At 39.5% G+C, this 144,179-nt stretch overlaps 1 protein-coding gene across 3 annotated transcripts; it reads right to left on the bottom strand.

Annotated features, from left to right (window-relative positions):
* Positions 1-34,898: 34,898 nt before the first annotated feature.
* Positions 34,899-121,591, bottom strand: npy2rl (neuropeptide Y receptor Y2, like). 3 transcript variants are annotated; one of them, XM_004572302.4, is made up of 6 exons: positions 120,919-121,591; positions 81,569-81,811; positions 70,167-70,299; positions 49,389-49,554; positions 43,648-43,801; positions 34,899-42,996 (listed from the first exon to the last, which is right to left on the bottom strand). In XM_004572302.4, the coding sequence occupies exons 2-6, from the start codon at positions 81,746-81,748 to the stop codon at positions 42,412-42,414; spliced, it is 1,218 nt and encodes a 405-aa protein (XP_004572359.1). In that variant the 5' UTR covers positions 81,749-81,811; positions 120,919-121,591; the 3' UTR covers positions 34,899-42,411. The 3 variants fall into 3 exon arrangements, with proteins under 3 accessions (XP_004572359.1, XP_076736151.1, XP_004572360.1); XM_076880036.1 differs by lacking the exon at positions 120,919-121,591 and adding an exon at positions 119,258-119,393; XM_004572303.4 differs by lacking the exon at positions 120,919-121,591 and adding an exon at positions 101,405-101,644.
* Positions 121,592-144,179: the final 22,588 nt, after the last annotated feature.

The following is a 144,179-nucleotide window of genomic DNA, read 5'->3' as shown; positions in this document are numbered from 1 at the left end:
CCGCGCTATAAAGTCTGGGATATGTTGGGCCATGAAGGCTATACCGGCCCATCCTTAAAATTCAGGGAAATGAAGGACGCATTTGAGGGCCGCATTTCGAGCAGCCTTTGGATTGGGACAGCCTTCGTTGTGTTGCTGTGACGTAATCGGCCTTAAAATGCAGCCTTTAAGGCTGCAGAATTGGGATACAGCCCAAATCTGGTCATTGGTACTTCCTGGCTTGTGTAGTTACTAGGTAACAAAAGCTCAACTCTTCCCCTAGCGTCCTGAAGCACTTCCGTTGTGTTTTGGAGTTTGCATGTGTTTTGGAGCCGTCTGTTAAAAAGCCAAGAATTTGTGTTTTGACTTTTTATAATCTAATTATTCTAGTTATTATTCTGCACCTCCTAAACTTAGTGCAGGACTTTAATTTCTAAACTTTTCGATTCCTTGTGTGAGCTCAGTGTGAGTGTTGCTTTGCTGTAAATGTCTGCAGGCTAATTCAAAAGGTGTCAAGTGGTGTGTCAAAGCATTTGGAGCTCTCAGCTTGAGCTTTATTTTGGATTTCTGACATGACGCATAGGTTTAACAGGCTGAAGCTATTTATCAAGAGGTGTGGAGGAGTTTGTGTTCATGACTGTTTTACTGTAATTTTAGATGGTAAACAGAAGGTTTATGCTTTTTTTCTTTTCTTTTTGGTCTGACACAGCACCAATGCAAGGAATTTTAATTTGTGAAAACAAAGCAATTTGGTATAAAAATGAGAAGAAAATGCAAACTTTTTTCTTTCAAGTATCCTCCTCCCTAAAAGTTAATTAGTGCATCCGATACAATAAATGTCATGTTAAACACCCTGTCTGTTTAACATGACAGATGACTTATTGGAAAAAGAGCCTGTCATGGTCCTGGGCCATGTGGGCCCAGTATTCTTAGTTTCTTGTATTTTTGTATTTCGTTCCTTATTTAGGCCATGTTTCCTAAGTTGTCCTGTTGTGGTGTTCCTTATTTGACTTCCCCTTGTGACTTTTATCCCCTGTGTGCCCCTCTATGTATCTGTGAGCCCTCATCTCCCCTCCTTGTTTCATTCCATGTTTCCCCAGCCCACTATGCCCGTGCTCTCTCTCTCCTCCTGTTTGCACCTGTGTACTTCCTGTTTTACTTTGACAGTCTCCCGTCAGTGTTGTTTACTCCTGCCATGTCTTGTTATGTTTATCTGTGTCAGCTGTGTTCCCATGTGTGGCCACTTCCCCTGATCATCCCTCTTGTGTATTTAGTCTCTGTGTTTCGCGTCGTCTGTGTTACCACCCCCTGTGTTCCGTATCTCCAGCCATAGCTTTTTCTTAGTTTATGTCCAGTTTAGGTTTTCTGTTTGAACTATTACCCTTATACTGCCCTCGCTCTGGTTTGTTCTGTTATCAGCCATAATAAAAGGCTCGCTTTTGTTTAATCCACTCCTGCATCTTCGCTTGTGTTCGCGTCTGGGTCCAACACACACATTCCCACACGGTCTATCTCCACGGACCGTGACAAGAAACCACAAACTATTGAGTAAAGCTAAAGACTTTGTGAATAGTCATAATTTATAATGTGTTAAAATTTGTTTTTAGGTAGAATTAACAAAGTGACATATACTTGAACCAGTCTATTTACCATCTACACCACGAGTCACTTAAAAAAAAGGAGGAGGTTAACTGTGAATAAGAATACTCAGACATACTTGGGCTCTGACAGTGTAATTCTTTTACTCTTTCTTTAGATCTTGGAAACCGATTTGCCCTTGGGTAGTAAAAGCACCGGAGTTCATGTTGTGTTCTACCTCATAGTCATCAAAAGTCCATTTGTAGGTGGAGATTTTATACATGCCAAACACATGCCCCAAACGCAATTTCATTGTTCTTGACAATGACAATAAATAAATAAATACTAAAAATACTAAATACATGTACTCGGACTACTCAGAATTGATTTTTCTACAGGAAGCTAACCGCATAGGAATCTTACACTTATAGAAGCTGAAGAGCTGCAGGGCTTCAGGTAAATGAGGTTTTCCTTCCAGGGTGGGCCTGAATCACAGGTGATTACACCTACCAATTACATCACAGAGAGTGGGTTCGGCTGGGTCGGGTCACATGTGGCCCATTATTCTCCTGTATAGACTAGCCCGTAAGGCTAATGATATTTGATAGGCAGTAATTATACAAATGTGGAAAATGGAATCTGTGTCTCTTGGTGGGCATGAGCCACCAACCTTTCACTTAACAGCCAACTGCACCACAAAAACTGGCGTTTTCAGTTGGTTTTGCATCACCTGTCACTCTCCATCTACATATCCCAGTGGGTGAATGGTCAAGACTGAGCAGCTATAGACAGCTTACAAGAGAAATTGCATTGTAAAGTAGTAAATTAGCAATATATTAATAGATATGTAATTACTACAGTTTAATGAGTGGTTGTTTGCAAATAAGTCAGTGTTATGCAAGAACACTACATGAGTCCACCACAATCTACTACCAACCAACAATTACAAGAAGGTTTTCTATGCAACATGACACACCTCTGTTTCACTCAGCAACTCCCAGCGACATGAGGGAATATATATTTTTAGATGGTGACCTGTGGTTCTCATCCACCTTAGACCTCTGGGGTGTTGGACCTAAGGCCCTATCCTGGTTGGCACATCTCTGTTAACAACTACATATGGAAGTTGGGATCTGACTGGCTCCTGTTTTAAAAAAAAGAGGGACTGGAGAGTGTGTTAAATTCAGGGGGACCACACTTCTCGGCCTCCCTGGGAAAGTTAATAACATCGCACAAGAAATTAGAGTGTAATCTCAGATTAGTGAAATCTTAGATTATGGAGGAAGAATGCAGTGTTCATCCTAGGCATGGGACACTGGACCAGCTCTTTATTCTGTCAAAGAGATATGAGAGTAAGTAGGAGTTCAATCCGTAGCAAATACATTAAAATATATTCTGTGTGCTGACAGTGGGGTTTGAAGTATCTGTAATGGAATGTCAAGACAAAATTGTAGGTGGAGATTAGCTGCTGCTGTAAGGCACCACATCTGTTCAATGCTGAGAAATCATTTAAAGTTGTACCTTAAAATCTCCCAGCAAATAAAATAACGCCTAACAACATCAACAAAGGCGTTTCTGGGTCAGCTTGAACCACCAACCTTTTTGGTAACAGCTGAATGTGCTAACCAGTTGCACCACAGAGACTGCACTGGTCAACCCACTGGTGGGTATATCTTTAATCTTCACCCCATACAGTAGCCTATAGAGTCTGACTTCTTTAGGTTTGTGAAGATATTTCTCCTGCCTCCTAATGAAGAGGTCAAATAGGGGAAAAAAGAACCTCTGTGAGATATTTACTAAGCTATTGAGATCACCTGAGACAAGATGCACGTGGAGTTCAAACTGCTGGGAATGGATCTCAAGACTGTACTGTAGGTGGCTGGTGTCATAAGTTACCACCTCTGTTCAGTGATGGCCGTTCATGGCTGGTGTAGATGGCTTCCTTTACTTTCTCTTATTTCTCTCCTTAGTCCAAAATGTGAACACATTTAGGCTGTTTGGTATCTCCTATTTAGAGCTCCAGGTATTGCACTCCACAGAGAACACTATATTATTTAACCTGTATGTGATGGACATTCTTCTGCTGGGAAAAAGCCAAAGAGACTGGGCTGGCTCACTTAAGGGATGGGTGTGACTTCCCTCCTCTCCTTCAAACAGTGGTCTGCAATGTTAATATTTTAAATGTTATACTGGTAAATGGTGATTATGCTGAGGTTTAACTGGTATGTAATGCAAGTGCTTCATCCTTTATTGAACTATCAATGTTCTACAATCACTTTAAGTTGTACCTTAAAATCTGTACATATTTTAAAGGGTGTGGTTAAGGAAAAATACATTGTCAGGTAGGCGTGAACCAGCGAACGCTCCAGTTAACAGGAGCCCTGTTAACCAAACGTGCCACAGAGACTAGGCTGGCTTAGCCAAAGGTAGGAGTGGCCTCACCTTTGACTCTAAACCCACCTTTCCTAGTGGGTGAACAGTGAACAGCCATATATGTAAACTATAGCTTGACAAGTTTTCAGAGAGATACAATTATGCAGTAGTAAATTAACAATCTGGTAAATTATTATATGATAAATATTCATTTCATGTTTAGCTGTCTCAATGTGTCACTGTGGGAACCACTTCATACATATAAATATGTGTTCCAATGAGGGGGGAGGGTTTCTACTCATGAGGAAAGGACTATATGTAACTGCCTCAGTCACACTAACGGATGATAATTATCATCACTGTGAAGAGGTAGGAGGGAGCTTTCTGCTATAATCTATTGTTCAGGCTTTGGGGAGTGGGAGAGTGGTGGTTGCCGATTGCGTCCATTCCTCTGGAGGGGTAAAGTGGTGGAAATCTCTCTAAGCCTGTTTGACTGAGGCCCTAAACACATGAAAATGTGTACTTTTATGCGGAGCTGAATTGCTTGTGGATTTACTGTAGTAGAGCATACACAGCATAGTGATGAATTCTTGGTGGTTTAAGTCTTTTGTTTCGGCTATGCTGCTATGTTCTTCTTCTTAAGATATTCCTTTTACACATTTTTTTAAACCAACAATGGTGCTGAAATGAAGAAGAAAGCCAAATGTTTGACCTATATACCTTTGTTATTCATGAAAGAGAGCCTTTGGGGCTTCTTGTTATTTCATTTCATCTTTATTTAATCAGGCAGAGATTAAAAAATCTCCTTTCATGAGAGACCTGAATATTCACATTGTATGTTATCTGGAATCAGCTTTGCCAAGGTTAGTGTGGGAATGTCAAATAAGTATTTACCACAACCTCAATTCCAGAAAAGTTTGGGCTGCAGTGATGCAGGTCAAGGTAACCTAAGGAGCTTGGAAAGAAGAGCGATGGGAATCCTTCAAAATACTTGAAAATGTTTCTTCTCTTATTTGAGAAGCTTCTTTAGTTCTAAAACCAAATGGTGGAGAGTCCTACATAATTAAGTCCTACATAGTGGGCCTCATTACATGAGTCAAGGTGTGGAAAGGGGTGAAGGTTTTGGGTGAAACCATTGTGAGTTCTTGACTCACCCTTTCATGTGACCTACTGGGATCAGTGAAAAAATATTCTCCCATTCCTGCATATCAGTCCTTGGTCTTTCTTCATGTATTTTTCATGTCGCGATGTTCCAGATTTCCAAATGGTGAAAGGTCTAGACTGCAAATATGCCTCTACAAATATGAAAGCTGCCAGCTCCATAGCACCCCCGTACCTTTAGAGATGCTCACTATAATTATAATGAAATTAAATTAATTGTTGGTAACAAGATGACATAACGAGATGGTCCCTCTTTAGTCCACAGGACATGGCATCTATATTTACCAAGATTACAATTCATATTTCAGCTCATCTGATCGAGGAACAGTTTTCCACTTTGCTTTGTTGATTTAAAAGAGCTTTATCCCAAGATGGGGGTGTTCCTGGATCATGTTCGTTGCATGGCTTTTATCACTGTATTTACGGATGGCACAGCGAATGCCTTTTAAAATTTTAATTACAGTATGGTCAGAGTCACTAGTAGAGCTTATTAATAAGTGCCAACTGAAGTACTGAAGATAGACTGAAGGCCTGAAATTTCACAAACCAGCTTTGTTAAAGGTGCTCTGACAATATCTAAGGTGGAGGATTTATTAGATTTTGAATTGTAGTTGTTAAAGCAAATGAAAAGAGCTATCTGAGGTAGTGTGGAAATTTCAACAGCATACATTTATAAATGAATGAGACTGGATTTTTGTTTCTTCTTGACTGTAAGAAAGTCCTTCTAACTTTTTCATAACAAAAAAAAACGATGAGTAGAAAATCTGAAATATTTATGACGCATTAAGAACCGTGGTATACAGAACACTGAAGACGTGTTAAAGAGGCAGAACATTTTCATAGTCAAGGACAGCCAGTTGGAAGAAAAAAAACAGTAATATGCCAATTCTGTACAAGAAGCTTCAATTGAGTTTAAATTTGAGCCAGACATTAAATATGAATCTTAGATGAGGAAGGAAAGGTCGTTTTGTGAAGCTGTTGTTTTAATATAAAATCTTAAACTGTGATAGAGAAAAAATATATAGATGATACCAAAACAGTGATTCAGTCATCAAAAGGCCAGAGCTTTGTGACCTTTTTAGGGGTCAGATGGCCTTACTTTGATAAATTATTCCCAAGAGCTAGGGATCCAAAGTAAGCTGTTTTTTGTTTTGTTTTTTTATTTTGAAGACAACATTCCATTTGTTTCAGTGGCATTAAAAGAAAAGTGTTTTACAAATGTTGTATTATCCAAAATGCCACCAAATATCACAGCATGCTGTTTCAAACTAAATGTCATGTTTTGATATAAAGCTGCTGGATAAAGCTCACTGTGAAATTGTGCGGGAAGCAGGGAAACAAAAAGAATAGACGCTATGAATGTAGTTTAAATTTTCAAGACATCATTGAAGAGTCTGACACAAAAGCATAGGCTATAATATACTCAGAGTAGACAATGTAATGAGGACAAACTGAAATTTTCACCAGTGTTTCACATAAACTGATGTCGTCTTATTTTTCATTAAGTTTTTCTACGTGAGAAATCTGCTTTTAGATTTATAGTAAGGCATGACTGTCAGGTATATGTGCAATATGACTCATATTTACTTATGTTCAGGGTTTTAACACTCAAATTATAAAAACAAGCATAGCATATCCTGACTGCATTTACAGATGAGCCTGAGCTAAAACCAGACTGCTGTGGCTGGAACAAATTCAGTGAGATAGTAAGGGGAAGTAGTTGAAAATTCACTGGTTCATCTAGGATCATTGATAAGGAATGATATCTTTAAGTTGATACTGGAGACGTCACCACTTTGTGAATTTGCACCCAAAGGTAAACATAAATGTGTCTCAATTCAAAGCAATTAATCCAATGGGCAGCTATTTTCATGTGGGTGCAAAAAAAATGGACCCTCCCACCATTTGCCATCACCGACATCCCTCTGGACCTCATTTCTTCTACATGATTTTTCTAACAATCCGCAAGTGACACAAGTGATAAATGTAGCATGTGTAGAAGCATTTGCTGAAGTTACATCCCTGCGTTTGTGGTTTATTTTTAAAACCGAGTTCCTGGCAGCTCAAGCTGATGAACAAAGCCTTCACAGTGGGCTGCTCCACAGTGAACAGTGAGCCTTTTTGTTGTTGTTGTTGTTGTTCTAATCCAAAACACCCACCACTGAACTGTCACTATGAGTCCCGTGCCAGCATCCTGTTTTCAGCTGGATCTTCATCAAATTTGTCTATAGCTGATTTGTTCTCAATGTTTTACAAAGCTTACACAACCCGGCCTTTATCATAAAGTTAAACTAGTGACTAGTTTCTGAAAACATTTATTAAAACAAGATATATGTTTAAAAAGTCCAATTTAAATTGTTAAACTTCATTTAACAGAAAGAAAACTGTGAAGGGGTAAAAGTGAAGCCTAAATGTACCTGTGAAAGCCTCAGAGACGAGAATGGATCATTGTGTTGACGGCACTCACAGTGAAGGAGGTTAAAAATGAATCCAAGCAGCGCCAGTGCCAAATGTTGTCTGTGCCTAGCTGGGGAAACGTCCCAAAACGAAGTGACAGCCAACAAAATCCTCTAATTAAGCAATCAGCGGAACAGCAGGGGACTGAGGCTCGGGATGGTGCAGGACTTGGCAGAGCTCAGAGAGAGAGAAGAAGCCTTAAACCAACAACACCGGGACACTGTCTCCTTTTGTTAGAGCGACAAACAAAACACCTCCAGTTCCAGTCGTTTTAACTGAGGACGATGGACTTTTCTACTTTGTTTCCTCTGTGACTCAAACACATGAGGCAACAACATACAAGCAAGGCCCAGTGCAATGCTCAGCTTTCCAAGAAAGAGCATCTGTTGCAGACAGATACTCTTCTGTGCCTCAAAATAAAAACAAAAATAAAATGTACATGCTTTGTTTTCAGCTGGTATAACACAGAAAGGTGAAAATGTGAGTCAGAAATTTATTGTTCCTCAGTATTTTAAAAATAGTAATAAAAATAATTAGCTGCATAATCTGAGTAATTTGTTGAAAAAACGCAGGAATCCGACCGATGATTCAGATTTTTATCGCTGTTTCTTCATTTTCCATGAGATAATTTCTGTGATGAAGAACAAAACACATCAGAAAAGATAGGAAATGAAAAGGGAAATGTAGTTACAGCATGGCATGTTTCTTTGGGTCAGAACGACCGAGCTCTGTCATATTCACATGGGGCTAGTTTCTTTAAAGAAGGCTGAACTGTCTAGTGAAATGTCTAGTAAACTACATGATCGTTTACTTAACTTCAGCCTGGTGGAGTGATGGTTGGTGATTACCCCAACCATCAGAATATGCAATTTTTGCAAGTTTTGATTCTTCTAAAACTTAGTGTTAGGGTTGCATGATTTAGACTCGCAGGGTTGTGGAAATTTGCTAATCAGCTATTATGCTATCACGTTCATCCTGATCTAAGTATGACTGGTGGACTAACTGACAATTAAGCAAACTTAAAGATTCAGTGTATTTGCCAAAATCAGGATTGTTAAACTTGTGATTGTGACATTGCTGTATTGGAGCCTCATTATAGGAGCTCAATCATAATCTTCTGGTTTCTGGTGTGATATTAAAGTTTTTCTGGACTAGCTCAGGGCTTTATTAGGACCAAAGCTATATTAGTCATAAGTAGCTTAAATCAATGAATGTCATTCTGCCTTAAATCTATGGCTGTTGATGCGACTTTCATTTCACTATAAGTGGAACTCAATTTTCCCCCCCGCTTGAGATACTTGAATCAGAAACAATCCTAAGAGGCTACAGACGACTACAGTATTTCACAGATTTTTCTCAAATGCAAATTCAATCCCCAGTTAATCCAAAAATTACCCCCTACTTGAGCCCTTTATTGTTCATGGGTGTCAGAGAGTTGATGTAAGTTTAAATTTAATGCGGTTTTAAAAAACTAACAAGGTTGTTTTAATGGCATTTCTACAGTCCCCAGAAACTTCTTCCATCAAATGAAGGAAAAAAAAAATCCTTTCAGTTAATCATAAAATAACTAAAACTATTTCCCATGCTGCAACTATTTTTCATAATACAAACTTGTGGCAAGGAGCAATTGTCAAATGACCTCCAGGGATTTTCAAAAAATAGTTTCAGGGGAAGCAGTGGTTTGTGATATGAATGTATCTCACATGACGTGCAAAGTAGAAGGTACTTTTAATCAAATGTATCCTGCATTGAAATTAATCATTTGTACAGACATCTGAAAAATGATGTTAACTAACTTCATTTGTCAGTACCTAAACTCTTTAATAAATTGCTAGTAGAAGACTATCCAAGATGTGTCTGAAAGGCTTGGACATGGTTTGGGAAATATACTCGGCCACACTTTATTTAGTACACTTTGCTAGTAGCAGGTTGGACCTCCCTTTGCATTCAGAACTGCCTTCATGGGATAGATACACCATGGTCCTGGAAACATTCCTCAAAAACTTTGGTCCAATATTTTCAGCAAATACCCATAAAAAGATGGGTAAAGTTTTGTTATGAAGGGATGAAAGGGTATACATGGTCAGTGATGAAAGCTTAGTACCTTAGTACCAAGTGGGCCAAGTGTTCAAAGAAAGTATTCTCCACAACATTATATGGCGCAGGATATGGCGCAGAGAAATGTGCACTCAAAACCAGATCGCCACAAATTGGCGCTTTCAAGAGTACTTTTGCTGATAGTAACACCATGTGATTCAGCTAATAACACAAGGATGTCATCATTTGTGAAGCCACGCTGAAAATACTCAGCAATTTGCGCATTCATGACTGGTAGTTGGTAGCTGTAATACTGGTAGCTTAGCTGTAGCATTTGTGGCTAAGGGATCAGCTTCCTGGTAACAAGGAAATGACATCATTCACGTAGATCACTGTTTGGCAGCACTAACTCAAAATTTCGAGTTACTTTTCTCGAAATTTTGAGGGTTTTTTTGTTTTTTTTTGTGGCGGAAACAGGCTTCCAGAGAGCACGATGTGTCCATGTGTTCATTTCAGAGATGTTCTCCTTCGGATCTTAATTGTAATTAGTAATTATTTGAGTTTCTTCTGCCTTCCTTTCAGCTCAAAGGAGTATGACCAGTCTCCCCTGACCTCTGAAAACAACCAGGCGTTTTCACCTGGAGAACTGCTGCTCATTGGATGTTTATATTTTATTCATAATTTAATCTTTCTTCTTGTAATAATTTTCTGTAAAACATAGAAAGAGTTGTGTGGGGAAAATCCCTTTACATGAGCAGTTTCTCAAATAGGAAAAGCAGCATGTCTGTGTGGCAGGGCGTGGCCTGCAGATGCCGTGCAGAGAAGGCGGACGCACCTGCTCGGCATCTGCAATCATGCCCCGCTGACTTAAATATTGTACCGAGTTCTGTGTTTGTTGTTGTTGTTGGTGATATATATTGCTGGCAGCGGGAGAGCTGCAGCCATTGAGAGTACTGTTACAGCAACCGTGTGTGTGCTAATAAAGTATGCTGCAAAGCATGTTCATGCCATCGGGTCTGCCGTGGTCCTTCACAGTCTGGTACTCACAATCACTCTGCATTTGGAAGTTGATACTCAAGTGTCGAATGTCAACAACTTCTTAGAAATCAAAGTGCTGATTGTTCATGGAAATAAATGAGCCAAAATGATTGCTGTCTGCCTTAAAATAAAAGCTGGATGTCATGTCTATTTTCAGCTCGATCAAGGATTATAACCAGCAACCTTCCGGCAACAACTCACAGTGTGTATAGCTGCCAACGACACTTTGAGAAATACAGAGTGAGAAGATGGAGGGATTTGCATTCAATTGGTTTCTCTCTCAGGAAATGAATCAACGTAATTACAGGCGACAACCAGTCATTTGACCGATCAGTGTGATCATTGCTTGTGTGATTTGCATAATTTTCTGCACTTTGTTAAATTGGTTGAAAATGTTGACAGCTACGATGAAATGCCCGTCTCAACCTCCTACTTCCTTTCAGGCGAGATCAGGCACACTCACTCATTGTCAGTAGATACCAATGGAAAACACACATTTTTATGATTAAAACAGTGTAATGAGATAAAAACGGTTTAAAATGGCCTGCTGCAGGTTAAACAGTTACTGGGAAAACTGAAGCTACACAAAAGAAGTTAATTATTGTACAAGACTATGTGATTCGGTGAACTTGAATATAATGTTTAAATGGATTAATAGATAGAGAGTACAGCTGTCAGCATTCTTTCTTCTTGGATAAATGAACGATTAGGGTCAGAACTGACGAGTTCTGTCTTCAAAAGCACTAATCACGAATAACAGTAATAAGATGAAAAAGATACGCAGTGTGTGAAACTTTATTTGAGAATGTTATGTTAACTTTTAAGGAGAGCCACTTGAGAGTCATTTTGATCTGAATATATATTAAATATGAAAGCTGCTGTTTAAAAAATAAGATTTGGTATCCTCCTGAAGATATATGGAAGACATAAAGCAATAGAAAACAGCTGTAGTGTTATGGCCATTGCTGATTGCCATCCTTGCTGATGATGATGATGATGATGATGATGATGATGACGACAAAGGAGAAATTAAACATCTCTGCCATCTAAACTGAGACACAGCCATGTATCATATGTAAAAATAAATAAATAAATAAAATAGAAAGATAGAAAAGCAACTCTCACATAATAAAAACGTTACATACACATAACATTAAATACTAGTGTGGTATGTCTGTGAAGGTTCTCAGTCATCCAGGTCATCGTAGTCAAAGGAGCTTGCAAAGAAAAGCATCTGGACTTCTTTAAGTTGCTTGAAGACGTTTCACCTCTCATCCGAGAAGCTTCTTCAGTTCTAAGGTCAAATGGTGGCGAGTCCCAGATATAAACCTAGTGGGAGTAACCCCCCACAGAGGGACAAAAGGACCCCCTGATGATCCTCTAATCGCCTGAGCCAAGGTATGAAACTGGGCGTGGGTCCCAATCAGCCAGAGTTTCGGGTGAGCTCATTGTGAAACCTGGCCCCACCTTATCATGCGAATTCCTGAGGTCAGATGGCCCAGGATGTGAGTGGGCGTTAAAGCGCCTGGGAAGGGATCTCAATGTGGTGTATGCTGTACAGTGCAGCGAGGAATGCTCAGACCTCTACATTGGAGAGACCAAACAGCCACTTCACAAGCGCATGGCACAACACAGAAGAGCCACCTCCACAGGACAAGACTCAGCAGTCCATCTGCATCTTAAGGATAAAGGACACTCTTTCGAGGATGCCAATGTTCACATTTTGGACAGAGAGGACAGATTGTTTGAAAGAGGAGTGAAAGAAGCCATCTATGTCCACTGTGAGCGACCATCTTTGAACAGAGGCGGGGGTTTACGACACCAACTCTCTGCCATCTATAATCCAGTTTTGAGATCCCTTCCCAGACGCCTTAACGCCCACTCACATCCTGGGCCATCTGACCTCAGGAAATCACATGACAAGGTGGGGCCAGGTTTCACAATGAACACACCCAAAACTCTGGCTGATTGGGACCCACACCCAGTGTCATACCTTGGCTCAGGCGATTAGAGGATCATCAGGGGGTCCTTTTGTCCCTCCGTGGGGGGGTTCCTCCTACTAGGTTTATATCTGGGACTCTCCACCATTTGACCTTAGAATTGAAGAAGCTTCTCGGATGAGAGGTGAAACGTCTTCAAGCAACTTAAAGAAGTCCAGACGCTTTTCTTTGCAAGCTCCTTTGACTACTAGTGTGGTAGCTCAGCAAATGTGTGTTTTGTGCCTACTGGGAAAAGATATCATGCATATTAATTATAAGCTCCAAATTCAATTGAAATATTTTCTGCTACTCTGAGAGTAGCTCCCATTGTTTTTGTCCATGCTGAGTCATTTGTCTCACTTTGTGTTGACTTCTATTGCAAAACTATCAAAGTACAAAAACAAACCTACCAAACATTTTCAAAGCTAAGAAGAAAAAATGTAAAAAAAAAATTGAGTTTGAATCTCAAGGTCGGCTCATTCCTGAAAGTCCTCTGAGACTCATTAATCTGCATCTTAATCTCCATCTGACACTAAAGTAATTTCTTTTGTTGATTTAAGAGTTTTAATTAAGTCGTCCCAATGCCTGTCCTTGTGGTAATTAAGCAGAAGTGTAATTGAGTTTTTACCACTTATTACTTAATTTACATAAGTCTTTGTGATATCTTTTTTTTTAACTGTTTCAAAGTTACAAGCATACAAAAAAGCTAAACTTTGTGAATCTACATCGGTTGCCCAGTGAAGCCTCTCAAACGCACAGGAATTTTTAATTAATGGTAATCAATCTAATAGCTATTGATGTATTTAAGTGTTAAAATTTCATTCTCTACCATGCTTGGTTATGACACCTCAGACAGTGAGTCACTCAGAGAGTTACTCGTTTAAATGTGTGGATTTAAATCTTTCCTAAACCTTTGATTTTAATCCGTGGGTGAAAGTGAAAGTACAGCAAGTGTAAGAAAACACTGACAAATATAAAACAAACACCCCCCACCCAACAGAGCAAACAGAGTCTAATCACTTTGGGCTTTTCATATAGCAAGATCTTAGGACATAACATTTTAGTAGTACTTTGTCAAATGTGTCTTTGGGTGTGATATTTTTTCCATGGTCATTATGGTGCAAGTGAAATGAGGCTGCAGAGATGTGAAGGTCAGAGCGCAAAAATCACACATTTGTCTGCAGCAGAATCGATGCGTGTGTAGCCGTGGGAGACAAGAGTCACGTGTTCCAGTGTGCTGATGGATAGCAGGAAACAGACAGATGACAGCTGATGGCAAAAATAATGCAGTCCTGAAATGCTGTAGGGGACAGGTTATTGTGGATTTCTACTGAATCTGTGCCATGGTGGAAGGACAGCTAAAAGTCAGGAGCAGCGAAAAGCTGATCTACATGTTGATGTGTCATTAACAGAAGTCAATTTCTCTTTAGCCAGTATGAATTATGCGTATTTATAACTCATTCCAGCAGAGGGAGTCAACAGAGGACTACTAAAGGCTCCAAACAGAAAATGCTTGTTTTTCTTTTGTAGAAACAAGCTATGAATACTTAGTCACATGGAAGCTTGTTAGCAAAATGATCCATATTTACACATGAAATATAAGTAGTGACATTATGAGTCAAGTTTCTGTCCTAATGAGGTACACTGCATTCATAAAATTAATTTTAAAAAAGAGATTGCAATGGAGATGTCAGTAGAAATTAACATGTATTCAGTAAATGTTCACTTCTCAAATTTGTAATCTATAAACACAATCCAGGCTTTAATTTTGAAATATTTCCAGTCAGAGAGACATTTCAGCATAATGGACGTATGTGATCTATAAGAATAGGTGACATTAATTATTTAAGCACAGCTGTTTTTTAGTGTCATTAACCTTCATTTTGTCCACAACATTTTAAGTAATAACCCTGATATTAACAAATTGATGCAAAATTTGTTAAAAACACATGCCCCATACAGCTGTTCCTAATGGTCTACAGAGACCAAGGTCAGCAGACGAGGCACATGGTAGGCAGAGATCAGCAGGTTTCTGCAGAGTAAATAGCTACAGATCTTGAAACTTCATGTGGCCTTCAGATGAGCCCTAGAACAGTGTGCAGAGAGCTTAGTGGAATGGGTTCCCATGGCCAATCAGTGCAATTTAAAGTCTTGAATGCAGTGGTGTCCCTAGAGCAGCGGAGATATGTTCTCTGAAGGAATGAATAATGCTGCACAGAGTTCTGACCTCAGCCAGATAGACCACTTTTGGCATGAAGTAGAGCGTAGACTGCAAGCCAGTCCTTCTCGTCCAGTCCAAGCTCACAAATACCTTCTGGAAAAATGGTCAAAAATTCCCATAAAGACACTCCTAAACCTTATGGAAAGCCTTCCCAGAAGAGCTGTAGCTGTTATAGCTGTTAACATGTTTTACAGCAATCAATAAACAGAGTGGCTTTCCATTCAAATTTAAATGTCACAACTACGATCTTACAATGTTCAACACAATTTTTAAAAAATGCACACGTTACAGTAAGTGCAAGACTCAACCAGTGAGGAGAGGCTTTCCTCACAGTTTAACAGAGTAATTAGAGGTTTCCCACTGAGAGAAGAGATGCAAAGATTGCATCAGCAATCAGACGTCCCCCTGGGTGAGCTGAGGCGAGCAGATAAACAGACGCAGTGACATGTTTTCTGTTTGCAATGGCAGCAAGCTGAGCATCTTAACCAGGTGTATCATTCACAGGGAATGAGCTTCACCCCCTTATTTCCATTCATTGTCTTATTGATTTTAGTGTCTCCAGCTGTTTTGTTGCCACTCTTTCTGTTTACTTTACTCCCTCTGCATTTGTACTCGCCGATGTGTCAGTCAGCCAACAGATGTCGTTTCTCTGTTTGCGCTCAGCTAACAGTGTCATCGTTCAGTCATGCAAACTGTTCAGCCAAAGTGAGACCAATTATTTGGGGTTTTATGTGTATTCCTCTATCTCTGTAAGGAATATTGTGATTTTTTGAGTTGGACAAAAATTAGACATCTTTAGAAAGGACAACTCTGACCGAACAGATTTGGGAAGAATCATATTATAGAAAAATGAAAACTTTAGTTGTAAAACTTTGACATTTTGGTATAGATGTTTGGCAATTTAAAAGAAAAAAGGGAAAATGTGGAAAGTTAACCCTATGATGCCCTTTGTATCATATTTGATACATGAGTTTCTGAGACCTCAATCTCATCAACATCAATACTTGCCATAATTTCAAAATGTTATGGACAAAACTCTTTTTTTGGTCTAAAATGAACTTTAACAAAAATGGCCCAAAACACCCAATATATCAACTATATCATATACAGCATGATATATCTCAAAAAGTTGTGAATTTTGTTTTAGGGTTAATAAGCATCTCAGCTCCCCAAAAAAATCTGAAATCTTTGGCTATTAATTGATGGGTTGGGTCTTACAGGGTTAACCCTCCTCTCGTGTTAGGGTCGGCACCGACCCATTTTAAATTTCAAATGCATAAAAAAATCACATACATTTGTTTATTGTATCAAGGCTTTTTGACTTTGTCAGGAACCTCTATTTCTACAAAATAAAATAAAATAAATTATTTTCACTAAATTATAAAATGCCCTAGTTGAAATTATGACCTTTGTGTTGTTAGGGTCGGTTTCGACCCAGGTATAATATTATGAGTATAAAGCAATAATTAAAGCCAAAACTGAAATCATAAGTGCACTGTCAGCTAAAACACTTACAGCAAGCGCCTCTCCTAATCATATGAGCTTTAGGGGATTCTTATTTTGCATGTTTTTTGCAGTATACCTGCACAAAAACAAAACAAAATAAACACGGGCATGTGAGGTGAATTCACTATTTGAGTGGCCATTTGACTTCCAGAGTGCACATTTACAATTTGCAGCATACAAAAAATGAGAAGAAGATTCACAGTGAGCTAAGTTCTGGATCATATTTTTGGTGAAAATGAAGGAGAGGACACAGAGCAGCATAGCGATTCAGATGGGCAGGTTTCTAAGGAGGAAGACAATGTGGACTATCATCCAGAAGACACAGACACATCTGATCAGAGGTGGAGGTCGCTGGTGCTGAAGCTACTCCTGCTGAAAGATTCAAGTCCAAAAATGGTAAGATCTTTTGGAGCTCAGTACCTCATGATGTACATGGCAGGGCAGCTGCTGCAAATGTCATCAAAATGACCCCTGGAATCACAAGGTTTCCTCTGACCAAAGTCAGTGACATCAAGAGATGTTTTAAGATATTTATGCCATTGTCACTAGAAAGAATCATCATTACTATGATAAACCTTGAAGGAAAAAAAGTCAATGGCGACATGATGAGGAATACCTGGATGCTTTCATTGTTCTTGCTGGAGTGTACAGATGCTGCAATGAGGCCACTGATCGTCTATGGGATGCATCGACAGGCAGAAACATTTTCTGGGCAACGATGTCACTTCACACATTTGATATCATTTTGATTCAAGAGTCCTCAGATTTGACAACAGAGAGACCAGACCGAGGTCTGACAAACTTGCTCCCATCAGGGATGTCTGGGAGAGATGGGTGCAGCTTCTTCCACTGATGTTCATCCCAGGGCCAGTGACAGTGGATGAATGTCTTGTCCACTTTTTGAGGAAAATGCCCCTTCCGGCAATATATACCCAGTAAGCAAGGGAAAAACGGCAGAAAAATCTGGGAAGCCTGTGATGCAAAAACCAACTATGCCTGGAATGTACAGATTTTCACAGTCAAAGCTGCGAGTGGCACCCCTGAGAAGAAACAATGAAAATGTGTGGTCCTCCATATGACCACTGGACTGCAGGATCACAATATCAGCTGTGATATTTTATTTTATTTTATTTTTTACCAGATATGACCTTGGACAAGAACTTCACAAAGGAAACTGAGGTGAAGCTGTATCATTGGGAAGTGATAAAAAGCCCACAGTTACCCACGGCTATAACCAAAACAAAGGAGGAGAGGACTTTTTCTTTTTTCAGTTTATATTAAAGGTCTACTGCTGAAAAAAAACAAACTTTTTTTGTCTTTTCTTGATGTAAATGTCTATGGGTCGAAATTGACCCGTAACACCATCGATGTCATTTTAGTTATTAATCTTAAAATGAAAAAAATCAATAAAACAGATTTATTTAAGAGATGTGTCCTATACCCCTCAGTAATACTCAGGTAACACAGAAACCTTTTATTTATTAATATGATTCTCTTGAGGTTAATTTTACAATTTTTTTTAAATTGAAATCGAGGGGTATAGTGACAAAAAAAGACCCAGAGGCCCACACCAAAAGTATTAAAACCAACATTTTCATGGATAAGGAAGCCTAACAAGGTAACCAAGAGATGAGAAACAAATTGGATGATAACTTATTGTTTTTAGTATATTTTATAGCTGATTTAATTCACGGGTCAAAACCGACCCGCTAACATAAGAGATGATAACAGAAAGCTAACACGAGAGGAAGGTTAAAATCATTTGGAAAGTTACTCATGGACATTATGAAAAAGGGGAACATTATGGATAAATTACAGCTTCAAGAACAAACACATGGACAATGGTAAACTAAGGACAGATGTATAAATTGAAGGAAGAAAGAACATTTCCTAATATGTCTGTAAAGCTAGGGCATTGGAAAATTAACACAATTTGGGCAAAGTAAAGCAGCTTGTGTCACAATGGCCACAGGCCGATAGCTAAACTGGACTCAAACGCAGATAACCAAAACAGAGATGGCTCGTACATTTTAGAGTGTTTGCAGGAAGGATGATGGCTCCGCCCAGGGGTGGAGACCAAGGAAGGAAGGAAGGAAGGAAGGCCAGAGGTGGAGACCAAGGAACTCAGGTGCCTGATGGAACTTTCCAGTCAAACCTCCAGATCGTGACAGCTTGGTAAGAGTGGGCATTTGTGAAAAGTGTCTTTGATGAATTCTCAGCATTTTGGGATATTAAACCATTTTTTAATAAATGAGGGAAAGTATGATATGTTAAGGCAGTAGATTTCAACTGTGAAAAGTAAAACATTTCCTTCAGAAATTGTGGCATTTTGGGAAATTTGAGCAATTTAGTTCTTGATGCAAACTGTTAATGCAATTTAGCATTTTTATCACTTTCTAACTGCAGAAACACACATTTTTCACAAATTTGGCACGAGTATGTGTATCAGTGGCAGCAGGCATGATTCCAGATCCCATCACTGTAATTACAGATGGGCCAACACATTGCTTTTTTGGCAGACTGTATTTTCTTTTTTGCTGAAAGACACACTTGAGTTGATGAGTGGCAGCTGCACACAGAGACACTGAAGGTGATCTGTCAAAGAGACCTCGTTGCTAGCGATGATTGAAATTTGCTGGAAATGTTCGCAGTTAATTACCTTTGCAAAGCCGTTGGAACATTTTTTTATCTGACTTGAGGAAAATGAAAATATTCAGTCTTTATAATCAGGGTAAGGGTTTAAGTGTCCTTAAATAATGTATTTCCATGTCAATTGTTCTGTAACTGAGGTCAGCATTTAAGTGCAAGGATTCTTAACAAGCTGCATTCACAGACTAAAGAATAAGAAATTCAGTGCCTCAATAAATGCGTTTGATTTCCTGAGCCTGTCCTCTCAAGGAGAATCGGTTGTTCCAAAACATTTCTGTACATTTTCAGCACCATATTTATATTTCTGAACTCTGAGAAAGTTTTACATGATTATAGCAGAAAATTATGACACATCAACAGGTCTTAAGATCCTCCAAAGGGAGGGTGACGGGGTGGGTGGATGGCTCAAGATAATGTTCTTGGACTTCAAAAAAATGCCTGCTGCTTGCTTCTGTATTTCTTCTCCAAGTTAGTATTTTTTTTTAAGATGACCACAGTCATTGAAAAATCTCAAAGTATGTCTGCATACAGTCCTGTGTCAGACCATTGTCTCATGATTGTGTTGATTTACTTTTTAGATAATACTTTTTTTTTTCTTTCCTTCACCGACTGTTAGATTTAGATGCTAAGGGTATTAAAGGTTAGGAGGGTTAGGAAATGATTCTAGATTAGAATAAAATAAACTCTGCATTGTAATTATAAATTAGTATAAATTAGTTCATCATTAAAATGTCTTGATGGCAAAATTTCTTCACATTTTATTCATTTTCTTGGTCACTAGAGTAACTGTCTTAAGGACTGACAGGGACAACAACAATTATGATGTCACCTGAGGGGTATACCGTGAAACCGGTGACAAAACCTTGAATTCTAATCACAGATAACATGTATCACAATGGTATTCAGCTTTATCTGTTAAACAGTGCCTTTGGCTTCTGGTTTTGAGTGTTCTCACAGAAAAGGGATATCTGACAAGTCATTTGAACCAAGTGAGAGCTACTTTGAACAGTTCACATGGGTTCTTCATAGTTATTCCCAGCAGGCAAAAAAGTAATGCTGTTAATATGACAGATGCTCTCAAGTGGTCTGAATACTTAAACTAGAATCATTAGAAACCAGAGGTGTACTTATGTGTGACACGCATGGCGATATGAAGGTCATAAAGACCTAGACTTCACAGGATTAAATGGAGCAAACTCAAATTATGTGGGCTGGCACAGACGGCTGATCTGTGCTTTATGGTCTGACTGAACAAGGCTGAACAAACCCAGAATGTTTATGAAACACACAAAGAGCATGCCCAAGCCATCACTCACCTAAATAGATGGTTATTTTAACTTGTATCTTGTGTATTGTTCAAAATGTTGATCAAATGTTAGAAAGCTGGATTATCCAGTTTATGGTTAATTAACAAATGGTTTTTCTGTCAGGCTCACCATGGCTGTCGTGTCTGGTTTCAAAACACTGACGGCAAAAGCAAGTGGAATCTTCAAAACCGTCACTTCAGTCACTGATGGATGAGATTCATCCTTCCGCAGTCCCCAATAATTACTACTTCTCCTAGGGTATATATTTAATGTCTTATAAGTTTGTGCGGTACAGCCAATCACTGGCCAAAAAACCCAAAAAACAAACTTTATTTCTGAATTGTGATGGAGCTGATGTGTCATTTTTTGTTTTGCTTTTGTTTATTAAATTAATTGGAACATTAATGAAAATTGTGCCTGTATTTTTGACTAATAAACTTTTGAAAATTCAAACTGGTGTGTTTTATTCATGGGGAAAGATCAGAGAGAACTAAACAAAGACAAGCAAGGGAAAAATATCTCACATCCAGCCTGTCATATTTTTACATAAACCCCTTGTTAATTCTTTTATTGTTACTCTCCTTTGAAGGGGATTGCTTCTAATCTGCATCCTGTTATTGCAGACAAACAAATATGCCATTAAAATACTGGTAGCTGTTTAATTACAAGATGTTTTTTTAAATTCAGTACATAACAAAATTCATACATCAGCATGCATTGTTGGCTTATTTATGATTGTAGCCTGAGTACAAATTTAAAATGGATAATTATAATTTTACATCATTTTAATCAGGCAGATAAGAAACGGAATTCTTGGTTTTATATCCAAATTTAACATTGCACACTGGAGTTGTCTGAGAAGTCAGAAATGAATCAACCATGACATTCATCAATTCATCCTGCCATACATTTTTTTTTCTGCTTATCGAGGGCAGGGGGTTGTGGGGGCAGCAGCTCATGTCCTCCAGCTTGTCCAGGGGAACACCAAGGCGTCTAAAGGCCAACTGAGCGATATAATTTGTGTCGTTGCTCTTTCCTGGGGCATCCTCCCAGTGGGACATATTTGGGACGCCTCATTAAAAAGACAACCAGGAGGCATCCTTGTCAAATGCACGAACCACCTCAACTGACTCCTTTCGATGTGGAGGAGCAGCTGCTCTACTCTGAGCCTCTCCCGCATGGCTGAACTCCTCACCCTATCTCTAAGGGCCAGCCAGTCAAGCTCATTTTTGTTGCCTATTTGCGATCTTGTTCTTTCAGTAACTATCCAAGCTCGTGACCATAGGTGAGGGTTGGGACGTAGATCGACCGGTAAATTGAAATATTTGCTTTTACACTAAGGTTCTCTCTTCACCACGACAGACCGGTGCAGCAATAATCCATCTATCGCTCTCCCATTCTCCTCACTCATGAACAAGACCACATGATTCTTAAACTTCACTTGAGGCAGGAACTCATCCTTGATCTAAAGTGGGCGCCCTTTTCTGGCTGAGAACCATGACCTCAGATTTGGAGATGCTGATTCTCATTCACTCAGCTTCACACTCAGCTGTGAACAGCTCCAGTGTGAGCCGGAGGCCGTCACCTGATGAAGCAAAATTCTGTACATAAATATCATAAACAGAATCGGCAACAAAGGGCAGCCCTGGCAGAGTCCAACACCCACCAGGAATGAGTCCAACTTATTACTGGATATGCAGACCAAACTCTTGCAACGGTTCTATAAGGACTGAATGGCTCATAGCAATGGGCCAGACACCCCATACTCCCGAAGCACCTCCCGCAGAGTACTCAGAGGGACACAGTCGAATGCCTTCTACAAGTATAAAAAACACCTTGGAGTTTACCCAGTCAGGCATGCACCCTCAAATATCTTCGAAAGAGTCTGAAACCTCAGTATACACTACCAGTCGAAAGTCTGAACCTTCTCATTTAATGTTTTTTCTTTATTTCTACTATTTCACTACTTTTTACAGATCAAGAAGTAAACAAAGCAAAGGGTGGTTATTTTGAAGAATCAAAAATGTGTTTTTATGAGTTATTTCACACATTTTTTGTTTACTACATAATTCTGTATGTGTTTATTCATAGTTTTGGTGCATTCTGTGAGAATCTATAATGTCATGAAAATAAAGAAAAACCAATACATGAGAAGGTGTGTCCAAGCTTTAGTGTATAGCGAGAGAGAGACTGATATAAACAGAGACAATGTGTTGGAGTAATATTTTAATACATTTTCTAACGAAAATATAAAATTTATTAGATAAATTTCTGAATCCAGTTTGAGAGCAAAATGATAAAAGAAGGGGTATTTTTATTGGAGCTTTCTATTGAACATTCAAAACACAATTCACCACAAACTATGCGATCTACCTGCCTCCTGCATTATAATCATCACAGTCAGGGACAAAAACAAGTGAAAGTTCATCCCGTTTGTTTGGTTTAAGTAGGTTGGTTGGATCACTGGTTATAAAACTGCAATCTGTTTGTTAAACCTGACATTATTGTTCATTTCCTGATCCAAATATCCCTTCAGGCCCCAAAAGCAAACACTGAGGCTCCACTGAGAGTTAAAAATACTCCCAACTCTTTCAGTGCCAAGAATATGAATAGTGTGGCTGTTCTCCCAAGGGTTACCAAGATTCCATATCACTTTCTATCTAAAGATAATAAATGGCTGACTGAAATATCTCTGAAAACTAAATATGGAGCACTAAATGCCAACCCCATTTAGAGGGTGAATGGAGTTGGGTTAGTTGATAGATAAAGATGTGCTTTCTTGTGGCAGGCTACAGAGCTAGGGCCGATCTAAACAAATCAGCACAGGGAAAACTCTGTATGAGGGTCAAATTGTTCTCAGTCAAAGTTGAGACTCTTTTATGTGCAGAGACAAATGCAATCTGATGGCAGGAAGAAATGCCAAAAATGAGCTACCAAGAAAACATGTGAGACGATCCATACACAACAGCAGGTTAATTATTAAGGTGTTACCTTCTAATTTGGTTCACTCACTAGAAAAAAGTCCTGATCTCTAAGCGTTATGTCCTCACTGAATTCTTGTTGAGTGATTCTTTTCTGAAGTGTTCAAATATTTGGTGTCTTGGACTTATACTCAGGCTTGCAATGTTTTGATTTTTACTTTTGTTGGACTATTTTGGACATCTGTGAAAGTATATATTCAGTCACTAATGGATGTGGACGGACACATCCACGAGTGGGCCATTAGTCAGATTTCAAGAGGTTGCTTAAGGATTTTGAAAACCAGAGTTTCTATTTTCTCAGGTGTAATCTTGCACTGTAAATTTAAAAGAAGTTAGCAGAACTCCAAAAAATTCAGTGACTTGGACGAAATGTTTCTCCCAATGAAAATGCTACGTCCAGATGAACAGAAAAGGTTTCTCCCAAAAAGTTCAGCCATTTCTCTACGTGGTCAAATCACTAAAGATTAAGTTTTCTCTGCGCTTTTACCAGTTCATGCCAATTACCTAACAATTATTCCTGGCCATTTCTTTTTATTAATTCTGAATTCTGAATTAATTCCATCTCCTTAAATTTGAAACATTGCACTTCATCATAATAGCTGAATCAAAAAATAAAATAAAATATAATAAAATACTACATTATAACCAGGGGTGCACATAAGTGGTCTGCAGGTGCGCATGCGCTTTCAAAATAAAAGACGTGCACCATATTAGAAGTTGCAACGCGCGTTTGCGTACATAAGATTTTCTGGAGGAAGACAGACAGTTGCAACCTCTTATCTGGTGCGCCTCTTTTATTTTGAAAGCGCATGCGCACCTGCGAACCACTTACGTGCACCCCTAATTATAACACACTGTCTACAGTTTAAAAACTTAGTCTGTCTCTGCAGTGGCTTCAATAAGTTATTAGCTGCTAGTCTATTAATTGTTATATAACAGTGCAACCGAATGAGAATTGCTTTGCTGAGATTTCACTAAAATGGCTTAAAATCTAAAGAATATTAGAAAAATTAGTGTGATGCAAACAATGCTGGCAACGGTCAACAGTGATGAATGCAGAGGGACTTTACAGCTGATGGTTCTGCCTTTCAATGAGTGTTCAATCATGCCCGCTCAAATTTCATAATCAAACAACTGGGCAGACCTCCGTATTTGACCTCACTAGTGGAGTCTTTAATTAAAGAAAATACAATTTTATTTTATTTATTTAAAAAAAAAAGGAAATTAAATTAAAAAAGGAAGTTGACTGTTTTAAAATAATTCAGTTGACGCAGATTTTTTAAATTCTGAAATAAAAAATAATTTACTCCAATGAATTTAAGTTATGAATTGTTTTTTTTTTATGTCATAAAATGTTTCAAAAAGAAATAAAAGCCACCAAAAAAACAACACACAAAAAAGAATTGTCTTATCTCAGAATTTAAATCAGTCCAGCTGTCATATCAGACTAAAAACTAACACCTTTTGTGTTTGGGAATCCAAACCTTCCAAAGATTATTTATTGATGCTGTATAATTTAAATAAATAAATAAAATAAATAAAATTGTTTTTCAAGTAGCAGGTACTTAATATGCAAAATAGCTTAAGTTGATCAAAATAATAAGTTTGACTGTTTTCAAAAATTACATTTGCATTACTTAATTTATTTACTCACTTTGAGCTTTTGGGTTTATAGTGCAGAATTTATATTATTGTCACTACCAGACAAAATTTTCATAAATTTTTTGCTTCTAAATAAGGTGTAACATTGACTGCTGAACTGGTAAATTGACTGGTTCATTGCTAAATCTACATTCTTAAGGACTAGAAATCCACTAGGGTCAAAACAATATGTTAAATTGACTATAATAAGACGTTTTGAGATTTTCTTTTGGGGTTTTTGTCATTTCTTTATTTATTTATAGTTTGATTGTTTGTTTTTTTTGTAATGCTTACCTTGCTTACCTTAACCTGAAAGTTTGGTTAACAGTTTAGTTATCATTCAACAATATCTTTGTTAAAACTGAACCCAGCTAACATTTGGACACAGAAAGAGTATGATTAGGTTATTACTTAACTAGTGAAAAGTACAATTGATATATAGGTCGTGGATGTAGCCACTGTGACATTTGGAACCAGAGCACTGGATGGTTCATACCTTAGGTTGTTGTGCTTTTTGATTTTACTTTGAACTATAATGTGCAAAACAAACATCATGTTGTATTAAATATCACCTGACACTAGTAACTGAGATTGTAAGTAAGTGTTTACTGCAGACATCGATCAATTGAGAATGAAGTTCCTTTTTCTGGCTTCCAAAGAGGTTAACCCCTGCTGGCCAATGGAAAAAATGCAGATTTAGGGCACTTTTGCGCTGGCTTCTCTTTAACTCAGGAGTTACAATCATGATTTAGATATGACTGATGAACTGACCGGGTTTGAACTGTGCTGTGCACATGGAACAGAAATGTTCTGGTTAGCTCTATATTGGTGCCTGAAGGCTTGATTTTCTTTTCCTCATTAGTTCAATTTAACATGACACATGGCTGATTTTTGTGACTTTCAATGGACTCAACATTTATGAGATAAATTTGCTTATTTGTAATTTGAGATGAAGACAGATTCATAGTGAGATGCTCTTTGTTTCTTGTCAGTAGCTGACATCAGACCAGACATGCTCTGTGAACAGATAAAGCATTTAATGAGATTTTTGTTCTCCACACTCTAATGACCATTTCTGTGAATTGCCACATTGTTCTCTATCATCCTTCACTGTTCGGTTAGAGAAGCACTTATGGAAAATCATTTGCATTATCATAATGTAGACCTTAATACGCCATATCAATCCACGTCAGCAGCCTATAATTCTCTTCCATCCATCCGCTAGCCTCAGTCATTAAGGGTCAACGCCACTGACTCTTTCCCCAATGCCGACAATTATCCCATCAACTCAAGACAATAGGGGACATATGGGCTGAAATAAGCTATCACTCTCCGTCTCCCCTGTGCAGAGACACCGATCTCTCTCCATCCACTCTCCAATATTTTCTTGTCAGTCATTCTCCATCTCCTCCTTCTCTCTGCTCCCCACAGTTTTCAATCAATACCTCTTCCTCTGTCTGTATTTTCCTCTCACTTTACTTTCCTTACCTATTCTGCTCACTTCTCTCTGCCAATAACCACACGGAGCAAGCTTGTAGGTAAAATTTCACTCCTTTAGGATTTTCTAATTGTTGGACATTGTAACACAAAGCTCAAAACAGAAGAGCAAACATATCCAGGTTGTTCTGCCAAATAATAAAGAAAAAGACTGGATGCTGACATGCCTAAGAGTAAACACCATGGCTAGAAGACAAAGGTTAACAAACTACATTTGTCTCTTCATACATTCAATGATATAGAAACATATTAAGATGTTTCTGTTCTGTGGTGTCCAAGCTACATGAAAGTATCTGTAGCTTATGTGATGTTTATATCTGCCCAGGAACTGCAGATGGAAATGAGCTATTATCTAAATGTGCTACAAAGCAACTTTGCTATAATGAACAGAGGACATTACAACTGTTGGTGTGCTTTGATGTTGTTTTGGCTTGTCATGAATGTTCTCATCTTTGTAATCTTTTTTAAGGACAGTGACTGTCCACGGATCTCTGGTGCCTTAGAATTGGGATACATGCTTCAACCTCAGGGATACACCAGGCACTGTTGACCAGATCCTGTCAGGGTGCTGGGTCAGTGGCCCAGCATTTTGAGTGTTTTTTCTTATTTTTATTTGTTTTTTTTGCTGTATTAGAGAAATGTTAAGTTCTAGTGTTTACTTTTAGTATGTCTTAGTTAGGTTTTAGTTTTTCCCATCATCCATGGTTCCCTGTTTATGTGTCATTCCCTATTTTCTGTGTAGGTCTATCTTGTCCTCTGTGTATGTCTTTTAAAGTTATGCCCATGTCTTCCTCTGTCTCACCTCATCTCCCTTGTGATTTACATATTCCATAGTTTCATTCCATATTACCTATTTAGCTTAAATTTCTTCTAATTGGCATCTATGACTGTGTTTGAGCTCCGTACTTCTTTTTGAAACTGCTGTTTTTCTTTTTGTATAAATATCCTATGAGGAACATTCAGATAAATGTGACTGAACATCAGTGTCACTCATATTTATGATGGTCAGCTGGAGTTGTCAAATGGGATTCAGAGTTTTGTTGAATATTAAGTTTGATGTCAGCAGCTGGTGTGAATCTAAAGTGATTATTGAAGCCAGAGAAGGGAAAAAACACTCTAAAGTGTAAACAAGGGAAATAGCGTTCTGTAAAAACATCAGTTAAAGTTTATTATAGAATAAGATATGACCAAAGTAAATTTTAGTTTTGATGAGGTCATGATACAGTTTTGTCTTCTAGGGATTAAATGTACTGGCACCTTCTTTTAATATGTGATGCATCGTTTTTGTGAGTTTTAGACTTCTACAGCATCAGTGGGAGGACAAACCTGAATAAATTGCACAATATGTTATTAAACAATAAATTTAAAAAACAACAACAACGAGGACCAAATGTTTTTTTTTTTCTTTTGACTTCTTGTCCCAGTCAAGACAAGCAATACAGGGCAGTTTGCCCGAAATCTTCCCTGAGTTGCTTCACTTGGCTTCCATTAAAAAATAGATCTAGATGATATTTTTAGCAACACATTGCAGAATTGTATCTGCTGTTACAACATCTACCCCTGATCCTGAGTCCCCATGGTCTACGTTTTCTAGACTAAATGTTGTTAGAAGGTTCTTGTCCTCAAAAGCGGTTCTTCTTCTATGTCATTTGAACAATTTTACAAAATCTACAATTTTCTTTTGTCCATTGTAAAAAAGCTATTTTATGTCTTCCAGAAACATCTGATTTCTCATAACCAAAATAATCCAAGGTATACAGAGCAGTGTTTTGCATGTGAGATATTTAATTTAAATAATAAATACATATAGTGTCCAGAAATTCTACTTCAACTAAGAATAAGCTAGGGCAATGTTGGAGTTTTAAAGTTTCCATCTTTCAGATGTCCTTCTTGGAATTTCTAACAAGGGAAAGTTTTTTTTGCAATTTTACTGTTGTTTCTTGAACAATCCTTTCACCAGTTAGAACATAAATGCAATTAAACATGATCTCTTGAGAACCGGATAATTATGTCCACATGTTGCCACTACTTCCCCATAATGGGTGTGGGTGTGAATCAGCTTGCCATCTCAGACATTAGATGCAAACAAATGTGTTCTTCTTGGGGAACGTAACTTTTTAACATTAATTTTGTACAACTTCTCACGTTGTTCTACCACCACATTTCTTCACTGCACTACATGCTCTTGTAACCTCAAACCTGCCTGTTAAACATACTTTGACAAATGCAGCATGATTGTCTTTTACTGTTGTCATGGTAACGGCCGTGTATGTACCACCCGATGCTAATGCTAACTCTGCCATGGAGGAGCTGCACAAGACAATAAGCAACCAGCAGAACTCCCATCCAAACGCAGTGCACATTATAGCTGGGGACTTCAACCATGCTGATTTAAGGTCAGTATTCCCCAGATTTGAACAGCATATTAAATGTGCAACGAGGGGGAAAAACACATTGGATAAAGCCTACAGCAACATCCAAAAAGGCTACAGAGCAACCCCTCTACCACATCTAGGTTTGTCAGACCACATGTCCATGCTGTTGATCCCTGCATACACTCCCATTAGGAGAAGAGCCCCCCCAGTCACAAAAACTGTGAAAACCTGGCCAGAAGGTGCATCACATCAGCTGCAGGACTGTTTTGAAAACACGGACTGGAGCGTGTTCGAACATCAGGACCTTGAAGAGCACACAACATCAGTGCTCTCATATATTAACTTCTGTGTCAACAGTGTCACTGTGGACAAACGTCTCCGGGTGTATTCCAACCAGAAACCCTGGATGACTAAAGAGGTCCAGGTCCTGCTGAAGCAACGTGACGCCGCTTTTAGATCCGGTGATGGTATGCAGTACAGTGCAGCCAGATCTCAGTTGAAAAGAGGCATCAGAGAGGCCAAGGCAGCGTACAAGAGAAGGATCGAAGACCACTTCACCACCAACAACTCACGACAGGTATGGCAGGGAGTTCAGCACTTAACCAACTACAAACCTGGCAATACCACGTTGACTGAGGGTAACGCGGAGCTTGCAGAGGAGCTGAACCACTTCTTCGCACGCTTTGAGGTGAAGGGACCAGAGGCAGCAGCAGCAAAAACATCGGACAGCAGCAGCCCAAGCCTCATAGTGCAGGAATATGAGGTGAGGCGCACACTGAGGGCAGTGAACCCCAGGAAGGCCACCGGACCAGATGGGGTAACCGCAAAGGTCCTAAAAGAGTGTGCAGACCAGCTGGCTGGGGTCTTCACTAAGATCTTCAACACTTCACTGTCCCAGTCCTGCATCCCGCCGTGCCTAAAGTCAGCCACAATTGTCCCACTGCCAAAGCGTACTAACATTAGCAGCCTCAACGACTACCGACCAGTTGCTCTAACACCTGTTATAATGAAGTGCTTTGAGAAACTGGTCCGACGTCACATCATGTCCTGCCTGCCACCCACACTCGACCCGCTCCAGTTTGCATACAGAGCTAACAGATCAACTGAAGATGCCATTGCTACAATGCTCCACACCACCATCTCTCACCTGGAAGTGCAGGGCCGTTACGCCAGGCTGCTCTTTGTTGACTTTAGCTCTGCTTTCAATACGATACTCCCGGACAGACTAATAGATAAACTGCTGGAAATTGGACTTCCTTCCACCACCTGCCGCTGGATCAGAGACTTCCTCTCAGACCGTGTACAGAGAGTTAGAGTGGGGCCTCATCTTTCCTCAGCCCTCAGCCTCAACACCGGCTCTCCACAAGGCTGTGTACTGAGTCCCCTACTGTACACTCTGTACACACATGACTGTGTTAGTTCCCACCCAGACAACACAGTCATCAAGTTTGCAGATGATACCACTGTGGTGGGGCTCATCTCAGGGGGAGATGAGACTGCATACAGAGCTGAAGTTCAGAGGCTGTCAGATTGGTGTGCAGACAACAACCTGGACCTCAATACCACCAAAACAAAAGAACTGGTAGTTGACTTCAGAAGGAGGAAGTCCGAGCTGCAGCCTGTCAGCATCAACGGGGAGTGCGTGGAAAGGGTCTCCAGTTTCAAGTTTCTGGGTGTGCACATAGACACAGACCTCCAATGGAGCTCTAACACCTCTGCGGTCTTAAAGAAGGCCCAACAGCGTCTCCACTTTCTGAGAATCCTCAGAAAAATGGACCTGAAGAAGGAGCTGCTGACCGTCTTCTACCGCTGCTCCATTGAAAGTGTGCTGACATATTGCATCGGTGTGTGGTTCTCCAGCTGCACCACAGCACACAGAAAGGCACTCCAGAGGGTCATCAACATGGCCCAAAAAATCATTGGACATCCTCTTCCCTCCCTGAAGGACCTGTACAGCACTCGCTGTCTCAAGAGGGCACGCAGCATCCTACGGGACTGCACACACCCAGGACACCGGGTGTTTAAGCTGCTGCCGTCTGGCAGGAGGTTCAGGCTGCTGAGGTCCCGAACAAATAGACTCAAGGACAGCTTTTACAACAGGGCAATAGCCCTGATCAATGTAAATAGCTGACCTGACTGGATACCTCCCTGGACTTTTTAGGGGGAGGTAACAATGTTTAAAACGATAACAATAATATTTATATTTATAACAAGGTGCAATAATAACTAATGTGCAATAATAACAGTGTGCAATACACATACACTTATTCTTCTTTTTTATACTAAGTTAATATACTGTGTTGTGTTGTTTGTTACGTTGTGATGTGTCATATCGTGTCGTGTTGTGTTATATGTAGTGCCGACGTAGGACAGTTTTTCCAATTTCATTGTACTACTGTACTATGTATGACTGTGCAATGACAATAAAGAGTTATCTTATCTCTTATCTTATCTTTACTTTTCAGTTATCTGAGAAGGTATTTAATTTTCAGTTTTAAATGTTTTGACATAAGTGTTCTTAAACCTTGTTTTTGTTTGCTTTGTTGGCTGTAGTTTGCAATTAGATTAATATTATAATGGGAAAACATTTCCTTCATGTTAAAACAAGCTGCTGCCTCTTTATTTATCTCATGTTAAAGCTGGAAGACGAATGAAAGTTCTTCACAATTAGAACCATAGAGACCCATGTATTTCCACTTTGAACTAATTAGCATCTGGTTAGTGTAAATAGGTCAGAGTAGATATAGAACTGCAACTCAGAAAACCCTCTTTGTCACACACAACTGTAAACTTGCCATAACTGCCAAGCCTAAAATATTATAATTTACAAAAATATAAACAAACAAAACAAACCTTCAGAAAGATTGAAGGTCAAATTTTAGATGAAGTAAATGTGTTTAAAAATTTGTATCTGAACAAAAGCCACATTTTTTTTCTTCTTGTCAACAGCTAATTAAAAATAAATCTGCTAAGTCTTTCATTTTGATTTCACACAGCACACAAACCCCATTTTCACGGGTTAAAGTCCTGTGTTTCATCTTTAGCCACACTTACTCGACTATAGGAAGAGTTGCACTTCTGTACCCCCACAAACTTGCAAAGCTATGGCATGGCGATCTTAGATTAATATTAACATGGCGTATATGATACATTGCCAACACGAGGACAACTACGCCAACTACGCCCATTGTTGAGCATATGGTGTAATCACTAATTGCGCCCACAGCCAGTCTATGGAGAGTATGTTCATTTTATAGTAATCCAACTTCCCTTAAGTTGGCCACAACTATTGGTGAGAAGATCTTAAAATGGAATCGTATCTACTGCCTCTCCCCCTTTCATTGAAAACATGTCAAAACTTTTACCCAGTGGACTTAGATTTTTAAACTTTGGCTCCAATGGGGCCCATTAGCCATGGACACCCTCCAAAGCACCTCTCTATAAACTTTGCAGTAGAAACTAATACTTTCTTAACATCAGCAACTATCAAACAGCAAGACTGAATATTGTTACATTAAATATTCGATAAGTTGTGTAAAAAACAACAACAACAACAAAATGCCGCAGAGTGAATAGTATAATGTGCTCTGTGGGAGTGCTTTGTTGTGCACTCATATCCAGGCGAAGTGGGTGAGTGAGTATAACAGAGATTGAGAGAGAAGTTCAGATACTCCATCTCAGCTTGAGTTAATGGAGAGGGATTGAAGAGAAAAAGTGAAGGCCACTCAGATCTGAAAATTTAAGCTCAGTGTGCTGACAATGGGAGAGGTGGTTACGATGCACAGTTTGTCACAGTACAAAGCAACCTTACTGTGAGAATCGTGTTGGAGGACCCTTGTTACAATTTCCTGTAAGATCTCTAGCAGAAAAAAAAAATGAGGCTGGCGGGTTTTAGAGTGCTACTACAAATGTTCAAGCCATTAATAATGTCTTCTGCTGCTATTAAATGGTGATGATGTGGTGATGGATGCTGAGCTTTTATTGTCTTTTAAAAAAATGTTTGAAAGGTAGACTGCATACAGACCTGAAAAGTGGAAGTGCCTGAAAGCAGCATTATTTTCAGTATCCAGCAGAGCACAGCCTATGTGGTTGCAAAAATAAGTCAAATCTTTTAGGTGTCGGTGGTAAAACAACCTTGCTGCTCACTTGATCTATGAGCTCAGTAAACATTTTGCTGAGGAGTTAATTATTTTAACTGTTAGTTTTCAGTTTTTATGAATACAGAATGATGCTAATTTTGTAAATGATGGTCTCATTAATCAAAAAGTACGATAAAGGTGGCGAGAGAGTATGTTTTAGGCCAGGTTACTTGTAGATGTAGCTATACTGAATGATATCAGCATCAGAAGGAGGAACATGACAAGGTGGAGAAAGGGCTGAGACAAGAACTCTAGAAGATGTAGAGGGTGAAGGTAACAGTGGTCCCAGTGGTAATAGACAGCCCGCAAGAAGGGAAATTTTTTTAATATGTTTTTTTTTCTTTTGAATTGCTAAAACATGTCAAATGTGACATATGTTTTTTTATTCAGTCAAGGATATTTGTCTGTATTAAAATTAAAATTTCAGCTTTTTGTTGGTTTCAATAACCGCAGTTAAATATCAGTCATTTGTCAACATAATGTATATAAAAATCACTGATAACCCTGTATTTGTGCACCTAAAAGGAAATTAACAAAATATTGTTTCATATTTTATTACTGAAGCTGTAATAGTAATACACCGTCAGAGAATATCTATAAAGGTGTTTTTTGGGATTTTAAAAAAAAACTTAATTTGAACCACTATATTTGGATGGGATTTATTGCTTTTAATAGTGCAGTTATTTTAATCCAGTTCAGAACATTTATCATTATGGTTTCATTTAAAAATTAAAGACAAAATTTAGCTTTTGTATGTAAATGGAGGAAAATGTTTGTGCCAGTCTGATAGGCAAATGCCATTACTTGGAATTCATCATTTGGGAAGCTTGAGGGCCCAATTTCAATCTGCTCCTTCTACCCTTCCAATCTGTGATGAGTGTATTTCCATGAGGAATTACACTTGAGGTTGCTGAAGGGTCTAAAAGGCTAAAATAATAATAATAATAATAATAATAATAATAATAATAATAATAATAATAATAATAAAAAGAAAGACAAAACAACCCTGAAAGCTTTGGGAAACCATCAGTGTTCTGTGACAGAAAATGGAAATTATAATCAGCATCCCTGGCATTGATACTATCAGATCTATTCATAGATGTATCAAGATCCCATCCATCAATTATTGGCAAATGGGTTTACTCCATTTCAGCTTCAGTCACCCAAAAATAGATACACACAATTTCGCCTTATTGTTAAGGAAGTCCTAAAATAGTAATGCAGAGCTTTTTGTAAGTGCTGGACTTTCCTCTATATTGGAGTTACAAAAATGGTGCTGAACCTTGAACAAGTATGATTAGTAGTAGTAACAATTTTGGATGGCTTTTATTGGGTACCCCTTGCTAGTACCAGGTTGTATTCCCTTTTCTTTGTGGCACAGATTACCGGTCATGGCAGATGGATGCTCTCCTGGTTCTCTGGAACAAAACTGAATTGAATTAAACAGATTTTTACAAAGGGCTGGAAACATTCCTCAATTTTTTTCACAATAGCATCACACTGTACCTGCACATCAATGATGTGAATCTCCTGTTCCAACAAATTCCTAAAGGTGCTACACTAAATTGAGATCTGGCGACTGTTGGGGCCATTTGAGTACCAGTAAATTCATTGTCATGCTCAAGCAACCCATTTGAGATGATCTGAGCGTTATGACATGTTGAGCTTATCCTGCTAGAAACAGCCATAAGGAAACGGGCACATTGTGGTCATAAAAGGATGGACAATACTCAGATATACTGTGATAAATGCAAAATTACTAGTAAAAGTGTGCTAAGAAAATATTCCACACACCATTACACCACCACTCACGTTGATACAAATCTGGATGGATCCATGCTTTCATATTGTTAGTGCCAAATTTTGATGCTGCCATGACTGTTGCAGCTGATATTGAAACTAATTAGTCCAGGCATGTTTCTTTTTCTTCCTCCATTGTCTTCTATTGTCTAACTTTGGTGAGCCTTTATGAAATGTAAAGAAGAAGGGGCTTGGATTATCTCAGAAAATAAATGCAGTTTATGAACAATTTTTGGTGCTCGTTTGTTGGAGGTTGCAAGATAACCTTGGAGATATAAAAAATTCTACTTTTGATGTATGTAAGTTCCAGTTTTTAGTTATAAAAGGACACAGACACACAGAAGGAGTCCAGAGGCACGTTTGTGCTTGAGAATAGTACATCTGTTGTTGGACACTGTTAAAGGCCAACAGTTTGTGCTTGGTTACAGTCGTTCACACAGTCAATATTTACACAGAGTTATAGAATATACAACATTACAGCCATGTTACAAAGCAGTTTACATTCATATTTGATAAAGGTCGAGCAGCATCTGTGGCCTTCTGTCACAAACTGGCACAATATAACCTGTAAGGAGCTAAATATCTGTTCAACTCTTTTCTTATAAGACAAGCAAACAAACAAACAGAAAAGACAGCCCATTTAATCACCAGAAGCATTTAAAGCAGAGGTTTATGAAAGTATTTCATTTTTAATTTGTTTAAATTTGGCCTTTGAAACTCAGTGAAAGGGAAAAGTCATATAATTTTGTTTTTTTAAGCAGTACAAAAGAAAAATATTTTTGCCCAAGATAACAGTTAATGGAACAATAATGTTGGCAAAAAACCCGAAAACACATTGAAGAAGTAAACCATGACTCCCGTAGTGAATTTTGTTTGAAGACATTATGTTCTAACAGAAAACTCCCTATTGGCAGGTTAAATCTATTCATATCTTATTTTTGGATTAATTTCAAAGGAATTTTTAAGCTATGGTACCATGGTATTTGCCACATCTACAGTTTTTTCCACTGATGGTTTTATTGTATTTTTTCATAGAAACAGTTGTGGAGACTTTGGACCATTTGAAAAACTAATAGACAGTGTTTAGAATTCATATGAGTCAAAAGACTTACATCTCATGAATTGAGAACTCTGGAGAAAATGGAAACAATTGGAAACAATTGGCCCATCTCCTTTTGTATCTTTCTAGCAATGTTAATAACATCCAGGCTTACCTTTATTAAGATACTCTGTTTGGTCTTAGTTGGTCATTTGAGGAAGATAAATCAGGAGTCCAATACTGTAGCAGAAGAGGCTTAGTGGACATGTAACTTTATTGGTCCAGACGCTGTTGTGGAATAACTAAGAGTTTTAAGAAATTTCATGAAGTTGTTGCAACAGTGATATCCTGCTAAATTACCACGCTCAAGTTCAGTGAACCCTTCAGAACAACTGACGAATGTTTTTAAAGGCAGACTGCATGGCTAGGTGCTTGCTTTTATACATATGTGAGCAATGGGACTGAATGAAACAGCTGATTTCATTGGGTAATAAAGTAGGGGCAAGTTTTATTATTCTTCAGTTCATCTTTTAATGTTGTTCACTGGCAAATAAAGACAGATGGTATCAGAATAGGCCCAAGCTAGACCATGACACTGACCTGGAAATGTGTGTTTAGGTTCTCGATCATCCAAGTAATGCTAATCTTATGAGCTTAAATAAAGAATGCAACTTAAAGAAGTCCAATTGCCTTCATTTTTCAAGATTCTAAGGTCTGAACTGAATAAGCAAAAGACAGATAGATGGCTAGATGGATGAGATATAGCTACATTTGTGGAATTTAAAAAATGTCTAGCTATAATTGGAAGATTTATATTGGGAGGATGCATAAGTCCACGTAAAATCTTCAGGAAATGATGCGTATTTCATAATGGAATATAGTGGTTAGCCATTTGTTTAAAATTTTCAACATGCTGAGTAATATATTGGAATCAGTGGGAGTTCCTCAGACTCAGAAAGGGCAAAAGTTAGCTTTTCAATATATTTAACATTGTGAGGGTGTTGTTTAAACCCAACCTTTTAAAATGCCTCCAAAGGAGGGGTAAAGGTTGGTTAAAAAATTTGAATAATGTGTTAACTTGAAAGTTACAATTACCAAAATTACAAAAAGGAATACAATCAGTGAGTTGTAAAAAGTGATTTATGGTTGCTTTTCTTCTTTTTGCGTTTCCTCTGCCTTACATATCAGTGCAACCCTAAAAGTATTCTGATAATAATAAATGCTAATTCTCTGTTCATAACCCCGGCTTACCCAATAAAGTTTCCCAGTGGATTGCTCTGAGGATAATTTCTTTTGTTGGGAAAACTGTAATTGAGCATTACTTTGGATCTTATGACGAAATGTAGTTGCACTTAGCCAATTGTTAGCACTTTTTTAGGGCATGGCCAATGTTCTTACATATGTTGTTGAAAAACAAAACAAAACTAAATGGACATAACTGAAACTTATTTCAGGCATCCAACCAAATACCTCGTTGAAAAACATCCAATGACTTTGAGATGAGGGAGCAGTTCACCAAAACAAAGATGTTTCGGGGTAGCACTCTGTGGACAAGAGTGGATGTTGATGTTTACACATAGCTCATTTGGGGATCTGGGGAGTCTGAGCAAACCATGTATCTTCAACCTACCCTTCTGAACCGCTTTATATGTCCACGTAAGTATAATAGCAATGAAAATTCATCCCAACGACTTTAAGTCAGAAGTCTGTCATTTAAATAAAGCACATTATGGTTAAAACTTGCTACTGTTTACAAATATAATTAAATAATTGAGGTCATTTTTTAAAAATTAAATCTGTCATTTCTAAACTGTTAGTTTTGACACATAAATTTGCAGGCATAATTTTTTTGTTTTTGTGTCTAAGCACTTAGACTTATCAAAAGAACACTGACATATTTCATATACTTTTTGTACATTTCTAGCTGCTTAATGCATGCATTCATAGGAGGAAAAGAGACAGATGAGGAGCTGAAACGAGGACAGAGAGAAACCAGTTCAGTGGGAGGGAACAGAGGGATTGTGGGATTGCTGGTCGGGTGAAGCAGTGATGCAGCTCAGAGAGAAAGGATCCTCTAATCGAAGGATTTAAAGAGGCATAGATGTCAGGAACACCAAGGCTCAGCCCCCCCTCCAAAAAAAGGAGCTTATCTGCAGTTTTTGAAACAGAATGAAATTGTGTCTACTTTTGATTCGTTTTCTTTCACATCTCTGATATGTATTCACCTTGTGCAGGTCGTTTTTCAATCAGCCAGCTGCACCAAATTGGTATGTTGATGAAACTCCTGCCAGGGGAAACCTGAGAGTTGGAATTACAATTAGGCAATTAAATTTTAGACTTAAAGAAACAACCTTTGGTAATAACAATTTGAACAAAGGAACTAATTAGTTCATAATTAACAGAAAATTAAGAGCAAACATTATGTGTGGAAACACATACGAAATGTTGATATTACTTGTGGGAAATATTCCTACCTTCCAAAAATAGTAAGTTTAGCCTTTTATTTATGTTACTTAACCCAGACCAGAAACACATTGATTCTTTTCTACAACAAGCTGTCAAGGCACATAGTGGGATACTTAAGGGCAAGAGAAAAGGGATAGTGCAAGACTGGATCAGCATGAGGGATGTGCTCATTATGCTTATTTATGCTTATTCATTATTTAGACATATCTTACTAACACTAAGCCCACCATATTAGGTCAACAGAAGCAGACCACCTGATTTGAATGTTGTCAATATAACAGGTGGCCATTATAAGTTGTCATATATATTGCCAGTAGTTGATTTCCCATTGAGAATACAAAGCATGCATGGTTACGGGATGTTTTTTTTAACTTAAACTTGGTAGTAGTTGGTAGTTGGTTTGGATTGGGGTCACATCACGTTCACACCATAAACGAACCGCTAAGGAGTTCTTTTGAAACCGTACTAAGTTAAAGTTTTTAACTCCATAAGTTAATTGCGAAGATTGTTTATTACTAAACCTTACCAAGAAGTTTAAAGGTTTTAACTTGTTTCAAAAGGTGCAACCTTTATGGAAAATGTGTGTGGTCTACATTCCCATAGAAACTGTGCTTCAAGTCCTGCCTTTCATAATTTCCTTACTACTTGGGAAGTGCTGAGTGTACACAGACAAGCTAGCATCTTCAGTGCAAACCACAGATAACCATCGTAATTTGCTAGGAACCAATGCCAAATGAGTTTTTTTGATGGAACACTAAATAGATATTTGCAACCAGTTTCATGTAGCGATAGGCAGCATCCACTCACCAACCCATCAGGGAACACAATTTTTTTCCTGGTGACCCCAAGGGGGGGGGGGGGGGGGGGCTGATCCAAAGGACTGTCTGATTGAGGCCCGATATTTTTAACTACCTGCTCTTCCCAACTGTTTCATCTTGCTGGAGGAACTTCCTGTCTATTCCTATGGCATAGGTCTTTGAAGGAAGGCACTGAAGCCGTTGATTGAATGAAGAGAAGATTTTTAACTGTTAAAGTATATTATTTTAATCATGTTTAATTATAAACACCCTGCTACTTTCTACCTGGATAGAAGACGAATATGTTAGAAATGGATGGATGGTTACCAGATTCTGTGGAACTTTTGAACAACAACAGTTGAGTTTTAGGGAACTTAGCTGTGTGACCTGAATGAATCCCAGTACATAAGGAGCAGAGAGGGGAAACAGGGCCGACTGCAGTAAACAATTTGATTGGCAGTTTGGTGGGTCAAAGGAAGTCGAGTGGGACAAAGCATTGCAAGCAGTTCACTGGCATTTGGATGAAAGGGCATTATCATTGCAGTACATTCATTTTCTGACTTTATTGTGTATGCTTCTGCCCTTGGTTTTAATCAGCTGCGATTCTTTTTAGCTCATTTTGACTCCAGCAATGACAATTGTGTTATGATTTTCCATGTGTTTATTTGAACAGATGTTTAGAAAAAGCAATCTATTGCAGCTTTACTAGGTTCACTTAAGTGAAATTTTATTTATATTCCACCAGTGGAACCACAGTCTTCTCAAGATGCTCATTTTAAGCATGGAATATTAAAGACCACCTCCAGCAGACCAAGCAGTGGGTCGCCGTTTTCCCACAATTTCCAGATGGCTGAGATAAGTGTTTACTTCCAGTCAGACTGAAAACCAATGCTTGAAATGTTCAATGTAAAAAGATGTGGATTAGTTGTTCCTAGGATTTGGGAATTCTTGGGTTTAACCCTATTTAGGAAGGCCTGAACAAAGGTTAATGTTGTTGGAGCCTTTAGAATTAAAGTGAACTCAGTCTGCTGACAGCTCTGGATATTTTGGCTCTATGATGAATCGCAAGGACAGGTCAGGTGCTTGTTGATAGTGTAGAGGCATAATGTCTATCTAGGGAGTTGATGCAGGATTGCGTAGGCCAGCCTCTGCCTCTTGGAATGATGTAGCCCTATTCCCAGTGGTGTGGTAACACCAAACTCAAGGTGAATTGTGGCCTGACAAACAAAAGCTAGAGTGTAATGGAGTGCTAGAAAGAAGTTACTGTAACATCAGTAAGTAAGATATCAGGAGGGTCTATGACTTTGCTCACTTAAAGCCCATTTTATGTTTTGTCTTCATATAAAAGAGAAGTTGAATCATTTAGCTCTGGTTTGTCCTTCATCAGGCTAATCCAGAGTCTATGAGGCAATCTCAGCTGTAAGGCTTTCAAATTTGTAATTTGAATTTAATTTGAAAACTTTTTTAAATGTACAGATGTGGTACCTCTTGGTGAGGTTTCATGTGACTTTATGGTGAACACAGCATTACATTTAGCCTAAGCCACCATTTGGTTGAAGTTTGGTAGTTTTGTTTGGTTGGAATCCAAAGCTACAAAATCTAAGTAGATACAGGGTAAATTTGGTAAATGATTTCAATTTTCATTTCCAGAAGCTTCCATATTTTTTAATGTCTGTGGACTGGAACTCATCCCAGATGGCATGACTTCATAGGCAAGGTATAGCTACAGTCTGCAAATGAGGACTTTGTGAGAACAGAAAGACAGGGAGGGTTCAGTTAGCTGATTTGTGCACAGAAATATGAATTAATAGACTACTAGTCATGACTAGTTCACAAACTGCCGTAAGACTGTGTTTGGAAGGGTTGACAAGATTTCTCACAAAACATTCAGTGGCGCTATGAACTCAGGAATCAAGATCATATTTTAACAGTATAAGTGACAAGATGAGCTTCTTTTAAAAAAGAAATTCATGGTGGAGGGCAAACGTAGTGCCCTAAATCCATGTAAAAGTCTATGAATAAACTATTCACTTGTGGAAGTTATTTGGAATTCAAAGCATCCATTAAAGTTATTGAAAAATGGCATATCTACCTAATGAGTTTTGCTTTAATGTAGCCAATCATATTTTAATGATATTTCTTCCATCTGTAATTGAGTTTCAATAAAAAAGACTTGGTAGACTGAGCAAAGATGAATAAAATAAGATTAATATTAGAAGCATAAAATAACGACCTGGTCTTTGTGTCTGTATAACTGGAAAAATTGCAATGTGATAAATTTATGGCTTCAGTAAGGTGATAAAGTGATCAAAGAAAAGGAAGTAAATCACTCAAGTTTTCATTTTATTCAAACATTCGTGTGTTAGCTTGAAAGTAGGGATCCTTTCTCTGATGTTTCTTTCTAAATTGGATACAGTTCATTTGAAATACCTTGTTTTTTATGTTGCCTCATTATCCCACATTTAACTCTTGTCTTTTTCTCCTACTGATCCTTTTATCACAGTTACAGCTTCGGCCCTTGTCTCAGATTCCCTTGCTCTCTATTCTCCGCCAATTAAAAAAAATTAAAAATAGCAACAAAGCATCTCCCTTCTAATATGAATAATTTGACCACATCTACTTCTTGCCCACCTCTGTGTTTTCTGTTTTGCATTCCTCCAATCTGGCTTATTTTCAGATAATCCACAGCAAATGCACATTTTCATAACAGTGTTTGAAATTTCTCAAGCTTGCATCATGCATCCAAATTGTATCCCCCCCAGCTTTTCTTTTAATCGATTTAACAGTGGCCTAAAAATTCATACGCTTTCTGTAAGAGAGCACATTTGTAAACCACTGTGAATTATATATTTGAGTTACATGTTTCATCTGTGGATTGAAGATGGAGAAAAAGCCCTGTGCTGACTAGATTTTAAACTCCATTTCTTTTGGTAATTTTTTTTTTGTCCATAAAAATGTGCCTACTTAATCTGTTCTCCATACAGGCCTGCCCGCTTTTTTTAAGTGTCACAGATCCTTCAAACACAATTTCACCCTCAAAGCATGTCTTTACAGTGTGGGAATTTTCCATCACAGCAAGGTCATGTCCTCAGAAAGATGCAGTTTCAGTTGTTTAAGAAGACTTTGAGTCATTCAGCAGCTCCTCATCGTTTCTCCTGTCATTCTTCCTCTTCTAATCCCCAATCATCCCCGCCTTCTCCTCTATATTTGGGCTCTTTAATCCCCCCCATTGGCTCCCTCTCACTCGTGCCGTTTCTATTTTCTCACACATCTTTAGGTCTTCTTTTCTTCTGTCTCCATGTGCAATCTTTTGTCCTCTGGGAGACAAAAGAATATTCTTTTCCTTCCTTTCTCTTCCATGTCTTCCTCTCCTCCATCCCTCTTCGGCATCTCACACATCAGTGGCGTTGAGGCATGTAGACACCACATCCTGCGTTTCAAGGACTATCTTCTTTGCCCTTCTGCCTCCCCCTCCTGCCCCTCCCCCAGCGGGATGAATGCTGTCCAGTCGGCCACCCCTTTCCCTCTCGCCGCCACTGCGACATTTAAAGACAGCGAGAAAGGCAGCGCGGTAGTTGCGGTTCATCCAGCCGTAAAGTAGTGGGTTTGCAAAGGTGGAGCACATGGCAATCACGTGGAAGACGGTGTAGAGCAGGCGGAAGTCCCGCATGTCCAGCACCGCGCTGTCAATATCGGTGGCCAGCTGGAAGGCGTGGAAGGGAAGCCAGCTCACGGCAAACACCACCACCATGGTCACCAGCATCTTGGTGGTTTTGCGGCGTCGGCGGTGGCGTTCGGAGGCGACGCTGCTGTTGACACCACTCTCTGCTGGACTGACATGACCACGCAATTTGGACCAGATGCGGGCGTAGGCAAAGGAGATGATGGACAGGGGGAGGAAATACTGCAGGATAAGCATGGAGATGCTGTAGATGGTGCCATCTGTGTTTGTCCCGGGCCATTTCTCCATACACGCCTATGACAGAGGACAGAATGGGATGTTTGGTTGAGTTTAGTCTGTGTTACATGAAGGTACACTTTAAATACCATGGTTAGGTTAGCCTCTTAATATCCCACACGTCACTGGATTTAATTTTAGCCACATGGTTAAAAAGGCAAATCTCCAGAAACTAGAAGATGTAACATTAAAAATGAAGTGACATTTTGCCATTACAGTTTTTCTGCGCAATGTTTTTTTTTTTCTTTTCCCTTTGGGTATTCCCAATAGATGAGAAGTCCATACAAAATGGCAAGTCAATGTTTGCTCCAATCCAAAGGTAATCAAGATTATGTGATATATGATCAAAAGCTTTAGAAAAGTTACTAAAAAATTGGATTCTTTTGGCGACTAGATCAGAATTTTGACAGAGTTTACATTTGATTGCAGTGACTGGAGAGGCTGGGATTATGAACAATAGGAATAAGGTGGGAAACAAGAGTTTGGAGAGGAATGGATGTAAGGAAAGAAAAGAAGGAAAGAAGGATGAGATAAAAGAGGAGGCAACGTGAGGGATGTGAGCAGCACCAGGAAGATCAAAGGGAAAGAATGAGGAGGGAAGTGAGGGGGCCGATCTGTACAAATATTTGATTCAGAAACATGGTGTTGTAGGTGTGTGACTGCATATACCTGTATGGTATGTCCAGGCTCCAGTGTGAAAGAGCCGTACTCTCTGAAGATGGCAAGAGGGCTAGCCAGGATGGCACTCAGCACCCATGTCAATGCTATCACTGTAAAACACACGTCCTTACGCATCCTGGTCTCCAGGTGGTACACGATACACCTGAAATGCAAATTGGTGCATACCAAATATTTATATAAACTTGAAATGTTCACATGAGGCGCACTTTATAGTTTCTTTCTCAACAGGTCAGGACACAGAAAACCACTGATATTATATCAGTTTCCTGATTTTTAGATTGCATTAGTTATTACCAGGAAGTTTTGTCACACTTTATTCAGAAAATCTTACTTTTCAGGGGGAACATTTGTAGCTATTTTTACAAGTTTTCAAAATCTGACAGTAACCTTCTGCATTCAAAAGTTGATCAATTCTCACCATATCCCCAACACAGCAGCCCCAAACGACAGTCTCCACTGTGTTTTACAGATGGCTGTAGACACTGACTGCTGCTCCTGACCTCCTCTGTTTTATAAAGATGATGATTTGAACCAAAAGCTTCAAATTCAGAATCATCACTCCATGAGACCTGTTGCCAGTAATTTTCAGTCATTTTTTTAATGTAATTTGGCATACCTCAGCTTTGTTCTTTCCCTTTTTCCCTTCCTTACAATAAACGAACAGTAGATGGATCAGCTGAAAGGCCAAATGGATCTCTCAGGCCTTTTGTCAGGATTTTCCCTATTTCTGAATTAATCAGTGCATTTACACAAACCTTTCATGGATTGAATGACCATGAAAAGAGGCCACAATAAATTGATTAGAAATATAAAAGATGGATTTAATCTCACCATAATGTCACCCATTAGTCAGTAAAGTCTCATTTTGAAGCTGGCCAAAGTGCAAGACCCAAGATAGAAAATTATGCAGCGACACTGCTCAGATAGAACAACGTCATCGTATAGCAATAAACACTTTTTGTGTGGTTGACACTACCTTAGAGTAGCGGTCCCCAACCCCCGGGACATGGACCGGTACAGGTCCTTGAGTCGTTTGGTACCAGGCCACGAGAGTTGAGGCTCGGGTGTAAAATTTATAGTTTTCAGGGTTTTTATCGTTATGTTTTTGATCGTTTTTATCGTTAACTCGGTTTCCCTTGGTCTTTTCCCGTGTGTTAAAAAGATATATATATTTTTTGGTACCGGTTCTATTTTGTTGTATTTATCCGCGACACCTTAAAGTCCGTGAAAATTGTCGGACACAACAGAGGTTGGGGACCGCTGATATTAGAGGAAACTTAAAATGAAACCCCACAAAAGTAAGCATATATGTGAGTTTGGAAGTCATGCTGACTGTAATGTACAATCTGCGTAAACAAAGATGACAAAGAAAAATTCTCAGCAGGCTCATCTAGCAAGTAGCTAAAACATGCAACACCAACCCTAAACTGGGCGCATTGTTTGTGCAGTTTTTTTGTAGGCCAAGATCAAGTCCTTCTTTACAGCCAGAATCAATGCTGCAAATCTTTCCGTTTGTGGTCAAATCAGCAACACTCATGAACATAAAAAACACCCAACAAGCCAGTAGTGAAGGCCACTCACCAATTAATGTAAGCCGCATTGCAAAAAACTCATATTTCCAAATGTGTTTGTTTTCCTGGTTACAACTGAGGCTCTTTTCTAATCTACTGAATATGGAAGTCAATAAGAAACTCTTAACACTTAAGAAAAAACTTAAGGATAAAAGAATGAAACTCATTACTCTGACTCTCAAGTTTCTTGATCAAGCCTCCAGTGAGTACAGTGGTTTCACATACTCAGCACAAGTCTAGTGGGTCTCTGTGGTGATTTTGGCAGCCATCTGTTTATTGCTGCCCAGATTAAATTATAAAAAACTTCTGGTAAAACGTATTTTAGCTTTTACAATCCCTGCTGATAGAGAAAACAAAAACAGGGTGTAACATGAAATCCTTATGGATGAAGTTTACAGCTGAGGCATCCTGACACTGAGGTTTTGTTTGGGCTTTGTGCTTTGGCACATCCAGCATGAAACATAATGAAAGTTACATTAAAGTTACAGCTTTAATGTAGCGTGGGTAGAAGAAAGAACTCTGTGGGCACATCACATTTAATTAAGTTTAATTAAATACTGCTGAAGCACAGAGCATGAACTCAGAAATTTCTCTTTGAACAATACTACATTAATTTACATGGTGAGTTAGTTTTAACTAAAGAAGGACGCCAGACACATTTGTACTTTCAGCAAATTTAACACCCTTATTCATACAGCCTTTAAATAAAGTTGGTCTAGTTGGTCATCATTCACCATGTAGAGGAAACGTTTTCTTTAACCCTTTAAGACCTACCATAGAACCAAGTCTGCCAGAGTTATCTTTATATTTTTACATGCTGCAGTGACATTTTTGGGAGCATTTCAAGTTGCTCCCAAGTATACATGAATACAACCATTATAGCCCAAACTTTAATAATATGTATGCGTTAAGTCTATAATAACTACATTAATTGCAACAAACTGCAATAAACTACAAAAAATTAAAAATCGTTTTTGTTTTTGTTTTTTTTTACATATATTTGTAGGTAAAGAAATTAAAGAGGTTTGTCCCGCAAAACTGTAAATACAAAAAAGTTGCACAAAATAGTTTCTAACAACAGGAAATGTATTTTGAGTGTCTTCATAGTTTTGTTTTTGAGATACACCAATTTTTATATACTGCTGGAAAAACAAAAATAAATATTATAATGCAAATTTGCGGGGAAAAAAAACAGCATTTGCATCAAAATAAACTATTTCCGGCAATTTGAGTTCTAAGCATCCTAGAAACTATTCAGACAAGCATGAAGTCAAGCAACACCAGTGCAGGCTTATAAGGTCCCGAAGGTAAAAAAACAAAAAAACAACAACTACATTTTCCACAAAAATGACATCACTTCCGGTTTTGGCCAGGTCATGGTGGACACACTATAGTTCGCGCTGACGTCTATTCCAAAGTAGGAAGTGTTACGAACAGCTGATCGAATCGGCAAAGCGTGTTTCTGGAATATTATGTTTTTGTTGCTGCAAATGCTTTTTATGCTGTTTTTGCAAAGCTATATGTGGAAGGAAACTGTGACTTAGGACAAGCTGATGACATAAAATGTAAGTACAACTCCTCCAGTTTCATATACAAAAGAATTATTGTGCTATCTTAACTGGTTCCGGATCTACAGGGATTTAAAAATAGTTACACAAAACTGAGCGTACCCGCTCCGACCGGTTTTAAAGGGTTAAGGTAGCTATTTTCTGTCATATGTATATATATTGTTACTGGGGTGGAGGCTCATAGTCAAAGTTTGAAATAATGAGGTCAGAGTATGTACAAGTACTCCCTTATATGGTCATCTTAAGCGCACAAGGGGGCAGCCAATCACAGGTAACCTGGCTTTACGCAAACTAGTCTTGTTTCGTACAGAAGATGAACTGAGGAGCTGCTAAGAGCTGCCAGGCCAAGTGTTTGATAAATCATGGAGAGCTACTCTTGCAGCTTGAATCTTTGCTAACAGGACCGTAGGGCTGTAGCAGGAGAGCAAAGTTTTAAAGCAATATCATATTCAAATCAGAAGAGTGGACACTAAAGTGCATCAAACAAGTCTGTAGACTGACTAAATGAGGTTGATTTGACTCTCTTGATGTTTTCTCAAAAAAACAAACAAAAGAAAAAAAAACAAAGAGCACAGATGCTTGGATCTTGAAAAGTGATCTTTTGTAAATTTGTTTGTCAGGAACCATCTGCCCAAAAAACAAATAAGCAAATGAAAATCTGCTTTACATGCAGAGGAGAGATTCGTTCGTCTGTTTGCAATCTTTGGACAGGTGGTGGAGAGAAAATAAGCATAATGGCCTGTTGCCTGTAGATACTGATGACAGCCACAGGAACATCCTAACATGTGTATACATATACACCACCACGTATAGCAAGATTGGTGCCACAGTTGCTCTTAATTAACAAGTGTTGGCCATTACCAAAAATAAATAAATCTATATTATAGTTTTTAGATGTCTGTAATGGTTTATCCACCAGTTCATGCAAGCAACATTTCAGTGCTTAACCCTTTACAGACAATGATTTCATGGTTCAGGCTTTAAAGAGTTAAAAGCCAGTCTGCAGGCTTATAGAGGTTAAAATGAATAATCTGTTGTTCATTCTAAAGTCACTGCATCACTGCACTTAACACCTACACTCCAACTGCCAAAACAGCAGGCAGCCAAAGTCTAATTGTGCCGTTAGCGGTGCAGTGGCGGTATGACAGAGTCAGAGAATCTTCACTGTAATCCTCTTTTCTCTGGCCCAGGTGTATTAAGGTGGAAATGGATTTTAGATTTGTCATTAATATGACGTCAGCTCACAGCGAGGAGGTGAAAATCTGCAGGGGAGCACAAACTGATTGCATTTTCACAAAAGATCTGAGAAACGTCATGTAGAAAACAGGATAGATGTGAAAATGTGAAGTTAATTGATTACGATGGCCATCAGAGCACGGTAATCTAGCTGTATCCTTTCCCTGAGAATAAGGGACAGTCAACGTGCAATAATAATCTCCAGCTACATACATCTGTATATATAGAGTATTGGTGGGGTTATCGCATTTCCACCCCATTCCCTTCTGAACGTTACCTCCAAATGAGGTGTACCTCGCTGTGGATGTTATATAACTTTTCATTCACTGGGATGATACTGCACTCTGTTTCAACCATTTGAAATGTAGTTCAGAGTGATTAAAAACAACAGCCCAAGATTTTCTAATTGGCAGTAAACCCAAAGTGCAAAGTGCAAAGAATGTTATTACTTAGTCATAAAGTACATTGATCTTCTTTGTTAAGTTTGACAGGTTTTATTTCTGTTTGCAGTATTTTATAAGGATTTAAATTCTTTTTGTGCTTGAAAACATTTGTTTGCAAAAGTTTCCAAATTTCTCCTCTGCAAGTATTGAAAAGAACCTTTTGACAAACATAACTAAGCAACAGAAGAGCTGCTTTTGCCGAGCTGTGGATGAACTCCAACTCTTTGTTCTGTGCTGCAGCCTTGGTGAGTTCTGCGTAGGATTACATGAACCAGTTCTCATTGTTCAGGGTCTCGTTGGCGTGGCCCTCCAGTTCACATAAGATGAACTCTGCAAGAGAACAAAGACCGCCTTCGCAGCTGCAGTCCAGGACGGTGGAGTTGGAGTTCATCTGAACGTGTGAAGCAGCTGAAGAAAACTGGATCTCCAAGATAAGTAAGTAATCTGGACAATGGGGAAAACAGGAACACGGTGCCATTCTAACACATGAAAAAAAAAAGAAATGGCTTAAATGAGCCATCAAACCTACTTGTGTGGAGGTGGATCTACTGACTAACCAGTACCAGTACCATGAATACCTATGGACTTTATGGATACCTACAGTACAGTAGGTATCCATAAAGTCAAACGAAGCATATAAGTATAGATTGAAAATCTGTTTACTGTCACGTCAGACCATACAAAGTAGAAAAAAAAACTCTCTTTGACTTCTTCTTTTTGTTTGATGGACTTGCCTGTTTCCAACATTATGCACTGTCATCAATTGTCCACAGATACCCAAACCACAGATAATAGTGATAGAAACACAATTAGAATCCAATGTGCCCGTCTCTGGTTATGAAGCAGGTGAAACAGGTAGCTCACCAGGAAGATCGTGAATACAGATTACATTTTCTTGAAGTGTCACCCACCTGTGGCGGTCCAGTGCAATGACGTTGAGCGTCACAGTGGAGACATGCACGGTGAGCCCCTGGGCGTAGGGCAGCAGGAAGCAAAGTGTGCTACCAAATTTCCACTCACCCTGCAGGGTGTAGACGAGGGTGAAGGGGAGGCACAGAGTGTTGACCAACAGGTCGGCTGGAGATAGACAAGAAGAAACATGTTTGGCTGTAAAAGTTCTCATGAATACATAACAGAAAACTTCCACTAAACTAAGTTATACAAATGCAACTTATGTTGCTGTCTGTGTGCCAGGAGGCACTGGAGGCAAAAGTTAAGCAAGTGTGTGCATTTTGCCTGCCTTGGATTTACTCTTGATAAAGTTGGATAGTTTAGCTTTTTCCCAACTTAAGGCACCAAATGCTATTTTCGGATCCAGCAGCATTCAATGTCTTAAGTTGTGGAATTTCATTAAGCATTGTCTGTTGGGCATATGGAGTCTTTTTTTTCATTATCGCTATCGCAGGGCATTGCTATACAGGTAAAAATGTTTCTGTTCACCGATTACTCACCCTAAAAATTTAATGCAGTGTTACCATTTAACTCATAAAGGCACAAATATAGTATGATTACGTCCCTTACTATCTTTCCCATTTTATTTTTGTGTTTTTATGTATATGAAGAAGAACATTGCTTTCTTCTTTTGTCTGCTTCTCATCACAAACACATTAAACTCGTTCTATTTCTGAGGTTAATTTTCTCTGAAATTGCTGCAGAAATTCTACACCACCCACTAAACTCTCTCCTTTTGTATCGTCTCCACCATCATAGATAATTAACCGGGCATCCAGCCTTAACTGTCTCAGCTGTTTGTTTTTTTTGAGTTTTTTTGTGTTGTTTAAAAAAGACACACTTCCCCTGCAACAAGAGGGCAAAGGATAGATGAAAAGAAAAGGGAAAAAATACATGAGCTAGAGCATGCACCCATGATGATATATAAAAGAAAATTCCCCTCTCGCCCCTGCGGATGGTCAATCCTTCAAGCTCGGGTCCTCTACCAGAGGCCTGGGAGCTTGAGGGTCCTGCGCAGTATCTTAGCTGTTCCTAGGACTGCGCTCTTCTGGACAGAGACCTCCAATGTTGTTCCTGGGATCTGCTGGAGCAACTCACCTAGCTTGGGAGTCACCGCACCTAGTGCTCTGACTAACACTGGGACCACTGTTACCATCAACCTCTACATCTTCTCAAGCTCTTCTCTGAGCCCTTGGTATTTCTCAAACTTTTCATGTTCCTTCTTCCTGATGTTGCTGTCATTTGGAACCGCTACATCGATCACTACAGGTGTTTTCTTCTATGAGTTGTTGTCCTGACTCGCCCTTGCCATAGCATGTGTGTTGTACCTTGTCAATCTTTAGCTGTGAGAGCAGTCCCTTCTTCTGAATGTTTGAACAATGAGCTAATAATTGTTTCGCCATCAATGTGGATGTTGGCTCTTGAAGATTCCATAGGTCCCTCATCCTATTCATGTAACACCTTCCGTTATTTGCGTAGTAGTATTCCAACAACGCCCTGTTTTCGTCTCTTGCCCACTGATGCCTTCTTGTTCCAGTAATCCATTTCTCATCGGGTTGACCTGGTTCCTCAACACCTGGCCCGGACCTTGTTGATCAAGGCTTCATATTTATCTCTCTCGCTCATGTTTGCGGTAGGCTTGCTTAGCATGGGGGATCTAGCCTTTAGGACCCTTACTGGAGACAGATGCCCCAGGCAGGAATCGAATCGAATTGCGACTCCCGCTCCGAAAGTGTGCAGTCTTTGACCTACCACACTTCGAAAAAGGTTCAGGCCAAGGTTTTGCATTTCATGCCTGCTTTCTTCTCATTAGCAATTTACTAGGAAACAAAAAATGCATATTAATTATTATTGTTTTCAAAAGATTTTTTAAATTTACTGTTTTACAAAACAACAACAACAACAACAACAACAACAACAACAACAACAACAACAACAACAACATCATCATCATAAACCCCACATGAACACCTGGGATATGTTGGCTTTCACGTTGGTTTATGGCTTCAGCTTTTTCCAAGTGTTTCATCTGTCCTGTTCTTGTCCAAGTTCTCAAAATGTAGTCATTATCCCAAATACAGAAAAAAAATGGAAGGGTTGTTGTTTAATGCAGTAGTTTTATTTGTGATCCTGACTATACACAATACTTTTGTAACACTGAGATCAGCTTTCTTTTTTCTTTTTTCACTCAAACACAATCGGCTCATTCCATTAAAGATGCCACAATTTTTCAGTGTTACGGTTGATGTGAGCCCAACTGTTGCTTAAGATGCTTTGTTTTAATTGTAAATGTATGACTCTCATAACATCCAGTTTGTTACACATAAAGCCCTCTTGATGTAACATTTAGCCAAAATATTGACTTCAGACTACAACCAACTCAGACAAATGGCTCCACAAGCTTAAAAATGACTAGCAGGTGGAACGACTACATAACTGGGTCCAAAGTGTCAAGAAAGAAAGAAAGAAAAAGAAAAAATTAAGGAACTTTGATTGTGTAGTTTACTTTACACCTCCATCACTTTGAGTTTTGACTCAAAAAAATCATATTGTGCTGTAGCTGTAGTCTCTTTTCAGCTCAGCAACTTTCTGACACCTGCTCCCTGCCTGTGACTCCATATCAGTGCTGGTGTGTGGATTCAAATGTCAAAATGAAAATCTTTGAAAAGAGTTTCTCCTGGTAAATTCACCTGCAAATATGGAAAATCGGTCCCTATATTTACTCTGCTTGTCCAAACCCCATGTGTAGAGGTCCTATGCTCCAAACATACCCTGACATCTCTCCCGATTTTGTCAACAATAAAGTCTCCAAAAACTGGTTTGATTATTTCCTTTGGTTTCTAAACAGGTTTGTGAATATTTATTCTGCAGCTAATTAAACTGTAGAAGTATGATATATGTATGATGCCTGTGTGTTTTAATTTGATGCTAAAGGTTATTTTTAAAAACATTTTCATGTGTTTTACCTGATAGATCTTTGCCTCTTATTTCTCCCTCTGGGTCTCTCTTTACGGTTCGAATCTACCACATTTTTACTGCACTGATGGCACCAAAAGCAGGTCATATCTATTAAACAACGTTCAAGTTTTTTCAGACTAATTAAAGGAAAAATGGCAACCGCAGTAAAAACTCTGCTGCTAATTCCTGTCCGATCTTGTGTTTTTCTTGCCTACTGTTGTTATATAACCATATAATCGTCTTTTTCCTCCTTTATCCTCAATGTTCCTTTATAATTGAATTTTTACATGTCATCAATGAGAGCAGAGAAGGCCGTGGGAGCACTGAGCTTCTCAGGATTCGTTGAGTCATGTGAGGATACACGCAGAGACAAAGCGACTTGTGAGCATCTGAGCCGCTGTACCTGAAACATCAGACATGGAGAGACGCCATCTGCCCGGAGAGCTGCAGACGGACAGATTGTACACATGATCAGTACAATCAGATTCAGTTCTCTATGTGTGAGCATCAGCGGGGGCAGCAGCTGGTGCCGAGGGGCAGTCAACATCTGTAGATTCATGTCTATCAGACACTGATGTTCTGCACATGCCTCAATTTTAATGGCAATACAAATGAAACCATGCAAAGAATTAAAAAAAAGCAAAAAACTGAAAGATTACTTTACTAATCCATGTGTAAAATAACCCCTTCTCACTTAATTTCCTTTCGCTGCTCAGCTCTCACACAGTGGCTCAGCTAGAGTGGAGCGTGCTTCTGTCCTCTCAGTAAGTGAGGTAGACAGTAGACAGCGGTGAGGAGGGCTGTGCAAAACCAAAACACATACATATGCCTGACACCAGTAAACGAAGCGGCATTTGGCAGCAGTTTAAAGACGTTTTTGTCTTGTCTCGACTTTGTCTTGGTCTCGATACCCTCTGGTCTTGGTATTGTCTTGGTCTTGGTTTAGGCGGTCTTGACTACACGTCTACATATTACTTACCACACTTTGACCAGATGGTGATGCTGGCAAATTACATCCAAAAACTATATGTGTGCAATGGAAAGACACATAGCGAAAACAACACAAATATGGTCCATAGGTCCAGTTTAGGTAAATTGTAAATGGATTGGTTCTTATATAGCGCTTTTCTACTCTGAGCACTCAAGGCACTTTTCACAACTTGCCTCATGCACCCATTAACACAAGCACTATTTTCTACACTCCTATGTAAGTACTCCATCTAACATCCACACACATTCATACTCCAATGGATACACTAGAGAGCAACTTGGAGATAGTATCTTGCCCAAGGATATTTGGCATGCAGACTCCAGCAGAACCACCAACCTTCCGATTTGTAGTTGACCTGCTCTACAACCTGAGCTACAGCCACCCAAAGGTGAAGCCTAATAGACAGCTAGCAGATACAGACACCTGCATCAGGATATTGCTCAATCAAATCAGATTTCCCCATAACTCCAGTATCCAGAAAAAATATAGAGAGTTTTTATGAAGGAGGAAATTAGCTACAGTAATTACTTTTTGTACCTAGCTGTAAATTTGCTTATTTCTGCAATAAAGCTGGACATTTAAAAATGGGAGCCTATGGGGATTAACTCATTTTTTCAGCTTGTCTCAAGTTAACATTTGAGAAAGTGCAGCTTTCAGCACATCCACATTGGCTTTTATGTTACAGCCATGGGTTGGTGCTTGTGTTTGATACTGCAGTACTGCTGCCAATGTGCATTACACTAGAGTAAATCAGACTCCAAAAGGTTTGTGATCCCCTCCAGAAATAAGGTTTCTTTGAATTCAATAAATCCTGCTGCAATCCAAACAATCAAATCCTGACTGAATGCTTCCATCTGACTAAAGGCTAAATTCTGCAAAAGTCTGTATGTTTTTTAATTCCTCACCTGAAGGACTAACAGATAATCGACTCTGCACTGTTATTCTTGTTCCGACTGGACCACCTGCTCTCCTGACTGATTCTCTACCGGTGTTAGAGATAGCATAAACAACAGCTGCAGCTGTTTCAATCGAACCCTGTATTCGACATCTAATTAGATGTGACTGTTTTTTCTGGTACATGAAGCCCCCACAGGGACTGTCCCCGGAAGGAGGCCAAGGCTATTCTGCAAATCTCTGAACCATGTCAGTTTTTGATGATTAAATTTGTGATAAGGGCATTGTGCCAGATTATGTTAGGACAAAAAAGCCATTTGGGGTTGAGCTGATTCTGATGTTTGCCCAATGCTTTCCTTCGGTTTTGTAAATTTTGGCCTGCTGCTTCCTGTGATGCTTCAGGGCAAAGACAGAAAGGAATGAAGGGAGACAGAAAGAAAAAAGACAGCCAGACACACAGTGAAACATGAATCAGCTACATGAAATAAGTAAGACTTCAAATAATTTTAAGAGAATTTTAAATGAAAAGGAGCAGTCATACAAGGAAGACAGAATACCATCAATATTCATAATAACCTTGGAAAATAGAATGAAATTGTTTATTTGTGTACCTACAATCGGCACGTTACAAAGATGAAAGGGTGATAAGACCTTAGTTTATGTCCTGTTTTGTGCTTTGTTTTATTTTTTATTGCAGTAACTGATTTGTTTAATTTGCATTTGCTTTTACTTTAACTTGTTCATTTGGTTTAAGCAGTAAGAACTACTCAATAAATAGTTATTTTTAGGCAATAAGAGCTACTTGGTTGGGTTCAGGTACTAAAGACAGCCCAGTTTTAGGTACTAAGAATTACTTGGTTAGTTTTCAGTATGAAGGAATACTCAGGTAGGTTTTACACGTATGGCCAATTAAGTACAACCAGCATATATTTAGACTAGCATCCTTTTAGGGTGTCAAATGCTTGCCACCCAGTGACATCTTTCGATATGTGCCAAACCCTTGTGACCCTGAATTGCATAAGTGGATTAGAAAATGGACAAACTGATCGAGTTGGGATGTCAAAACTACTTTTTCAATGCCCTGGAATGAGAGCGGCCTGGTGATTAAGCATATTAAAGTATATGAATGAGGCAGCCACACTAGATCATCTCTTTGTGCCAGCCACAAAACTTGTCTGCTCCATCACAGCTAAAGAACTAAAGTAATAGTAGATGAAAATTCAAATGTCATTCATATTAGCTGGAAGGGTCAGTAAATGTTTTCCTCATTGTGTTAATGCTGGAGGCGTAGCTGCACCAAAATCAGACACAGTTTGTACTTTTCTGTTCTGATGTGTCGGGGTAACAATCGCACTTCAGAAGCTAGTTAGTCCGCTCAAAGTCATCCAATGTCCAATAATGAGACAACAGCCACTGCTCCCATCAAGACAACCAGACAAAACTCTCAGCAGAGAGCCTGAGAGAATTAATGAACGAGAGGCAGCAGATGAGCCTGTGGGCGAGGAAGTGCAGTGCTTGCTTTGTTTATCACACACTGCCTGACTGCTCCTGTTTTCATGCAGGGGAATTGAACCGACAACTTTCTAGCTGCTATCTTTCTACCTTCCTGCACATTTCACAGTACATCGGTCACATCGCTCGCTCTCTGTTTCCTTCTGCGTTTGATTTTTCTTTCACAGCAGCCCTGTCTTTTAATTCAAAGGGGGCTTTTTCAGATGTCGACAAACTGAAAGAGGCTCAAATATGAAAGGAATGTGCCCATTAAATGTTCCAGCGCACCCTACATTTGTATAAGCAAACTTCTCTGGTTCGTTTTTGAATAATATGCCTCTAGCAAAACCTTTAAATCTAATTAAATTGCAACAGGACGACATAACTATTAATTTCTCCATACATTCCTTGACAGACAGACAGCATCTTGTTACAGTCAAAGGACAAATTTAGGGGCTGCACCACTGCAGTGTATAAGTGAATAAGGACTATTTTGAACTGTGAATTGGGCAAAGGAAATGTAGAGTCCAAGTAGAAAAATATGAAGCTGAACATCATAGAATAGATCTCTAAGCGACTATAAATCATGACAAATCCTGATGTGAAAACATGCTTCTGAGTGCACTGTAACAGAGAAGCACTTAAAGACCACATCTTCCATCAGTGGTAATGTTCTGTTTTGCAGTTTAAAGAGTGGACTGAACCCTCATCCACATTTTAGTCGGTCTGTTCTTTGCAGAGGTTCCACCTCTCTGGCAAGCTAATAAAATTTGGTGGGCTAATTTTTGTGTAAATTTCTTGAAAGACAAATCTCCCACTTTGCGAAACCACTGGACTGTCTGTTGACTTAGTGTCTTGTGATGCAGCCAATATCTGGACCAAGATTTTAATAACCAGTGAATTTAAGGATATCTTCCCCCTTTTGCCTCTACATGGACCATCTATTTCCATGGAACCAAACTGGTCAAATGTGATTGATCATTTAACCTCAAGAAACAAACAGAAAACAGCAAGCGTTCAGTACCAACAAACTTGTCCCCTGCCTGCAGATTCATATGCATATATTTGTTTATTACATAACACCACCTGATCTTCAGCTTGGAGGAGGAATAACATTAATCCTCAACAGAACCAAATGTCAGGGGGTTCAATAAGCATTAGTGAAGATTAGAAAACAATCTAACAAAAAAAGAACTGATAAAAAGTAGATTATAAGTTATCTGACTAAAACATTGACCAATACCAAAGAAGGTTTAAAATGATGCCACAAATTCAACCATTATTATAGGAAACCAGCAAGCATCATAGGTCAGAATTTAGGAACCCTTTCTGCCATTACTCTAATACCATGGTTTTTACCCTACAATCCTCTTAAAGCCTCAGATCCTTTCAGTAAAGGTTCATGGATTCAAGAATTCAAGTCGGTGCATTAATCTAAAGTTGCTCTTAATCTAAAGCCATATTCTATAAGAGCACTGGCCATTATGGTTGTCCATGTTTTGATAAGAACTGCAGTTTCAAAATAAGTAAAATGCAAAAAAAAAAAAAAAAAAAGTTTAATGGTTTATATAGTGAGGCAGCACGGTGGCACGGTTGTTAGCACTGTTGCCGCACAGCAAGAAGGTCCTGAGTTCAATTCCACCATCAGGCCGGGGTCTTTCTGTGTGGAGTTTGCATGTTCTCCCCGTGTTTGCGTGGGTTCCCTCCGGGTACTCCGGCTTCCTCCCACTGCCCAAAGACATGCAGCTTGTGGGGATAGGTTAATTGGATAATCCAAATTGCCACAATGTGTGAATGAATGTGAGTGCGAATGGTTGTCTGTCCCTGTGTGTTGGCCCTGCGACAGACTGGCAACCTGTCCAGGCTGTACCCCGCCTATCGCCCTATGACAGCTGGCTCCAGCGCCCCCCGCGACCCTGAAAAGGATAAGCGGAAGTGAATGGATGGATGGTTTATATAGTGGTGTCTCTAACAGTTGTAGTTTTACATCCAAGATTGGTTCTTTGTTCCAGTTCTAGCCCCCGTCAACAAGAGATGACCATGAAAATGACAGGAATTTAGATTCCATTGGCTCATGGTCAAAGTAGCTCCCAGAGATAATAACCAACTATAGCCAACCAGTGAATTTGTAGATTTTACTGGGGAAGTACCATAGATTTAAGTAATGGTTGGTTATGCCACAGCAGAGATACATAATTTATCATTTAAATTACTATGATTTAATAATTTATATCATTTGCTTTTGTTTATGTTTGACAAGGTTTGTGGCCTTGCCCCATGTGTCACAAACCGTCTGTTTCTGGAGCTGAACTAAAACCACATGAGACTCCGCTTACTGTCATCAACTGAGTGAGCTGTAACGCATTTATACGGCCGTATTACGTCTATCACTATGATAGGTGGAAAAAGTAGTTCCTATCCCATAATATATTTACTCTCCATTGTTATACACTATGGAAAAACATTTTTTAATGTATTTCGATGTCCTGTATAATAGTAACCTTACTTATTAAAATTCTATTTTATAATAAAGCAGTGCAACAGTTTATGTTTTATTTAAAGTCAGTACATTTTACCATCAGTCACTTTTAGTTCAGCTTCTCTTTTCTGTGCTTTGTTTCAACTTTCTTTTAAATGTTGGCCCTCATAATTTTTTCCTCTTCCATTTTCTCTCTCGGTAAAATACTTCTCTCATGACTAAATGAAAGTAAATGGAACGATCTGATATCGTCATGTTGGTGTTGTTCCCACATCATCATGAAAATGTTCTTCCAGGTTCAACATTGCAAGTGACCAATCAGAATGTGTGACGTCATACTTTTGCGACTTTGGGAAAAACCGCCGTAAAACAAAAACCTGTACTCTGTCCGCCGATCAACGGACCCTGACCCTAACCCTAACCCTTTAATAAACGCTAAGCAGAACTGATATTGTCCTTGCAACATTGGAATTTCATAAATGCACGAATGGCTTGGCGCGCAAAAGAATAACGTCACAAGAATGTGATTGGTCACTTGCAATGTTGAACCTGGAACAACATTTTCATGATGATGTGGGAACAACACCAACACGACGATATCAGATCATCCAAGTAAATGCTTGGTCTCAAATGCTTTTCATTTTCAGCCGCAGGTCTTTTCTAAGACACTGCAGCAGTGTTTGTAACCTTTAAACCTCTCCTCATGAGCAGGCCCAATTCTAATTAACAGCTCAGTTTTTAAAATGTTACCCAGTGAAAAGGCTAAAATGGAAAGGCTGTTTAGGACTACTGTGACTGTTTCATTACTTTTTTGCTTTCAAATCTCACCCTGACCTGCCGGAGACAGCAACATGCTATATTTTAACATGCTATACTATATTTTCAAAATTTTATCTACTGAGTCCAAGGTTGCTCAGTTTGGGTGCACAGTTTTAGAGCGTTTTTACAAAAAGCAGCCTCTGGCACCATGAAAGACTCTCAGCAGCACTTTCATTCAGATTATCATTTCTCATACTCAATTTCATTCATTATGATATAATGTGCTGAAAAAGAAAGAAACTGACATCTATCACTTCTCCTCTCCATCAGTGAAGGTGTGTTCAGCTGGAAAACACAAGCATCTAACTTCTTCAGATGTTATAAGCAAACGGTGAAGATGCCAGAAAAGATTTCAAAGGCATGAAAGCTGTGCTTGTGTCCTGCCAGACGGATGGGGTACTGAGAGATAAACTGAGCATGACTGTTTATGCAGACTGTCATATCTGCTTGTGTCATGTCTCAGTTTTATGTAACGTCTTTATGCGTTCACTGTAGTACACGCATCCCTGAAACTCTGGACTATTTGCCTGGATCAGAGCAGAATATACTGCTCTCAGTCTCAGCATGCCACAAAAGAAAACAAAAGCTCACCATATGCATTTTACACTATATGAGCAATTTATCTCTAAAGTTATTACATCAGCTCAAGGGAGACTGGTGAACCATCTGTAGCATGCAATACGGGTCTATTGTGGTGAGAGAGAGCTAAGAGTACTGTCATGTTACTAGTCTATCTGCAGTACCCCCTCACCTATGGCTAAGAGCTCAGATACATGTAGTAGAAATGAGCTGCCTCTGTAGTAACTACTAGGGATGGGTACCGGTATCCGGTGCCATTATGGCACTGGTTCTGACATAAACAGTAGTAACCAGACTGAAAAGCAGCGCACATTTCGGTGCTTTATTTCAGTGCTTTTTTTTCCTGAGATGTCATACACTTTGGATTCCAGCCAATCATTTTACCTTTGCAAGCGTAGTAGGCGGGCCCAGGTACGTACGTTCTTTTAGAGCAGAGCTACAGATTAAAAATGCCCAAAGCAAAGCGGTCAAAGTCTGGCTGTACTTCACAGCAAAAGATGCAAACTCAGCAGCCTGCAACAAGTGCTTTAAGGTGATACTGTCAAAGGAGGTAACACCTCAAATCCGATGAAACACCTGGCAACGCATGGCGTTTTTTTTAAAAGCCGAGAAATGCACCGTATTTGATAGCTTGCTGCGAGACCTCACACCGTGCACATCTACTGCAGGTGTGGTGCCTGTTATCGGACCCGGAGTTAGCAACATCCCCCAAAAACCCGAAGAGGAGAGTCCTGGCCCCTAGCCCTGCCAGTGTAGCAGAAATGATGACGGATGATGATGGCAGCAGCCACCGTTCTTCTCTGCGTGAGTAGCTTAATGTTGTTCGTGTGTAATTTCCGTTGAGTAGGCTAACCACGTTATTACATTAACAAATGTAAGGTGAACTAGCAAACACCATCGTAGTTACATGCAGCTGTCTTCTTGTTTGATGGCAGATACTCCCTTCACCCTGGCCAAAAAGGCTAAAATGACCAAAGAAAAAGTGGAAAACAACTAAACATGAGAGGTTTTTGGACAAAGTTGGTGGGTTTTTTTTTTCCATTGTTTAAGCACTGCTTCCAGCCAAGAGTGATACCATATATGCCCCATAGCTTCAGAAAAGGCTAACATTGTTATCTTTTTACAAAAAAAACCCCAGCTAAACATGAGAGGTTTTTGGACAAAGTTTGTGTTCTTGATTCTTTAAGCACCGGTTCGAGCACCGGTTCGAGCACCGTTTAAGCACCGGCACCGTTTCAAAAGTACCGGTTTGGTACTGGTATCGGATAAAACCTAAATGATACCCATCCCTAGTGACTACAGTGACTAGCTCAGAGTAGAGCTGCTACTCCTCTACACTGAAAGGAGCAAGCAGAGGTAGTTTGGGCATTAGATCAGGATACAACCTCGGGACCCTTCCTTGGAGAGGTGTTTTATGCATCTCTTACCAGAAGGAGAGCCTGGCCAGACCCCAGGGTCTGGGAAAATGTCTCTTAGCTGGCTTGGGACAGCCTCAGCAAACTAGAGCATGCAAATATATAATATTGATAGAATATCCGCTACAACCCGCGTTTATCAAATCACTGCCAATATCCTACACATATATCCATGTTATGTCGAACCAGGTAAGCTTTGAGGTAGCCTTTCAGCTTTTACCCAGTGCTAATCATAAGGGATTATCTGACTACTGTGATGTTCAGTCTAGTACTGTATGGCATTTATCCTACAATATAAAACACCTTATTGTGAACTGGATCTAAATTAATAAAACTGAGCCAACATATATATGCCACTGATATTATATGTAAGCCTTGCTAGATGTGCAGTGACCACAGTGCATTGTGAAGGAGTAAAGGAGAAGGAGTGCAAGGAAGTAGTAATGAAAAACATTACACTGAGATTTAACTGAGGATTTAATTTGCAAAACTTGCAAAAGGCAAAAATAAGTTAATAGTGTTTTTCCAGGACATGAACAGTAAGTATGTGTGAGCATTTATTAATGATGGCCAATGGTGGATTTTATTTTTGCATCCAATTTTCTCTACTCCTCTCAGAACAAGCGAGTCTCGGGGCTATATAAAGATGCTTCTGCACACGAACACACGTAGAGTTAGGCACACACACACGAGTAAGCAAATGGCGTTTGATCTAATTATTTTTTTCTTTTTCTTCATTAGCTCATTTTGTACTTTGTGACAGATGGAGAGGGGATGCCAGGGACCTCACAAAGCTGATTGCAGCGCCTCAAAAAGCTTAAACCAGAAGGCATGTAGGTCATCGAGTCACGGTTAAAGAGATTTTAACAATACAACACGCGGTTGTTTCTGTCTTCATCTTGCTGCTTTATAAAATAGTCATATGCTTCATTTAAAAACAGTGAAGTGGTTGTGAATTTAAAGGATTTTAGCTTAAATGTACAGCAGTTCTACAATGAGCTGTGACTGCATGTAAAGTTGTTTATCATTTATTATAAATAATAAAACTGCAATTAACTATTTACCACCTTATTTTGTCAGCATTAGACGGGTGTAAGGAAGTTCCACACTCATAACTGCACGATAGCGAGATGTTACTGAACTAGGCCAAGGGGTTCTCAGGTTTTTGGGACCAAGGAAAATCCGGTATAGTCCTAAAATAGATTAAACTGCTTTTGACTTAGCATCACTTGTCACAATCTCATCCCTTTCTATTACATGCCTCGACACAACTGAACAGATTTGCCAATGATTTCTCCAAAGACAACATGTGAGAGAGTTATGGGCATAAAATTGTTGTGAATCATCCTGATATGAATGGATATTTTAAAGATGCATCGCAATATTAACCGTAAAATTAATCACATCACATTATCTTTTAGAAGTAAGCTACTTTTCTTTCTGCTATATAATTTGTGTTTACTTCAAACATTAAAATCAAGTCAGGATGGAGTTCAGCCTTTCTATGTGTGATTGTTGGTATTGCGATGTTTGTCATTTCTAGTACTTTTTTTGACTTATTTTGTTGGCTTGTGGGGCTTTTTTATTGGCTGTTATAGTGATGGTTGGGTTTCTATTCTTGATTGGTAATTTTTTTAAATACGTCCAGTAGCGGTGGTAAGGTTTTTCTGTTTTGTTTGGTTTTGTTTTTGGTTTATGTTGGATGATAATTGCTATTTTTGTGGATTGTCAGTCCTTGGGACCTTTTGCTGTTGTTGATTGTGAATAGCTGCTGTTGTGGTTGGGTTTTTCGTTTTTGAATTCTGCTGGTTGTTTATTATGTGTTGTGATCATTTTTGTTTTGGTAGATTCTGGTGTTAGTTTTGGTTGTTAATTTAAATATTATTCAATTATTGGTTTTTGTTAGGAGATAATGTGTTTTTTTCTACGTTGTTGGTTGCTGGGCTCTCTGTTGTGTTTTTGGTTGGTAAAAGTTTCTGTTGTGGATTTTGCTCTTTTTTAGCTTTTGGATTGCAGTCTTTGTGTTTACTGTTGATTATTGTGGTGAGTTTCGAGGGGTTACTCTTTGTGTGATGATTATTGATTTTGGTTGTTTTTGCAGAGAACTTCTCCATGGGTATTAATGAAGTACACATTATTATACCCTCGAAGTTAAATCTTAACCTTTCCCAAACACAATGTACTACTAAAGGAGGATCGACTCACACAGCGTGGAATTTTTAGACAATAGTAGAAGTCTGTAAAACAGAGATCTATGATAGTTCAGCTTTTTAAGCAACAGCAAAAATAGGAGGAGGCATTTGTGTGTCTTTATTAGATTTATTGACAATAACAAACAGTCTCTTTGCAGAGATTCTTTGTCTGTGCACTCTCATCTTAACACGCCTTGTAGTACTGATACTTCTCTCTCTATGCAGAAACATTTTACCTGTCCATCAATGTTTGTTGTCTTGTTTACTGCTACATCAATGCTCCCTGAAGTGTATGCTCTGAATAAAATATATTATTGTGCTTCTTCAGGCCTGACGAGCTCTGACAGCTAAGGCAATTTCCCTCCCACGTCACACTCCATTACCTCTCACAGTTTGTTAAAATTCATTAGCATGTGTGCTGATGTGGTGCTTATAAATTCACCTGTTTAGTTAGTCGTTTCATGTTAAGTCATGCATTTAGAAGACTAAATTCTCTAAGATTTATCAGGATGTTTTGTATGTTTTAATTAATTGCTATCATTTATGTCTTGTTCACACTAATTTATGGCAAAACTCTCTCAGTTGTGTTGGCATTTCTGAGAATAACCTAAAAAAACAGATTTTCAACCCATCTTTCAGTTTGAACATGAATAGTTGCGCTAAAACAAAGTACGGTGAATCATGCAGCCGAGTGAAGTTTCACAACTAAGCATCACAGCCGGGGGACATGTGAAACTGTTTACACTTGTCTCATTAGACAGAAATAAAACTGAGGTGAAACTGCCTACCACGTATCAAAGCAGGTGATTAAGAATTGGTCTTGGCTTCTCTTGCTGTTCAGTCCTGTTTCATGCTTCATGTTGACACCAACATAGTCTCCAACTCATTAAAAAGGTAAAACTGGCACAAAGGCAGTTTAGTCCTTTACAGCCAGAAAACAAAACTTCAGTCACGTGATACCAGTCTTCTGTTGCTACACTCATTACTGCTCAGTCTTTGTTTTGACTCTCACTCTATGAATACTGAAAGACTGCATTTGATTCATCGTGTGCAATCAGCACCATCAAATGTTCTAAGAAAATGCATCTTAATATTTCTAAAATTTAAATAAATATTCTAGATTTACATCTCATTAACAAATGCAGATGACTGACAACATTTCCTTTAGACGTTCATAGATGAAATATTCTTCCCTAATGTCTAAATTATTGTATACATTTTTCTGGGGAAGTAATTTAAAATATTTATTTTGTGCACATCAAATTATTTTACTGACAACAATGGGAAAAATCTTGAATTCTCACTTAAGAAGAACTGCGCGAGAAATCACTACCTGGAGGGTGGTCAATTAAAATATTTTAATTTCATTAATTTAATAGATCAAAAGCCAGAATTCCTCATGCTTTATCTGCAGAATCATTCCTGAATTAGTCATTTTTGACCTATTATTAGTGCTGAAACTGTGCAATAATTTTACTTCTGCTTTGGCTCTTTTTGAAATATTCACCGGATGGCCAGGAGGTGTTCGCGATGTCTTATCGGGCGCTTCTCCGGTGCTGATAATTGGCGTCTGTTTTGTGTCAGTGACGTAAAAGACGGATTTAATGCGACTTGACCGTACACACAGCAGTCGCTTTCTGAAACATCGGATATGTATCGGATTCAGTACCACATACGAAAGTGACCCAGATCGGATTTGAAAATATCGGATTTGTGCCGTTCACACTGTCATACCAGGATCGGATATGGGTCGCATAGGGTCAAAAAAATCGGATTTGATGCGCTTTCGCCTTACAGGTATTAGATCATTTACATTGAAGGTTAAAGGTTGGTTAAAGGGAAATCAGAGCTGTAGTCATTTTAAGTAATCTTTTTTTTCTTTTTACATTGTCTAAAATTGTAGCTGTATTCATGGTTTATTTTGGGTTCATGAAAATGTATGTTTTAACTCCGTGTATTGTGAATGTAAGCCCAACAAGGGACAATGGTTGGAAACTAGCAATACCTATAAACTTATGTGCAGTACATCAATTTTATGTTTTATACTTGGACGATGTTAATCTGTACTGTCCCTTTTAAATAAAGAATTATTATTATGAATTGGGTCATCATACATGAAATAAAAAGGAAAATGGCAAAATAGGATTTGTGCATCTCTTGAAATTCTTTTGAACTCTTTAGATGTCACTTTTCTGTCCTCTGTATAAAATCCTTATTTATGTGCTCACACAGACACTCTTCACATATTGGTTAAGAAAACTCTGATTCCTCCATTTAAAATGCCTGCGTGTCACAAAAACAACAAATGTCTGAGTTCATCTCTGCATCCGCTGGCCTCTCCCACTCGAACCACCCAACAAATTTGAGACATCACTAAGATCTAGCACACAGCGGCAGATGTTTGAGTCATCCTTACTGACAGCTTACACATACACATATACAGACGGGTTAGAAATTAAAGGAATAAGCTGAACTTTTGACCCCTACGTTGAAGAAACTGTGACTGTGTTATGCTGCAGGCAGCATTTTGCTGCTGTTGTTTGGGTTCACTCGCCCCAGAAATCTGTTCAGGGAGAACACCTTAATCTTATGATGAAAGATTTCTATGGTAATGGGAGTGGTCTCTACCAGGATGACGCTACCACCATCAACAGGGCATGAGTGACTATGATGATATGAATCACATCTAGGCTGGGGTACTTTTTATAAAAAGATATGTGCATAGAACAAGCCAGGAATTAGATTTTCGGTACCTTTCTGGTATTTGTTGTACAAGTTGTGTTGACTGTCGTGATGTTTTGGATTTTTTTTTTTTTTTGGTTAACCCCTGTAATTGGTGATTCTTATTATTTGGAGATTTAAAAAGTCTAGTCTCTCTGGAGCTTTCTGGGGGAAAATTATCTTATTTGTACTGATTTGCAACAGATGCTTTGGCTCTTTATGCCTTTAAAGCATGAAGCCTGAAATAATTACCAGAAAATTCAAACATTTGGAAAAGTTGGAGTGTATAGTGAACCTCACAATGAAATTAAAAAAACAAACAAACAAGAGGGCGGTAGTCTTTACTGATCATGTAGAAGTCTCAAAAACTCACCATAACTCACATATCAAATATGATACACTTGGCTTTAAAAGGTTAAGTTGCATTTTCCATTTACATGCAAAGAAGTCTATCAAACTCATTGCAAGATTACAACTTTGACATTAGAAGACCACCTCTGTTTACCTGTTACGCTTGACATCAAGTTGGCATACCATTCTCAGTGGTTGAATTTCATTTTGGGACTCATTTAACCAATTCCCATGAATCTAGCCCTCATAATGCAATTTCATTGATCTAATAATGATGAACTCAGTGTTGGCACTAGTGTAGAATGACTAGATAGTGCAACAGAAGTGAATAAACCTCTCCAGGGAAACATCTTGGGAACTTTTCCTCTTTCTACCACACTCTCAATCTGCCATTTCTCTTGCTAGCAGGCTTCAAATATGTGAGCTTGTGGCATGTAAACATTGATCACTATCTAAAGATGAAAATCCACAAAACCACAAGGGATTAAAAGGAATATTACCAAGGGCAGTCTCCATTAAGTTAACTTTTATCATTCAGATCACCAGATGGGTAACGCTAACATTATTAACGTGATGAAACAATCCAAAGAGGGGTTTTCAGGCAAAATGGCTCATAATGTCTGTGGCACAACCTTTTAACACTGGAACGAGCATCTGGATGTGTAAAACTTACAATGGAGAAAGAACAGAACAAGCAATGAAAATGGCAGAAAACATTCGGAAATAGTTTCAAAAATCCAAATCAAATAAATCCCTCCTGTGGGAAGCATTAAGATTGGAAAGCCTTGATACCACACATCTCCACTTCAGGATATGTATTGGCTTTCTATTTTTTCTACAAGGGGCCAAACCTGGTTCTATTATACTCTCTAAATTTACTTTCAAACCTCCAGCAGGACCAGGCTCAGGGAGGGGCAGCCATCTGCCTCAACTCCTTGGTACTGACTGGAAAGAGAAGAAAGCAGAGAGACACAGGACAAAAGAGTCACTATGGGAGCAAGAACCAGAGTATAATAACTGCTAATGATTTAGCAAGGATAAAGTTTGCCAACTGCAACCTTCAAGAAAAAGAAAGTTTTAAACCTAGTGTCAAGAGTAGAGAGAGTGACAGTCTCTCAAATTCAAACTGGGAGGTTATTTATTAGAGATGGCTGAATGCTTGATCTCCAGTTCTCCACTATTCAAAACCACAACATGCAGTCTGAGAGTAAAGTGCTCTGTTAGTATAATGGGCTGATATAAGGTCTTTAAGATATGGCAGAGCCTGATTATTCAATACCTTATTGAATAATAACCAATGAAGAGAAGCCAATTTTAGAGAAAAGTCTCCTTTTGCAATCTCATTTTGCTCTCTTGCTGAAATATTCTGGATCAGCTGAAGGCTGTTCTGAGACTTTAGCAATATTAAGCAAATGAATGAACGCAGTCCTACATATTTGCTTAATGTGAACACTGAAGGACAAATCCTGTTAAAAATGACTCCAAGTTGATATTACCCAGTAAGTAACTATCTGCTTAGACACCATGTTTCTCACACTTTTAGAACTGAGTGCCATAACCTCAGTTTTGTCTAAATTTAGAAGTAGGAACTTTGAGGTCATCCAGGTCTTGATGTCTTGAAGACATGCCTATATTTTAAGAACATAATTTGTATCATCTACATTCATTAATAAATCAAACTGGGTATTATCTGCATAGCAATGAAAATGATTTCAGTGCTTCCTAATAATATTGTAAATAAGCACCAAAACAGCACTAATGAAGGTTAGGAAAGGGTAATCATCTTCTTAGGGCTCTAAAAATGGACTTATCTCTGTGCTTATATAAATTGCAATTGCATAAATTGTATAAATGCACAATTCTTGAAGACTTGTCATCCTGAGGAATCCTTAACATGAAGCTGTCTGTTCTGTATCACTAAAAGTTGTAAAATGTTGTATCACTAAAATATCATTCTCAGTCAGTTGTTATTTATTATGTGTTTACAGCGCCCTCTGTGGCTGCTCCAAGTAATCCGCTCAGTCAAGCAAAGCAAGTGAGAAAGAAGAAGGGAAACATATCGGCACACAGTTTATGGTGTCCTGTTGGAAGAAATACTGTCCACATCTTCTGTTTATGGTTGTATCGCCGGTATGTACTTAAAGTATAAGTTGCAACTTTGTTTTTTGTACAATATGTTGCCCGCTAATGCAGTATTTGGCTGTAAAGCTAGTCCTTTTGTTAAGCTAGTTACCTGTGATTTTGGAGTTCGTCTGGGATAGCATCAGTAGTAGTTTAAAAAGTTTACATAATTAGACATATGCTATGTAGTAGCAGGGTGGTATATAAATGCATATTATGCTGCACATATGTATGTCATGACTGTATTTTTTGTCTTGCTTTTAGTTTTATATCACAATGTCACCAGGAGACCGAGGCCCTGTACAGGCTCTTGGTAAATGCATTGAGGAAATTAATGACTGGTTGTGCCACAATTTTCTCCAGCTAAACAAAAACAAAACTGAGGTAATAGTCTTTGGCGCCAAAGAAAAACAATTACAGGTCACCAGAGAACTTCAATCTATACACCTAAAAACCACAAACCAGGCGAGAAATTTGGGTGTAGTGATGGATGCAGACCTAAACACATTAAGACAATAACAAAATGAGCTTACTGTCACCTCAAGAATATTTCAAGGATCAAAGATCTGATGTCTCAACAGGACCTGGAAACACTAGTCCATGCATTCATCTTTAGTAGGCTTGATTACTGTAACAGCATCTTTACAGGTCTACCTAAAAAATCAGTCAGACAACTACAGCTCATTCAGAACTCTGCTGCTCGAGTCCTCACTAAGACCAAAAAAGTGGACCACATCAGTCCAGCTCTGAGGTCTTTACACTGGCTGCCTGTCCGTCAGAGGATAGACTTTAAAGTTCTGATGCCGGTCTATAAAGCTCTGAATGGTTTAGGACCAAAATACATCAATGACCTCCTGACCCAGTATGAACCTTCCAGATCCCTCAGGTCATCTGGATCCGGTCTTTTATCAGTTCCCAGAGTCAGAACCAGACACAGAGAAGCTGCATTCAGCTTTTATGCTCCTTATATCTGGAACAAACTCCCAGAAAGCCTCAGATCAGCTGAAACACTCAGTTTATTTAAATCCAGGATGAAGACTCACCTATTCTCAGCTGCATTTGAATAAAGTACCAAATCCACACTTTTAAGCTTAAATTTCAAAACTTATATTTAACTACTGATTTTATCTACTGTTCTGATTTTATCTGTTTTGATTCTATATACTGTTTTGTTTGTTGTTAGTTAGTTTGTTTGCTTGTTCTAATCAATTTTAAATCATGCTTTTTATTTGTCTTTGTTTCTAATGTCTCTGTAAAGCACTTTGAATCACCTTGTTGTTGAATTGTGCTATACAAATAAATTTGCCTTGCCTTGCCTTGCCTTTACCCTTTTGAATGTCAGTAAACCTGTTGACAACGCTCATCGGTCTTCAGAGTGGTGATATAAGAAAGGTGTTAACGCCCCTGCATCAGACATGCACCCATAACGGCACACTGTCCTTGTTTTAACAATAGCACAAACCTAACTTTACCATAAACTCAACCAAATCCAAACTTTTAACCTTACTCTTATCTTTAAATCTTAAATTTGAATGATTTCTGTCATGGGCTCATGTTCCCAGATTAAGTTCCCAGCAATCTTAAGAAGACATGCACTTGGAGACAAAAACACACAAACACCACCACCTACACATGTCAGAAAGTGTTTTATTGCTCTGAGCACAGTGACAGTATTATATTAGAAGCAACAAAAAGCTGCTGGCGTGCGTCTGTATGTATAAACTTACCAACAGCCAAATTAGCAATGAAGAAGTTGGTGACAGTGCGGAGCGTCTTGAAGCGATAGATGACATAGATGACAAGAGAATTACCCAGAACTCCCAGCACAATAATGGTGCTGTAGGCCAGGATCAACACCACCTGTAAAACAAAACAAACAAACAGCTGTAAACATCTCTCAGAGGTAAATTGTTGCAGCAGAATAAACTAATTTAGAAAAAACAGAGGTGATGTGAAGTGGAACTTCTGTATCCCTCAACTGAAGAATGAATCGAGATTATATGATACTCTTCTTTTAGATAGTTTTATGTTTTATTTCCTACTTTTACCAAATTTATTTAATTATAATATGTTTTGTTTACACAGAGAGCAAAACAGTGTGTTATAATATAAAAAACAAACTGAAACATAAGACACATTTGGGGCGTCTGAACCTACAGTCACTTGTCAACTGGCTGTATTGCAGACTGATGTAAGGGTAAATGGGAATAATGGGAAAAATTGCAATCACTTTAGGCTACGTCCACACGTACACGGGTATTTTTGAAAACTGAGATTTTCTGTTTTCATTTTTTTTAAAAATCCCGTCCACACGTAAAAGCCAAAAACGAAGGAAAACGCTGCTAAGAACATTCAGTTCAACCAGGAAGGAGCATAGCAGCAAATAGGACCATCGTTTGTACCGCGACAACCTGCCTCCACTCAAAAACTGTGCTGTCAATGATTCCTGGAAAGACACGCGATACTTGAGGACCACTAGAAGCTCTAAAATGTCTCCTAAAAGGACAAGGAGGAAATGCAGTTGCTGCTAGGCCTTCTTTACCAGCACGTTGGTGTTGTGGGCCCAGGTGAGATTGACAGAGATCCTCCAGCAGCCACTAGGCCCAGGATCCTCCAGCAGCCACCAGGCCCAGGACCCTCCTGCTGCCACCAGGCCCAAGATCCTCCAGCAGCCACCAGGCCCAAGATCCTCCAGCAGCCACTAGGCCCAGGATCCTCCAGCAGCCACCAGGCCCAGGACCCTCCTGCTGCCACCAGGCCCAAGATCCTCCAACAGCCACTAGGCCCAGGATCCTCCAACAACCACTAGGCCCAGGCTCTTCCAGCAGCCAGTAGTCCCAGGATCCTGCAGCAGCCACTAGGCCCAGGCTCTTCCAGCAGCCACCAGGCCCAGGATCCTCCAGAAGCCACTGGGCCCAGGCTCCTCTAGCAAGGCACCAACAAGTAAATCGACAGTGACTTCAACGGGCCATCACAAGGTAATACCAATCTCACCATTTTCAGAATGCCGCCTAAAAAAGAAAACCCAGGAGTTGAAGAGGAGTTGGAGGAGATTAAGAAATCACTTAATTTCATGTCTGATGAACTGAGCAAAGTGGCTAAACAACAAGGTATGCTACATGACCTAATGGATGAAATAAAACAACTAAAAAACATGATAAAGGAGAAGGACAAGAAAATAGACGACTTGGAACGGCGAATCGAGGACCTTGAACAATACACAAGAATGGATGATTTAGTCATAAGTGGACTGGAGACGCAACACCGAACAGCAGAGTAACAGCTGGCGGAGGTAAAGACGGTGAAGATGCCCCGGTAGAGGAGCTGCAAATACTTGAAAAGCAAGTGATAAAATTCCTTCAAACGAAGAATGTAAGTATTCAGAGCCATCATATCGCAGCATGCCACACACTCCCCAGAAAAGACAGTAAAACAAAGCCAGCAATTATTCTTCGGTTTGTGAGTCGCAAAACAAAGATTGAGTTACTGAAACAGGGAAAGAAGCTGAAACGGACCGGTGTGTATTTAAATGCACATTTAACGAAAAAGACTGCTGAAATTGCAAGACAGGCATGCAGCCTGAAAAAACAAAATAAGATATAAGCGACATGGACGAGGAACTGCAAAGTAATGATAAGACTAAATGGCAATCCCAAAGAAGCGAAAGTTGTGATGATAAGAGAACTCAAAGACTTAGAGCAATATACATAATCAGGAATGGAAAGTGTTTCTGGCCTTATGGCTCAAAAAACAATAGAAAAAACAACAACAAAAACAAAAAACACATAAATGTCAAGTTTGGACACAGATTATAGGTTTCCATTCAGAGATATTGAAGAGGAAGACTTTGATTATAAAAAGGACTGTCAAGGAGGTTATTTTGTGACACACGCTGAGAAAAAAAACTTCAAAACGTTTCAACTATGCAGAGCACAACATGCATGACCCTGAAAGTAACATTGACCCAGATAACCACTTCTACAATAACACCAATAATACCTGTGAGTACTATACAGACGACCAATTCAATGTGAATATTAATATGGCAAATGCATTGTTGGTCATACATTTCAATAGTAGAAGCCTGTATAAAATATTTTCTAAAATTACAGAATGTTTAAGTAAGTTAAAAAATTTTAATATAATTGCAATATCAGAAACATGGCTCGATAATGAGAAAGTTAGTGAAATGGGACTGGGAGGATATGAATTATTTACAATGAACAGAGTGAATAAAAAAGGAGGCGGTGTTGCTTTATATGTAGATAAAGTTTTGAAATGTAGTCTGATTGAATGTATGTCAAGCACCATAGATGAGGTATTGGAATGTGTTACTATTGAAATCCATGTTGAAAAAGCTAACAATATAATTATAAGTTGCATCTATAGGACACCAGGATCATGCCTCGAGACATTCAATGAAAAACTTGCTGCCATGTTTAGCAACCTAAATGATAAAGTGCAAATAATTTGTGGTGATTTTAATATAGATTTGCTAAACCCAAATGGACATCAGAAAACAACAGATTTCATTAATACAATGTAGAGTAATTCCCTTTTCCCTGTAATTATAAAACCAATTAGAATAGCAATTGATACAGCTACATTGATAGATAATATATTCACAAGTAAAATTGACCATGAAATAGTAGGTGGACTTCTTATAACTGATATAAGCGATCATCTTCCTGTTTTTGCAATTTTTCAAAATTATTTTGGGATTAAAACTACAAACAAAACAATCAAACATTTGATATGATATGACATAGAACAACAAGAGCCATTGCTGCCCTCCAGGTGGACTTAAAAGAACGCAATTGGAATGAGGTTTTTGCAAATGAAGATTAAATAGTGCATATGATGCATTCCTATCAACTGTAGTTTCACTATATGAAAAACATTGTCCTTTAATGAAAATCACTAGAAAGCATCACAGATCAAATAAGCCATGGATCACAAAGGGGATAGAAGATGCATGTAAAAAAAAAAAATAATAATCTATATAGGAGATTCATAAAACAGAGGACAAAAGATGCTGAAAGGAAGTGCAAGTTATATAAAAATAGATTAGTAAATATTATAAGAACAAGTAAGAAAGAATATTACCAAAAATTATTGGAGCAAAGTAAAATGGTAAATGGCCTGCATTTGTATAGCGCTTTTCTAGTCCATAGGACCCCAAAGCGCTTTACACTACATTCAGTCATTCACACACACATTCACACACTGGCGATAGCAAGCTACATTGTAGCCACAGCTGCCCTGGGGCGCACTGACAGAGGCGAGGCTGCCGAACACAGGCGCCACCGGGCCCTCTGACCACCACCACCAGTAGGCAAACACGGGGTTAGTATCTTGCCCAAGGACATTTGGCATGCAGCCAGGGATCGAACCACTGACCTTCTGATTAGTGGCTGACCTGCTCTGCCACCTGAGCTACAGCCACCCCTGGCTGTAGCTCAGGTAGTAGAAGTAACACACAAGAAACATGGAGGATATTAAATAGTATAATCAAAAAGGGCTCAAAAAATAAGAATTATCCAGACTATTTCAAAAAAGATAAAGATATTGTGCTTGATAAAACTAAAGACATTGCAAATGAATTTAATGATTTCTTTGTAAATGTTGGCTTTAATTTAGCAAAAGAAATTTCAGAGTCAAGAAATAATAACGACCTAAATAAACATATTACTCAGAATGTGTCCTCCATGTTTATTGGTGCTGTAACTCATAGAGAAATAATTAACATTGTGAAGACATTTAAAAATAAAAAGTCCACTGACTGTTTTGGTATTGACATGATGTTAGTTAAAAGTATTATAGAATATATAGTGCAACCTTTCGCATACATTTGTAATCTGTCCTTTCGAACTGGTGTGTTTCCCTCACAAGTGAAAATAGCAAAAGTTATTCCAATCCATAAAAATGGAGAGAGATGTCAGTTTACCAATTACAGGCCAATATCACTACTCCCACAGTTCTCAAAAATTTTAGGAAAGTTATTTGTTAATAGACTTGATAAATATATTGAGAAGCATAATCTAAGTGATAACCAATATGGCTTTAGAGCGAAAAGGTCCACTTCGATGGCAGTGATGGAACTTGTAGAAGGGATATCTAATGCAATAGATAATAAGGAATATACTGTTGGTGTTTTTATAGACTTAAAGAAGGCGTTTGATACAATTGATCATTTTATATTAATGAATAAACTAAGAAAAAAGAATGGTTAGGTTGTATGGCGGTGGTCAGCAAAGAGGTACAACAGTGAGTGTCTGCAGCCATCGGTAAAACATGTTGGAGGCCTGAGGTAGATGGAATTATGAACACAGAAAAGTACTGTCAGAAAAAAAGAAAAATCTTTAATTTTGCACTATAGTGTGAACACAAATCCCCCAACTCGAGGATCACCACAACTTGACCTAATAGACCTACACTTTAGTTCACAGATTCACTTTGGCTAAGGTTTATTTCTGGGATTTCACACAACCCAGGGTTCAAATCATGAATACATAATGGTGTTGGATTTACATCATTATGAATGAAATCTGCTCTATTTGGAAGCAGCATGTCCCCCTCCCCTTTCAGCGGGTTACTTGCACTGCTGTAACTGGAGGCTTGTCGTCTCGTCTCTCTATGTACTGGACTGTATGTATCAGAGATAACAATAAAGTTTACTTTGACTTCAGCAGCGAGCAGGCGCACCGAGGGCTCTCACGCTCACTTTTCGCGTATAGAATTTCAAAAAAACATCGGTGCAAATTATAATCATGGTGTTTTCGTGTTTGTTGTTTTGTTTTTAGTTGGTTTTATTTTGCGAGTTGGGTATTAGATGCCGCTCCAGCCAGCCAGTGAATCCCCCGCTGCCCCGCCCTCTCCTCCCTGTACCACAAGCAGCAGGCGCACCTCGCAAACGGAAGGCACCCTTACTCCCAACAAATGGGCGACAGAAAACCGATCGGTGCCTATGCCATTCCCAATATGCGCTGGCTGATGTCAGGGCAGCATGAGTACGAGCAATTTTTTTTTTTTTTTTTTTTTTTTTTTTTGCCGATGCCCGTGATGCCCCCACCAAGATGCCGCCTTGGGCAACCGCCCGTGTCACCCGTATCAAAAATCGCTACTGGTTGATGAAGTACTATAGTCATCTGGACGACCAACTGCTCCAAGCTGGTCAAAAAGGCTCACCAGCGCCTCTTCTTCTTGAGGACTCTGAGGAAGAACCACCTGTCCTCAGACATCCTGGTGAACTTCTATCGCTGCACCATTAAGAGCATACTGACAAACATACTGTAGCGGGTCAGGGCTGTTCGGGGTTCTGTTTGTACAGTTATGTTTTGTGTATGTTGCCATGGTGACGGGTGACGCCCTCTCGCTGCAACGGTGTGTCCTTCCGGGGTCAGAGGGCGCCCTGTGTGTTGTTGTTGTTGTTGTTGCCGCGCTGAGCAGCTAGCTAGCGGCAGTGTGTGTTTCTCCAAATGTTAATAAACGGCTGTGCTCCCTGGCTAGCTCATGGGAAGCAAGACCGAACGATACCTCCGTCTCCTCCATCTCTGAGCTCGCCACAATACTGTATAACAGTCTGGTACAGGAACTGCTCTGCCTCGGACCGGAAGGCGTTGTAGAGGGTCGTGAAAACTGCCCAATGCATCGCCGGAGCACCACTTCCTGCCATAAATGACATCTACAGGAAGCGGTGTCTGGAAAGGGCTGGGAAAATCATCAAAGACCCCAGTCACCCATCACATGGACTCTTCACCCTCCTGCCCTCTGGGAGGCGCTACAGGAGCCTCCGGACTAAGACCACCAGGTACCGGAACATTAAACTCATGGACTGAACATACACACATCCACAACCACCTACACACACATAATGGACAAGACCCTCATACACACAATAATAACATGGCTGAACCACCACTCACAACCACTAGCACTTTATATAGCCTCTATAGAAATTATCCACATATTTCACTTAACTGCGCTACTGTATAATTCTGTAAAAACTAACATTCTGTACAATACGATAATTTTAATTCTACAACTGTTTATGACTTGCATAGTTCATATTTCTGTATAGTTTTCATATATATATATATATATATATATATATATATATATATATATATATATATATATATATATATATAGCTAAAGGTGTACTCTCAGTGGCAAGGGAACAATAATAATAAGAGAACAGCACCACCAAGGCTGGAGACGGAGCAATACTGAAGGAGCATATGGGAGAAGGACGCAACCCATAACGGCAATGCTCAGTGGCTAGTGGATCTGAGGGCAGACCATAGCGACCTCCCTGAACAGGGTCCAGTAACCATCACAGTGGCAGATATCCAAGAAAGGGTCTCCAGTATGAAGAGTTGGACAGCACCAGAGCCCGACATGGTTCACGCCTACTGGCTAAAGAAGCTGACTGCACTCCACGAGCGTCTGGCAGCACAAATGAACCAGCTGCTAGTTAACGAGAGACACCCGGAATGGCTAACCGAAGGTCGGACGGTCCTGATCCCCAAGGACCCCAAGAAGGGACCGGTCCCCTCCAACTACCGACCAATAACCTGCCTCAGTACTACATGGAAGCTCCTGTCAGGCATCATATCAGCTAAGATGAACAGGCACATGGGTCAATACATGAGCGGGACACAGAAAGGAATTGGCAAGAATACCAGAGGCGCAAAACACCAGCTACTGGTAGACAGAACAGTCAGCCGAGACTGCAAGACCAGACTGACCAACCTGTGCACTGCCTGGATTGATTACAGGAAGGCCTATGACTCAATGCCCCACAGCTGGATACTGAAATGCCTAGAATTGTACAAGATCAATGGGACCCTAAGAGCCTTCATCAGGAACTCAATGGGGATGTGGTGTACAACACTAGAGGCCAACTCCAAGCCCATAGCACAAGTCACCATCAAGTGCGGGATCTACCAAGGAGATGCTCTGTCCCCACTGCTGTTCTGCATAGGCCTGAACCCCCTCAGTGAGATCATTAACAAGACTGGCTACGGATACCGACTACGGAACGGAGCAGTTGTCAGCCACCTCCTGTACATGGATGACATCAAACTGTATGCCAAGAGTGAACGAGACATCGATTCACTGATCCACACTACCAGGCGATACAGCAATGACATTGGAATGTCGTTCGGACTGGAGAAGTGTAGTTGAATGGTAACAAAGAGAGGGAAGGTAGTCAGAACTGAGGGGATTGAACTACCAGAAGGCAACATTGCAGACATAGAGGACAGTTACAAGTACCTGGGGATCCTGCAGGCGAATGGGAACCATGAAGAGGCTGCTAGAAAAGCTGCAACCACCAAGTACCTGCAGAGGGTCAGGCAAGTCCTGAGGAGTCAGCTGAATGGTAAGAACAAGATCCGGGCCATCAACACGTACGCCCTGCCCGTGATCAGGTACCCTGCTGGGGTAATAGGCTGGCCAAAGGAGGAGATAGAAGCCACTGACATAAAGACAAGAAAGCTCCTTACCATGCATGGAGGGTTTCACCCCAAGTCCAGCACCCTGAGGCTGTACGCTAAGTGCAAGGAAGGGGGCCGGGGACTGGTGAGTGTCAGCACCACAGTCCAGGATGAGACAACGAACATCCAAGAATACATTGGGAAGATGGCCCCAACTGACCGAGTGCTCAGTGAATACCTCAGGCAGCAGAAACCCAAGAAAGAGGAGGGAGACGAGGAACCATCATGGAAGGACAGGCCCCTGCACGGTATGTACCACCGGCAGATAGAGGAGGTGGCTGATATCCAGAAATCCTACCAGTGGCTGGACAAAGTTGGACTGAAAGACAGCACAGAGGCACTAATCATGGCAGCACAAGAACAAGCTCTGAGTACAAGATCCATAGAGGCTGGGGTCTATCACACCAGGCAAGACCCCAGGTGCAGGCTGTGTAAAGATGCCCCAGAGACAATCCAGCACATAACAGCAGGGTGCAAGATGCTAGCAGGCAAGGCATACATGGAACGCCATAACCACGTGGCTGGCATAGTGTACAGGAACATCTGTGCCGAGTATAACCTGGAAGTCCCGAGGTCAAAATGGGAGATGCCCCCAAGGGTGGTGGAGAATGACCGAGCTAAGATCCTGTGGGACTTCCAGATACAGATGGACAAAATGGTGGTGGCTAACCAACCGGACATAGTGGTGGTAGACAAACAGAAGAAGACGGCCGTAGTGATCGATGTAGCGGTTCCGAATGACAGCAATATCAGGAAGAAGGAACACGAGAAGCTGGAGAAATACCAAGGGCTCAGAGAAGAGCTCGAGAGGATGTGGAGGGTGAAGGTAACAGTGGTCCCCGTGGTAATTGGAGCACTAGGTGCGGTGACTCCCAAGCTAGGCGAGTGGCTCCAGCAGATCCCGGGAATAACATCGGAGATCTCTGTCCAGAAGAGCGCAGTCCTGGGAACAGCTAAGATACTGCGCAGGACCTTCAAGCTCCCAGGCCTCTGGTAGAGGACCCGAGCTTGAAGGATATACCGCCCGCAGGGGCGTGCTGGGTGTTTTATATATATATATATATATATATATATATATATATATATATATATATATATATATATACATACACAACTTTTATGCTCGTTTTGAGCGAGGGAACCCCACAACCACAACCAAAGCAGACATGACGCCAGACCACCAACCTATGACTCTCTCCCCCACCGATGTAGGAGCGGTGCTGAGCAGGATCAATGTCCACAAGGCTGCAGGCCCTGATGGCATCCCCGGGCGTGTTCTCAGAGCGTGTTCTGGGGAGCTTGCAGGAGTGCTCACAGACATATTCAATCTGTCCTTGGCCCACGCTGTGGTACCGGCCTGCTTCAAATCCACCTCCATCGTCCCGATACCCAAAAACTCCAACCCATCTTGCCTCAATGATTACCGCCCAGTAGCACTCACCCCCATCATCACTAAGTGCTTAGAGCGACTGGTCCTAGCACACTTCAAATCCTGTCTCCCCCCCCACCCTGGACCCCCACCAATTCGCATACCGCCGGAACAGGAGCACAGAGGATGCAGTCTCCATCGCAATGCACTCTGTCCTCTCACACCTGGACAACAACAACACCTACGCCAGAATGCTGTTTATAGACTTCAGTTCAGCATTCAATACAATCCACCCCTCACAACTCATCAGGAAACTGACAGACCTGGGTATCAGTTCCCTCATCTGCAAATGGTTACTGGACTTCCTGACCAACCGCCCCCAACATGAGCAGCGGTTATCCAGCCGGACATCTACCATCACAATGAACACCGGTGTACCACAAGGCTGTGTGATGAGCCCTTTCCTCTACTCCCTCTTCACCCACGACTGCAGACCTGCTGATGGTTCCAACACCATCATTAAGTTTGCAGATGACACCACGGTGATTGGCCTCATCAGTGACAACGATGAGGCCGCCTACAGGGAGGAGGTGGATCGTCTGGCTGAGTGGTGCGACAGAAACAACCTGCTGCTTAACACCGAGAAGACCAAGGAGCTCATTGTGGACTACAGGAGGAATGCTGACCCACATCCACCCATCCACATTAAGGGGACGGCTGTGGAGCGTGTGAGCAGCTTCAAGTTCCTGGGAGTCCACATCTCCGAGGATCTCACCTGGATGACCAACTGCTCCAAGCTGGTCAAGAAGGCTCACCAGCGCCTCTTCTTCTTGAGGACTCTGAGGAAGAACCACCTGTCCTCAGACATCCTGGTGAACTTCTATCGCTGCACCATCGAGAGCATCCTGACCAACTGTATAACAGTCTGGTACGGGAACTGCTCTGCCTCGGACCGGAAGGCGTTGCAGAGGGTCGTGAAAACTGCCCAGCGCATCGCCGGAGCACCACTTCCTGCCATAAAAGACATCTACAGGAAGCGGTGTCTGAAAAGGGCTGGGAAAATCATCAAAGACCCCAGTCACCCATCACATGGACTCTTCACCCTCCTGCCCTCTGGGAGGCGCCACAGGAGCCTCCGGACTAAGACCACCAGGTACCGGAACAGCTTCTTCCCCACAGCTGTCAGACTCCTGAACTCTGCCTCCTGACATCTGACCCACGTTAAACTCATGGACTGAACATACACACACCCACAATGGACAACTGTACCCTCAAACACAATAATAACATGGACTGAACCACCACTCACAACCACTAGCACTTTATATAGCCTCTGTAGAAACTATCTACACCCTCACTTATCTTAACTGCACTACTGTATAGCTCTGTGTAAATAATCATTCTGTACATTCGATAATCTTTAATCCTACAACTGTTTACAACTTGCATAGTTCCCATTTCTGTATAGCTGTATATCTCAGATTTCTGTAAAGTTATTTATTTCATATTCTGTATAGTTTTTCATATTTATATCCTGTTCATATCCTGTACATAGCTTGTACTCACTACAGCCTGTACATACTTATAGTTATAGAATATTCACAACATACTTCATACCGTGTACATTATAACATACCATAATAGACCCATTTCTGTAATATACTCACATATCTATATTATTGCTAATATATATTGTAATATATCTATATCACTAAAGCACTTCTGGATGGATGCAAACTGCATTTCGTTGCCCTGTACCTGTGCATGTGCAATGACAATAAAGTTGAATTCTATTCTATATATATATATATATATATATATATATATATATATATATATATATATATATATATATATATATATATATATATATATATATATATATATATACACACACACAGACCCATTTCTGTAATATATCTATATAATTGCTAATATATATTTTGTAATATCATGGCTAAAGCACTTTCTGGATGGATGCAAACTGCATTTCATTGCCTGTACTTGTGACATGTGCACTGACAATAAAGTTGAATTCTATTCTATTCTATAGCTTTATGTATAGCAAGGTGGAAAAATCATTTAGGCAAATTCATAAAGTATATGAGAATACATGCTATATTTTTTTATTGTGATAGCCCATCATTTCCAGTGAGTTATTACACTGTTGGCCTGCCAGGCAGATTTGAGGCACTAGAAGTGGATAAATTATTCATGTTTTTCCTCATAATGGAAAAATTAATGGAAGTGAGACCAATACCTGTACACTTGGTAGGCTGATGGGGTCCTCTAAGAAATTCACTCCTTCAAATGCCAGTGTAGGAAGAGCTGAGGGAGCGACACCAGTGTTAGGGTCGTATTCGAGGAAAGCATTGTTAAGGGGGTCATCGTCGGGTGGGAGCTCGTCCTGTGTGGAGTTGACTGCAATGATGGCCTCCATGTCAGATCATATGTGCTTAGCTGGCAGCGCCATTTTACAGTCACTCAGTTATACTCACAGGACCTGTGGGAAAACAAAGAAATATACCAATGGACAAATGTTAAATTAACATGCTTAAAGAAAGAGTAGAGTATATGGAGGTTTTTTTTGGACTGAAGTACATCTTACATAAGATACACCGACTGATTGATAAAGCTATGTCATATTATGGAGCAGCATGACCATTCTACTACCTGAATCGAATATTTAATCTTATTTTATATCTTCACTCAAATGCTCAGATAAAGATCTGACTCTTTTATTCCTTTAACTAGCTAGTCAGTAACTGTGACCTTTAATGATTCGCAAACAGATTTCATGGAGGAACAAAGCATAGAAGGCTAAATATGTGGTGTGGAGCAGGGAAATTATTTTACTGCTATTGTTAAATAATCATCATCATTACCATTGCATTAATAATATAATCTGCAGCATTGATATTGTATTCAGAGGTTTAAACAGTGTGTGTGTCTTTCAGAAAGACTAAGTTGCAGTTGACAGGAAGTTGCAGAAGGCTTTGCAGAACTGAAACCGAAAGTCATTCTGAGCAGGTTAGACGAGGCTATTTGAATTACTAGGTTATCCAAATTGTCTGTTATACTTTTATATTCTTTTACTAAACTTTTAGTAGAGGTTCTTGATTAAAACATTTATTCAACATAGTACATGTAGTTTCAGTTAGGTTATTACACATAAGGATGAGCCTCTGGTCTGGTAAAAGGTCAGAAGTGCAACGGGTGAATTGAGAAAGCATTTGAGGACGACACACACACACACTCAGTTAGAGAGAATCATTTATAGGTGGAAGTTTAATCATGTTTTGCTTGGGGTTGCAAAAGAGCAGTTTGTCGCAGAACTGCTGCTGAGGTGTCAAGATGACAAGAGAGCATCCGGCAGTGACAGGAAGTACCGGCCATGAAGATAGAAGACAACGTTCCTTTAAACTGTGTTAAAAGTCATTATGGTTTTGATTTGACGTATGTATATATTCTGTCTGTGACGTATGAAGGGGCGTCGTTAATTCAAACCCTGATGCTATAAAAATCTGTGTATGCTTTGATTAAGTCGAAGATCAAGTGCTGTCTGCGTACAGTGGTCTTCCCACACGTGTATTCATTAAAATCAATTGTTTGACCAAGATCTTCTGGACCTGGTTGTTTGTACTCTCCTACCTCAATTATGTGAACCTTAACATTGGCTAATTAAAAACAAGGTCAGCTAAAAACATAGTGAATATTTAACTAAAAGTTATGATTTAAAAGTTAACCCAAGTAACAGTACAAGTAGCTAACAAACAGAAATGAAAATTTAGCAAAAATTTATATTTGAATTTAATGTCTGTAAGATAAGATGGGGCCTGATTATTCAAGAATGAATGTTTAAAAAAAAGGCTATGGTATAGCTGCAGTTACATAACTGAAACCTCTGTGTCCTGAATCCAACCACCTCCAACTGTAACCTTTTTAACAATATAAGTGATGTTACAATAGTTTAAAAACGAATCAAAAGACTAAAATAAGTTCAACATTTTTCACACATGATGAAAGGATTTTTGAAGGGGGAGCTCTTCTGACAAGTGAAAGAACGTTTGATAGAGAAAATTTAGTATATACTGTATTTGACACTACAATGGCAAGTAATGAGATAATTAAATCTGCAAGCCATATGAATAAACTTTGTTTTAATTCACGTCATACTCAACAGATTACAGCAAGCAATCAGGTTAAAGTAGGAAAACCATGTTATTTGACGCTGATTACTCTAAAACCCCAGTTTAAGTCAACCATTGGTGTTTGCCCATAATAACTATCCAATCTGCTGTAAACACAGACAGATTACTAGAATGCCCCACTAAACACAGGATTAAATCAGGAACACTTCATCCTGCAACAATATGAAATGTTATTGTAGGGTCTTTACCTTATATCATAAAGCACCTTGAGGGGAATGTTTCTTTATTTTATTTGGTGCCATATAAGTAAAATTACATTTAACTGAACCCTAAACATTGTTGTTCTGAAAATGTGAAGCTGAAGTTTGTGAAAAATACTTTTTTACTCAACAACTACAATGCCTTCATTTCTATGAAAATCACGTTACCCATTTTCACACACACCTAAAAGTAATCAGGTCACTGTCAAATCAACCTGTGTCACAATGTTATCCTTAATCCCTGTTCCTGGAAAGCAGCATAGAATATAAATGAGAGCAGATTACTCCCAAAAGTAGAGCCTCAGATAATCTGCAGAACAGTCAAACACACATATACATACATATATGACAATTCATGAATAATTCCACCAACAACAACAACAATGTTAATAATAACGATAAATAAACAAAGTTGAAAAGTGTTAAACATTCCTGTGATACTCTGATAAAATATTTATTTTTAATTTGAGATAAATAAAACTAACAATACTGAATCAAACTAGTGAAACAGTAACTGACCTCATGCTGCTTGCATTACCAACAATAATATCCAGTTAAAACAGCAGCAGTTTAAAAAGTGTGCACTTTTAAATATCTGGTTTTGATTTTAAAAAAAAATATTGTTACTTTGTCTCATTTTGAGTATCAAAATTTTTGCCTCAAAAATTTAATCAAAAGACTGAATCCTAAGTGTCGAGGTGCCCTGCAGCAGGCAGAAACGTCTGGCCTGGTTGGTAGAGCAGCAGATGGGCGCAATACTGGGCAGCTCTCAGTGAAGTTACACCTTCAGGCTGTTAATATCGCTGCTCATTTAGCCCATGTGGACAAAGTAAAAGTCTGAGAGCCTACAAAGTTTGGGCATTTAAAAACTAGTACTGGATTTTGTATTTCTTATCACCAGGATTTGATAAGACCAGGAAAAAAGGAACTTAGGTTAAGTAGTAGTTAAGTTTCAGATGCTGTATAAAATGCAATATCCATAATCTCTAGGAAGGTAACTGCAAAAACTTTAGCAGTTACTTTAAACATACAAATGCAAAGTAATGATTTTATTGACTGTGAGGATGCTGTCTTTGATAACTTATATTTTAAGTTATCAAAAACAGTTACATCTGAAATTCCACAATGTCAGATGTCTCACTTTTTATATCTTTATTATGTAGATATTCAAAAACTGGGCATGCAAGCCAAGCAGTGCTTGCCCAATGAAACCTAAACATAAAAATCACACAACGACCAAGACTGTCCAAGCCGGGGCTCGAACCGGCAACCTTCCGATTACAAGGCGACCTCCCAACTCTTGAACCACGATCGCCCCTAGATGCTATTGATAGCATCAGTAGTTTATATCAGCATGCATGCTTATGTCCCATTAACAAAGGCTGGAGCTGAACAAGCTGAGTAGACACTATAGCCTCTTTTCCTATAGTACCTACTTGGATTGGCTCGACTCGACTCTATTCTACTCTACTCAGTTTTATTCATTTTCCATGCTCTAATCACCCCAAGCACATTGAGGTGGTATTATAATTGAATACCACCTCAATGTGCTTGGATGGATTTTTGTGAAGGAGTCGCTCTCATTAGCCGTTTTGTGGGATGTAGTCTCCTTGATGTCACATTTTCAACCCCAACCGAGCAGATACTATCACGTAATGGAAAATCCTAAAATCTGACTTAAGTCAAGTCGAACGAAGTACGTAATAGTGGAAAAATTGGTACATCTTAATCTGATTATACTGTCTAGTTTTGATGGGACCTAGTGTGTTAGACAGTGAAAGCAAAATCAGCAACAGCTTCTCTTAGTTCAGTTACAATCTTGACAATGTGTAAAAACCAGAATGGTAAATATTAAATGGCCTGTATTTGTATAGCGCTTCACAATTCTGCACTATACAATATAGTCCTTTTTTTTTATTGTTATTTTGTTGTATTTTTAGTTCCAGATGTCCACCTACTGCAAGAACCTAAATTGAAATGGATAGGTGCCATCTTGGAAGAAAGTTTCTAGTTTCTGTATAATGGTGCACAAAGTCAGACTGTGTGGTTCACGGGTGGGAAGATGTCACACCAGCTGTGTCATAGTGTCTGAACACTACCATGCACATGCAACTGTGACCTCTCCATTTCACAGCTCTGATATGTAGGTCAGTTAAATAAGCCTCAAAGGACATTTCATCAAACAGACAGACAGACACACACACACACACACACCAACAACAACAACACAAGAATGGTAACACAAACACACACCAATGTGAATCTAAATGCACTTGCACATGTACTCACACAAATCCATGTGGGAATAAGCACATACAAAGAAACACATTCACACACAAACACACGCACCCCAGCGAGCTAATTCGCTGAGCAAGTTGCTAGAGGGAATTCAGCTCCCTCCTGCTCTTTCTCTCGGCTGACAAGATCAGTGACTGTGCCGAATCATACTCACCACAAGAAACACAACACTGCGAGACAGTGCTCAGCAAACTAAACTCACAAAAGGACTCAACAAAGCATCTTTTTCATGTTTATATGTATACAAAAAAGAGACAGGTGAGGGCTGTGTGTTTGTGTTAGTTTAGTCAGTCACATTCATTGGTCATCAGAGGACTGAAAGAATTGCAAAGAACTGCCAGAGTTAGCTGAAAAGGTTAATATTCATCTGTTATGTATTAACTGGCCTCTGGGCACAGACATGTGAAAGGCCCCCTGCTCCTTGTACTAGGAGCAAAACATCCAGACTGCAGTCCAAGTCATTGTCATGCACTGAATCTGAGGGTATGCCTGTTTGATTCATAGCTTAAAAAAATACTGAATGGTTACTTTTTTTGAAATAAAGGAAATAATTAATGAGTAGATATAACCAAATCTAGTTTTAAAAAGTAGATGTAGATGTCAGCCATGAACTTTGGCATTTCAAAGCCTCAAGGTTAGTGGTTTGCGGTTTTTTTTTAGCCAGAAGGGACCATTCTTGGATGAGAGGGAGGAGTTCAAAGTTATTATGCTAACAACAGCTAGCCAACAATCATGGCTTTCTCTTTACCTTACAATATGAAATGCATTGAGGTGACTGTTGGGATTGGTGCTATATAAATAAAACTGAAAAGAATTGAACTGAACTAAATTGACTACTGGTGGATTAACCATTACAGAAACATCAAAAATGATTCTGGTAATTGCCAATATTGTTACTTTGGGCTGCTGTGGTATTAACCTTACATTGGATGGTATATAAGGACTCTAGTATTTACAGCTTTCGCAAGCGGCGAGGATAAGATAACTAACAGATTGTGGAAGTATGTAAAGACAACACAAGAGATCCTAATATTATAATAATATAATATTTTACTCCAACTTTAATCTCCGCTTCACAGAACTGAGCATTCAAAGCACCAAAAGCTAACCCATTTGCATCCAGTGTGACTGGAGCCTCCTGGTGGTCCCGCCTTCCTCGAACGCGTAGTAGTGTCTCCTTTTAGTCCAGGACCCTGGGCTTAAGCAAACGGGCGGAAAGGCTGAACTTGGGAGGGAGAAAACTGGTAGAGAAAGCTCTATCCTGAGAATTAGGGGGTGTGGGCAGAAAAAGTAAAGACTGAAGAAAACTGAAACTCCATCGGTTGAGGGCTCCTAGGGGGAAAACCAGAGTTAGTTAACCCCTTGGAAGACAGGCGGCCGTGGTGGGGGGGGGGGCTGGGCCGACCCTACTTGATTGTCCCCAAGAACATCTGCAGGTTTAAGTCTATCAACACACACAGTCTCCCTACAACCTCCAAAGTCCGGCCCGATTCGAGGACTCTAAACGGGCTGTCATACAGCAGACGCAGTGGTGTACTATGAGCATTGCCTGACAAAACAAACTTATAAGTTTCTAAAGTCTTTGGGACAAAGGTATCAGGGCTAGGGCCCATTCCTTCACAGTTTTGTGAAGGCCTGGCCAAAAAACTTGGAGCTGACCAGTTTAACAGAGGCCCGGACCCCTGGATGTGACAGAGCATGCATGAGTCAAAAATGCGACGACACCATGAAACGGGAAGCACCGGGCGTGGGCGACTGGTGGAAATATCACAGACCAGGGGAGGACCACCATCCTGCACTGGTCTGTCCTCCAGGATGAGGCCTGTCTGAGCAGGCTTAAGGGCAAGGATGTCCAAGTTACCACTCTGGTCAGCAGTCATGGCGTAATAATCTATGCCAACATAAATAGGAGAAACTAGTGCGTGGGACAAACAGTCAGCCACATGGTTGGACTTACCAACCACGTGCTGAATGTCCATCGTAAACTCAGAAATAGCCACCAAATGGCACTGCTGGCGTGCACTCCAGCAGACGGCGATAGGTGGGCCAGTACGGCAGCACAAGCTAATGCAGAGCATAGCATCGGAAAATGCCCGGATGCTTTCCGGGAGCCAGTCAAAAGAGCCACCAGGATATCATCTAGATATAGTAGAAGAGTAATAATAGAATAGTAGAAAAAAAATCGAGGTCCACCACTAGATAATAATATTAGACTGTTATACAAATTGTTGTTCTTGACTGAACCATTGCTTGGCTTGTAATTTTGGAATAGCTGGGATTCTTTGGCCAGCTTTTGTGTTGTGTCAAAATTTCAAGAAGAAGCACTGAAAGCCTTTAAGGAAACTATCCATGAACCCTGAACAACTGTTGGAAAGATATCCTAAAATGAAACTGAATTTAATAAACTCATATCTGACGTCAACCACCGATTAAATAATATCACGTCCACTAAGTAAAAGAAGAAGAGCAGAGGCCAAACCCGTTAGTTAGTCATTTAATAGCTTTGTTCTAATTTTGTCACATCACAGCTAATTTCGGTTGTAACACAGAACTTCAACAGTACAACATAAAGGTCAGCCTTTAAAATGTAAATTAAAGCTTTCTGGTGCCAAACCTCCTGTGTAAGGTTCAAAATTAAAAAGAGCTGATGTAGAAAAAAATGGATCAAAGCACAGGCTTAGAAGAACTAATAAGTGAAGTGTAGCTTCAAACTGATGCCAGACCTCTGGCTTCTCTCTGTAAATGTGATGCATTCACTTCCAAAAATATATTTAAAGTCTCATGCCTGGTGACCAAAGTTTAAATGACTTCTTCAATTAATCCCTCTCTCAAAGCCACATATAGTCCTAAAATACTTTGTTTGTTACTGAACACAGACAGAAGAGATGCCTTCTCTATGCATCGCATGCTTGCTGAGATTTGCCTCCAGAAGCAAGAAACTAAATTGTTTCAGTTAAGACTCTTAACCTCTGGAGCCACGTTACAGTATCTGTTTCTGTCTTTTCTCTGTGACTGCAGACATAAATCTTGCATCTGCACCAGGGGATGATTTCACAAATGATACGTTTGGATCTCAGTGTCAACTTTAAAGTTCTTTACTGTTGTGATAAACCAGCCATGTTTTCCCAATTCACAGAATCCTTAAACGTCTTTTAAGGTTGTTTGAAGGCTTTCCAAGAGTGGAATAGTAAAGTGTGGCATATTTTTGAATATTGGTGATTTTAAATAGTATTTCTAAGAAGCAGAGGGACGTTTTTTTCTTAGAAATTACTCTTTGCATTCTTTGGGGATGCCAAAGCAAAGTAATAATGTTAGCTAGTTCTACAGGATCATGATCGAGGAGCCTGATCTTGAGTCACAGGGAACTGAGGCTGACTTGAAACCTGAAGAGCAGAAATTAAGAAATAATGGCTTTCATTGTGCACTTTAAGTATATCACATCAAAAATAAAGAAACAATAAATGTCTTTGTGTGTTTTCGGATATCCGGGTTCTAATAATCACCTTTTTTGCCACATAATTTTCAATTCTTGAGGGACCCACTAATGTTGATTTACAATTAGCTTTTATATATAAAAGCTGCACTGAAAGCTTAAGAGTAAGAGAAATGTTATGAATATACCAGCTGATGTCGCACAGTGCAGACTTTCAGTACAATCATCATAGGACACGATTTCACAAAGGCTGTTTCTCAGACAGATCATACAGTTCATAGGACCTACAGAAATACTTCTAACAGTTCTGCAGTGGTTATGGTTGGAGAACTAGTGATGGGCAAGACTACTTCTTGAGGCTTCTGTTATTGTTATTTGGCAGTCTACAAATAAAACTGAACTGAATAATAATAATAATAATAATAAATTATTTTTTAAAACTGCAATCTAAGCAACAACATGATAGAGATTTTTATCACTCTGCTGCCGTCTGCTGTGGGAGCAGCATCGGAGTAGGTGACACTGAGTGAACTGATCAGGTAGGTGCTTTGTGGTTGGCTACAAATGGGGTCATCCATTTCTGATGCACTGTCTCTAACAGTCTGAATCAGCTAAGCTACCCACATGCTCTGTAATACATCTGTCTGGCAGAGAAGCATCTGGCAGATATTATTACCATCATTGTTATTATTTTATAATCATTTCAGCTGCTATAACAAAATAATTTCCCAGATTTGGGAAGTATCTTTATTTTTCATTTTCTAATGACATTGTTTGTATGCTTTGGGGACATCACAGACTTGATAGTGATGTTACAAATACTAACTTTCCTTGTACTATTTTTGTATATCACACACCTAAAAATCACATTAATTAGTTATGAATAATCATTTTCAATCATCTAAGATCAATGATCAGTGCTCTAAGGCTGGTCATTAAATAGGCTAGTAACTAACAGAGACCGTGCATGGATGAATGCATGACAGCAAAGGCGAACAATTTTGGCCGATGTTTTACTTATCCATTTCTCTTTTATCAGAATGGTGTTACAGAAATTAATGTGGAGTAGGCTGGACTCAAACTCTTTTAAACCACCCCTGCTGCACATATTAAAGTGAAGAACAAGCTCAAATTAGCGGCCTGGGATTTCCAGAACAGTTCCAGCATGCTGCAACAACAATGCTGATGTTACATTAGACAGCTAAAACATTGCAGAACCAATAATGTGCAAAGAATTTCAAACAAGACCACAGACAGATAAGCAGCTGGCATAATATGCAGAAGAAGTTGCCCCTATTCTCGACTGATATATAAAAAAAAAATCTTTTTGGTCATTCAAAGTTCACCACAAGCTATTTCAAAAGAGCTCCATGCTCCAGAGGCACTGCTTCATACAACCAGACCTCAACTTTCCTGTAAGGCTATAAGAATGTGAAGGGCCTCAGTGAATCAGTACAAGAGGAGGTGGTGTGGATACATTTACTCCTCATCCTCTACTCCTGTAAAAGCGGGATGTTTTAATGCTAATATGGTTTTAAATCATGAGAATTCCACACCTTTTGAAGAGTAATGGGTGCAGCAGTAAGGCACAACTTTTACCAGGCCAACTTTCTCCATTGTTGGTCTGACTCATAGTTAATGAGTTTCACTGACGTTCATCCACTATTTAAGTCAGGGCAAACTATGGGCAGTGGAGGCAATGTGCTCACAACTAAAGCAATTAAAAGCAGGGTTTTGTTTTTTTTTGGTGTAGCAGCCTCTTTGCAACTGATTTCACTAAGTGAGCCAGCCACATCCGTATATACACATTTCCCTTATGACCTGAAGCTGACTGATCTCTAAGGCCTGTGTGAAATAGCCCTACGATAATGCTGCCATTACGATTTTCTCATAAGCTTGATTAAAATAATTGCATTTCATAATGTATTAACTTTCATAAAAAGTATCCAACCTCTTGACACTGCCACATTTTCAAAAACTAAAGTTTTTGTTCTAAATATATTTAGCAAATACATTTCCAATAAAAACAAAATGTCTAACTTTAGAACTATTAACACCCACTCTGGCTACAAATTGCAATTAAGCTTAACTCTGTTAGAATGTAGGCCAACAGGAAAAACTGGTTTGTAAAACGAAATGAACTGTATTTCAAATCCCGAACAAAACAATGGTGTCTGAGCTTCTGTTGCCATTTGAGTTGAAAACACAGCATCTTGGAAAGAAATGTCTCAAAGAGTGTTTATGGCTTAAGAACAGGCTCCTTTTATTTTAAATGATGGGCTGAAAATGCACTCCTTCAAACACTTGATTGCCAGTGTCCATGTTTTCACTAAGCAGGTGCCTTTAATATAATCTAAATAGTGTGACGGCTGCACGCCTCTTCTCGCTGTTATTTGTCCTTTGTTTTCTTGCCAGCTCTGACAGAAACAGAGCAAATCCCCTTCATGTGTTTCTCCTGCTAATCTTCTCATTACACCTTAAACAACTGTTTACATTGTAAATCTATCACTCCTGACTAAACTCTCAATTTAACACGCTGTCTGTCTCTATCATTACATATTGGCTGCACGGAGTCAAACACTTTGATTTTATTTCATTTTTGTCAAACTGCTTCATTGACATTCAACAGATGCCTCAGATCTTGGTGCATCTCTCTGCGGATGACTGCCCCTCATTTATTTGTACAAGCTGGGTCAAATCAAAGAGAAGGAAAACATCAAGAGGATGCATCTGTTCCAGAAGCCAACACAGTGCTGTAAACCAACCAGTTTAATCATACAGGGGTTCTTGGGGGAGTCTACATAAAACTCAGTGACCCAAAGAGAAACGAGGGTTAATAAAGCTCTGCTGACTTTTCTGTCTGTCTGAGCACCTACACACAAACTGGCTTCCTAAGATCAGGCAGTACTGTTGGTTGAAGGTTTTACAGGGCAAAACAGCCGAGTGGACCTGAGCGAGAAGGTGATAAGAGTAAATCCTTTTGTACTCTGAGTAACGTTGGCATTATTTAAAAACTGCATGATTATCCATTCATCCCTGCAAGTACCTTCTAAAGTTCTTACATATCAGAGATGTCAAATTTAAAGTTCAGGAGCCAGACCCAGCTGGCCAAAGGATGCAACCTGGCCTAATACAGACCTCTGGATAGATGAAGGATATAACTATATTTTGGAGCTTGAGGCTTGGTGTTGTAAGTCTTTATCATGTCATGGGATTAGGATGCCTCTATTCTCCGGGGGTTTTTGTGCATTTTGCCCTCTCGTCTATTAGAGATGGCACGATACCATATTTTTATGTCCGATACCAATATCATAAATTTGGATATCTGCCGATACCGATATGAATCCGATATAGTGTTTTTTAATCAATAAAACGTTTTTTTAAATATCTTGCTGCATTTTGTATAAGTTCATACTCAAGTTTAAATAAACAACAACACTAAAGCTATTCTGTTATACCTGTATGTAAAAAATACACTGCGCCCAAAATATTTCATAGTTCAGCAACACTGATCAATCTAATAAACTTAAACCTACTCCATCCTCCCTATTCTGGTATTTTAAAGAGTACTTAGTGGAAATATTAAGCAACCTAACTAATGTGATGTTGTTTATTCTATTACTCTTGTTCTCTTCTGCTTGTTTTCTTTTTTCTTTCTCAGCAGGTGATCCAGGTGATTGATATATGCTTTTTTTTCCTTTTCTTTTTTTTTTCTGCCCGTTCTGTTGGTTTTTGTCTTTTGCCCTTCTCCCCCGTCCCTCTTCTCAGCTGTTTCTCTTTCCCTCTTTCTTTCTCCCCTTCTTTTCCCCAGTCAAGTCTGTCCCGTATTCAGTAAGTGAAAATAAAATAAACAATAAAAGGTGAATCAAATGGACCATTACGGCAAGGCTGGGATGGTCAATTTGGTAAAGTAAATCCGTTGGGCATCTTTCTTTGCCTTTAGACAATAATTCTGATGGCAAAAGAGCCAAACGGGACAGGCAAAAAAAAAAAAAAAAAAAAAAGCAAGCTAACTAATAGGGTTGCAAACTCCCAGCAAAAAAAAAAAAAAAAAAATAGGGAACCACCCTCCACCTCATGATGCTTAATCGATGTAATGAAATTTAATTTGATGCAGTGTGGGGAAATGCACAGAAATAAATTATTTTTCAAGAATAATTAAATAGATTCAACATCTTTCTTCAACAGAATTGCAGAATTCACAGATGGTACTTTCCCAAAGGAAAAAGTACTATATCTTATTAGGATATATTAGTCTTAACTGTTACTATATACAGTAATGGACTTCTATACACTTTACATCAGATAAGAACTTTGGGTGTAAGATTCGGATAATTATTTATTAGAAGCTAGACGTTTTAAATGAGAATAAGAAAGAAAAGTATGTCTTTGTGCCCCCTTTTCCCTGTTCATGCCCTATCAGCCCCCCTGGCTAAACTTTGCTAGATCCGCCCCTGCACAGTTACCAGCTGTCAGCTACGTAGAAAAAGATCCTGGTGTAGAAAGTAATATTAAATAAATTCTAACAACAGCTTATCAAGCTTAATAGTGCTGCTGTTGTTCAGCTGCTGGTTTCCTCTTTCTGGCACAAAGTGGGCCAAAAACAAAGAAGATCATTAAGCAGTTTCGCGATTGAAGTAGCAGCAGGAGAGGAGAGAGAGAGGGGCAGTCGCTCCATATATCGGTTGTTAAGCTTAACGTGGGAATGCTTTACAAACATTCAGAAATGAACTTACACACTTGCTTTACTTCTCTCTGGGAAAACTTCCTCGGAGATGAAATGCCGGATTGCTAGCAAGGCTACAAATACACACAGCCGCTCTATCACGTGATGCACACTGCTGCAACGTGCTACGGTTATGAGCCGAGTTACGCCGTGTAGCAAGTTTTGTAAGGTGCTTTTTTGATATTTAATGGATCGGATTACATTTTTTATTTCTCGCCGATATTCGATCCAGTAATTTGGGTCAGTATCGGACCGATACCGATACATAATATCGGATCAGTCCATCTCTATCGTCTACATGCAAATGGCATTTTAGGTCACAGAAAATTGAGCTTTTGAAAAAATGTGTTCCTGGATTTATATCTGGACAAGTAAGACCAAGATTTGGTCTCACAATCTCAAAGGTGTGTGGCGTTAGCTCTGTTTTTGGCATCAGACTGTGTGCTCTGTTATTATTTGCAGGCTTCAGATTGTCCGACAGTTATACATGGTTATAACTAGTATGGGAACTACCACTGCCACATATGAGGCCATGGTTGTCAGTCAGAAAAGGGTGGAATATCGCTCCAAATTTGGGGAGGGTTTTCTGCGATGTGATATCTCCCAGAGGTAACAGTGAATATAAAATAACATTTATCTGTATTGTTACCTGTGAATAAGCTGTAAATTTGAGAACTGATGTTTTATTTTGTTTTCTTTTTCTTTTTTAATGCAAAATACTTTTTTTTTAACCTTGTCTTTGCTGCTGTTGTCTGAACTTCTGGCCTTTTGGTAATGGGGACAAATCAATAAGCCAAACTTTAGTAACTAACTTTCTGTCACTTTTACCTGATGCCTCTCTGTTTAACTAGCCTACAGTTCCCTCCAGGGAAATATATTTCACCATTAGTAAACCGCTGGGCCTAAATAGCAGGACAGTTCCAGATAAACTTGACAACTCTTTGGTGTAATGACAAATTAGTTGGGTGACTGAACTTCACATTCAGTCATTAATCAATCCCCTAAATGACTGGCTCATTAAGCCTACACACAGCCCTCGTGTCAGTGGTAAAAAATGAGGTATAAAGCCAAATGACTAAGCTTTAGGCCTCAACATATTCAGATCAAACAAGCACAGATCACATCAGTGATTTAAATGCTGATGACTAAATGTGTTAAAGCAAAAGAAAAAAAAAAGTTTCTATTGATATCTAGAGCAAGATCGTTTTAATTTACTGCATTTGAGCTGGTTATGACTCAGTCGTTTAAGCACTGTTCAACCAGGGGAGTTAATAATAAGCCAATTTATAACAGTGGGCAGGAGACTTGCCAGATACCTCATAAGGACTAGTTATTAAGAAATAAAACATGCACCACTGCACACCAGCAGAGCAACAAAAATATTAAAATCCTGTTCATATGAAATGGAAGCGCTTCTGATTCAGTGGCTTCATTAATTTCTCATTGCAGAGGAAAGAGATTTAACCAGATGTTTGAACTATATTTAATTTCCTTACTATTATGATAGCCTGTGTCATTTGACCATGACGCTAGGCTTGATTTGAAGAAAAATTTAAACTTTACACACTTCTGTGATAACTGATAATGTGAATAGCATATAAAATGTTTTAACACCTTTATCTATGTTTTCCATTTGGCAGGAAGTGCTGTGTTATCTATTTGTTGTGATGGGGTGCTGCGGTACTCTCAGCACCCCTACTTTCGTCTAACTTGATATTATATCCTCCTTTCCTTACCGTAAAAAACACCTTGAGGGTATTGCAAGTAGCCTCAACAGCAGACAGGGCAAAACATGTTGAAAATATGGCTAAATTTTGGACTCTCCTGAATCCAGTTCATAGCCTAGACCACTGTCTAATCAAGTCTACCTGCAAAAAAAGGACTGTAAATAAGTTAAAGGGTTAAGTGCTTATATGACGGTAAATGGCCTGTATTTGTATAGCATTTTACTTAGTCCCTAAGGACCCCAAAGTGCTTTACACTACATTCAGTCATCCACACACGCATTACTCACACTGGTGATGGCAAGCTACATTGTAGCCACAGCTGCCCTGGGGCGCACTGACAGAGATGAGGCTGCCAGACACTGGCCCTCTGACCTTTCTGATGGAAAATATGTGCATCTTCCAAAATTTGAAAATTCATGGGGAGCATTACTTAGCAAACTTGTACATATTTGAAAACAATTTGTTGAAGTTGAAAAATGCTTGTGTGATTTGTCCTCAGGGGCCAGCATAGATACTCCTCCACCAAAAAAGGTTTTAAATGCAAAATAGCCCATACAGAGGCAGAAGTCGTCACCACCTTTCAAGAACTCCAATAAGTGCCAGGTTTTTTGGGACTAACATACTAAGTTGAAACACTCGTTAAAAGTCAAGAATGTTGCTTGTGGGTGTTTCTGCTTTTCATTTTTTTCTTCAAAAGGATCCCTTTCTAACGTGACATAGCTTTCAAAATGCAATAAAAACTAAAGTTACTAGAGTCACAACAAGCTCACAACTCCCATCAAATGCAAAGAGAAAAGATTTAGACAAAGGAAACAACAGTCACCCGGCGGGCTGTGACACTTTAACACAGGAAGTCACACCATTTCTTTTTGCTGCCGAGCAGGAAATGACACGGTCTGAGTCACAGCTAAGGTCAGAGAAAAAGACAGCAAGGAGCGTCCTGGTTATGTGGTCAGAAAGCAGAAACAGAGCACAAGGGAGTGTTTCTAATTCCCTTTTTCCCCCGACCCCAGTTTCAAATGAGAATCAATCACTGAGCCTTTAGAGTGCTGCTCATTAGGGAGGATTTGATGGGATCGCATCACTGTGAAATCACAATCGTGCCGCTGGACATAAGGCCAGATGTCCACTTCAATCCACATCAGTCCAGCAAAGCAGTCTGACGACAGAGATGAAAGAGATTAAAGATCTAAGCCTAGAAACACAGACTCTTTTCTTTAATGTTGGACTAAAACATAAAAAAGTGTGAAGTACTTTTAAGTAAGAAATCCTATTTAAACAAAATGTTAACCACTCGGATACAAAAATCACCAAAGATATGTGGACAGGTTACCAGTACACCTTTTGTATCTCTTTTGTAATGATTTGAGGAATGCCTTCCATAAATGCGTCCACTAACATCAGTGTTTGAGTCTCACCAAAAGCAAACCCAAAATAGGACCCCAAAATAAACACTGCTTACTGCATTGGGGAATGAGGATTACATTTTGAGCCCAAGTACATGAGTCAAAACTTTGACCACACGGCAGCACTATAGAGAGACTCTAAGAGTTATAGAGGTTATCAGAATTCATGGTAGCAATGAATTTCTGATCTAAACATTATTTTACCACCCATCTAGTAGATGTTTCAGAAAAAAAACAAAACAAGAATCTGTACTTTACATTTGTATTGTTTCAGTTGAAAAGTCGGTTAAAAAGAACCACGGGAGACAAAGAGTACTGAAACAAAATTTAACTGTAAGGCTAAGCACAACATGCCAGCCTCAGAGTGGTGAAACATACAGAGTACCCATATCATTAGGATGCGTTCTCTGGACACCATGAACTTGTTCCAGTGGTTTTGAGTGACCAGTCAGAATTTTGATCTAGCTGTAGTAGTCAAAGAATTACAAAACTTGTGATACCTCTGGGTACAATGACTGTCTGATCCCATTCAGTAGAAGTTTTCTTTCAATAAAAAACAAAAATGATGGCCACAACAGGAAACCTAATGGAGAATGGTCAATCTTCCTGAAATTATATATCTGGACTCACCTGTGAGCCAAACCATTGAGGAATGGAACCAAAGCACGAAATTCAGTAAAATTTATCATGACAACTATCATTACCAGCACTAAGGTTTTAATCCTCTGGAAACAATATCAAAACCAAATTTCATCACAGGAAGTCCAACAGTTGTTTTACCGTTACTTCATACATGCAAACATATTGGAGCACCACAGTCATTAGTGTGCTTCTTCTGCAAAACCATGAATGCTGGGGCGATCGTGGCTCAACAGTTGGCAGTTCATCTTGTAACCGGAAGGTTGCCGGTTCGAGCCCCAGCTTGGCCAGTCACGGTCGTTGTGTCTTTGGGCAAGACACTTCACCTACCGCCTACTGGTGTTGGCCAGAGGGGCCGATGGCGAGATATAGCAGCCTCGCTTCTGTCAGTCTGCCCCAGGGCAGCTGTGGCTACAACTGTAGTTTGCCTCCACCAGTGTGTGAATGTGAGAGTGAATGAATAGTGCAATTGTAAAGCGCTTTGGGTGCCTTTAAAAGCGCTGTATAAATACAATCCATTATTATGTGTGTATGTATGTGTCAGTCGACCAAGTCAACAGTTCAAAAATGTGGTCCTACTATTTGATCAAAGCAGGAATCTTTAAGAAACCGTGAACCCCTCTAAAAAACACGATCAATCCTCAGAGAACAATCAGTTATCAGGAACACATTTCAGCTAAATGCTGTTTTATCAACATATTAATGTAAATGAAATATTCCTATTACCAGAAAAACTTTCAGAAACCCCAATCTTTTAGTAGTTATGCCTGAGCAAAAAGCAAAAATCATCATTGTCGTACCTTTTGACGAATCTGTAAATTTAAATGTTTTAAAGACAAATATCTGGCTAAAATCTGTAGATTTCTATACAGGGAGTGCAGAATTATTAGGCAAATGAGTATTTTGTCCACATCATCCTCTTCATGCATGTTGTCTTACTCCAAGCTGTATAGGCTCGAAAGCCTACTACCAATTAAGCATATTAGGTGATGTGCATCTCTGTAATGAGAAGGGGTGTGGTCTAATGACATCAACACCCTATATCAGGTGTGCATAATTATTAGGCAACGTTCTTTCCTTTGGCAAAATGGGTCAAAAGAAGGACTTGACAGGCTCAGAAAAGTCAAAAATAGTGAGATATCTTGCAGAGGGATGCAGCAGTCTCAAAATTGCAAAGCTTCTGAAGCGTGATCATCGAACAATCAAGCATTTCATTCAAAATAGTCAACAGGGTCGCAAGAAGCGTGTGGAAAAACCAAGGCGCAAAATAACTGCCCATGAACTGAGAAAAGTCAAGCGTGCAGCTGCCAAGATGCCACTTGCCACCAGTTTGGCCATATTTCAGAGCTGCAACATCACTGGAGTGCCCAAAAGCACAAGGTGTGCAATACTCAGAGACATGGCCAAGGTAAGAAAGGCTGAAAGACGACCACCACTGAACAAGACACACAAGCTGAAACGTCAAGACTGGGCCAAGAAATATCTCAAGACTGGTTTTTCTAAGGTTTTATCGACTGATGAAATGAGAGTGAGTCTTGATGGGCCAGATGGATGGGCCCGTGGCTGGATTGGTAAAGGGCAGAGAGCTCCAGTCCGACTCAGACGCCAGCAAGGTGGAGGTGGAGTACTGGTTTGGGCTGGTATCATCAAAGATGAGCTTGTGGGGCCTTTTCGGGTTGAGGATGGAGTCAAGCCCAACTCCCAGTCCTACTGCCAGTTTCTGGAAGACACCTTCTTCAAGCAGTGGTACAGGAAGAAGTCTGCATCCTTCAAGAAAAACATGATTTTCATGCAGGACAATGCTCCATCACATACTTTCCAAGTACTCCACAGCGTGGCTGGCAAGAAAGGCTATAAAAGAAGAAAAACTAATGACATGGCCTCCTTGTTCACCTGATCTGAACCCCATTGAGAACCTGTGGTCCATCATCAAATGTGAGATTTACAAGGAGGGAAAACAGTACACCTCTCTGAACAGTGTCTGGGAGGCTGTGGTTGCTGCTGCACGCAATGTTGATGGTGAACAGATCAAAACACTGACAGAATCCATGGATGGCAGGCTTTTGAGTGTCCTTGCAAAGAAAGGTGGCTATATTGGTCGCTGATTTATTTTTGTTTTGTTTTTGAATGTCAGAAATGTATATTTGTGAATGTGGATATGTTATATTGGTTTCACTGGTAAAAATAAACAATTGAAATGGGTATATATTTGTTTTTTGTTAAGTTGCCTAATAATTCTGCACAGTAATAGTCACCTGCACACACAGATATCCCCCTAAAATAGCTAAAACTAAAAACAAACTAAAAACTACTTCCAAAAACATTCAGCTTTGATATTAATGAGTTTTTTGGGTTCACTGAGAACATGGTTGTTGTTGTTCAATAATAAAATTATTCCTCAAAAATACAACTTGCCTAATAATTCTGCACTCCCTATAGATGATAAAAATGTTTTACAGTGTGCACTGACAAATGGTAAATCCTGTGCAAATCAGCAGTGACATGTAGGAAAATGTGATCACATCACTGTCATCCTGAGGAAGAAGGTGATCTCTTTGACCCTCAAGAATGGCAAAAATCAAAAAGTAGAATATTAAACATGACGTACGCTCTGTACTAAAAGTTAGTAAATTCTAATTCGCATTGATCTTTCCTGACCTACATAAGAAGTGCATCAGGGAAAGAGCTGAGCAGCACAAGGTCCTGTAAATTTAATCAGAAAGGAGACCCAGAAGACAGCATGCCAGGAGAACCATGAATTACATTTAAGCTGTAATAACAGGAGCAGGAAGTGCTGATGACGGGGAATCAAACCAAAAACAAAAGAAAAAACCCAAACTGTGAACAAACTTATGAACTAAACTGTGAGAAATTAATGTGATTTTTTTTTTTATGTTACTGGTACACAACAACAAAACTGGAGAACATAACCTAAAAACATTCCACTGGGGAGCCTTTCCAAAGCTGCTCCCACACCTTCAGCATTTAAATTATTAAAACAAATCAGAGAATAAAGACAATGCACGAGATAAAATATTTAAAACACTGCTCAGACTTCATTCTCTGATGAGCTGATGAGCCACGATGAAGCCACCTAATCAAATCAACCAGCTGTCAGTCAAAATGCTAGGAATTATATGTCCTTATGATATAATATTCCAACTGGCACTGCTTAAAAAGTGACATAGGTGCACAGAAATAACAGAAACAATCACAAATGTTCTTTGCCTTAACACATAAAGAATAGACCTTAAAAAACAAGAGCAAAAAACAGAATGTGATAATCGACTGTTTACCCACATCAGATTTAACAATTGTCCACTTTCTTCATTAGATTTGACTGTTAAGTCTTTTGAAATCAAATGCAAATGCATATTTTTCCTTTGGAATATGGCTTGGAAATCCTTGGGAATTTAGCAATTGGCAGCTTTTTCAAGCGTTCATCTTTACACTTACTGAGCTGTGAGGTAATGCTCCCATTTCAAAGAGCTGCTAAGTGTTCATCAGAAGGCTCCAGGAATGGCAGTGTTAGATATTTGTTAGGAAACTGTGGTTGGAATCCAGTTGAAATCTCTGTGTTTTGCCCTTTGATTTACTTGGGTTTTGCTCAGAAAATGTACTCAGAAATTTATTTTCGTTTGTTAGGTTAAGGAAAATATGGTGGTCTCAATTAAATATGATTCCAGGAGGTCAAATGTGAGGAAGGAGAGTCCTGACACAGACATTCACCTGATAAGCATCATCCAATCAATCAGCAATGCAATGTGGCACCTCATTTTTCACTCTTCACAACACACCACAAGTGCGTTGAGTTGATTGGCTAACAACAACACAAATACTTTAGTTCCTCTGATGTCAGCTGAGAACAGAGATGTAGGTTGCAAAGTCCATAAAAGAGAAACACCCAAAAAAGTTAAAGATTAAAAGAAAAATATGCCAGGTCTGATAATCCTGCACATCTTTGGAGGGTGTAGATTATTAGCCAGAATCAGCAACCAATATCTGGTCCCAACCTGATTGGTATCAATAATGCAGACTTGCCGCCTCTGCTGTAATGGTGTGGGGGATGGTTTTGTGGGCCACTTTGTAATTGCAATCAGTAATCACTTTGAATGCCACAATCTAGCTGGGTCTTGCTCCTGCTGCTCAGATGTGCATCCATATATGGCCTCAGATTTCTTGGCTTTTTCCAGCAAGAAAATAGACTATGGCACAAAGCCAAACTGAATATGGCCGTTCATTTAGTGTACTTCAGGGGCCTTCACCCAGTTAGCACCTGAATTCATCAGAGCATCTCTGTGGTGTGGCAGATTTGGAGACGGGCAGGATGAATGTGCTGCTAACTGCAGCAATGATGTGACTGATCATGTAACATGGAGTAGAATTTTAGAGAAAGGCTTTCAATGGTTGATAGAAACTGAAGTTGGGCAAAGAAAGTCATGACTGTAATGTGATGTGTGTGTGTGCTAATCAAAAATTCCTGAAGTGAGTATAATTACTAAAACTGCTGAGTCATTTCTATGTTAAAAAGACCCTGAAACCTGAAAAAATGATTTAAAATAGGGGGAAATGGGCAACACAAAAATAAAAAGCCAAGTAGGGGAATTAAACCAACAAGACAAAGAAATATATTCCCAAACTGGTGAGAAGTGAAACAGCAGCTGGCAGCTTTTGCACAAAATCCCAACACTTCATTAAACTTTGATGTCTAACATTAAGAAGTGGAGTAATAGCGGCTGAAGCGGTAAAAGTCTCTCAGTAACATAATGTTTGGATGTGGAAAAGACTACGCAGCTAATAACCAATTACTGTTTCTTCTAATTTTGATTTGTAACTGAAATGTTTTCCTCACAAACTGAAAAGCAGCTTAGCTTGAATATAATTAACATTTCAGTCACCCACTCAGTATCAGTGATTCCAAATGCCACCATTGTCTAAATGCCAGAATAAAGCTGCAGGTGAAATTAAAGAAATTATCCGTGACATTTACATGTCAATGAATAAATAGCCTTCTTTCACAGATCTTACAGTTTTCCCTTTTGGTATTTGTAATGTTCACTGAATGTCAGCTTTTATTTTTATTTTATTTTTTTTAACAGTCATTTGTTTGGAATGAATTAAGGAAAGGAAACTGCAATAAAACATGGGAGGTATGAATTATATATCAAGGACTAAAGGAGTCGCCGTAGTTATAGTTGGAATTTTATTGATTTTTTATTAAGTTATTCATAATTTACTTTTCTGTTTGTATTATTAGAGATTATGATATGCTGTTTAAACTATTAGACCAGTTGTTTGGTGGGTTAACAGAAAACAGACTCTTAGTAAACCTGAATGGTTATGGTTAAAAATAGCTTCCTTGTGTCCAACGTTTTGCATTTATGAACATGTATTAAATGTTAGATCACAGAAGAAAAACTATAAGCATGATATATTTTAGCAAATGTTGTAAAACTTATCCTGTTTTTAATTATAGAGTTTTTGGCATGCAGTCTTCCAGAACAAAAGGAATTAGGAAGTGAAAAATTATACATTTGTATTTGAAGAGGTCATGATTAATTTTAATAAGACCTTATATATTTATTTTAATTTATTTTTTAATTGTAAAGGTTTTAATTCAAGTGAGGGTATTCAGTGTATCATTGCATACATTTTTTTTCTTTTTCTTTTTTCCTAATTTTTGAAGATCTGATTTAGTCTCCACCATTCACGCTTCATCTACTATCTTTCTTCACCCAAACTATAACTGCAACTTAAATCTGACAAAACCAAGTCATTTTAACCCAGCCCATGGCCTTTATTGATTTACTTTTTTTAAAGGCAAAAAAACATAAAAATTGTCTTGGCTTAGCAAGATGATGACATCTGAGCATTTGTGAATGGTTTTGGTGTCTACAGAGAGAAGAAATATTTGCAGATGTGAAATCCAATTTTAATCTTCTTGTTATATTTTTTTTAGTATTTTCCCACAAAAGACTGAACTAAAAAAAAATACAACCTGCTGATGGCATTAGATGAAGTCAGTGTCACAGGCTGGGTCTCTGACCCAGCGCTCTGAGTTCATTTTGTATTTGTCTCATTTTAGATTTGTGATTAGTTTGTGTCATTCCTATTTAGCTTTAGCTAAGGAAAGGCAGTTATTATTTATTGTTTCCTTGGTTTCTATGTTTGAGTTCTTGTATCGTTCATCACGTGTTAGGTCTGTTAAGCTCGTGTTGTCATGTCTAGTTTCAGTGTTTCCTGTTTTATTTTGAAGGAGTCGTGTGTTCTTTGTTCATTGTATTTAGTTTCACTTCCCCTGTCCTGTCATTAGGTTCATGTCAGTCAGCTGTTCCTCCATGTGTTCGCACTTCCCCTAATCACCTCCTGTGCATTTAAGTCCTCTGTTTTCAGTGTGTCATTGTCAGATTGTCTGCAAGCCAAGAAGTTGTGTCAAGTTTCCTCATGTCAGGTCCATGTTCCTGTTGTAGGTTTTTAGTTAATTTAGCTCACCCAGTTTAGTTCATTGTTAGCCTTGCATTTTGCCTTTTGTTTACAGTTATTTTGCCAGCCTCAAACGGCTCGTTTTTTGTTATTTAAGTCATGTTTCACATTTTGTTTCCGTCTGCATTTGGGTCCACCCTTCACTCTACACACAGTCAGCCCTGCTGATTGTGACAGTCAAAGCATCAGTGTTCTGTTGCTGTTCCTTTACAGACAGCTACACATTTACACAAAGGTAGTTTGCACAAGTGTCAAACATACAAACACCCAAACAAATCCACTAGTAATTCTAGAGTAGCAAGGATGGTAAATCACAAGCTGCGAGGGAAACAAACCAACAATTTATCAAGTCATGAAAATCAATAGTGAAACTTTTAGTTGTGTATTTTTCTTCCTGTTTTGTACCATAATTTGTTTGTTATTGGTGACAGCTTATATGACAGAAACAAAACAATGAATAATGTATAAATAAGATATGTGACTGACAATCCAAAAATGAGAGCTGAGCTACAAAAACACAAAATGGAAATGAAATAAGCAATATGTTGCTTAATACCCTGAGAAGTCACTGCCTGAACAACATCTTCAGTTCAGCCGTTGTCCCATCCTATTCAGGTATAAATCACTGCCTGATTGGATGGGCCGAATGAGAGCCTGTGGCTCGTACTCTTCAGTTTTTGGGACTGAGATTCCCTACTCGACACACAGTCTGAGGATTAGTGTCACACTGTTGATTACAGATGGAGAGACAAGCTGACAAGCTGCTCTCTGGCACACAAGCCTCTTCTATCTTTCTCACCCAAGCACAAAAACCCATTTCAGCAAAAATCAACTGTTGAAAATGAGCCTGACTGTTAAAAATATACCTTCCCTGTGTGGTTAGTGAGATTCAAGCAGCTGTTTATCATTAGCACCTCCTGCTTCTGTTGTTATGTGAAGTTGAAGCCAAAACCTTTTCAAGCCTATTTCTCCTGATTAATGCTAGTAGGAAAATGGTATCAGACTCCCACAGTGTTTTTCCAAAATATATGTCCAAGAACAACCCAAAAACTACAAAATTATACCCATCACGTATAACACATCAAGTGTTTCAAATGTTTCCTCTGAAAGAATTTACAATGAAAATACAAAGACTGCATATTGCACAAATGGGGTCTTGGTTTGATTTGATTTTGTCCAGGATTCTGGAGGATTTGGAGAGGGTAATGCACCAAAACCCTCTTTGTAATTGCTCCAGAAGAAAATAACTTTTGCCTTCAGACTAAAAGTTATGCCCTGCTATTCCAACACATTTCAAATGGTGCAAAACACTAACATTTGTAGTTTGTATCACACTTTAAGTTTTGCTGAGCATTAGCTGACTAGTGACGTCTTCCATGAAAAATGTGGGTTACTGGGATCAAAGCAGTAACAGGGAGGTTTTAAGTGCAGCACTGCATAGCTGTTTGAAACCAAATACTTTTTTTTTTCTTTTTTTTTTTTTTTTTTTTCTTTTTTTTTTTTTTTTTTTGATCGACCTTTCGTTATTATTTATTTTATTTTATTTTCAGTTGTTACAGACGGGACAGACATGACTGAGCGATAGGAAAGGGAGAAAGAAAGATGAAGGAAAAGAAAAACAGAAGGGAAGAGAAAGGAAAAAAGAAATCTCCTGGATCACCTGTTGAGAGAAAAAGAGAAAACAAGCAAAAAAAAAAAAAAACAGAGCAACATACTAAACACAACACCAACACACCATCTGTGTGTTGTTGCATATGTTGTTGTGTAGCAAACAGGACCGACAGCGCACAATGTGCTTGGAAATAGCACCAATAAAGGTGTAGTTTATGCCAATGAACAGTGAACACCTGTGTGCACACCTGTGTGGATCAGCGCACTTGTATTCAAAAGGTTTCCCCATGTAATGGTCTGCTAGAGGATGTAGAGAGCCATAGCCTTGTCTCCCAGGGCATGAAGCAGGTATGGAGGAGATCCAGGCTCCAGACATCCAGAGGCCCCAGAGTGTGAGAGCCCAAGGAGGACCACCAGAGGCGCATCCGTGCCACCCTCCTGGGAAGAGCTGAGGAGAGCCCCAGATGAGGGGTCACCCAGTAGCCACGGAGCAGAAGCCAGAGGGGGCTGCAGTCACGTGCCCGCCGGCTCTGCCGGCAGCCAGCTGTGCCAGAGTGAACTGAACCGCAGGCCCGAGGGCCCCTTTTGCCCCAGAAGAGGCCTCACCGGGCACCAGGCCCCGCCAAGTAGTCATCGTGAGTGAGCTGGTACATACCTGAGCGCCCAGCCCCGGACACCAAGAACCACCAACGCACCGACCCCAGAGGGCATCAGTTACTGGCAGGGAGTGTGGTGAGGGGAGATGGGCCTGGGAGTTCCCAGAGAGGTGGAGTGTAAGACCCGACCTGACATATAGTCACAAACAGGTGTACACACAGACACAAACATGCATTCCCACCCTCATGCACACATATACAAATACTCAGCACTCACCCAACGTAGGGATAGACATACATGGACACTGTACACACAAACACACTCCCCAAACAAACTCCCCTGCACCCTGGTGACACACCCGCACCCCAAGGCCCTACTTGTGTGGGTGGGTGTGTTGGAGTGGGAAGAGGGAGGCAGCCGGGGATGGGGAGGAAAAGAAGGGAGGAGCAAGATGCCCCTCCCTGGGGCCAGCTCCCCCACTGACCCCAGTAGGCACCCCCGTCCTTCGGCATCCACCAAGGCAAGGGAGCCCAGGCCCATCCAGATCAGGGCCTACGGCAGCAGGACCGCCCAGCCATACAGGACCCGGGGCAGCCCACCCGACCCCACCCCAGAGGAAACTGTACCCACCCTAACATTCAATCATCTCCCAGACTTCACAAGACAGAAGTTTATTCTCTACCTCTCCTATGACTCTCCCCCACCTGCAGAGTGGACTCCTGCAAATACATCTACCCACAGTTGGCAACATTCAACAACCACTCACCAACCAGTCTGGGAATATGCATGTATGTACCTAGTGACGGGTGGTCACCAAGTTGACTCCAGGCCACGCCAGTGCAGTGTTGGAGACAGATGGACTGTTAAAGTTCAGCATTGATTTTCTCTGAAATTGATTAAGTCTAATTCAAACTGTAGCTGAATATGATAATCATGTATAATTTGAGGGAAAACACTTAATTTCATCAGGAAACTAAAGACTTCCAGTGATCAATTGTGAATTAGGTGAAGCATCTGAACATATGTGAAGGCTTGTTACTGCCAAACACTCAGTACAGTGATGCACATTTATACTTGATGCTTTTTCTGCTCATGCTCTCTGGGACAAGGACAAAAATAGAGGTGCTGCATGTGACAGAGAATTAAAAAAAAATGAGAGATGAATAAATCAGCGGACTGGTGATGTGCAGCTAAATGGAGACAGAGAGAGAGAAAGCATCAGAGAGAGCGTCAGACTGAGAGGATGAGTATCTATGTACGAGTGGAGACCAGAAAATACAAAAGCATGTTTAACATTTGGGGGATTTTGTCAACACTGAGCAGAACTGACAGAACAACTCTTAGGTTTTTTTTTTTTTTTTTGTTTTTTTTTTGGGGGGGGGGTTGGCTAAATGTAAGCAGCACAAATACTCAACCTTTTAAAGTGCAGCCATCTCCTCAGTCTGAATCAGTTATCTGTTCAGTATTTACTGTATATTGTTATCCAAACAGAGTGAGAGACCGAACCCTCTGGGACAAAGTTGTAGTTATGTACAGTATAGTATAACTTTCACAGCCTTTCTCGGAGACTCTTTGACACTTCAGATAAACAGCAGACAAAAATAATTGGAGTCAAACTGAAGGTCTGAGGAACAAAAAATGCTGTCCCTATTATTTTCAGGCCATACAGGCAATAGTTAGGCACACCAGCACTTCGGGACACTGCCCTGTTTCCAGTCTGGCTGCCTCTGCTTCTTGTTCAACTCCTGTTCCTTATTTGCTATCCTGCTGCTCATGGGTGGGGAACAATAAATGAGGACAGGCTAATTGGTGAGGTTAAAGATTATCCTGACTCCAGCTACACGTCCCAAAACGCATATTTACCAATGAAAGACCAAAGGAAAGCAAGTTTAAAATGTGGGTATAATTCAACCATTTGGATCATATTGAGGCTTAAACTTAGTGGTGTGGTCACGTTATTCTACAAATATGGTCACTTCTGGCTCAAAGAAAGCAGCATAGCAACATATGGGGTTATCTGATTGTTGGGATTTTAATTTAATGTGTCAGTCCCATATTTTTTTCCTGATTTATGAATTTTGAGGAATTCAAGACAATACCAGTCTCAATTTAACTGTATTGATTTATTTATTTATAAAAAAATTTTTTATGTATTTTATTAATACTAGTTCTAACAGGTGCCTCTGTTGTTATTCTGCTGTGAATGTCACCTACACAGGTGTATAGGACAAATGCATTCTACTTATTCTACTTCTACTTCTGGTTTTAATTTTAATTTATTTATCTGGAGAGGGTTCAGAACTGCGACATATCAGATGTAGCAGTCAGAAGGTCTGCATACACCCACACAAACCTCTTATCAGGTAAGAGGTTTTGAAACAGGAGATACATGTGGGAAGAGAAGCAGACGAAGTCAGGGAGAAAGAAATGAAGGAAAAGAATGAGACAAACATTAACAGAAGATGACAAGAAAGAGAGGAGGAATGATGGGAGGGAATCAAAGAACAAAGAGACAAACAAAGAAGGTAAAGACAAAACACGAGAGAGGAGTATGAGAAACAAAAAAAAAAAAAAGGACTGAAGTGTGAATAATACAAAGTGACTGGAGATGGCGTGTATGAGCAGATTTGAAGCTACACTGCTGGATTTGTGCAGCTGCTCACATGCTCCTCACCTGCAGGCCACCTGTCTGACAGTCTAGGATTTATCAAAGCAATAAAGCCGAGATGGACTGAAGTGAAATTAAACGACGGAAGGAGGGAGGGGAGGGAAAAGTCTAGCTGCAGGATGTAAATGTCAACTCTATCCACCGGGAAAAATCTTTCGAACTCAGCTGAGACAGGAGATAAAAAGGAAAAGACCTCTATTTACTTTTACACTTAAAAACCATTTTGGTGCTTTGTGTATTTTTCTGCTAAATTAAAGTGTTTAAGATTTATGATTTTATAACATCTGTGCAGCTGCTGTTTACACAGAAAAGTCCATTTCTGCTGGGGAGTTCTTAATCCTCCTCTGTACCCAGTGGGACCTTATCTGTTGGTCTAATAAAAAGTGATTCACAACCCTCAAACAGTACTGTGGGGGTGATTTTTCCTATTGAAGGTATGAGGAATTATTACATTAGGTAAATTGCATTTTAAAAACTTAGTTTAATTCAAAAAGTTTGAGGTATAAAGTGGATATAAATACAGATCTTTCAATTTTAGAAACAATGACAACTTAGGAAGTGGACACAAACTCAAATAATGGTTCATCTATTAACATGATCCAGGTCACCATCAATCACCCTATGTTAGGGTTTTAGTTAGGTTAACATCCACCTCTTTCAATAGACTCTTCTCCTATTTAGTGAAAATGGAAATGCAAAACAAAGTTGATGCATAGACCAGAATGGTGACATCTCCGACCCATATTAGATTTATTCATGGTGTTCCTCAAGGCTCTACCTTTGGTTCCCTGTCTTTCTCTATATATTGCCTTCTATGATAATTCCTTCTGGATTCTCAGTTAAAACATGCACATTTTGCTGGCATTTGGTCAAAGTAAGTCCTCCAAAGTTCTAGATAGCTAAAATATCATTTTATATATCATTTCTCATCTAATTTTCTTTGTCTTGTTTTCCATCTTTCTGCTTGTTATCTCTTTTTTTTTTTTTTTTTTCTTGTCTTTATGGCCATATGGGATTTCAAATTATGTTTAGGTGGTTTCATGTCTGATTTTGGTGATTTGTGCTTCCTTAACATCTAATTTTGTCTCATTTTCTTCTTATTTCATGGAAATTATGTCCTTCTGTACCTGTTATTCATAATTTGTTAAGTTTGTCTGATTTTGTTGTCATTTTGCCCATTTATAATTTTCTTTAATTCTCTAATTTTGCCATATTGTATGACTTTACGCATTTTGCTAAGTTTACAGCAATATTTTGTGATTTTTTTTTTTCTTCTTTTTTTTTTTTTTTTTTTTTGCATAATATTCACAGTAACATTGTTTTGTTATTTTGGCTATTTTGTATGCCTCGGTTTTGTAATTTGTAAAATGTGGGGGTTTGTATCTTTTCTAATTTGTGTTATATTTGACTAATATCATGCAGTATTGCACACATTTTATGATTGATATTGGTTAGTATTTTCAGTCTTCTTTTCACCATTTTGGTCATTTTAGCATTAACCTTTCAATTCATTTCAGTTTTATTTGTAAAGCACTAAATCACAACAACAGCTGCCTGAAGGCCCTTTTTATATTGTAAGGTAGACCCTACTATAGCAGCCATTTGTGAGGGTTTTCTTTCTTATTTAAGGAAGTTGTGTTTTATTTTGCATGTTTTGTGTTTAATGCTGATTCTTTTGTTTGTCAGTGTGATTGTTTCATGGTCATTTTGCTCTTTTTAGGTCTCAGTTTGGTCATTTTGGATCTGGGAGGGCATTGTCTTGTTTTGTTAGTATGTGTCTTATTTCTGTGTGCCATTCTGGTCATTTTAGATCTTTTATCCTTTTGCATCCATTTGTGGGCATTGTGCATTCTTTTTGGTCATTTAAAATCTAATTCTGAAGATTTTTATTCATTGTTTGCAGTCTTTATAGTTACTTTGTCCCTTTCTGGTCATTTTGCATTTTCGTTGTATTTTCTGCATGCCGAAATCATGGCCTGCCCCATGGCCTGTTAAGTAACACATTCAAATTTGGGGTGTTTTCTCTCATTTCTATTATACTTTTATTTTGTATTTGTTTTCCTTCTGTGTATTCTTTAAAAACCACTTCGTAAGATAGTTTTGGAATGTGTGTGTGTAAAAAAAAAAAAAAAAAAAAAAAGCTACAAAAATTTGTTATTATGATTCGTATAATATAATTTGCATTTGACCTTTTGCTTGTATTGCTAAGGTAGGAGCTAAGCAGTAAACAAGAACTACACAATGCAATAAAAATGCACAAAATCCAATTTACATAAAAAGACAGTCAGGAAAAAGAAAACATGCAAGGACAGACTGAAAGAAATGGGTCAGCCGAAGTCATAAACCTTATGGCATCAGTGAGTGATTTTAAAGGTAGTAAAAATGAGATGTAAAGTTCAAAGCCATGTTTACAACATGTTTTCAAGCCATAAAGATATAAGCACACAAAACAAACACACATAAACCGAATCAATATATGTGGACTTCTTAAAAGAGTGAAGTTGGTGGTTGCACGACTAATGGAACACTAACAGCCCCTGCGAGTGTGGGTGGTAATCGTCTGTTGATAAGGAGATAAACACGTGGTTTTATGGTTGAATGCTGAAACAAAGTCAGCTGTAAGCTCAGTAATAATGTCAGGTTTAATTAACTCATCTGAGAAAGATGAAGACGGGCACACGGTAGAGGATTAACATCAATCAGAAACGGGACAAGTTAAGGGTGGCCACTGCAGGCAAACAAGCTGGTGGTTCGGAGAAGTTGTTCAGCTACACAAACATTTTTACAACTCTGAACAATGAATGAAGCAATCTGGTGTGATTAAAAACAATAATTTAATCAACTCCAACTTCCAACATCGAGTTGGAAATTCTCCAATGTAAATGGCTTGCTGCTCTTTTTATTCTTTTTAGATATCGTTCACATACTTTGAGTTATGTGTTGCATACAGAAGAATGGAGAAAAAAAACAGACAGGAAGTGATGAGGAAGAAAGAATATTAGAGAAATGAACAAATGAAGCCATGTGCAACCATGCTCTTCGATTATCTGATTGCTGACATGTACAGTTTTAAATGAGACCTCTTAATTAACCCGCCTAGCTCATTTTGTTTTCTCTGCTCATTCAGACTAACAAGATGCTCCGACGGGCACGAGCACATCATCAGCAAATAATGTCTGAGAGCACAAATCATATTGAACGTTCTGTAATAATGCAAATGAGATGCAAATGATCAGAGCTGCACATCAAGCATCATATTTAAGACACGGAATGATGAAAAACTCATCCCACAACAGATTTACGTGCACAGATATGATAAGATTCATGGTTAACACTTTGCAAAAGGCAAAATTAGAAAAGAGGCTTAAATTCATGTCACAGCTATCTTTCAGATTAAAAAGATAGATTTGATTCAACCCAAAAGTTCATGTTACAGCAGCAAATTCAACAATTGCTAACCGTTTAAAAACAAATGGATCACTTATAGACACTCACCAGACACTTTATTAGGTACACCTGGTATATATGGTCACATTGCATGGCATTAACACTGTACATGCATCCATGTAGATGTGGTCAACATCATGCTGCATTTTAAAACTAAGAATCAGAATGGGGAGAAAGGTGATTTAACTGACTTTGAACACAGCATGGTTGTTGATGCCAGACAGGGTGATCGAAGTATTTACTGGGATCTTCCCACACAGCCATCTCTTGGGTTTACTGAGAATGTTTCAAATAAAGAGAAAACATCCAGTGAAAATGCCTTGTTGATCCTAGAGGACACAGGAGAACGGCCAGACTGATTCATGCTTATAGAAAGGCAACAGTAACTCGAATAACAACTCAACCAAGGAATACAGAAGAGCATCTCTGAAGGCATGACACGTCAAACCTTAAAGCAGATGGGCTAAAGTAAAACCAGCAGAAGATCACACCAGGTGCAAGGAAAAACAGAAAACCAAAACTACAATTCACACTGACTCACCAAAACTGCACAACAGACGCTTAGATAAAGGTTGGCCGGTCTGATGAGTCTCAATCTCTGCTGCTACATTTGGATGGTAGCGTCAGAACGTGGCATGAACGCACAGATTCATCCTGCTTGGATGGAGCACTTTCAAATTTACAGCCCTCGGTGTACCTGAGTGTTGTTGCTGACTACGTGCATCCCTTTGTGACCAATCTGTATTCATCTTCTGATGGCTGCTTCCAGCAGAATAACGCACCATTTCACAAAACTTCATCACAAACTTGTTTGTTGAATATGAAAAAGAGTTCACTGTATCCCAATGGCCTCAGTAGTCAGCAGGTCTCAATCCAGTAGAGCACCTCTGGGATGTGGTGGAACAGCAGATTCTCATCATGGATATGCAGCTGACAAATTTGCTGCAGATTTGTTTGTGTAGATAAGGACAAAAATCTCAAAGAAATGTTTCCAGCACGTTGTTGAATCGATGCCATGAAGAATTAAAGCAGTAGTGAAGGTCAATGGGTGTCTTGACCTGGTACTAGCAAGACATACCAAATAAAGTGGCTGTTGAATTTCCCACCATTATTTTCTTGTTTTTAAATCACAACATCATGACTTTTCCTCTTCAAAGTCCAAAGCTAGAGGCTGGAGGGGTTGGTGGTGGAGTAAATTATTATACCACTCACACTAGGAACCACAGCTTGAGACTTACTGGTCTCTGTTACAGTTTTCCATCAATCAACTTTTTGGATGTTTGACCTTGATTTGTAAGACAGAAGTCACTTCCATCTCTGGTAGACAAGAGAGAAAATATATTTCAGGAGATGATGGCGGGTTACAACCTTCAGGATAGGAGGCTGACCATCAGAATGATTGAAAGGTGATATAGCGAGATGGAGGGCGGGGCTAAAACAGAACATTTGCTGCCTCAGGGGGAAAAGCTGCAAAGCTGCGTGTTGAAGCTCAGCTGCCAGCAGCCATTAGATCACCCTCCGTGTGTGTGTGTGTGTGTGTGTGTGTGTGTGTGTGTGTGTGTTGATAATCTCTCACACGGCTTCCTGTAACTTTAATTGCCCAACATCTGTAGCCATGGTGTGCTCATTAGACAGGAGAAACAGTGAAACAATGGGGAAAACACACTGAGGGAATCACACCTCGACATCCTCAGTCCTGGTGTGTGTTATGTGTGTGCCCTGAAATCAGACAACACACACGAGCAGCGGGGTGATTGGCGGTGAGGCCTGAGTGCGCGAGTGTGGGGCTTTTTGTGATTATGTAACCATGTGAACAGACACACTGAGAGAAGCGCTGGTTGTACATGCCGGGATCATTCCCATTTTCTGTTGGTCACATTTGTGAGTGCACTGTGGTGGCACATTGTGGGTTCCTATTAGATGCCAGTGCCATGGTAACACTGATAAAGGAGAGTCAATTAGGACCAATATTTGGTTGAATGGTATGGATGCAGTCCCCTGCAGAAAAGATAGATACCACAATATTATGCCCTTTCATTCAGGTTAAGCATTGTGGTGGCACATATGCAGCTCAAATGATGGTGCTGACACCATGGAAACTGTGTCGAAGGTGAATTAGCTACTGCTTTTTTTTTTTTATTATTATTATTAAGTACAACAACAATGACAAAAAAAGTTGGGATGTTGTGCAAAATGCAAATAAAAATAGAATGCAGTAACTGAAAATATCATAAACACCTTTTTTATTCACAACAGCAAATAGAAAACATATCAGATATTAAATACATGAGAAAACTATTATTAGTTTGAGTTTGATGGAATGAATGCATCTCAGAAATGTTGTGAGGAAACACAACAAAACAAAAAGCTAGAAAAATAACTGGTGCTAAAAAGAAACAGCTGGACTGGGTACAAAAAGGGGATCTTACAGAGGCAGTTTCTCAGAAGTAAAGACAGGCAGTGGTTCACAAAAAAAAAGTGAAGCATATTCAAAATAATGTTCCTCAGGGTCAAATTCTAAAGACTTTTAATATCATCTCCTGCACATAATAAAATCAAGAAAGAGAAATATCTCAGCACATGGGACAAGGACAAAAATCAGTACTGGATGCTCATCTGGTGGTCTTCAGGCACTCAGGTGGCTCTACATTAAAAACAGGAATGACTCTGATATGGAATTTACAGCGCTGGCTCAGGAATATGCCATTCACGAATGCAAGTCAAAGCTCTATCATGCAAAAAAGACACAACCTGAATGGCCATGATCCAGAAACACTGCTGTCGCCTCTAAACCAGAGCTCATTTAAAGTGGAATGAACTAAAATGGAAACCACAGATGCTGTGTCCCTGGAGTAAAGAGGCGAGGGACCACCCAGGCTTTTTATCAGTGTTCAGTTCAAAGACCTGCATCACTGATGGTATGGAAGTGCTTCAATGTCTTATATGGAATCAGCAGCTTGCTCGTCAATGCTTAAACATATATGCAGGTTTTAGAACAATATATTCTCCCATTCAAAAGACATCTCAACATTCATCTCCCTTGAAAACAAGAACACCGAAGCTAAATAACCTGAACAAGAGATCTGAAAGCCCAACAACTGTATTTCACAGAAAGCGATTTAGACCCTGCAAGCAAAAGCAGACAAAACTTCAACTCAGAGCTGCAGTTTGACAGATTTAAAGCGCTATATCATTCATGCGTGAATCAATTTCTATTCAGTATTCATGTTTTGATTTTTCTGATATGTCCATTAGCACTCTTTCAAAACACATATCAGTCTCAGTTTATAACGGTCAATCCAAGCAGACGCCGTTACTTCTTGACAAGACTCAATGAGATTAAATGAGCCTGAGAAAGCGCAAGCAGCTGGAGGAAACTAGCAGTATGAGTGATGCCACTGTCAGAACAAGCTCGGTGAGTGACAGTGACTGATCGATTGACCGGTCAGACTGACACATCAAAGTCTGATTCACTGTAATCAATCAAAAGTGGCATATCCAACAGAGGAGGAGATTAAAGAGCCTGGAACATTGAGTGACTGTAAACCAGCTCTGTCAGTCACAATCTGCTACTGCAGTCAAGATGGAGTGAGTGTATGTGAAGTAAGTCTTCCTCTCCTTGTTAATATACCTGCACAGTTTAAAAAAAAAAAAAAAAAAAAAAAAAAAAAAAAACCACATTCAAAACAAATTCTGAATGCACCCGTTATGACTCTGTGTTGGACTCAGAAAGCTCAAAGTTCACTGTAAAGCTGCCAAACAAAGTTCAGTGCACATGAAAATATCCATGAAAGTGTAGAACTGCAACTATAGACCATATATGTATGAAGAACATGGGTCTAAAAGTTGAAGCTGATACAGATGTGCTTTATACCTGCATTCTCTCAAATGACCAGCAGGGGGCGACTCTGGTTGCAAAAGGAACACATTTTCTTGTCAGTTCATCAAACACTAAAACACTTGCATCATTTAATCTATTAATTTGTGATTCTGGACATTTTCTCAAAAGCTACTTGGTTAGGTTTAGCCACTGAAAACTAGTCTTTAAGACTGGATAGAAACTCCTTTCCACTGGACCTAACTCAAGACTCACTTGTACAGACTTCCCTGTATTCGGTTTTATATCTTTATACTGTTTCAATTGATGCATCTTATTCTGTATTGCAAAGCTTTTTGTGAATTTTCTTCTTGAAAAGAACCTTAAGGTAGTGAAAGCTACTGATTTATGTCCATTGCTCAGTCGAGAGTAAAAACTAGACTAAACCTGTACTAATATAATTTTGATTTTAGGTTAGGGGTTTTTTTTTTTTTTTTTTGGCAAATTTGTGGAGACCAAATAGTCCCCCAGATGTTGAAGGTGTTGCACATTCAACTTCACAAGGTCATTGCATAGGTCTTCTTGTGGGCGGCAGTTTGTCTCCAAACCCAACTTGGACTGGCTGCTATCACTGTTATGCAGTCTAACTTAGACGTCTAACTTAATTGCTGTATTATCACAAACAGACAATCATGTAGGAGTGGCATGGTAATGTGGTGGTTAGCGCCATCCCCTCACAGGAAGAAAGTCCTCAGTTTGAATCTACTGTTCGGCTAGCACCCTTCTAGGTGGACTTTGCTAATTTCCCCGCCATGTCTATGTGTGTTCTCTCAGGTACACCGGACTCCTCCCACATCCTAAAAGCATGTATGCTAGGTTAATTGGTGATTTTAAATTGACTAGGAATGGTTATAACTCTTTCTGCAATAAATAGGCTACTTGTCCAGGGGTTTACCCTGCATCTCACCCTGCATGAGCTGAGATAGACTCCAGCTCTGTAACCCTGAAAAGCAAGAGAAAAAAATGGATAGAGATTGAATGTAATTGGCAACTTGACCTCATTCAATTGCAAAATTATTATCCTATTGCTGTTTTATTGCCAACTTGATGCAGCAAAGTTGCTCTGAAACAGCAACTCATATAGATCAATTATAGACCAGATCTCCATCATCAAAGCCATTCTAAATGCATCTAGATTGCAAGTTCATTACATATATTCACCATAACCTTTGCTGTTCCAGCCACTGTTTTCCCTAACGTGACTGTCGCACTATGCACAAAAAGCTACTTGGTTAAGTTTGGGAAATGATACCTTCCTGTTTGGCACGAGACTGGGTTGAAAAAGTACACTTATCTAAAGAACTCTATGAACAGAACAGAAGAGCTGCGTCTCTGCTGGCAATGCTTCCAAACAATGTGCTCAAAGCACTAATGCCTCAATTCAAACTGTCATACTGTTGCCTTCCTAGTATCAGAAAACAGGACAAAACTGACCAAACACAAAAGTAAAATTGACTCAGCGGTCATTCCAAACATTAATACGCACCTGAATATACTTGACACCCAGGCGTTCTCACAGTAAACATTAACCAGATATATTGGAGTCAACAAGCACCTGTAGCATGAATACTGTAAAGCTAAACGGGAGCTCCTCCAGGAGCAGGAAGGTGCTCGTGAACTCACCTGTGCAGCACAAACTCTCCCTGATCACTCAGCTTCCATTCCACTGAGAGCTTTCAGAGAGCTGTTGCTGCTCTACAGACTCACAAATGGCAAACAGGAAGGAGCTGCACATGATTCAGGATCCAATGTGCATCTCTGGACCAGGCGGCAGCGTAGGCGTGTTTGATTAAGGCCGCTGGACACACATGCCGAGCAGAGCACCAATTTGGTCATCGATAGCTAATAATTAATTTCCCATAGCTGATATTGTGAGCTGGTCTCAGGTTTTATGTCAATGGGACTAAATGTTGTCACATAGGACTTCAAAGGTCCATTAAGTAATTTGCTGACTTCTGAATCAGATGGTACACAGAAATGAAAAGCTTGTTTTCCTCAAGCTGGATTTACTATCCGTTCATCTAATGAACAACATCTATGTTAGAACTTCAACATCCAGGAACAGTGTGTACCATTTAAAAGGTGGCCACATTAAAATGTGGTCAGACGGATGAATTATTGGAAGCAGGTCACCAGTAGGGATGGGATCGTTTAGGTTTTATCCGATACCAGTACCAAACCGGTACTTTTGAAACGGTGCTGGTGCTTAAACAGTTCTCGAACCGGTGCTTAAAGAATGAAGAACAAAACTTCAAAACTCCAAAAACCTCTTATGTTTAGCTGTTTTTTTTGTAAAAAGATAACAATATTAGCCTTTTCTGCAGCTATAGGGGATTTATGGTATCACTCTTAGCTGGAAGCAGTGCTTAAACAATGGAAAAAACACAAACTTTGTCCTAAACCTCTCATGTTTAACTGTTTTCCACTTTTTCTTTGGTCATTTTAGCCTTTTTGGCCAGGGTGAAGGGAGTATCTGCCATCAAACAAGAAGACAGCCGCATGTAGCTATGATGATGTTTGCTAGTTCACCTTACATGCATTAATTTAATAACGTGGTTAGCCTACTCAACGTAAATTACACTTGTGCTCAGCGTAAGTTACAAACGAACAACATTAAGCTACTCACGCAGAGAAGAACGGCTGCTGCTGCCATCATCATCCTCATCATTTCTGCTACACTGGCAGGGCTAGGGGCCAGGACTCTCGTCTTCGGGTTCTTGGGGGATGTTGCTAACTCCGGATCCGATAACAGGCACCACACCCGCAGTAGATGTGCTCGATGTGAGGTCTCGCAGCAAGCTATCAAATACGGTGCATTTCTCAGCTTTTAAAAAATGCTATACATTGCCAGGTGTTTCATCAGATTTGAGGAGTTACCTCCTTTGCACAGTATCAGCTTAAAGCACTTGTTGCAGGCTGCTGAGTTTACATCTTTTGCTATGAAGTACAGCCAGACTTTTGACCACTTCGCCTTGGGCATTTTTAATCTGTAGCTCTGCTCTAAAAGAATGTACGTACCTGGGCCCGCCTACTATGCTTGCAAAGGTAAAATGATTGGCTAGAATCCAAAGTGTATGACATCTCAGGAAATAAAACACCGAAATGTGCGCTGCTTTTCGATCTGGTTACTACCATTTATGTCAGAACCGGTGCGGTACCCATCCCAAGTCACCAGCTATCAGCTCAGAGAGGAAACCTCACTAAGCCTCTGATTCTTTTTAAGACCTCCGACAGAAACAACCAACATTAGGACTTTTCTTAAGCCTGCACCTTTCTGTCGTCTCAGAAGCCACACTGACACTCAGACGCACACATTAAAGTGAGTGTTTGTGGGCGAATCGTTGGAGGAGAAGTGTGCAGGACAGATTTCTGCTGGAAATGATGGTTTAATATTTAAACAGCTGCGCTCCTTATCGCAGGGAGGATAAGACAAGCAGTGAACATGTGCAATCACGGCGCTGTTGTTTCTCTCTCATTTAACAGCATATCAGCGCTGCGTGCGAAACCAACATTTGCTTTTAAAGGACACATTTTCAACGTGGAGACCATTGAAACCAAAATAACACTAAAACTAAAGCTTGAACTAGAACTTTTAGAGCCAAAACTTTCTGAACACAGTACCTACTTCTGGTGTGTACATTCACAGTCACAATATAAAGAAGACATACTCTTGGGTGTCTTCTTTATAATCACCAGAGTCTAAGTGAGACCAGTGAGGCACACACAATACTGCATACATAACAACTCCAAAATAATTTTAAATGAAATTAATATATATTTTGAGTGTGTGTGTGTGTGTGTGTGTGTGTGTGTGTGTGTGTGTGTGTGTGTGTGTAATGAAGTGAAAAAGTACATAAAATGTAAATTTATAAAATAAATTTATAAAAATCAAAAAAAGGAAAATATTAGAAAATATAAAAATTTAATTCATGAAATGAAATAGGATGAACTAAAATATTAAAAATAAGTATTAAATTACTTGTATTTTTTTTTACGTGAAAATCAAATAAATTAAATAACAATGTGAAATTGGATTAACGGAAATGAACCGTGAAAAGAAAATAAGGCCGTCCTATTAATAAAAAATAAAAGTGCGAAAAGTAAATTAGCCCCACATCTGAAGGCTCGCTCTTTTTTCTCGCGCGCATTTTGTATTCATTGTAAATCAGCGTGTGCGTGCGTCCATAAGTACACGTGTGCTCGCTTACAGTACAAGCATGCTTCCTGTACTGACACAGCAGGTGCATGTGTGAGCGCGTGGTGTGCGTGCGTTCCTGACACACTGACCTGCTCCGAGTCTCTCCTCTCAGGCGCTCAGCGCTTAGCTCGGGTCCCGGCACCGCTCTCGTATCTCGGATCTCTCCTCTCTCTTTCCCTGGCAGCCCGAGCGGAAAACCCCGGGAAGAGTCACGCGGCTCCCGGCTGCCATCAACATAAATAAATAAAACAAAAACTTGAAATCTAATTTAAAAGGGGAAAAAATTAACAAAAAGAAAGGAAGAAAGGGGCGGGTGTCTGACGTTGGTTGAGAGTTTAAATCCCCATCCTCTGGATCCTCGTGTGTAAGTCCCGCTTACAAGTCTCTCTCCTCTGCCCGCCTCTTTCTCTCTCCAATGTCTTTTTGAATTTACCCAACCTGGAGCGGGAAGCGAGGTCTCGGTTGTCCTTTGCCCTATTTTAGGAAACAATCGCTCGGCTGCTGTCTGAGGCAGCGCTGACATCCGCGCCTCTGTCACTTTGGATCAGCGGAACCCGCCGGTAAGTTCGGCCCCCAAACGAGCCTCCAAGGAGCCGAGGACACTTTTAAAGACGGAGTCACCTCCTGCACGGAGAGCCAAATGTAAACGTACACACTCTACATCGGTGTTTAAAACATGCACATATGTTCTTCTCCTGCTCTCTCTTCTGCTGGACTGTGCGCTCTGGACACGGACTGAAAAGCTTTACGCACGGCGCGTAAAAAGGAGTGGAGGGTCATAGGAGGAGGGCTTCTCGTTTTTAAGAGGGGGGGCGAGAGAAGAACGTGGGGAGGGAGGATAGACAAGGTGGTGAAGACTGGGGGAGGGGGGAAGAGACAACGGGGCGTGTGTGGGGGGGGGGGGGCTATGGAGGTGCTGGAAGCTATGTGAGGGAGGAGTTAATTTTCATTTTATTCATCCATCCATTGAATTTCTGCGGCTTAGATGCTTAGATCTCCCTTTCCTCACCCTCCACTTCCAGTTCTTCAAACGTGGGCACAGAAAAAGGTGATCCCAGATCATAGCTGCTCCACTGTGGCCTGGGCTCAAGGGTTTTCTCACTGCGGCATATGCAAAAAACGTATCCAGGTGGCATTCTGAACTGCCTTATCTTCTTTTACTAATGAGGAGCTGTGGTCACTCTGAGGCTCTTATGACTGAGAATAACTGAGCTCCTTACTGTAACTGCAAAGGCTGAGCCCCCTTCAGGGCAAGCACATGTCTGCCACTTGTATCATCACAACTGTGATGACAGGTGAGTGTAGGAATGTAGATCAACTTCATCTGCATTACTATAAAGAAAAGTAAGAGTAATGTGTAATACAATTAGCGTTTTTTTGAGTGATATCTCCACCACATAACTGTTGACCTCACACACGAGCTCACGCTCCCTCCCCACTAGAGAGATAACATTTCAGTTTCAGTTCCACAATCAGACCACAAAGGGTTCAGACTGCTGCCAGATTTAAGAAGAAATACTTTACAAATTCTATTTTGCCAATTTTTTATAGCAATTTTAAATCATTTAAACTAAATAATGGAATTCTGTATTTTTTTTTAATTATTCGCATTTTAGTTAATCATTTAAAAGGGTTAGGTTAATAGACTTCTTCATTAATTCATTTTCTTATCTTTATTTTTCATATTCTTTTATTTTACTTTATAATTTGTTGTAATGATCTTATTTTTTATTTTCGATTTAATTGTGTTTCTCTGATGAAGACAGAGGGGTGAGAGAGGCAGAAACAAAAGAAGACCAAAGAAACGGGATTAAGAATGATGAGAGGAGGGAATGAGATTTAAAGGGAATTTAAAGGATAAGGAAGACAAAGGCAAGAGGGGTAGACGGAGGAGATAGGGGAAAGAAGAAAGGAGGGACACCAGGGAAGGAAAATTAGAGAATGAGAAGAGGAAGAGGAGGAGAAATGTGTTTTGATAAAGGCTGCAGAGGAGGAAAAGTGGATAGAAGACAAGGAGGAGGAGGGAGGAGAGTACAGAAACAGGAGCCAGAACCAATTTCAGATTTTAAACCATCAGCATTCAGGCTGCTCTTCACTCCTCATTTATTATATCGGTGAGTGACGAACGTGTTGAAAGATGAAAACTATATGTGTGTGTTTGTGGCGTCACGGTGGGAAGGTTTCTATCTTTTTGAGGCCAGATTTCTGCTTTTACCCTTAAATGTATGGTTTGATTTTTTTAGCTTAGACTCGACCAGTCCCTGAGAACATGCAAAGGCCACACAAGAAGACCACATGTGATGAAGAGACTCAACCAGGGACCTTTTTGTGAGTTGTGAGGTGATAGCTCTAACATTAACACAGCTGAGCTGCTCAAACTCATAGTTGCCACTAACAAATTGTGGGTTGTTTAATATAATACAAAACAATGAGGAACCTTGTTTCTTGCAAAAAAATATATATATATAGATAGATATCTCATTTCAATGACAGATGTTCACATTTAACATGCCAAAGTTTACAATTATGAGGTCAGTATTTGTAGAAGTAATCCCTGTGAGTCAAAGGCTGCAAGGTTGAATATGTAATTAATCCACTTTTATCATTAAAATGCACTAAAATTCCTGCTGTCCGGATCCCAGCACTGCCGGTAAATTACAGTATGTGAAAAGAGAAAGTATTTCTACTTTTAGGTTGTTTGGATCATAAAGAAGTTAACAATATTATTGTTTCTTTAACCTTGCTTCCAAAATTACAGTAACTTAAGGATGAATTTAAAAATGTTATGACAGAAAGCTAGTTAAGATGAAAAGAGAGAGATCGCTTCCACTTTGGTAGATTTTAATGATGTCTGATTTTAGATTTTGCTTGGCAAACACTGCTTGCCTTACTTGCCCTGACAGGATGCCGCTGCTAAAAAGGTGAGGAACTTGTTTCAGTTGATAACTGGGAATCATACAAAGCTATTCTAGCAGAGTCCAAGAATACGAATATGGAGCTGCATATTTGCGCACACAACATACACACAACACACACAAACCTTGATGTCCTCATTAATCCTTGTACCTGTGTGTACTTCAGCAGTAGAATCATATTACAGTGCAACCCGGTTAATTCAGCTCACTGAAACAAATGATTTTTCAGCCTGACTGGTTCCTCTGAGTGGTAAAATAACTGCTGACCATCCAGTGAGGTAATACATCTTAATTAATCCCACAGAAAACAATGGATGAAGCCATCTCGCTGACAAAGTCGTTTTACAAACAGACAGACTGAATCGACCTCATGAACAAGCTGTCAGTCATGTTTAATAATCGTGCTGGAAATGTTTTTCTCCACATGTTATTCTAAAGGACTGCAGGCCACTTGTGCTGTTTGCAACCCAGACCTTATTTCAAATTGATCTTATATTCAGAATCTGTATCTGTCGAAGACAAACGACACGGAGTCCAAGTGGAGGTTAAACAATTTGTTTTATACAGAATGAGAGAGGCATCATGGCTGTCATCTCAGGGTTTCTACGAGATTTAATCCAGAAGCCTGGGCCCAGGTCCAGAGCATAATAACTTAAATAGGTAAAAATAATCAGTGTCCACCAAAAACTGATTATTGTTCAGGTTATATAACTCTGCAGCTGTTTTTATCTGCATTATATGTCTGCAGCTCCAGTCCAAATCTATAAATACCCATAAATTAGCATCTGTCCAAGGCAGTAGTAAGTGTATGTTTATGTTACTTGTGTGTGTCTAATATCCATGTATAGTCTGCATATGTTTTAAAGTAGACCTTAATTAACATTTCAGCTACACAGATACACTTTATGGCAAATAATTGTGGGCTCTATGATGTCATTCATAAAGTATATACCTGCATAGCATAGTTACAGATTCCTATTAATTAGTGCTAAATAAAAACAAATTCCTAGAGTTTCAATCAGCAAAACTGAAGTGCAGACTTCTTGGATACTCTAATCAGACAATTAACCACACAGCAAGCCACATTTTCCTTAAATAGTTACATTAAAAAGCTCAAAAAGTCACCAGGAGCACACACACAGTCCAGCAGACAAGTCCAGTGGCTCTGATTCACTGAGATGAAGCCCAGCATACAGCCGGCACTCACCGCTGCCTGTCTTGCCATCTATCTGTCAGCCACCCTCCAATGGACATTAGAGCAACTGCAATGTTTTTGCACCTGCAACCAATGAACTAGACAGTCAAGGTCATTTTAATCAGCTTTTCTGCTCCATTCTGATACTTGGTTTGAACTTGACTGTGTTGACTTGTCTTGAATGCACTGAGTTGGTGCCATGTGATTGGCTGTTTAGATCATTGCATTCAAAGCCAGTTGAACAGATGTACCTAATAAAGTGGCCGTTGACAGTATGTAACACCAGAAAAAACTAAAAAATGCTCAGATCTTCCAGATGTTTGAATGAATTGTAATGAAGTGAAAGGAACTCTGGAGTAAAGAAAAGATAATCAGTTGGGGAGAAGGAAAGTCTTCCACGGGAAAGAGGCTACTAAATGAAACTAGAGCTATAGAACTGTTATAGAGGAAAAGAAAAATATCAAGCATTACGCAAAGCAACATGCTATGAAACCTGCCACTGGGCAAAATTACTTATTTTTTATGGTATAAATGAGAAACCTTCACATATGTGGTGGAACCACTTATGGATTTTTCACTGACGTATGAGAACAAAAGTTTGGGACTGGGAGACAAAGAGTTTTTAATTTGACTGTTTTTCATCTGATATCAAAGACTCAGTCTTTACTCTAGTTATATTCTAGATCACTCACTGGGCCCACGTCCTCATTTGAGGTTTGGCAGCATTTTAGTTGATAAAGGTGAAAGGCTTGGACATGAATTGAGCTGCAGTTTGGAGAAGGCCTCAAAGGAGACTGGCGGCAGCTCCCAGGCCTGGCAGATCCCCTTGTACTAAATAGAAGTGAAGAAGTTAAAGAATTGAAAAGAGGAGGGAGGGTGGGGAACGTAAACGAGAATGAAAGTACAGTTTTACTTACAGGAAAATGGGTGAAATGTATTTCTTGACCGTCTTTCTTTTCCCCTGGACCTCCTGTGGAATGTAACATGCAGCAACACTCTTCAAATGCATAATACATGCCTAAATACATAATCCATAAAAGGAGGAAAAGCCTCTGTACAGGACACTCATGTAAATTAATGAGTCAGATTGAGGTTCTCAGTGCAGCTCGCTCACTGTCACAACAGCCTGCTGATTCAAGTCAAAGCGACACAAATTTGGGGAATCTGGTGTCCACCAGCTGCTGAGGGCGACGGTTTACATCAACCAGCCATGTGTGAGTGTTGCAACAAAGCCCGCTTCATATCTGCTGCTGTCGTGTGTGTGTGTGTGTGTGTGTGTGTGTGTGTGTCAGAGCTTGTGCTGCAAATGTGTTGTGAGGAGGATATCACGTGTTGGCTTTTAGTGTGCTATTCATTGATGCTGAAGAAGCTCGTGTGTGTGTGTGTGTGTGTGTGTGTGTGTGTGTTGTGAGGCTCTGATGTGTGTTGGCAGAGTGCAAATCTAAAGCAAAATGAAGTGTGAAGTCTGGTGCCAGCATGTCAGTGTGTGTGTGACACTATCAGTTTGAAGAAGCAAATTTGAAAATGGAGTCAGCTGAACGTGCAAAATTATCACAGACCAGCATTTATGGACTTCAGATCCCCATCATGCCACAGGAGGAGATGACAGACTGCACACAGAGCTCACTTGGTCTTCAGTTTGTGATTTATATATTTGAATTTTTAACTCACCTGCAAAAACAGTTTTATGGGTGTGTTGGTGCACTATCACTGTCATTTTGAAAATTCACTCTTAGCTCATCAGCTGGACAAGAACACCTTAATCTCCTCACTGCTAGTCCCACACAAAAAAAAAAAGAAACCCATAGTAGATCAGCAGCATTGTGTTCTGGATCAAAGCTTGTCTGTATGCGGGTGTTGATGTTGTTAACTTGTATAACAGAAGTTATTTGCTTGTGTTTTTCTTTTTTATTCAATGAGATTTGATTCACCGCTAATTTGGTCACTAAATTGTTAAGAGATAGTCACACTAGATCTTCTCCATGTAGACAGATGAGTTTTATAAACAGAGCGTGATTGTTTAACAGCGCTTGTAAGTCATTTATGTTCATCTATATGTAAATTCTGAACCCATAAATCCTGTCATGTGACTGCTTAACTACCCAATAACTCAGCAGGATAAGAAGTGGTCCTCACAACAGCAGGTCAGGAGTTTCACATTTGTTGCTTTAAGAGAATGTGTTGTGAAAATGTTTCTAATTGATAAACGTATAAGAGAATCAATTCTTGAGCCTACATTTACTTGGTTAGAAAGTGAAACAACGATCTCTGAGTAATTTTAAAAAACTTTCATTTTTTAACAAAATGGAGAAAATATGATCTATTGTGCTATAAAGAACAGCTTTATTACTTGACCAATGCACTTCATTGGCGCATTCACCTTGGAATTAGCTGAAGTTGTGATAGAAATATCTGTTTTAAGAAAATATGATCAGTCAACTGTTTTTGGAAGGCAAAATGTATGCTGGGAGGTTAGTCAGCTATTAACTCATTCTAGTTGCTGTCCATTTTTTGGAAGTTTAGTTAGTCTGCTGATTTTTTTTTTTTTTTTCTTTTTCTGTCATCCTCTTGTGTTTTCCCACCATTAAATTCCTTTGTGTTTCTGGGTTTCCTAATTTCAAATGTGGTTCTCATTAATTTCCTGTTTTATTTTGATAATTATCATGTTTTGTGCAGTTAGTTTTTCCTTTTTCCGTTCAGTTCTCCGTCGCTGTCTAGATTTGTTTCAGCTATGTCCCATTATCGTCCTCTTTTGAGTTCCCTGATCACCTTGTGTATAAATAGTCCTGTCCTTCACCCCAGTCTTTGTTTTAGCATCTGTTTACCTTCATGTACTCCAATGTTACATTTTATGGACTATGTATTTCAGACTTTTTGTTTATCCAGACACATGCTCTGTGAGCTGGAGGGCCACTCCAAGCAGAGCGTGCAGTGCCTGGCACTTCGTCTACTGCTATTTGTAGTCCAAGAATCTACATGACGAATAAGTCAGTGAAGACCAATTATGGCCTTCAGTTGTATATTTCATTTATGTATTTAAGAAAGCTTAGGTGCGTGCTACTGTGACTAACACAAATTAAATCTATACTGTGGAAAACACTTTAGACTGTAAGCTAATAGCTACTGTGATGTTTCCATTGGTTAGTGTAGTCAGGTTCTGAAGCCTTAAGCTTGTAATTTTTTCTGTTGTTGTCTTGAAACACAAAATAAGAAGCAAGACCTTCAGTAATAGTAATAAATCACAGCAATAGTACATTCATGTAGTTGTAAAAAAAAAAAAAAAGCATGATAATATGTAATCCAAAGTATTCAGAATACGTCACTCTCATTGAGTAATGTAACGGAATACGTTACAAAATACATTTTGGGGCATGTATTCTGTAATCTGTAGTGGAATACATTTTAAAAGTAACCTTCCCAACACTGTCTAAAGGTTACAAGGATAATGTTCTCAGTCTGTCTTGCCATTTGCAACCAGACAAGTTGCCCCCTATTGGCCAGAACAAGGAATGAAGTCTAAGGCAGTTAAGCATTGGTTACTCTTCTGAAAATCAGTGGCTATGTGTATCTTGATAGATTAGAATACAGACTTTAATTCAACTTTTTTTTAAGGTCATGTGTTTTGTTCATAAAGTCAACACATCAAATTCAAAAACCAACAGTAGGTTAAAAATTCAAAACTTTCCTGACATTGTGAACCATTTTCTGACTGATTGATTCTCTTTTGCTTTATTTAAAGAAAATTCTGCAGCTGTTCTGAGCTGCTGCCCCAGTGCTGATCAAGGTTAAATCATTTGAGACCAATGGGAAATGGAAAGTGGAATCATTTGATTCTCACCAGTTTTAAGGTATTTGAAGTAAAGACAGCTACTTAAAACACCAATATTGACTCTCTTACCACAGCTTACACATCTACAGTGAACAGCCAACTCATCAGCGGATCTCCACTGGGTTTATAATTGTACTCGCTCTGTCTCCATCCAATATGGTGGTACAGGCCCTTTGTTGTAGTCATTGCAGTGTAATTGATTATTTAAGAGCTTGTGGGTTAACCTCATTAAAAGGCTTATTAGGTACATTGGCCCCTCTGCTTTTAGTCAAACGAGCTGTATTTAATTAATTACAACAGTCTTGCACATACACGCACACATGAGTACGGTTCTCTTTCATTTGAAATTTCCATTTCATTTCCCATTTTCATTTTTTACGTGGGCACACAAAGCCTGCATTTTCTTTTTAAATTAAGTCAACTTATTATATATTTCTTTATCCAGTTCACCAAAGCCATACACTTGTACAACATAAAATCTAGACAAAACAATTATTGTTCTAGAAGCTCAAAACAAGCCTGTATGCAAAAGTTGACGTCATTTAGAAATCTATGGGAAATGGCCCTCAACCCTGAGCTGTCTAAATAATTTCAGATGATTGCATGCTCTCAGTTACTCATTTCAGATCATATTCCATAAACCATGAAGTCCATTCTCTAAATAGTCATCCTGAGAGTCAGAAAAGAGGATTACTGTGGATATATTTATTGGCTTGTTACCAGTGAATCAGATAAACAGATAAAATACTCAGTCTAGGCTTTGTAATAGGACCTTTGTATGGCTTGATGGTGGCTACATCCATATACAGTCCATTTATACAGTCTATGGTACATTTCCAGTTACAGTGCCTTGTTCTGTGTGTGTGTGTGTGTGTGTGTGTGTGTGTGCGCGCGTATGTTACTAGCTATTAGCTCTTCAAAATAGCAGCATGACTTTACAAACGTCCAGCATTTTTTATTTTTGTAATCCCATTTGAAATATTTCTATTTCTTTTTCTCATCAGAAGAATAACAGAAGCATTATCAAAGTAATGAATAAAAGTCTTAATCTGCTTAAAGCAAAAAAAAACTATACCTAGCTATACCTACTTTAACATTTTAATAAAAAATAAAGGACAGATGTTAATTGTTGTGGTAGGATATACTGGTTAAAAAGTCGAAATGGAAAAGGCATAATTCCACTAGAAAGCAAAATAAAGATGTAGGAAACTGTACTCTTTATGGGTTATGTGGTTTTTCAGGACTCTGATGGGATGAGCAGAGACGATAGACTGAACCATTAATGAAGCCATGTCAAAGAAGCTTTTACTAGAATTAATGTTGATCCTACACGCAATGACTATTGCAATGAATTGATTCCTTGTAAGTTTGACACTTTGTGACATCCTCTATTTTTTTTTCAACTCACATCAGGTAATATCAAGGAAAAAACCATAAGGCCAAGGCCCCATTAACACAATGTTACAAGTCAAACTATTATTTACATTCTCAAATGTTAGCTCTAGTAATGTAATAGCTGCTTTAGTAAAATACATTGTATTTACCTTGTTTTGTAAAGTTGCAGAAAAGACGAGTTTGGTTATTTTGCTATCATCATGAGCATCATCACTACACATGAAACATCAGATGTTAAGTGTCTTAAGATAAAAGGTGATTTACATAGTAAGCAATAGTTTTTTTCTTTAGCTCTAACAAGTCCTAGATGGCACAGATTTAAAATACTGCAAAATTTCATTAGAAGATCAACATCAAGTTAAAAAAAATTGCACAAATATGAAACTGAACTGAAGTGAACTTTAATATTTGGTCTGCCATTCCTTGTTTTTCTCAGAAATTTGCAGGACTTTCCAGTGGCCTGAATACGTTGTGGTGCTTCGTGTCCCGTCAGAAGACAGATTACTCTTGTCAGGACCACCAGCCGAGTGTGAATATCAGACTTAAGGTTTCATCTACCCAGCACACTCACTCATACACAGTTATATAACACAGGTCGCACACAGTCTTACTTTCCATCAGACAGTTTTTTGGACGCTCTAATATTCACCACTCAGTCCAAGGGAATTTCATTTCCCACGGTTGTCACAAATGCTGAGAATAACTCTCTGACACATTTTTAATGGGAACACATAGAAAACCTCTCCTAGTACCTCTGTTGAAAACTTTGTAATGCGTCTGGCTGCAGAGAGCTATATTTGTCACCACTCCAGCACAGTCGATTCTTTTCCTCGTCAGCGTTTGAAGCCTCGCTGTAATGAGCGTGCCAGTCACAGTGTCTGGGATTAAAACACAGAAAAGCTCCACAGATGACGATGATGACAGCTGGAGACGGTGAAAAGGAAGAGCGAGAGAGACCAAGAGAAAAGAGAAGACACTTTCTTTTCAAGTGCCACAATATGCAACTTTCCGCCTGCAGGAAAGGAGGTGTTTTGTAAGCAGAGTCCTTCCCCTGTTCTGCTGTATAGACTGGATGCATTTTGTCAGACACAATCCAGAGATCCAAAATAAAATATCTCTTTTGACAGTTTTGCCACGATACTTTAATATGTTCATTTTCTTCTGAGATTCAGCTTTCTGGGCTCAGCTTTACTCCGTCATGCCTTAATCAAATAACTGCATGTTAAGTAGAACTAGTGTTTGTTTCTTTAACAAGAACAAGACCTAAAAGCCTTCAGTGACAACCCACTGTTAAAAGATGAAAGCAAAAAGAAAGCAAAATCAGAGCTGTCGTGAAATGTTTGCCATCGCAAAGACTGAGATGGAAAAACTGACAAAAGAACCAAGTCTTTCAAAATGCACACATATTCCAGTTCCTATTAAATGTTCACACTGCAGTCTAAAGTACAGCTTGATTAAAAGTAGATTGAAAAATGCTACAGATGAAAACTATTCTAAAGTGTGATTAATCTAGATTGTAGGGGGAAGTTAAGAATTCTGACAATGAAATTGAACAACATGTACTGCAGATCACATGCAGGTCAGAGGTAGATAAAAACTAAAAACCAGAAGCACAAAAACTGTACCTAAACTGAGAAAACATGGAAAAAAATGAAGATCTCAAGGAACACATGCTTGAACTACACATGGAAAAACTGGAGGATTAATGTAAAATCCCTCTTGTGATCATTATGATTGCTTGTGGATTGCCAAAATTGATCATACTTTGGAAGAAACACTATGTGCACTATGAAAGATGTGACACACCAGGAACAGGAGACCTATTAGCTTCAAATGTATGGCTTCTTGTGGCAACCAACACATTTTGTGTCTCACTTTTCACACAGTTTCACACGACTCAGTGAGCATTAGCAGCACCGTTCATGCAAACTACAATCAGCTGCAGCAATTTGCTAGCAACCAGAGCAATTGCACAGAGGTTTTTGGTACAACACTGTATATGACTTGTGACTAATTTCACCTTGCAACTTCCAGGAACCACTCACTCTGGAGATAGGCAATATCTGTTTTTTCATCTATTTATCTATTTTCCCTCCCGCTGGAGGTTTCCAGGGTCTGCATGATGGGGGATAAAGGCAGAGTTTATCAGTAAAACTAGAACTAAATTAAATTGGTGGGACCAATGATGGTGGAGCAGAAATAAGGCAACAAAAAGAAAGGCAGGAAGTAAAAACAGGACACTTGAGCAAACTAAGCTTCAGTATAAATCAGTAAGGGAACAAAGATTCTCATGCAGGCCAAGTCCAAGTTAGAATCAGGGGAGCCGAGACATAAGACAAAATGAACTAAGACAGACCTGTTATGGCATTATGGTGAAGTTACTCTATAAGCTAGTTTTATGCATAATAATGGTAAACAAGTTATTTTAATGACTCGCATCCAGGCGTTCCTCATAGCTGGTCCCATTTTCATTCCTGTCATTTATTCATGCATGCAGATATAAGTGTTGCCCCAGTGTTTATATTCAGCATCCAGCTAGAAAATTGGGAGCTGCCATCACTTGTTTGGAGAAGTTTGCCAATGGTAACATGTGGCCATAAGTTTAAAAAAAAAAAAACACTTAGAAACAAACATCCTTTCAGAGAGAAACTAAAAGCACCAGATTTAAACCAATTGTAGCGATACTGCTGGGATGTCAATGCCTGTTACAAAATATAAATATAATAATATTTTATTTGTAGAACACTTGTTATACAAATGTAAACAGATACTAACATACAATCATCCATTTATTACACCATACAAACTTCCATACACACATTAGAAAAACGAGCAAAAGTAACAATAACGGGTAATTCATATTCTCATTTAGGTCAATTTCAGCAGATAATGGCAAATAGCTTGAGCACAAATTGACGGTGTGGTGTGGGAAAGGTGTCAGATCGGACTGGCAGTGGCTCCCAGGCCGGGCAGATCCCAGTGTGAATGAATTGTGAGAAGTGAATGAATTCAAAAAAGTGGGAGGGTGGGGCATGGAAACAAGAACAAAGAACAGGAAGGGGCGTGTATGGAGGTGTGGTCCCACTCCTGAAATTTTGTCTCTAGTGGGTAAGGAAAAACAGATAAATAGATAAAATAATTAATGAATAAATTATTTCCAAAAGAAGGCAGGTTAAATGTTGCTGGAGTGGTGACATTTGTGTTCAAACTGGATCCTGTAAATGCCCTGAACCGATGATGTTAGAGGTACAGATATGAATGCAGGTGTAGCAAGAAATTATGGATAATTATTATGTTCATAATTATGGACAGCTTGAAAGGCACCAATTTAAACCGATTCAGAGTGTGGATGACAGCACTCTGAACCAACCAGCAATTTACAGGGAATGTGCTGAAACATGCACATGGGCATTCCCATTACTTTCTGTGGTACAGATGTGTGCTATTTCTTGCTTTCACTGTTTATTGCTGTTGTCATATAACACTGTTCCCATGGTGTTCATTGTTGTGAATCTATTTCCCCATGAGGTGTCTCATCAGAAATTGTATTTTTTTTTTATACAGAAAATAATAAGTTGCAGTCAGTTCAATTGCAGCACCTACTTGCTATTTGAGACAGATGGATGTTATTTCGCAAATGAAACCTGTGCATTGCGGTCTGACTTTTATTCATCCAACCAATGAATGAACATGTGCAGTTTCCCTTTTTTCAATGAGAATCAGCATGTGAGAGAGCTGAGTGATATCCAACAATCTGCTTGTGTTTGTCAGCAGCAGACAAACAATTTAAATGTGTTTAGCTTAGAGTTTAATATGACAAAACTGAACATAAGTTAAGAGGTTTATATTTGTGAGATGCATAAGAAGATTACCCTGGTTGCTTACATCAGCGAGGCTTCCTAACAGTTTTTTTTCATGTGAAAGCAGGTAGATATCATAAAAGGTTGTTCTTCAGAATGAAAGTTGTGTCGTCTACTCGGTGAACTTGGATGTCCTTGTTAGACTTTCCAATACAAAAAAAATCTCTGTTGAAGAATTTTAACCACTTTTGCTCAATTTGGGTGACAGGGAGAAAGAACCATGAGTACAACACAAATAATGGCTAATTTCTCATTTCAATTGCATTAAAGAAAGTCATAATTCTAGTTACTATGAATATTTAATCTCAACTACAAGAGGTTATTATAGTTAATGTTGCCCCCCAAAGACAACATTTGAGATTGTGATATTCTTTTAACCCTAGAACACTATCGCCGGGTGATTTTCACCCGAGCAAATGTATTTACATAATTTTCAATATGTTGCGTTTGTCTGAGTGTGGTGGATCCCTGGGTAGCTTCAGCATTGTCTTTGACGTCTTTGAAGGCGTGGGTGTTTCCCTACCCCAAATCCCGCTTTTTCCTACAGGCATGTGTTCGGGTGAATTTCACCCGGCAATAGTGATAGAGGGTAAAGTAGGTTTTGGGTGGATTTCACCTGGTGATAGTGTTAGTGTATAAAATCAGGCGATCTTGCCGCATTTCAAGGGTGACAACATTCAGGCTCACCATATTTACTGTACCTCTTCAACTACAGCCGTCACCCTGTTGCAGGTTTAGTGTCTTTGGCATCCCAGCTAGTGAGTAACACATAGGTAAGGTTTGTTTAACTTGGCAATTGTTAGCTGATTAGATTTCTTTTTCTTTTCTTTTTTTTTTATCTAAAAGCTATGTTATGTAGCTAGCTGTGGCATGACCTTAGTGGGAACAATAAAAGCAAACAAAAGGGAGATCCCACAAGGGATGAAAGTTAAAGAAAATCACGCGCCAGGCTCCAGTGCATTTCTCTTTACGAAAGAACTAACCTTGGTGTCCTTCCTCCCTGACAAAGCTTCAAAAAAGAAGGTTGTACTGCTCCTGTCATCCATGCATACAGAACCAAGCATAGGACCCACTCGTAAGCCCGAAGTGATTGAATTTTACAACAAAACAAAGGGAGGTGTCGATACTTTTGGCCAGATGTGCGCTCACTATGGTTGTGGAAGAAAAACCAAGAGATGGCCCCTTTGCGTGTTCTATGGCATGATCAATGCTGGTGTGATAAACTCATGGATCATTCACAATGAGAATGCAATGAAGAGAGATGAAAACCAAATGCAGAAGAGGCCTTATATGCAGGCTTTGGCATTGGCACTAATCAAACCATGGGCAGAGCAGAGGCTCCCCTCTTCAAATCTGTCACGTCAACTCAGAGTCCTGATCTGTAGCGTGCTCGACATCCCTACCCCTGGCACTCTTGAAGGCGAGGCAGGACCAGTGGCAGCAGAAAGCAGTGGTCCCTTAGTGAGGTGTGCTGACTGCCCCAAAGGCTTGGACAGGAAGACGGGATACAGGTGCCATGTCTGCCGTCGACCGGTGTGTCCACGCCATTACTACCCTGTGTGTACTGACTGCATGTAAGGAATAGGTAAGTAAGAGTGGTCCTGGAATTTGCATGTTATCCTTATTTAGTGCAGTGGTTATGAATAAATATCAACAAGTGGTGATTTCCAAGTGAATTCATATGGTTAAAAAAAAATATTTTAGTCAACTGGTCATTTTTACCCACTCAAAAAATGCCATTTTTTTGTTTCTCTCTCCTGCAGCTGTTCACGTGTCAAGGAGACTGTGCCTTCACCAGGGAAGACTCAAATATCCCAGGAATGGGTGGACCAAAGACCAAGTTTCCAGCATCATTATATTCACGTCATCTTGGTGGCTGTTTATGTTCCCCCCTCTGCTAACCCCACAGCTGCATGTGACACTATCCACTCTGCCATAGCTCGGCTACAGACTCAGCACCCAAGTGCCTTTATTGTGATCTCGGGTGACTTCAAGCATGTATCACTGGACAATACACTACCAACATTCAAACAATATGTGGACTGTCCCACCAGGGGAGAGAAAACTTTAGACTTACTGTATGCTAACGTCAAGGATGCATACAGCTCCTCCTCCCTCCCCCCACTTGGTAGGTCAGATCATAACCTGATTCACCTCACCCCCTGCTATGTGCCAATTGTGAGGAGGGAACCTGTGACCACCAGGACTGTCAGGAGGTGGTCAGAGGAGGCCTTAGCAGAACTACAGGGCTGTTTCGAGGTGACCGACTGGGAAACACTCTGTGAGCCTCACGCCGAGGACATCAATGGGCTTACTGAGTGTATCACAGGCTACATAACTTTCTGCACCGACTCCATTGTTCCAGCTCAGACTGTTCATTGTTACCCAAATAACAAGCCGTGGGTGACTAAGGACATCAAAGCCCTCCTCAACAACAAGAAGAGGGCTTTCAGAGGGGGCAACAAAGAGGAGGTGAGGAAGATCCAGGTGTTACTAAAGGACAAGATCAGAGAGGCTAAGGACAATTACAGGAGGAAGCTGGAGTGGAAACTCCAGCAGAACAGCATGAGAGAGGTGTGGAGGGGCATGAAGACCATCACTGGATTCAGGCCAACCAACAGCAGGGGAACTGAGGGAGGTGAGAATAGAGCCGACGAGTTGAATCTGTTGTTCAATAGATTCGACACCACAGTGTCTGCTCCCACCCCCACAACCTCACCTGTAGTCAGCCTGGAATCCCTCCCCCACCCATCACCTTCACTCAATACCAGGTTGAGATGCAAATGAGGAGACTTCACTCAGGCAAGTCTGCTGGACCAGACGGAGTGAGTCCCCTCGTCCTCAAGACCTGTGCCCCCCAGCTGTGTGGAGTCTTTCATAAACTGTTTATGCTGAGTCTGAGTCTGCAGAGGGTCCCGGTGATGTGGAAGACATCATGCCTCGTCCCTGTACCAAAGACGCCACGTCCCAGTGGCCCCCAGGATTACAGGCCCGTGGCACTGACCTCCCACATCATGAAGACCCTGGAAAGGCTCATCCTGGACCAGCTGCGACCCATAGTAAGACCACACCTGGATCCCCTTCAGTTCACTTATCAGCCTCGTCTCGGAACTGAGGACGCCATCATCTACCTGCTCAATCGTGTCTACACCCATCTGGACCAGCCGGCGAGCACTGTGAGGGTCATGTTTTTTGACTTTTCCAGTGCTTTCAACACCATCAGGCCGACCCTCCTGGGTGATAAGTTAGCAGCGATGCAGGTGGATGCTTCTCTGGTGTCCTGGATTGTTGATTACCTGACAGGAAGACCACAATATGTACGTCTCCCACAGTGTGTGTCTGACAAGGTGATCAGCAACACAGGGGCACCACAGGGGACTGTCCTCTCCCCCTTCCTCTTCACCCTCTACACCACAGACTTCAGCCACTGCACAGAGACCTGCCATCTTCAGAAGTTTTCTGATGACTCTGCGGTGGTTGGATGCATCAGCAGGGATGATGAGACAGAGTACCGGGCTGTGGTCGACTCCTTTGTCACGTGGTGTGAGCAGAATCATCTGCAGCTCAACGTGGCAAAGACCAAGGAACTGATTGTGGACTTCAGGAAGACCAGGAAACACTTGACCCCTGTTTCAATTCAGGGGGTCAGTGTTGACATTGTGGAGGACTATAAATACCTTGGAGTACACATTGACAATAAACTGGACTGGGCTAAAAACACCACAGCACTTTACAGGAAGGGCCAGAGTCGTCTCTATTTTTTGAGGCGACTGAGGTCCTTCAACATCTGCCAGAAAATGCTCAGGATTTTCTATGAGTCTGTTGTGGCGATCCTCTATGCTGTTACATGCTGGGGGAGCAGGCTGAGGGTCGCAGATGCCAACAGACTTAATAAACTGATCCGTAAGGCCAGCAATGTTGTGGGGATGGAGCTGGACTCCCTCAAGGTGGTGTCGGAGAGGCGGATGCTGTCCAAGATAAAGACAATGTTGGATAACACCTCCCACCCACTCCATGACATGCTGGTCAGTCACAGGAGCACGTTCAGTGAGAGACTGAGATTACCGAAAAGCACCACTGAACGACACAGAAATCTTTCCTGCCTGTGGCCATCTCCCTGTACAACGCATCCACTTAACACACTGTTTGCTACTACAACTACACATGTTTCTTTTCCAACTATTTATTTATGAGTGACTTATGTATGTATGTATGTATATATATGTATATATTATACTATTCTTAGTTAGTGTATTGTCTGTCTTGTCTTAATGTTGGTTTAAAATGGAGCACTGTAACAATAAATAATTTCCCCCAGGGATCAATAAAGTATTCTGATTCTGATTGTTTAGGGTTTGTTTTGTTCTCCAACTGCTAATTTTCCAGAAATTTTGGAGCATTTTTTAAGGTCCCCCCATGAAACTTTTTTTTTTCCATTTTGTTAGATATGGCACAGCTGAAAATAAAAGAAAACCACTCTAATTTGTCATGTGTTGTTATATATTTTATATATTTTGATGACAAGTACTTTTTGTTATATTGGGTAAAAATCACCCGGCGTTAGTGATGGTGTTACTATTTTTAGCGATAGTGTTCTAGGGTTAAATGTACCTAAACACTTTGTAGTTCTTTATGGAATTATAGGAACTTTTTAAGTATGTTTGGCTATAATTTGTTGAGTGCTCTAGCATTTCACAAACAATCTACAATTGTAAACATATATGTTTTGGTCTTGTTACTTTTTATAGAAATGAGAAATTTAGAACTTTGCCTTTTATTTTCCAGAACTTTAGACCATGGTGCAGAAGCAGCGAAGGAACCATTCAGCTCCTTGGAAATTTCCTTGACTTTTCATATAATATATCTTTATAGGAGAAATATTTCAAACACTAGCACTGACAGTGTTGGTTAGCCAATCTGATACTGCAGTTCGGACTGAAATATTGGAACTATTAGTTTTTGTAGATTTCAGAAGACTTTGACAGTTTTGTTATCCCCACTAGATTACACAAAACAGTTTTTAATAAAAATGATTTAATGTTCTGTCGCAAGTAAAAGATTAAAAATGGTTCATAATAATTTAGTGATAAAAATGTCATATTTCATCTGTGGTAATTTATGTTAAAAAAAGAATCATTTAGTTAAAAATATTTTCTATACAGTCAGCATTAGTTTTTTTTTTGTTGTATCTTATATTGAAGGAGTAATCTGTGTTCGCAATGGATTGTGGGAAGCAGAAGCCGCAGTCAGTTGGGAAAAAACATTGTACAGAAAACCTGCCTATCCGTGTTTAAACTTCCCCTCCTGTGTCCTGAATCTTTATATACACCATCAGTTTAGTTTTCTGGCTGATGAAAATTGAGCTTGGCTTGCTGTTGACCTGCGTTAACATACACAGTGTATCCAACACGTAGTGATAACAGTACATTTAATGAGAAATAAATGTGACTGAATTTGTGATTTGACCCAAGAAACATAAGTGACGTAATAAATGAGTCAAGCATCTAATGCATGAGCTATTTTAAAGGACACCAGCTTGTTTTTTTGTTTTTTTCATTTGAAGAACTTCTGTAATAAAGCAGTGCTGTCAAAAACTCATCAGAGAACTTTCATTTCAAAGTAGGACTTTAAATAATATTATAACTGTGTGGTGGTCCTTGTAAACTAACAAATGCCCCCTGCTATCATTTACCTTAAAAGCTCTACCGTAGCCCCGAGCCTTCGAGGAGAATCTTTCCTTTTGGGAAATAAGATTTAACTCTTTTATGAGACGTGATTGAACATCATTTCAAGACAGGCAGCTCTTCCGCTTGCTTGCATTGATTTCAGAGGCAGACATGTCTTCACATGCATTCCTCTTCTATTACATTAAAATAAGGATTTTTGTTCATATTGCTTTACATTGTGTAGGTGCAGATAGCTGTGCATCAGTCAAACCTACCCATCTACAATCAATATGCTCTGAAACTGATATCTGCAAGCTAAATTCATAGTGAAGTGTTTCCATCGCAGCTAGAATGGCGCTCTTCATCTGTTGACACCAAACGCCAAAGATTAGCTTGATGTTGGTGAAGCCTTCTCCCATGACAAAGCTCTTTGGGGTGTGTTTCACACTGTGTGTCATGTGTACTGACAGTAAATCATTGTCCTGATGACAGTCACTGCAAACAGAGTTGCCTTCCTAGCAGCTTTGTCAATCAAGACTTCCCAAACTGATTTGGCACATTTTACTAAATATGGCAAGCCTAATAAAATTTCAAGTCCGAAAGAATTTTACAAGCAGGCCTCTGATCACATGGTGCATTCTGAGGACAAAGTCCTCACAAGGTTTGTCTAACTTTGAGTTTTAAGCATGAAGGTGCCATTTAATTATTCCTTTTGACATAAAAACTGACATACAGTTAATCTATGTGTGTTAAACAGTAGTTAGAGTGAATTCAGATTAGCTTAGCATGAAGGATAGAAATATGGGTCCAAGTGGTGACTCCCACCATTCAAAAACAAACTTAACACAGCAGTGTTAAGCTACCCCACTCCTGCTTCACAGGTGAAAATAGAGCAACAGGACCGCTGAGTCTTTGACTTTATTTATTTTCTGCTGTGTTTTACTTGCATCTATTTGAAAGAGTGAGTGTAAACACAAAAAATATTTTATTTTATGTGCTGTAATGTGCAGAAAATAGGTTTAAATGTTAAACTAATTTATTCAAGTCAGAGAATGTTGCATATAATTAAATTTTTGCTTGATGCATAAAGTTAAAAGATTAAAACTAATAAAACAAGTTTTAAAAAGAAACTTTTTCATTTGATTACATTTTCTATGATGGATTATGCAGAAACAGTAGAATTGGGCTGAAAGATCTATCGCTTTATCACCTATTCAGGCTGTAAATCGTTTTTTAAAAAAGTAACTAAGTAATTAATTACTTTTGAAAATAAGTAATCAGTAAAGTAATGTGATTTCTTTTTGGAGGAAGTAATCAGTAATTAGTTAGTGATTACTTTTTTTCAAGTAACTTGACCAACACTGGGCCTCAGTGACACAAACCTGATCGTAACCTCTTGGTCATAATTTGATACAGTTTTATCATATCCCATGTGCAGAACCATTGGGTTATAATGAGCCATCTGGAAGATTAATTCCCAACAGCTTTTTGGCATCAACAACTGGGTGTTTTAGTGTGATTGTCACAGCTTTATACAATCTGTGCCTATTCATCACAAAATGGGGGTATCACTGTGCAGTGTCTGGGCACACCATTTGACCATCTTCTTTTTTTTTTTTTGCTTGGAAAAGCATTGTCTCCTCAAAAGGCCCCACAGGCCTGGTTCAAGAGGACAAGGGTATGCGTGCAACCGGAGTCCACCATAGTCTGGTACATACCTTCTTGATACTTTACCAAAATACTGTATGTCCTTCCCAAACCAGAGGAAGGTGTGGCAAGGCAAGCTACATGGATTACCTGCCTCACTTGAGTGAGTGGGCAGTCCTTTGTGGTCCCCAGACCAAACCCCCAAACCACACCCCGCACCCACAGACCTACCTTTTAAAATAAGTGAATCTTGTGGCTTTGTAAATGTCGCTTCTGTGATTAAAAGTTAGTTAAATCAAGATAAATACCTTAATAGAGCTGCTTTGGCTGTGTAATTTATTTCAGCAAACCTTTTGGGACCAATATATGTTTTTTATATATGCAAGTGCAACAGCCAGCTGCCAGTAACATTACTGCCTTCCTCCAGCAGTACCGCTAAGTGAGGGTTAATATTTCCTCAGCCAGGAGGGATCAGCTCAGTGTTCTTGGCCTCAGACCTCCACATAAATAGTGATCATATTTTTACATTTATTGATTGCTTTACAGCAGAAGATTCCAAATTTTGGGCCCTTTGGCCTTTTGAAATTCTGAATCTTATTCACAAAGTGATTGGATTCAAGAACAGCATGACCCATTTCTAACCACATTTGAAAAGCAGATAAACTTCAAGGCAGTATTCTGTTTAAGGTAAGTTGCTTTAGTTTTATCCGTCTTGCTCATGAAGATAATGTTAACCCATTCTATGCCTATATATACAACTTATATATACAACAGACTGGTGGCCTGCTCAGGCCATAACCTCCCTCTTGCCCTGTGACAGCTAGGATAGCTTGTTTAAATGATGCATCCTTCAGCTGTTATGGTAATTGCATTGAGGATGGTTAAGCATGTAAAGAAAGGGAAATAATAGCAACCATGACTCTGTGTGACTTGATGTCCTTGCCAGGTTTATTAGACACATGTTGCCCTTCTAATAGAATGACGGGATTACCAAAATCTCAGAGCATGTAAACACATTAACGCCATGCTCAATATGATCCATGACCACATTCATAATAAGGAATTTCAATTACAATTTTCACACGGATCCATCCATCATGTGTTTTCCAATTTTCAGAACTGACAACAGACTGATACTGGTTATGATGCAAAAGGAAAGAGAAGCTAATGTAAATACAGAGAACCAATATAAATGCAGAGTACCGACACTGTTTGCTACAGCAGAAAATACTTTTTGGTGTTTTTCTCATTACACAATATATTCAAAGAGAAACTATGTCACTGACGTGACTAATATGTTTTCACGTTTTGAATCCGACAGAAGAGCAGTCAGGATAAATGCACAGAGAGAAGGTGGAGGAATGCAATGAATGAGTGTGCGTCATGTCTGACGCATCCAGACAAGTGAATGCTGAAGGTTGTGCATGACCAGAGCTGATAATAACAACAGAAGACGGCAGTGAGGAGATGTGACTTGGTTTGTAATGGAGCTGTGAAGGAATATGGTGTGATACGTGTAAAGGTAAATTACACTGGATGACTAAAAGAAAACAGTCTGGAGATCAAGTAATAAATTGAAAGGATTTCACAGACCGAGGCATTCACCAGACACTCCCAGTGCACCCTCACTTTACATATTGGTGCACCAGGCCTGTCCAGCATCCTTCCCTACCACCTGATCCAACTCCTGCCAGGTGACAATCAGTTGAGACTTCAACTCCTTTCTTCACCTGAATGTCCAAGAAACATATTTTCTTGGACAAATCTAAACATAAGATGATAATGCAGTTACAAATACTCTGTATGACTGAACATGGTGTTCGTAATAGACAAACTGTGATTGGCACAGAAGTGCAATAACAGAATGACACTCGGGTTCATATCAGACAGGATGATCCTCCCTGTCACATCTCACTGTTGTTGCCTATGTGAGCGTCTAATAGTCCCAGTAGGTGGTATCCTCTCCAGGAGACTGATTTCAGAAACATTAAGTAATGATCCTGCTCCAGTATGTTTGAGGCATTTATAGCTACTTGGTTATGTTGTAGGAAGAAAAACTGACCAGTTAGGTTTAGGTAATAATAAGTACATAGGTTCAGATATTAAAATGAGTTTAATGGGTTAAATTTCTATAGAAAAGCGGTGGGTGTTGACCAAGCCCAAACCCCAAGCTAATCCTGGATAGCTCTCCAGTGACCAAGAGAATGTTACGGGGCTACAAAACATGATGAAGTCCATATTGAAAGGATTGTAGAAACTTCTAATTAGTGTACATTTTCTGTTTGTGTGTTTTTGAACATACTTTCACTCACTGGTTAAGTCCATAAAACTGTTTGCTTAAAAGAAGAATTTTGACCATTCAGTTAAAATTCAACCTTCTCAACTTTTCACATCGTCTTACAAGAGGCAGAACAAACGTTTTTGTGTAGATTAGGAAATAAAACAAAATGAGAAAATAAAGGAGACCTGCCTATAAATGTGACATATGGCTGTTTTTCTGGTGTGTTTCAACCAACAAAGCTTTGTGGGAAGCTATTCTTTTGTTCTCACTGGTTTTTTTTTTCTTCTCTGTAATACCTTCGCCTTTTGGTAACTGAAAACTGTGAAGTTGTGAAACAAGCCATCTTGGACACGAGTATTATTTTAGAAGTGTCACTGATGAGTTTTCATCAGATCCCCGGAGGTCTGTGGAAAACGAATACCAAAACAAATGGCCTATATTTGTATAGCGCTTTACTTAGTCCCTTAGGACCCCAAAGCGAGGCTGCCGGACACTGGCGCTCTGACCACCACCGGTAGGCAACGGGTGAAGTGTCTTGCACAAGGACACAGCAACCGAGACT

This window comes from Maylandia zebra, linkage group LG3 (genome assembly GCF_041146795.1).
Source record: "Maylandia zebra isolate NMK-2024a linkage group LG3, Mzebra_GT3a, whole genome shotgun sequence".
Lineage (NCBI taxonomy): Eukaryota > Metazoa > Chordata > Actinopteri > Cichliformes > Cichlidae > Maylandia > Maylandia zebra.
The sequence above is the reverse complement of the archived record's forward strand: the minus strand, read 5'-3'. Positions and strand labels throughout refer to the sequence as shown.

Excerpts from the sequence above, each read along its gene's own strand:
- npy2rl (XM_004572302.4), bottom strand. The coding sequence starts at position 81,748 with ATGGAGGCCATCATTGCAGTCAACTCCACACAGGACGAGCTCCCACCC. Across the intron at positions 70,300-81,568 it reads TCAGCCTACCAAGTGTACAG|GTGGTGTTGATCCTGGCCTA; the intron begins GTATTGGTCTCA and ends TTTGTTTTACAG. Across the intron at positions 43,802-49,388 it reads ATTGCACTGGACCGCCACAG|GTGTATCGTGTACCACCTGG; the intron begins GTGGGTGACACT and ends TTTGCATTTCAG.